This window comes from Pocillopora damicornis, chromosome 10, assembly GCF_964200805.1.
Source record: "Pocillopora damicornis chromosome 10, jaPocDami1.2, whole genome shotgun sequence".
NCBI classification, from domain to species: domain Eukaryota; kingdom Metazoa; phylum Cnidaria; class Anthozoa; order Scleractinia; family Pocilloporidae; genus Pocillopora; species Pocillopora damicornis.
In genome coordinates this window covers 21,906,451-22,048,562 of record NC_142679.1, presented here as the reverse complement: position 1 = coordinate 22,048,562, position 142,112 = coordinate 21,906,451, and the positions used below count along the sequence as shown (strand labels likewise).

The following is a 142,112-nucleotide window of genomic DNA, read 5'->3' as shown; positions in this document are numbered from 1 at the left end:
GTTTTTCTGCTAACATCTGGAATATCTTTTCAGGAGGCTCTCGTGCTCTTTCACTAAAAGTGGAGTAAAGCGCTGTAATTTTCACCTAGTTGGAAAGAACGTTTCTGCTTAATAACAGTTAGAAATAGATTGAGAACAATCTTGCTGGTGGATTGACTAAAAGCTCCCAAGAATTGTTTGTATGAGTTACAAAATAGAGCAATCACTGTCCCTATATTGTCGGTCTATAGTGTCGACTTAGTAAATTCTGGTGAAACTCAATAAATTGATATCTGGCTTTAAGTATTTTCTTGATGTTTGTTAGCTAAACCTAAATTATAAAGTCACATCAACTGAGAGCAAGGTAAATTTGTGAAAAAATATTCACGTATCTTACAAGAAAATTCGTGGATCCCCCAACTTTACCTATTCGATTGCTTTTCAATTTGACTTCAATCCGCAAGGAAACTCAAGGCGCTTCTGGTTCTCCAAAAACATTGGCGGTACTTGGACGCTCAATGTCTTACTTACAAGTAAATCCAGCCTCAATTAGACTCAAAACTTCAAAATGAAGGCAGAAGAAGCCGTTCAGCGCGCGTCATGGAATAGAGCGTAATTTTTTTTATCTCATATAGAGCGATTGAGTGTAATCAGGGTGTGTAAGCTTTGTGATCCAGTTAGGTGTTAAGTGTAGAGGGGCGGAATAGAAACAGAGCCAGCTTTATGATCATGTGTGAGGTGACTGAGTGGAAACATTAAAATTTGTATCATTAAATTGAAATTTGTATCATTAAATTGAAATTAAAATCTTTAAATTGAAACAAATTAAAATTTGTATCGTTTAAGATAAAAATTAATTTTATATCCTTAACTCAGTGCTCGCACCCACGTTACCGATAATCAGCAATGTTCGCGCTAGTTCAGCTCATCCAGAAGACAAATAAATTATTTTTAGCTATAATTTTTGCTAGGTCGGTGCCTCATGAACAACTGACATAACAAGAAGTCGTTTGATGTTCAGACATGTAACCTCTTATTTGCTTGCACAATTTGAGTACAGCCGAAACGAGTCAGTTGTTATGGAGAAAATTTCCAGCAGAAGGGAAGGGATAAGTGTTTCGCAAGTAAATATTTACATTTGCATCGAAAAGTCTGAAAGAAGACGTGAAGTAAAGCCTGGATGTGGCTTTTCATCCAACAAAATTGATATCCAGTTTCTTTTCGGAGAGTTTAAATTTGTTTGACAGGTTCTTTAGTCTGTTGATACCAAGTGTTAGCTTGTGAATCACCTTCCACCCTCTCTCCCCCCCTCCCTTCACTCTAGTTATTCAAATTATAGGCCATTGACATTGATCTTGAGTTCCACCAACCAATTAGTTCCCAGGGAAACTAGTTCAGTTGTGACGACCACTGAGAACCTCATAATCAGACATAGGAGGTCATGTATTTTAAGAAATATTAAACTGCAGCTATCTCGTTTCGCCCAATGTTTCTCTTGAGGAGGAAAAACTTACTGTAGCTGTTCGCTGCAATTATAACGGGCGTTCTTTCTGAGGACATGCTGTCTGTATTCTACTGTTTTGTTCTCACCATTTTGGCTTCCCTAATAACAGAAGGACAAGGTAAGATTTTCCTATACCCAATTTTTTCCTATACCCAATTCACACCAATGCTTAAAGGCTGTTTATATAAACATGATTAAAATTTGTATTCTTAGCATCTGCTTAAACCGATGTTTTTTAACTTCAAATTTAGCAGAATGAAAACAAAAATTAGTGATTATTTGAAACCTATGGAAAATTCTGTTATTCAGTGTTTTAATTCAACTTAGTGGATGTTGTGAATGGGGTATTATTTGTCGTCTAAGAACTATTTCAAAGTTTTCTTAATCATCATATAATTTTTTTATTACCTTTATCTACATAACTAAGCCTTTAAATATTCACATAAGCATTTCCTATTAGTAAATAATACAATAACAATTTTTTCCATATACATACTTGGAGTGGCATAAGACAACCAAATATTCCAATATTCCATATATTATATTATGTTTCATTTTTGGTAGCCTTGTATGTTAACCTAACTAAACCTTGAAATATTCATACAAACTACTCCTGCAACTGTTAGACATAATAAATTACTTCAGTCCAATAGTTCTCCCTTAGATAACATGAAATAACTTGCATATTTACGAGAAGTTCATATATCGTTTGAATTTATTTTGACGAAAATTACTTCTGTCCGAGCACGATTTTTCACTTCAAATGATAAGCAGTATGATACGCTGATCTGGTGACTGATACTGTGCAAGCGGATAATATTTACGTTTCCCCTTTCGCTTTCTCGGGGAACTAGTGTTCACTTTATCGAACTTAAACACTGCTTAATCATGTTTGGTTTTTACTACAGAAAATAGGGGGGCTAGAGGGTGCAAGTCATTCATGTACGAACATGTACGAATGACACTTGATTGCATGAAAAAGTAGCCTCACCTCACAATCAAAGAATGAGAAAAGAATATGAAAATAAGGAAAAAATTCCCCGTCAGAGCCAACCCCAAAATTTCGAAACATCGACGTGTTTTGGTGAAATGGTCGTCTTTATTTGACGCTCAAATGTGGGCGAACGAGGATCGCGTGTAAACAGTTGCTAAAGAATATTGTTGACTGCCTCCTACGTCGCACTCATACGGACATAATAAGCCACAATAAACCAACACATGAAGGACTTCTTCCTCTATTTTTATTCAAATTATAGGCCATTGACATGCATTAAGTATAATTACTGAGAACTTCATAATCAGACAAAGGAGGTGACGTATTTTAACAAAAATTAAACTGCAGCTGTCTTATTTCGCCCAATGTTTCCCTTAAGGAAGAAAAACTTACTGTAGCTGTTCGCTGGAATTATAACGAGCGTTTGCGTTCTACTGTTTCGTTCTCACCGTTTTAGTTTCCCTAATACCAGAAGGACAAGGTAAGATTTTGCTATACCCAGTTTCCACCAATACTTAAACATGTTTTAAAGCTGTTATGTTATCTGTTTTAATTCAACCCGGTTGATGTTGTGAATGGGGTATTAGTAGTTGTCTAAGAACTATTTCAAAGTTTTCTTAATCATCATATAATTTTTTTATTACCTTTATCTACATAACTAAGCCTTTAAATATTCACATAAGCATTTCCTACTAGTAAATAATACAATAACAATTTTTTCCATATACATACTTGGAGTGGCATAAGACAACCAAATATTCCAAAGGAGGTTTTTATTTGATTTTGCAATATTTTTTGAAAATGAAAAAATTGAAACATATAAAATTTAGTGAACATGGTTTTTGGGCTGAGCCAAAAGGGAAGGTTTACTTTGAATAAACAGTCATTGTCTCTACAATGATGTCCGCGAACCGCGTTTAATTTTGAACTTTTTGATCCAACACAATGGATAAAATGACTACTGACAGACCTTGAAAAAAAATGAGCACCTTAATTTTCGCGCTGTTTGGCTGTTTGGTACAGTTCGGCTTGAAAGTTGATGTTCATGGACTTTAATGAGTGGGCAGATGAAAGGAATAAGTTATTACCGATCCACCGCAGAAAGAAAGTTTAAAATTAGCCTGCGGAGCAATTTCGCTTCACCCAGCCATAACAGGGGATTCCGACAAAAAAAATGTATTAAACAAACTTTACGCAGTCTGGTGTGATTGTAAAGGAGACAGATGGCAATGATCGGGTCATTGAGCTCCTTAGGATATTTTAGGTTCAAAAATATACTCTCTGCATCGGGAAAAATGAATTGTCGGCGGTATCTCTACTTGATCAATTTCTCGTCCGCTCAGTCATTTTGCGATAAGTCTTTATAAAAAAGAGAATAACAGACGGGCGGGGGGTTTGAGGTCCTGTTCTTCTAATTATCCACTGTTCTTAGTCAGCCTCGAGAAAAAAAGTTTATTCATTGATGTCTATGAGTTTCGTTTTTCAGGAAAAATGCTGTGGATATTTCGTTATTTTCTTGTCTGTGTTTCGGTCACCAACCTTGTAATCGCTGAGGATCAGTGCAGGATAGAAATTAATATTCGAGGCATGGCTCTCAAAGGTTTCGTTTTCAAGAGAATGATAGTAGCAGCTCCTCATATCTGTGATATCTTATGTGAAAGGGAAATTACCTGCCAGAGCTATAATTTCAACAGAAAAGAACAGATCTGTGAATTGAACAACCGCACAAAGGACGCAAGACCCGAGAATTTCCAGAATTTCCGGATCCAGCGTGGTTTTATATTCGCCGTTTGAAAGGAAGAGGTAACTATTCAGCCAATAATGTTGGATAATAATTATCAATATTTTGGTCATACGCTCGACTTTGATTACAGTCCGCGTTTCCTGATCTCCCGCGATCATCGGTATTGATTTTTCTATCATTTCTCAATTCTAATGATGAACGATATTAGTTCGATCCCTTTTCTTTGTAGTTGCTTTGTAGTTTCCCACCAAAAGCGTAGCTCCAAGTTCTGCCGAGAGATACACAACCCACAATTCCTCCATTAACTCTGACGAAGGGCTAACACTCGAAACATCTGTTTTGAAACTCTGAACGGTAGCCAACTTACGTTATCAACTCAGTTGATATCACCAAATTACCTTGTTATACTCTCCCATCGAGGCAGCACCCCAGTTTCTTTAGAAACTTACCCCCTTTATTCAGTTTAACTTTTAGTTAACTTCTTCACAGAACAGCTTTGATGCATGTGTGAAATGGTGACAATAAATTATTTATGTATTTATTCTTTAAAATGATACAAAAAGCTTAAGGTCTGGGAAGAAGATAAAAAAGCTGGTGGGTCTAAAGGAAGGGTTTAAAAGTGAGGGGGGCCCACTTCCCAAGAGAAGGGTGCTTGACAGAGCGTTTAATTTATCACATTCAAAGGCGGACATTGAGTGAATGAAACTAGATTCTCGTTCTAATTCTCTTGTGTTTTTCACTCTCGGCTTTCGACTTGTGCACCTACCTATACTTAATTTTCAACATTTTTACCTACATACCAGCTCCCTTGGGTTCGATTCCGGAGTTACCAGCACGTTCATGCCGGGAAATAACAGCAAGCGAAGGAAAAAACACTACAAGCAACAAATACTGGCTGGATCCATCTGGCGCAGGGAAGGCAGTTTTGGTTTACTGCGATATGAATTTGGAAGGTAAATCATCATTACGTCACCGTTAGTTTCACTTTCTGCTTGAATTGTAGATTCTTTTAATAGCGTCTCTCTGTTTGCGACAACTAAGAAGTGTTTTGTGACAACTAAGAAGTACTTTGTGACAACTAAGAAGTGTTTTATGACAACTAAGAATTGTTTTGTGACAACTAAGAAGTGTTTTGTGACAACTAAGAAATGTTTTGCGACAGCTAAGAAGTGTTTTGTGACAACTGAGAAATGTTTTGCGACAACTAAGAAGTGTTTTGTGACAACTAAGAAGTGTTTTGCGACAACTAAGAAATGTTTTGCGAAAACTAAGAAATTTTTTGCGAAAACTAAGAAGAGTTTTGCGACAACTAAGACAAATAAGTGTTATGGGATACATTACTGCATTGACTTTTGTGTTCCTCAATTTTGTTGAATTGTGGGAGATGAATCGTACTTTATTCGAGTGTGGTTTACGAAAATCAGTAGAGTTGAAGGATGGCAGACTGTACGACATTAGGTCGACATTGGAAAAGACAGTTAAACTGAGCAGCGCCAAAGTTAAATGCAAACAGCGCGATAGATCGTTCAAAGTTCAACAATATTTGGACAGCCACGTACAATTCAAGCACCCGGCCTCTGCCGCACAGAACCTGAACAGCCAATATTTCAGCATCTATAAAAACATTGACTATTTTTGTAGACATTAACAACCACTCAGGTAAAACAAACATGCACAGAATGGCTGAGAGTCAACAGCTTGAGGATGTGCCACGTGAATTGGCCGGTGTTGCGCAAGGTCAAACTCAAAGGCGAAGCAACACTCGAAGGGAAGTAACAAGCGAAAGTCCTACACCATCGTATTCATAAAAAAAACACTGATCTTTGGATTCACTGAAATTGTCAACAAATCAGTACAACACAGTTGTAAAACAACAAGGAGTCATCAGATCGCTGGAAATAAAGTGGGAAGAAAACAGAGGCAAAATTCTTGCAGAACTGACTATGAACAGGACAAAGAAGGACACAGGTGACGCAAAGCCAATGAAACAAAGGAGGAGGATCGCTAAGAACAGGTCCTCATGCACTGATAAATATCCTCTGGCGTCCAATCTGTTACTTGCCAAGTTTAAACTACGGAGAGCAGCAGGAAGCAAAGTGTCCAAACTTTGGTTAAAAAGATATGAAATCGAAAATTAAAGCATGTTATGGCGCAGAAGAAGCTTCGAAATTTAAAGGAAGCAATAACTGGTTCCAGAGATTCAGAGAAAAACACAACATATTACTGAGGAGAAGGACCAACAAGTGGAAAAAAAGTCTGGGCAGAAGATGGCCGGGATACGATCCAGAAATTCCATAGGGATTTGAGGAAAGCCTTGAAAACACAAAGGAGAAGAAACAAGTCCTATACAGTTGACTCAAAGTATGCAAGATGGATACCTTAAAATAGATACAATATCGACCAGGTAGGTTCCTGTCCCATTTGTAAACGAACAAGATAAAACCTACGACACATTGGGTGCTAAGCAAGTGTGCGTGTCACAACCATCATCTGGTTTAGATAAACGATATGCTTCTCTACAACTTTGAATTGGGGCTGATGGGGAACAAAATGTGAAGCCAGCTCTTATCTTCAGAGGAAAGGGGCGTGTGGCCACTGAGGAGAAAGAAAAGTATGACAAGAGAGTTGATGTGTATTTCCAGCAAAATGCTTAGATTAATGAAGAAATCAGCATGCGGTGGGTTCAAGGCACACTTATTCCAGGAATTAGGAATGACTAAAAAGAATAAGTTCTATTTGTAGACCTTGTCGGCTTCCAACAAGGTCAACAATTCCATGAAACATGCAGAAATCAGATCAACACTACAGTTTACATGCTGCCTGAAAACCACACTGACAAAATCCAGCCCATTAATGCAGGATGTGGTCGGATTATGAGAGGTAAAATTGGTGCAACAATGGAAACATGGCTGGAAGAGGAGAAAAATCTCTATAAATGGCAGGATAGACTTTCAGCAAAGGATAGGAGAAGACGGATTGCACCCATGATTCGCTTTCCTCAGTCCCTTTGGATTAAACGTGGGTACTCTTATTTGTCTGCTCCGGATCTTCATTCTGACATTGACATAACGATTTTCATGGATGCGCCATCTAACCCGGATGTGTCTCTCGATAATGACTCAACCGCCTCAAAGGTTTGCAAGATTACCCTGCTATAGCAGCTAGTTTACAGAGGGGATAATGATGTTGTTTGTGTTTGTGAGACCTGGCTCTGTCATGGACTGTGACCTGCTTTATGGCTACTCTTTCTATCGAAGGGGTAGAGAAGGACGCGTCGGCGGCGGTTTATTGTTCGCTATTAAAACTGATCTACAGGCCTTTCGCCGTTTGGATCTTGAGAAAGGAAACACCTAACTGATCATTGTTGAAATTAGAATGCTGAACTGTATTTCCGTTATCTTGTACACTTTTTATCGCCCGCCTGGTTCTTGATCTGAGATTTATCATGATTTGAACTCTTCTTTCAGAGCAATGCTGAGTCACGTCGCATTGTTTTGGCAGGAGATGTTAATTTACTCTCTATCGACTGGTCCGCCGATTTACCGATCTCTTTGGGTACTGGGATTCATGCGATGGATAGATCTTTTTTTGTTTGTGTAATTGTCCAGAAATTATCACAAACGTTCTCACTTCAACTCCGGAGAGGTGTGGGTTTCCAGCGGATCATCACATTTCAGAATTTACTGTCCTTTTAAAATTTAAGCTGTCTAAGTCTGTTCGCACTACACCTACGATTTCAAACGCGGGAATTTCCAAGATCTTTGCAGTCTCATGTCGCATACCCCTTTGGAAATTGCACTTTCTGGAGGCTTTGACGAGAGCTGAGCTTTATGAAAGGATTTGTTTTTGTCAGCTGTAGACCAATGTACACCTACTAAGTCTGTAAAATATACTAACTGGTCTCCCTGGATAGACAGTGAAGTTCGCCATCACATTCCTAAGAAATATGGGGTTCTGAGGAAATATTGCCTACATAAGTCTGAGGATAACAAACTTAAACTGCGCTCCTTGAGTCAACATGTTAAGTACCTGGTTAAAAGAAAACGTCGCCTTTATTTGGAGAAAATTGAAGGCGCATTTTCTGAGAATCCAAAATTCTTTTGGAGTTATCATAAAGCCGTTCTGCACCACCGAACCAAACCAAATTCAGTCATAACCTATAACGGCATAGAGGCTACGACCCCAGCTGAGAAGTGGATCTTTCATATTCTTATTTTTCATCCGTCTTTACTCCTCCGAGTCCCGTTGTAAACAACGATATTTCCGCTCTTTCAGTGCACTATTTATGCAAATAACGAAATTGCAAATTGTTTAGCCACTTTGGTTACCTCTAAAGCGTGCGGTTCTGATAACACTCCTCCACGCCTTCTAAAAGAATGCAGCATTCAAATTGCACCTAGTCTTTGTTCGCTTTTCAATCTCTCCTTACGAACTACTCGCCAAATAAGCCAATGTCACACCGGTACGTAAAAAGGACTCTATGAAACCGGCTGAAAGTTATAGGCCTATTTCCTTGTTATGTATTCAAAGCAAAGTCCTGGGACGCTGTGTCTGTATTAAACTTTACGATCATCTTAAACAATACATCAGGCCTCTCCAGCATGGCTTTCTGCGAGATCGCTCATGCGTCACACAGCTGTTATCTGTTCTTAATACAACTGGTCATACCCTGGACAAAAATATTTAAACAGATGTTATCTACCTGGACTTTGCCAGCTTTCGATTCCGTCAATCACTCAGTTTTGCTTCAAAAGCTCAAACGATATGATGTGGAAGGCGACACGCTTGCCTGGTTTACAGATTAAATAAGTTGAAGATCTCAAAGGGTCATTTTGGATGGTGTTGCCAGTTACATCGGGAGTTCCTCAGGGCAGCCTACTTGGCTTATTTTTATTTTATGTTTCTATTAATGTTCTGCCAGGTGTTCTACCGGAAGGTACTCAATCTGCTCTGTACGATGACGACACCAAAGTATTCAGTTCCATCTCGTCTATAACAGATTGTGAACGACACCAACAAACTCTGAAAACCTGAATTCCTGGAGTAACGACAACAACATACGATTCAATGCCTCTAAATGCAAAGTTCTAACTATAACACGCAAGAAAAAGCCTTTACTTCAAGACTTTTTTTAGGCCCTGAAAAAGTACTGCACGTGCGTGAGGAGAAGGATCTGGGTGTAGCTATCTCGGACAAACTTACCTGGGACTCCCATGTACACTTGATTACAGCAAAAGAAAACAAACTTTTAGGTCTGCTAAAGAGATCATGTCCCTTGTTAACTAAAGTGGCAGTAAGGTCCTTGTATTCAAGGATTGTGAGGTCTCACCTTTGTTAAGGAACTGAATGCTGACATTTTGCTCTCTCAGTTTGCTTATAGGATTGGGGAACTTGGAAAGAGGGAGGGGGGCTGGCGCATTATGAATTTGCTTGACTTTTGCTGAGTTTTCAGTTGTTTATCACCAGGTCTGCTACCCCTCCCCCCCTCTCCCCCTCTCCCCCTCCCCCCTCCCCCCTCCCCCCCTCTCCCTCCTCCCCCCTCCCCCCTCTCACCTCTCTCCCCCAATGTAATATTATTACCTTGATTAATGTGGTTAAGGTTAGTTCCATCCATGAACTGATTAAGATGCTCTGCTTGCACATTGACTTCATCTGTTAGTAGTCTACGCAGTATTGAATTTTGTAGTAAGAGGAGACAACAAGCCTTTGATCATAGCCGGAGGTGGAGGAGGAATTGCAAACATGACAGAACAACATTCAGGATGTGATGCGTCCATAAACACAACAGGGAATGCAGGGTATAACTCGCCACCCCTCTCTGGAGGAAGTAACGGAAATGGAGGACAAACTGATAAACCGCACTCTGGTAGGTGAAGAATTTCCTCTTTATAACTTCTGAATTTTTTTTTTTTGTATCCATCAGTATTTCGAACAAAGAGGTGGTACTGGTCGCTTAAATTTGGATTTTTTTCAGAATTACTAAAAGCCATGATCTGTTAAGTTGCTAATGTCAACTCTAAATCTCTTGATTGTAGGTGGCGGTGGCGGCGGCTCTTACAGTAATGGAGAAAACTCAAAGATTTCTCTCGGAGGGGGAAAGGGAGGTAAAGGATTTCTGGCCGGGGGAGAGGGCGGAGCACATCGAGGTGGTTTTGGAGGTGGGGGTGGTTATCGTGTAGATGATGAGTTACCTGGGGGAGGTGGAGGGTACTCCGGGGGAAGTGGAGGTGCGAATAAAGATCTTTCCTGTGGGGGAGGGGGAGGTTCTTTCAACAACGGAACAAATCAGCAAAATGAATGTTGTTATAATACTTCTGGACATGGTAAAGTGATCATAACATTTCTCCACTGAAATGCAAGACAGCACTTTCCTTAGCGTGTAGTGGTAATTCTGTTCTGAAGCGCTAATTGATGTTTGTTTTGAAACTCAATTACTCTTAACTTTTTTAAATTTTTTTCTTTAATTTATTTAAATTTTGTTATTAAGCCGTGTTACTGTAAGACAAATAGCACAACATGTGGTTCTAGAGGTGTTTATATTTGAGGATAGAATTAAAATTCACAAACAACATTTGCTAGAATAGGTGAGTTTGTGAATTTTTACTGAACTTACCTTCTCCCCCGGGGGGAGGGATGGGGTAGGGGGAGGGGACGGGGGAAGGAATGGGGAGAATTAAACATGGCTCGTACGTTCTCAGTTGTTTGATGCATGAATATTTAGGTGATAAAAAACAGTGAACAACAAATTCTCCCACCTCTTTATTCAATCCGATTCTTACGCGTTAAAAGCATACAATATTAAGGTGAGACAAGATAATAGTTTGTAATCTCTAGGGTGAGGACACTGTTAGCTACAAATTACTTTGGCCTATAGAATAAAGAGGATATAAATGCCAAGACTGTTTAGACTTTAAATAGCGGGCAAGGTGGGAAGTTAGTGATAATTGGTCAAATAATAACATATGGGTAATGAAGACTAAGTAATAATTTTGTAGAGAAACAGTTGTGAAGTCAGCTCTTCATATTCTTGTGCATTTTATGTCAATGAATACACATTTAACAATGTAAATGTATGCAGTCAATCTTTTTTTCTCGATCAGCTCAAAACCAAAATTGATTTTCAATAATGATACAGTCAGTGTGACCCGGCTTCTTTAAATTTTTTTGCCCGTTCACCTTCTAAATGTTGCTGCGCATGACACTGACTGTAGGCGATGGCACATTCAAGTTAACGCAAAAGCTTACTTACTTGTTATATTTTTGTTTTTCTGCTAACATCTGAAATGTCTTTTCAGGAGGCTCTCGTGCTCTTCGTCACTTAAAGTGGAGTAAAGCGCTGTAATCTTCACGTAGTTGGAAAGAATGATTCTGCTTAATAATAGTTAGAAATATATTGAGAATATTCTTTGCTGGTGGATTGACTAACAGTTCCCAAGAATTGTCTCTATGAATTACAGAAAAGAGCAATAGTATTTTCATGTTTGTTAGTTAAACCTAAATTATAAAGTCACATCAACAGACAGCAAAGTAAATTTGTGAAAGAATGAAAAAAGTATCTATGTATCTTACAGGAAAGTTCGTGGATCCCCCAACTTTACTCATAGCTTTTATTCGTCCTTGATGTTTTTTTTCGCAGCACACGAAAACCAGCCTTGACTGAAGGTCTTTGCAGGGTAATCGAAAATTGTATGATGCATGGATATTTAGGTGATGGAAAACAATGAACAACAAATTATTTTCTATGACAGCCTTGTACAGAAGGAGATTCTGACGACGGCTATAAAAAGCGTTTCGAATTGTTTGAGGCCTTCCAACGCAGTTTCTGATTAGACTTCTGATTGAGCAATCGGAAGATATAGTAACTAAATAATTCACGCACGCTTTTCATAAGACATTCGTCACTCATTACATGTGTCTCCTTTACTGAACTTAACTTCAGCGGAATACAACGAAGGTACAATTAAGTACAAAGTCAAATTCGTTGAATAAAAACTCATCCTTGTAGATACGGCTAATCATTTACTTGCACAAAATGAAAACAATTGAATCGAGACAGTTGCTGCATGGTGAAAATTTCTATGCAGCAGAAATGATGACTACTTTGCTATGAAAATTTCACATGTAGTCAAATATGACGTGAAGTGAGGCCTGGACGGGGCCCTTAATCCAATAAAATCAAAATTCAATTCCTGATAACGCATAACTCTTCAGATAAAGAAAGGGTAAGTTTCCAAAGAAACTGGTGTTGTGTCGGTTGGAGATTATAACAGGGTAGTTTGGTATTAACACGTGAGTTGATAACGTGAATTGGCCACCGTAAAAAGTTTAAAAGTTAACGTCTTGAGTGTTAGCCCTTCGTCAGAGCGAATGGAGGAATTGTGGGTTGTGTGTATTTTTATATGCAAAAAATTGAGCTACGCTATTGGTGGGAATATGGTGACGAGAAAACAAAAATAAATAAGTTGAACGAAAGGCGCTCGTTGATACCGAGGGGATTTAGAGTTTTGCGGCTTTCTGCCTAGATGTACGGAAAGGTCGCATAATGTCATATGGAGCTCAGAATGATTAGGGAGATTGAATTAAATTACTTTTTCAAATGTATTGAAATGAATGCGATTTATTTCGACGTTTTGAAGCTTAGTTTTTAAAAAACCAACAATTGCAAAACCTATTTTAATCAGCGCTTGTATTGATCGTTTCCACGCGGTTTTCCTATTCCGGTTACAGCCCCCCTCGGACATAAACCCCTCCGTTTCTAAGCCCTTCTAAAACCCCTCACGAAGTTGTACAGCCCCAAGGTTTATAACCAGCAGTTCACGGTAGAAGGCAATTAACTTCCTGATTAATTCAAACAGAACGCCATTAATATCCGTTCAGTATAATCAAGTTTCACCAACCAACAAGGTCCCAGAGGAACTAATTCAGCCGCGACAACTACTAACAACCACATAAATAAACAAAGAAGGCACCAATTTGAAAGCAGATTAAAATTCAGCTCTCTTAGTTGCCTGATTTCGTCCTTAAAAGTGTAAAACTCACAGTAGCTATTCGCTGGGATTATAACGAATGCTCTTTTTTCATTTGTTTTCCCTAATACCAGAAGGACGAGGTGAGATTTACCTGCAGTTCTATCCTAGTTATGTCTGAGTAATATTTCAAAGTTTACCAAGGCGATATATTACTTTTTGATTATCTTTATTGATATAACTGAGCCTTGAAATATTCGCCCAAGTTTCTCGGCTTCCACTGGAATTGGATATAATATATTGTTTCATTTAAATACATGCCTGGACTGGCACAGGACAACCTACGAATTTTGCAAGAAGTTCATACGTCTTTGAAGTTATTTTGTAACACAGATTTTGGATACAACAAGTTTACAAACGAACAAATTTTATGAAACGTGGTTTTTTGGAGTTACCAAAAGCGAAAGTTTACTTCAGAAATACAAAAATACAGTCACTTTCTCTACAAAGAAGTCAGTGAACTTGTACGAGTTTTTTGACATGTTCGATTATACGCGACGGATGGGTTTGACTACTGACATATTTTCGTTTTTGTTTAAAGTTGAGAGTCAACTAAAATACCACGACTTGGAGTTAGATGAAAAGTTACAAAGCAGTGAGAGATTTCAATTCTTGTGATGAAATTGTCTTATACATCAAAACGAGACAAAATATGCTGTTTTCTCGAAAAAAAAGGAAAGAAAAACAAACAAACAAACCGCAGTGGTAATTAAATATGTCATTTGTGGCAAAGTCCGGCTGGCTTTTTGTACAATTTGGCTCTTGAGTTGATCTAAAGGTTGGTTCACAAAATCTGCATGGAGGACTTAATTCGTATATTCTAGAAAGTTGGTCAAACTAAGGCATAAGTTATCTATGATTCATCGCTGAAACGATGTTCTAACCAAAAGGTTGATTTTGATCGGAAATTTATTAAAATTTACTCAGTCTTGGTTCATCAAAACGAAGATTGTTGACTTTCGATTCTACAAGCAACATGAGACAGTTTTTTAGGTTAAAAAAACATTGCTTTTAAGCTCTTAGATTCTTTTGGATGACAGATGACAGATGATACATTTAACATTTTAATATTTGTTGTTCCTGTTATACCCAAGTTGGCAATCTGTAGCGCGCGTAATACTTGAATCAGTTGTGGGTCTCGCACGACATCCCCGTGACAAAATAAAACGTTTGGTAGAGGAAATAACTACCCTCGTGAGGCTTTGGTACAGTAAATCAATTCAAAGAAAACACCAAATTGGTGAATGGGTATAAAGGTAGGACCTACAAATGATCTTTCTTCTATTCAGGGAATCTTTTGAACAATGTTGCATCACGGAATAGAGCGCAAATTTATTATATCTCATATGGAGCGATTAAGTTCAATCAGAGTGTAAGCTTTGTGATCCAGTTAGGTGTTAAGTGTAGTGGGACGGAATCGAAATGCAGTGAGCTTTATGATCATGTGTGAGGTGACTGAGTGGAAAAATAAAGCAACTTTTGTTTTTATTTAAAGAGCAATCGAGTCTAAACAAAACAGAAGCCTGGTAGTTAAGTTTGAATTATGAAATAATCACAGAGCATAAGCTTTGTGGATCTATTATTTCAGGAAAAAGTAAACATTGAATAAATACGAACAAAAACATAAGATTAATAATAACGTGTAGACTGAGTATCAAAAAAGCATGAGCCTTGTGATCACACAAAGAGCGATACTAGATAACATGAAGAACGTGCCAATAAAGTTCTTGTCACTTTGTCGGTTCATCAATCGACAAACTTGAGAACTTTCAAGATTTAACTAGTTACATATGAACGTTAATGAGAGTCCTGACATGTATATAATCGACAGATTATAAACTAGTTAGTCCATAATCTGTTGATTCAACTTAATTGTTCAGTGATGTTTTTACTCTTTACAAGACCACGCCTCGTCATTAGATTTTCTTGAGAAGTCAAACTCCTCTCTATTGATGTATGAAATTTCCTCTTATCATTGCACGTTGTTCTTCGTCTTTTCTCTCCTTCGCTCTATGATTATGATGGGTTCACAAAGCTTAATTTTCAAGCAATATCAATCGAAATATAAAGATCTCATCTTAGAAGGCAAATGGAAATCAATCCCTCATAACAAAGGAATATCTTAAAGCGCATCCCCTTCCCTCCCCACCCCCCTTGGGCTCTTGAGCCCTCGTGTAACGATGTCTATTATCTTTGAGAACAAAACAAAAAGGAAGTAAAAAGAATTGTGACAATCAAGAACAGTTTATTTGACAAGATCATTAACAATGTTTTTCTTTCCTTAGAACATAACATAAACGTGGTACTTTGTTTTAAAAACTTGCAAGAAAATCGATAGCAAACATATTTTAGGGCATCTTGAATCTATAAAAAATAATTCAACACTCGCATGATTTTTGTCTCTTAAATGACAAAAAGGAAAAAAAGAACTTGCTAAATTTGAGAGTAATTCATCAAAATATGAGTCACTACGTAACTGAATTGCAAGAAAGAAAATAACCTCTTGTAATGCAGAAGTTTAGATGAGGCAAATGTTTCGTTGAAAATCAATCTGACTAAGGTAGTGTAATTTAACCATCAATAATATTGGTAGAGATCTTCGTAAAAGTGACAAATTTGTACTGTGGACCGTAAGGTAGGGGGACCGCTTCCCCTGGATCAGTAATCTCGTTTCCTTGTTAGTCACAACAGGTTGTCCGAGCTTTTGGGACCACAATCTACCTGGGAGGGGGGGGAGGGTGGAGGGCGTAAGTCAAACATGTACGAACTTGTACGAATGACACTTGATAACATGAAAAATTAGCTTCACCTCACAGTCAGAGAATAAGAAATAAATCTAAGAATAAAAAACAAACTATCCGTTAGCCGCCAACCCCAAAATTTCGGAACATCAACTTGTTGTGGTAAAACGGTCGTCTTTAGGGTCCGGTCATTATTTATCGCCTGGGGGGGGGGGGGTCGGAGTATTTAGGGGGGGATCACATGGTTTTTTGAAGACCTTTAGGGGGGATCAGCCGTAATTGACAAGTATAATGGGGGGGATCAGACCAAAAAAAAAGGAATTTTAGGTCGCGCCGGGACCCCGGGTGATTGCATTTGTAAATACTTTGGTAGGATTTGCCGCTGGGACTCTAAACCCCCAACCATATATTCAAGACCACGTTCAGTTGTATTTTGTATTATATAAACTCTATTCTAGCCCAGACACAAAACCCAAACCCTTTTACAGACCCTCCATTTTGTAAAAAAGAATCACTATCGTAGTCTAACATACACGTTTTTATTCAGGCACGATCTAAATTAGAAAGGTAATCAAGATTTTGAGAATGGAATACTTACAATTGCTCAAAATTGTTTCATAACGTTTCAGTTTGTTTTATAGAGAATCGTAATCTAAAATCATAAACTTTCATTATTTTAATACGCGGCCGAATGAAAACAACAAATAAAAAAGTGTTTATTTTGGTGAGGCTGTATCTTGTTCCGCTTCCGTGTCAGAATCTTCGGCAGCCCTCTCCACTGGCTCTTGCACAGTCTCCTCGTCAGATTCATCTGAATCCTCGCCCGAACTTGACCCTTTTTCAGCACCATTACTGCTATTCTCTTCGTTCATTCTGGCCACTACCACTTTCAAATTGCGTGCCAGCTCTGTTTCAAACACGCCTCTTTCCAAAAGCCATAGCAGAGGATCCAGGTGGAGACGCTTGACAAATCTCGCAGTGAATCCCGCATTAATACTTGAGACACATTTATAAGTATTCTTTTCGAGTGAATCGAAAACCTCTTTAGCTACCTCTTTTGAGGTAAGTTTTTCTAGGAGAATTGCTGCTCGCTGATGCAACCTTTTCTCCTTGATTTTTTTCACTTTTCTCTTGTTTTCTTTTTTTCTTCGGGATTGGCTGTTGTTCCCCATGGGAGATGGGAACTTTCTCTTCAAGCTCATGAGGGTGGTCGTGAGCGCATTGGAGGCTTTCGGCAGCTCTTGGTGTATGGCCTTCACTCGCTCTTGAGCTTCCTGGAAATATTTGAGCTCATCACTTGCAAACGACCTTAAGGCATGCTCTTCTGTATAAAGGTTCTTTCGTCTGTTGTCGATAAATGAGAGCAAATCGGATGCTGAATTAAAGGCCTCATTGACAGTGGTCAAGGAGGACTCACACTTCGCGACATCACCACTGCCCTTACATCCATCCACGCCTGACATGAACTTCGTGATGTTTTGGCACACTCCCCAATTCTCGTTTCTAAGCAAGTTGTTTTCTTTATCGGAAAGGGCTTTTATCTTTGTGTTTAACTGCCAACGCATTTGCTGGGGGGGGGGGGGATCATGAAACTTTCCACTACCGATAAGGGGGGATCTCTAAAAAACTAGATACTCTACGGGGGGATCAGGTAAATGCTCCGATGTGACAACAAAAATACTCCGACCCCCCCAGGCGATAAATAATGACCGGTCCCTTATTTTACGCTCAAGAGTGGGCGAACAAGGAATGCTCGTAAACAGTCGGTAAAGTGCGGTGGCCCACAACTGTCATGGCAAAAGAAATAACCTCGCGGCAAAAGAAATAACAATGTCCTCACGGCATAAAAGAGGGCGTGGGGTCCGGGACGAGCTGTCGAGGTGCACCATGGGATAAGAAAAAGGGGTCAGCGGCTGATCATCACTTCCCGCCATTTCTCTCGCCGTGAGTCTCTTTCTTTTGCCCCGAGGTTATCTCTTGTTTTGACAGTTGGGGGTCACCTTAGTAAAGAGTATTATTAAATTCCTCATATGTCGCGCTCATACAGATATAATTAAGCTAGAATAAAACTAGAATAGAATGCATTAAGTATAATTGAGTTTCACCAATCAACTGGTTCGCAGGGAAACTAATTCAGTTTTGAACCTCATAATTAGACATAGGATGTGATGTATTTGAACCAAAATAAAACTGCAGCTGTCTCATTTCGCTAAATGTTTATCTCAAGGAGGAAAAACTCACTCTAGCTGTTCGCTTGAATCATAACGGGTGTTTTTTTCTGAGAACATGCTGTCTGTATTCTACTGTTTCGTTCTCACCGTTTTGGCTTCCCTAATACCAGAAGTACGAGGTAAGATTTTGCTATACCCAATTCACACCAATGCTTAAACATGTTTTAAAGCTGTTTTGTTAAACATGGTTGGAAATTGTCTTCTTAGTAGCTGCTTAAACCGATGTTTTTCAACTTCAAATTTAGCAGAATTAAAATATAAATTAGTGATTACTTGAAACCTATGGAAAATTCAGTTATTCACATCTCTGTTTTAATTCAACCCGGTTGATGTTGTGAATGGGGTATTATTTGTTGTCAAAGAACTATTTCAAAGTTTTCTTTATCATCATATGATTTTTTTGTTATCTTTATCTACATAACTAAGCCTTGAAATATTGACATAAGCATCTCCTACTAGTACTAAAGACAATAACAATTTTATTCATCTACATACCCGGAGTGGCATGAGACAACCAAATATTTTAAAGAAAGTTTTAATTTTGTGTTGCAATACTTTTTAAAAATTACAAAATTGAAAGAAATAAAATTTTAGGGAACATGGTTTCTGGGCTGAGCCAAAAGGGAAGGTTTATTTTGAATAAACAGTCACTGTCTCTGCAATGATGTCCGTGAACCGCGTTTAATTTTCGACTTTTTGATCCTACATGATCGATAAAATGACTACTGGCAGACCTGTTTGTTGATGTAACGGCTGGTTCCATTTTTCATAAAACTTAAGTCGAGGGGTTCATGTACTTTAGTGAGCGGGCAGAAGAAAGGATTTAGCTATTATTGATCCACCGCAGAAAGAAAGTTTAAAATTAGCCTGCGGAATAATTTCTCTTCACCCAACCAAAACAGGTGATTTCGACAGAAAAATCTGCTAAATGAACTTTACGCAGTCTTGCATGATCGTAACGGAGACTGATGGCAATGATCGAGTCATTGAACTCCTTAGGAGTGTGCGTTCATGAAGATTCCCCACATGAAAATTCCCCACATTTACTTAAACGATCTGACCACTACCGTTTCTGTCTGAATTCTCTCTGAATTTATTAAGGAGCGGAAACTTGAGGAGGTATTCAAAGGAAATTTGTTTGCGACTAGTTAGATGCTGTTTGAAATGGTAAAATTGCTAAAAACAAGCGGGGCAGTATTTTCTTTTCTTTCATAACATTACCAGAATTTCGAGTAATGGATCATATTTCAAGCCGAACGACTTTTATAATTAAATATTGCAGAGCACTGTACGGTGTTAAAAAATATTCTTAAATATTTAAGCTTTCCGCGAAGATAATCATCTTCCCACGCTCCCGGAAGTTACAAAACAATCATTAAAACGGTTTTCGTTTTGAGATTTTCGAAAAAAAATTTCGGGCAACTTTACGTACCCCAAAAAAACCTCAATACAGACTCATTGACTTATTGTTTATCCAAGCAAATTAGTACGTGTGGTGTGCCCCAAGGCTCTATTGTTAGTCCTTTGTTATATACATTATATATGATCTTCCTATGCATCTAAATTAACACAGCCTCTGCTTTTTGATGATGACGCCAGTATCTTTTATTCTCACTCAGATCCCGATTATTTAGAGTCCGTTCTCAATGATGAAGTGTGAAATCTTGACATTTGGATGAAATGCAATAAGCTTTCGGTAAATTTTAAGAAAACAAGTTACATTATCTTTAAATCGAGGCAGAAGAAACTTGGTTAATCTTTTTCCCTATCCTTTGGAAATCAGACATTGAAACAAGTAAATGAAACAATATTCTTAGGTGTTTATATTGATGAGCATTTAACAAGGAAACCTCACATTAGCTTCGTAGCTAAACAAATCCTTAGTCAGCCGGTATAATATTTAGGGCTAGATACTATATTTCATCTAATACCAAGCTTACTCTGTACTATACGTTAATTTACCCATATATCACTTACTCTTATTCAACCTGGCCGTCCACATATGTGACCAACTTAAATAGAATGTTTTATTTACAAAAACGTGTCGTGCGAGCTATTATCAACTCAGACTATCGAGAACACACTACCCGCATATTTGCTTAATTGGGCATTTTAGTTATTTCCTAAGTCAAAGCATTGCAAATAGCAAAACTAATGTTTTATTATCATAATCAACTATTGCCCCCGATGTTTCTCAGCTTGTTACAAGAATATCCAATTGCTATCGACCACATAACTGTCGTACTAATCTTACAATTTACAATACTCTACCAATTGAAGGCCTAAAATTTGGAATTCTCTCGCAATATCGATCACTGGTTTGACCAGCTTTTTTACTTTTAAAAGAAAGATCATTGAATTTTTTAAATAAAATGAATCCGAATTGGCCAAGCCGCATATCCACAACTCAATTACAAACATATTGACAACAGAGGTGGCCTCTCCTATAAGCCTGGTGGTTTCTTGAAAGTCTCCTCGCCCTACCATACTGTTAAACCTGCTTAAAAATTATATTTTAAGTGGCTAATAAATGGTGATGATGATGATAGTGATGATAAAATTGTACGAAAGCCTTTCGTAGGTCCCTTAAGAAAAGTGAAATGTTTGGTGCCTAAGCAATATCCAGCTGAAAATCAAAACGTATTGTAATTTGACGAGCCGGTTGTTATGGTGAAAATTTCCTGCAAAGTAGACCCAATGTGTAATGCGTGTAATCCCCCTCCCTCCCTTGCAATCCACCTCTTCGACTTAACAACAACAAACGGAAACTGAAAGCGTGTCAAGAAAGAATTACAGTCGACGACATTATTGAAAATTGGACCCACGAAATAGCTGCAAAACTACCTCTAATGCAACAATAATTTCGTTTAAACCATCAGTAATTGTCATAGTTTTTAAGAAAATATCGAGGTTTTACAACTTTGTGAAAACGGTCGCCGGACAAGGATAGCGTAAATATATATACGTTTATGTTTCATTTTTGGTAGCCTTGTATATTAATATAACTAAACCTTGAAGTATTCATACAAACTACTCCTAGAAGTGTTAGATATACTAAATTACTTTAGTCAAATAGTTCTCCCTTGGATAACATGAAACAACCTACACATTGACGAGGAGTTCACACATCGTTTGAATTCAATTTGCACTTTATGGTCATTATTTGAAAGCAACAAGATGGTGAACAAACCAAAAGCGAAAATTTACTGTAGAACAAGTAATCACGTCTTTTTCTTAAAAATGTTGTCCGTGCACGTTTACAACTTTTGGATCCCACGCAATCATTATGGATGAAATGACCACTGGCAGGCCTTTGTATCTCCACAACGAGAAAAAAATAACTTTTCATGGAAAAATGTCTCAAAGCCTACCTTAAACTTATCTATTAAAACTTGGCGTTTGGTGAAATTTAGCTCCAGATAGAGGTGGTGCTGAGGTTGATTGAAATTTTCCAAACCTAAATCGAGGACTTTGTGTATTGCAGGTAGCCTTTACAGAAAGGAAGTTCTAAACTAGCTTGGGCGCAATTTTACTCTTCATACACGCACACACACACACACACCCATACGTTTATTGTTACTCCCATAGAGGAAAAACTATTTGTCAAACAAATTTTGCGTAATCCTGTTTGATCAGAACGAAGGTCGTTGAAAGTCGATTCGGTTCTAAGTTTTCTAAGTGGAAGAAGAAAAATAGTGAAGACAATCCGTATAAAAGATTTCAACTTTTTAACCAACTCAAATAAACATAGGCATACGTAGCGTACAAGAGTCATTTTTTCGGCTGAGCAAGAAAAACAGTGAAGACAATGGCCGTTTTTATACTCGATGACGCGTTACCCGTCCAGTCGGATAACGCGTCTCTTAAGTTATTCGTCTGATGTAAAGACGGGACGAACAACATGACGAGCAACAAGAGACGAATAATGAGAGATTTTTGGCGGTAAAATTTAAGATGGCGGCCCTGCTGGAACTTGTAAAATTGTTTACCTGTAAAAGAAAAGCTGAAGAAGAGTTTTTAAGTTGCCAATATAAAATGAACGAAGAAATGTTTTCTTCTTTGAATTCTTCGATCCACATACGTTCCTCAAGAACCTTCTTTATCTCCTCGAAAACGGTTTTGTTTGCAGTCTTCGTCAACGCAAATTTGTCCAGTTTGTAACCAAAGTCGTTTTCCTCGTCTGGTAGGACGAAGGTAAAGTACTTCAGCTCTCTTTCAGTCCATGAACGACTTTGCTGTTTCGTACCTGCATCAGCTGCAGCCGCCATGTTGTTATGTTTGGCGTTTAACCGCCAGCGTTTTTGCAACACGGTCTCATTAATTTTTAGCGTTGGCTTTGGCAATGGATTAAAATAGCTTAGATCTTCAAGAGGGAGATAAAAACTGCATCGATTAGTCGGAAGATACGTTATAAACAATCGACAGGTGACAGTAGAAGAATCGCAAAGTCAAAAGCCAAAGGAATAATTTCGAAGAAAAAGTGCTTTACAGTTCGAGTTTAAGAGAGGTGCTCAATACTGCATAGCAACTTTCCAACTTTACATAATTGTTTTCCAGGTAACTGCCGCAGTTTATTGTTTACTACTTTTCCTAAACCTGGCTTCCGGTTGGAGAATCACACGCTTCGAACTATTGAAGTTGTTAACGAGGATCTCTGCAGATTCCAATGCTACCTGGAACCTAACTGCGTCAGTTATAACTTCTGTGAGATAAAACGGTTGTCTGGAAAACATGAGTGTGATCTGAATAACGCGACTATTGAACATGATGAAGACCTGGTGAAAAACGAAAGTTACATTTACCGCGGAGCAGAGGTGAGGATCAATTCTATGAGGGAAAAGTAATACTCTTTATCCGGGGAAGCTCTGATACGAAATCAAGGGATATCCCAACCTCTCCTACTAATTTAAATAACCCTCTCGAGACGGGAATAAATGTAACGCGAACATCCACCAAACCTAGCCCAAAAAATGGGACGGCACGCATGAGACATACGCACACTATTGCAAGTGCGGACGACAAACACACAGGAAGGATTTGTTAGCCTTCCAAAACATCATTTTAAATTTCTCTATTCCTTTCCTTCCTAAGAATGCTTGTAAGAAAAATCCTTGTAAGAATAACGCAACATGCCAAGCTGGGTTTACAGACAGAGACTATCAGTGTTTGTGCGTGGATGGATCTGGATTTAAAGGCCATAACTGTGATGAGGGTAAGGAATCTTATACTTTTATCAGTATAGCTAATCACATGATTTCGAGTGAAATTTGGGATAAATCAGCACGAGTATATTTTTAAAGGCCAGCCAAATTGCACGAGCCCGTACGCTCGTAATCTTTTCGCACGAATTGTTGCGCTGGTTTAACTCCTTGATAATTTTATTCAGGGGGATCGCTGTATACTTTCAGAGCCTTTCCTGGAAGCCAGACTTTTGACCAGTTGATTGTCTTTCGTTGGATGTTTTTATTTTTAGCATTCGCCCTAAAACTCTGAATTAAAACATTGTTGCTTTCTCCTCACCCATCAGCCATTTTGTTTCGTTGTGCTTACGCGACTTACCTGTCAATCAGTTTGATTTTAACTTTGTGCACTGTTTGGGATAAATTGAAGTGCTCTCGGCCAACGAGCATGCTGAAATTCTTGCATGTGCTTTAATAAAGAAACATGATGTACTGATAAGTAACAAGTTTCGCACGCTCCTCCCCTAAACTTTATTTCTCTTAGGTGATTGGGCAGACTTATTTGAAAGGGATAAGCACCATACAATCACTAACATCTCACTAGTGTGAAAGTCTCAGAACATCACAGCAGATAGCCTTGGCTTTGAAGTTTGCAAGAAGAATGATCTAGGATAGCACAAGCTATTCAAAGTACAAAAGAAGATTTATCTGAATAACTGTATTGCTAATCATGGTTCATTTTAGAACCTGGTTCATCGCTTTTTTTTTTATTTGCATTGCTTTTACCGCATTAAGTCTCAATTTTTTCAATCGCGTCTAAAGTTTGAAACAGAAAAACAACGGTTTCCGGTCAGCGACATCATTCGACTTCGAGGGGCGCTCTTTCGCTTCTTGTTTTTCTTTCAGGATTTTTTTAAAATCCTGGCTTGCATACTTTGCCACCTTCTCTCAAGAATTATTCATCTTAAGTATGCCGCTAAAGTTTTCTCAAATTCCATTTCAACCAATAGTCAAACTGTATCAATTTTCGCTCGGTCAACATTACTGCTACGGTTCTTCACTTCTCTCATCCTCCCAACACCTTAAAAAAGTGCCCCGTGACCTGAAATTGTGCTTTGCATTTGGTGCATTTCCACCTCTGACTCTGACATTTTGGATTTCAGTGGGTCGTAAGTGACTGAGTCAATAACGTAACCTGAAGAAAATGGAAACCTTGGTATTCTTGCGGTCACAGGAGACGTTTGAGCTGTATTTTAACTCTTCTATTTTCTAATGAAACCAGCTTTTGGTAGCATATTTGGACTTAAATGTCCAAATAGTTTTTAAAGAATGGCTGTTTATCAGCGTTCTTTTCAACTGCGGCCCTGGGTAAAAGTCACAGTATTGGCAAAGCCAAAAGTAATTGTAACAATTTCTTACCAGCATCATAACTTTTATTTTTACTGTATGTGTTTTATGGAGGATTTACAGCTGTTTTTACAAATCTTGGTAAGAGTGGAAGAAAGGGTCCAGACTCAGTTGGCAGTCACTACACAGGTCAGGATCATGACGGACAAGTTGAAGTGTCCAGCGGTATTCAACTGTGGACTGTGCCGCACACTGGTGAATACAGAATAGAAACAATAGGAGCCTCAGGGGGGTACAGTGAGGATAGTGTCATCAACGGAGGAAGAGGGGCGCGGATGATTGGAAACTTTATGTTGACCAAAGATGAGATCATTCACATACTTATTGGTCAAAGAGGGGAAAGACCGAAGCCGAATTCAAACAAAAAGACTGGCTCAGGCGGAGGAGGTACATTTGTGGTGAGAAAAAACAACACGCCTTTAATCATAGCCGGAGGTGGAGGAGGAGTTGCAAAAATGACAGAACAACATTCAGGATGTGATGCGTCCGTAAACACAACAGGGAATGCAGGGTATAACTCGCCATTCCTGTCAGCAGGAATGAACGGATATGGAGGACAAACTGATAAACCGCACTCTGGTGGGTGAAGAATTTCCTATTTATAAATACTGAATTATATTTTTTTGCATTCTACCGCCATCCATCAGTATTTCGAACAAAGAGGTGGTGCTTGTTGCTCATTTTTTTTTTTTCAGAATTACTAAAAGCCATGATCTGTTAAGTTGCTAATGTCAACTGTAAATCTCTTGATTGTAGGAGGTGGTGGTGGAGGCTTTTACAGTAATGGAGAAGGCGCATCAGGGTGGTTTCGGAGGTGGGGGTGGTTATCGTTTAGTTCATGAAATACCTGGGGGAGGTGGAGGGTACTCCGGGGGAAGTGGAGGGTACTCCGGGGGAAGTGGAGGTGCGAATAAAGATCTTTCCTGTGGGGGAGGGGGAGGTTCTTTCAACAACGGAACAAATCAGCAAAATGAATGTTGTTATAATACTGCTGGACATGGTAAAGTGATCATAACATTTCTCCATTGAAATGTATGGTAGCACTTTTCTTAGCGTGTAGTGGTAATTCTGTTTTGAAGCGCTAATTGATGTCTGTTTTTAAACTCAATAGTTTAACTTTTTTGGGTCATTATTTAGATTTTGTTATTGAGCCTTGTTACTGTAATACAAACAGTGCAAAATGTGGTTCTAGAGGCGTTTATATTTGAGGTTAGAATTAAAATTCACAAACAACATTTGCAAGAATAAGTGAGTTTATAAATTTGTACTGACCTCACCTTCTCCCGTGGGGGGAGGGGTAGGGTAGGGGGAGGGGGAAAGAAGGGGAGGGACGAAGGGAAGGAATGGGGAGAATTAAACATGGCTCGTACGTTCTGAGTTGTATGATGCATGAATATTTAGGTGATAGAAAACAGTGAACAAAAATTTTCTCACCTCTTTATTCACTCAAATTCTTACGCGTTAAAAGCATACAATACTAGGGCGAGGCACGTTAATACTTTATAATCTCCTGGGTGAGGACCATGTTAGCCACAAATTACTTTCGCTTATAGAATAAAGAAGATACAAATGCTAAGACTGTTTAGACTTTAAATGGCGGGCATGGTGGGAAGATAGCGATAATTGGTCAAGTAATAACTTATGGGTAATAAGGACTAACTAATAATTTTGTAGATAAACAATTGTGAAGTCAGCTCTCCATGTTCTTGTGTATCCAATTTAAATGAATACACATTTAACAATGTAAAGGTTCATTATGCAGTCAATCTATTTTTTTCTTGATCAGCTCAAAACTAAAATTGATTCTCACTAATGATGGCTTCTTTAATTTTTTTGCCCGTTCGTCTTCTAAATTTTGCTACACGTAACACTGATTGTAGGTGATGGCACATTCAAGTTAACGCAAAACCTTATTTTCTTGTTATATTCTGTTTTTCTGCTAACATCTGGAATGTCTTTTCGGGAGGCCCTCGTGCTCTTTCACTCAATGCACTGTAATTTTCACGGAGTTGGAAAGAAGGTTTCTGCTTAATAATAGTTAGAAATATATTGAGAACATTCTTTTCTGGTGGATTGACTAAAGGTTCCCAAGAATTGTTTCTATGAGTTACAGAAAAGAGCAATCACTTTCCCCTATATTGTCGGTCCATAATGTAGATTTTGTAAATTCTAGTGAAACTCAATAAATTGATGTCTGGCTGTCAGTATTTTCGTCATGTGTGTTAGTTAAACCTAAATTATAAAGTCACATCAACTGAAAGCAAGGCAAATTTGTAAAAGAACGAAAAAATTTCCATGTATCTGACAGGAAAGTTCGTGGATCCCCCACTTTACTTATCGTTTTTACTCGTCTTTGATGTTTTTCCGCAGCACACGAAAACCAGCCTTAATTGAAGGTCTTTGCAGGGTAATCGAAAATTGTATGATGCATGGATATGATGGAAAACAGTGAACAACAAACTATTTCTGTGACTATAAAAAGCGATACGAACTATTTGAGGATTTCCAACGCAGTTTCTGATTGGACTTCTGATTTGAATAATTCACGCCCATCTAACTGTAAAACAGAAAAATACATCCAATTATAAGCCCCTTCCCCCCCACCCCCCACCCCCCCCTCCCCTCAGATGTAAGCTCTCTTCAAGCTTTTCCTGTTTTAATAGATAGGAACTCTGAGCAGTTTGAAAAGTCATGGCACGTGGAGCAATAGGTTTATTACTTCCTTTTGATTATCAAAGATGAACCTTCGTTTTGTTATATTTCAGTTCTGTTCGTGTTGTTCGAGTTGCTAGATCAGGATTAAAAAAACTCCTCATCATCGGGCTACATCAGTTGAGTTTCTGCTGACAGTGAGTTTCAGTATTCGCTGACTGGCCTTGGCCTGAAGATCATTAAAAGCAGGTGCTCGACAAGCTTGCACAAATCAAGTGTTCACATCATTCCATATGACTCTGTTGCGTTACTCTAAAAATCTACAAGTAACACAACCATCGATTCCTTTTCAATTTGGCTTCAATCCGCAAGGAGACTCAAGGCGCCTCTGGTACTCCAAAAACATTGGCGGTACTTGGACGCTCGATGTTTTACTTACAAGTAAATCAAGCCTCAATTAGACTCAAAACTTCAAGATGAAGGCAAAAAGAGCCGTTCAGCGCGCGTCACGGAATAGAGCATAGTTTTTTTTATCTCGTGTAGAGCGATTGAGTGCAATCAGAGTGTGTAAGCTTTGTGATCCAGTTAGGTGTCAAGTGTAGAGGGACGGAATAGGAACAGAGCCAGCTTTATGATCACTGAGTGGAAACATAATGCAACTTTTGTGTTTATTTAAAGAGCAATCGAGTGTCAACGAAATAGAAGCCTTTTAATTAAGTTTGAATTGATAGAATGATCACAGAGCATAAGTTTTGTGAATCAATTAGTTCAGCGAAAAGTAAACACCAGGAAGTTTTCAATTTACTTTCAAGGTCCAAACTTTTATAATTCGTTAAATTCTGACATAACTAGTTCTCCCTCCTCCGCTTCTTTTAAAAGAAAGCTTAAGGAATTTCTTCTCTCTAAGTATTAGCTTCTGTAAGGCAGTAATTCTTAACTAACTTACTTAATATGTGTGTGCGTGTGTGTGTGGGTGTACGTGTGCGCGGTCAAAGTTAATTACCATAAGTCCATATTGTAATTCTAATATAAGATTAGTTATTTTAAGTGAGAAAACCTGACTTGTTATAAGCCTCGTGGTTTCTTTCAGGTTTTCTCGCCATTTATTTTCTGTCATCAATTTTCTTCATTTTTTTTTTCCATGTGTAAATGTCGTATATGGCAAATAAATATTGTATTGTATTGTATTGTATTGTAAACGATGAATTAGTACGAACAAAAACATAAGATTAGTAATAACGTGTAGACTTACTGAGCATCAAAAGAGCATGAGCCTTGTGATCACGCAAACAGCGATACTACATTTTGTAAAGAACGTGCTACCTGTAACTTTGTCGGTTCATCAGTCGACAAACTTGAAAAGTTTCAAGATTTAACTAATACATAAGAACGTTAATGAGAGTCCTGACATGTATACAATCAATAGATTAAAACTAACTAGTTAATAATCTGTTGATTCAACTAATTGTTCAGAGATGTTTTTACACTTTACAAGACCACGCCAAGTCAGTAGATTTTTTTGAGAAGTCAAATTCCTCTCCATTGATGTATGTCATTTAGTCTTATCATTGCAAATTGTTCTTCCTCGTTTCTCTCCTTCGTTTTATGATTATACGTTCACAAAGCTTTATTTTCAAGCATTATTATTCGAAGTATAAATATCTAATCTAAGAAGGCAAAAGGAATGAATGGAACAACGCCAATGTTATGATTACAAGCTATCAGTTGTAACATTCAAGCAGCAATTTCTGATAATAAAAAAGTCCTACTTTATGTTCGTTTGGAATTGTCACCTTCTGAAGTCCTCAAGTTAAACTGCTGACTAACATTGTCAAAGATGCAAATTAAAATTTGTATCTTAATCAAAATTCAGTTGAAATATTTAAATTAAATCTCTTAAGACAAAAATTAAAATTTGTATCCTTAACTCAGTGCTATACATCACTTGCACCCACGATACCACTAATCGGCACTGATAGCCCTAATTCAGCTAATCCAGAGAATTTTTCGCAATTACAAATTAACATTTGCATTGAAAAGTCTGAAAGAAGACGTGAAGTAGCGCATGGCCGGGCTTGTCATCCGACAAAATTAAAATTCAATTTCTTGTCGGAGAGTTTAAATTTGTTTGACAGGCTCTTTGGTCTGTTGATACTAAGTGTTAGCTTGTGAATCACCTTCTACCCTCCCTCCCCTCCCCCCCCTCACTCTTCCTTTTTTTAAAAACGGAAACTAAAAGGGTGCTGAGGTGAACGGCCTGATGAAGGGAGGGGGGGAAGGGGGGGTGGAGGGCACAAGCATGTACGAACGTGTACGAATGACACTTGATTACATGAAAAAGTTGCTTCAACTCACAATCAAAGAACGAGAAATAAATATAAGAATAAGAAACAAATTCTCCGTTAGAGCCTACCCCAAAATTACGGAACACCAACATGTTTTGGTAAAACGGTCGTCTTTATTTTACGCTCAAGTGTGGGCGAACGAGGAATGCGTGTAAACAGTTGGTAAAGTACGGTGACCCACAACTGTCACGGCAAAAGAAAAAACCTTATGGCAAAAAGAATAACTTCACGGCAAAAGTAAAGTTAAACACTCGAAGAGAAATTCCATATCTACGCGCGTCCATGTATTACTCTCTATATATTAACTTCCTCATACGTCGCACTCATACGGATCTAGTTAAGCCAGAATAAACCAACACATGAAGGACTTCTTCCTCTATTTTTATTCAAATTATAGGCCATTGACATGCATTAAGTATAATTGAGTTCCACCAATCAACTGGTTCACAGGGAAAATAATTCAGTTGTGAACCTGATAATCAGACATAGGAGGTGATGTATTTGAACCAAAATAAAACTGCAGCTGTCTCATTTCGCTAAATGTTTATCTTAAGGAGGAAAAACTCACTCAAACTGTTCGTTGGAATTATAACGCTCGTTTCTTTCTAAGGACATGCTGTCTGTTTTCTACTGCTTCGTTCTCACCGTTTTGGCTTCCCTAATACCGGAAGTACGAGGTAAGATTTTCCTATACCCAATTCACACTAATGCTTAAAAATGTTTTAGAGGTGTTTAGTTAAATTTTTTTTTGAAAATTGTCTTCTTAGCAGCTGCTTAAACCGATGTTTTTCAACTTCGAATTTAGCAGAATGAAAATATAAACTAGTGTTTTCTTGAAACCTATGGAAAATTCAGTTATTCACATCTCTGTTTTAATTCAACCCGGCTGATGTTGTGAATGGGGTATTATTTGTAAATGTTGTCTAAGAACTATTTCAAAGTTTCCTTAATCATCATATAACTTTTTTATTATCATTATCTACATAACTAAGCCTTGAAATATTCAAATTAGTACTTAATACAATAATTATTTCCTTCATCTATACACCTGGAGTAGCATGAGACAACCACGTATTTCAAAGGAGGTTTTTATTTTGTTTTGCAATATTTTTTTGAAAATGACAAAATTCAAATATATAAAATTTTAGGGAACATGGTTTCTGGGCTGAGCCAAAAGGGAAGGTTTACTTTGAATAAACAGTCATTGTCTCTACAATGATGTCCGTGAACCACGTTTAATTTTTGACTTTTTGATGGTACACGATGGATAAAATGACTACTGGCAGACCTTGAAAAAAATGAGCGCCTTAATTTTCGCGCTGTTTGGCTGTTTGGTACAGTTCGGCTTCAAAGTTGATGTAAAGGCTGGTTCCGTTTTTCATTAAACGTAAATCGAGAGATTCATGTACTTGAATGAGTGGGCAGATGAAAGGAATAAGTTATAACCGATCCAGAACAATTTCACTTCACTCATCCAAAACAGGTGATTTCAAGAGAAAAATTTGTTAAACAAATTTTACTCAGTCTCATGTAATCGTAACGGAGACTGATGGCAATGATCGAGTCATTTAGTTCCTTTGGATATTTTAGGTTCAAAAGTATACTTTCAGCCTTTCAGATAGTGTACGATCCAGTACGAGTGTGTAGTCATGAAGATATTACACCGAAGCCGAAACAAATTAGACGAATGATCGCCTCTGCACCGGGAAAAATGAATTGTCGGCGGTATCTCCACTCGATCAATTTCTCGTCCGCTCATTCATTCAAAATTGTCCAGACCTTGAAAAGCTCATAATTTCCCAAAACTTTCAAGAGAGGTTGTCAATAATTTTCGAGAATCCGGCGACAGAAGCAAAAATTCAACTTTTTTTTTTATTTTCTCAAAAAGACCCTTTTGGTGAATCGTTTTCAAAAATAATATTCAAAAGTTCCAGAGAGTTTTTATTTTGGAAAAAAATATGAAAGTTCGAAATCGGCCAAAACGTACCTAATTTGCATAATTTCTATTGGGCTTTTAGTGCATTTTCACAACACTCGTACAAGACAGCGAAAAATTATCTTGGATTCATTTTTTCATAAGTTGTTTTTCATCCCTCGGAGCTTGGAGTAGCTTTGCAACTACATTTCATCTCCAACTGAACTTTCTTTCGTTTGTGACCACCTGCGTAAAGTACACTATATTTTCTATTCCGTTTGTAGGCTGAATTTTGCTATATTTCAGACGACCATAACATAGAGGGTATAAAAATGTACATAAAATAAAAGAGCCCTTTTCAACGAGAAACTCTTCATGTTTATCATGTAAAAATATTATTTTTGGCCCGCGAAAAGCGAGCGCGCCAGACCAAAATATATAGCTTGCAGTTTCACGGAGTTAGGCCATTTTCCTTGCTGTACTCCTACTGCAAATCGCACGCTATTGGGACAAAACTCGACGTGTTTGGTCTCTACTTCAGTTTTGATTCATTGAAATATATCGATTTTAACTTAAAAATTAACCTACCTTTATTGTTAAGTGAACAAACCACCGTTTTAGTTAAAGTTTTTGAGTTGACTTTTCTCCAGTGCTAAATAAACAAATCGCTGTTTACAAAGATACCAGCTCTGTCGACGTGTTTTTAGCTGAAAAATCGATGGGAAAATCGTAGCGTTTCTTTCTTCTGTCTTTTATTATTTTAAAGATTTGATAAAATCAGGAAATAAGGCACTTGTACAAAACCAAAACATTCATTAGTCTACAATTTGATTGTTCATTATCATTATCGCACAGTTCACAATAAGGAAACTGTAGCAGGAGAGGAGATTTTAAATTCACATGCCGCGTGCTTGTTGACCTACAAGTTCCCGAGTGTAACAATTTCGGCTTTTCGGGAAACTCTGCTTCTCTTATTTGATAGGAAATATCAATAGCCCCATAAAATTCATTAACTGCGCCATGTTTCCAGAAAATAAGACTGGAAAATGGTTTTTCCACTTTCCACCATCAAGAAATTCCACGTAGAAATAGTATTTGTAGCGTGACTGCGTGACCTTTCATGAGAAGTAAAAATTGTTTTTCATTTTTTTAAGAAGACACCTCCAGAAAGTTCTTTATCCTTCTGTCATCTTATTTGCCTGTTTTTTGACTGCAAATATCATCTGCATTTGCCATTATTTTCACTGATTGTCATGGCCTTTCCTGCGTGCACGTGCGAACAAGTTCATATACAGCACTCTTTTGAGTTTCTTTGCGTGGTGTCGGGCATAAGTGTGTAGGTCTGGCTCAAAAGATATCTGCGCGCTGCAACACGGGTTTCTATGTTTTCTCCTTTTTCTTTACTTGTATTTTTTTTATTTATATTTTTGTATCACACATGTATGTTTTTTTTATTCCCTCGGCGCGTTCCCTCAGATTTGGAAGTAGGCTATGAAAAGTCAATATTGACCAGAACTGAAACCTTGTCTATCACTATTTGTTTCAAAGAACCCCTGTTATTTATAACTTTATCTCTCAAGAGAATATGTTTTTATTTGCCATTTACTTCCATTAGTACATGAAACTAGGTCCCGATAAGTTTTTTTTGTTTCGTGACTCCCAAAAGCTGTTCGCGACAACATCAGTTGAGAAATCAAAAGCAATTACACCCGAGAAATTCGCTTGTAGCCTTCTACGCGCAGAAGGCAAATCCCAGTAATGAAGCTTTCTAAGACCTCTGTAAACTAGAGACATTACGTGACGTCGAGGGGTCAAATATTTACACTAAATATGTGACCCTCAAACAGATTACGTACTCGTACATGTAACGTCCGAAAAATGTCACGCATGTACAACACCGTAGGCGCACCTGGCGAATTATATCCACTGGCTTCAATAGTAAAGAGACAACTTATTTACTATTTGCATATGAGCAAGCTTATTTACCCTACTTGTAAAAATCCTTGATGAAGTCTACTAATTGTCAGATGAAATGCGTGGGAGATAAATACAAGTTTTTACTTTCTCAGTTCGTGCAGTGAGTTCAACAGAAAAATTAAGCTCACCCTGTCATAATCAATGATTTGATTCCGTAAGTACCAATTTAGGTACATCATTGGGCTTTGATCACAATAATGAAAAAAATGTGCGTTTCCCCACGCTCGCCACATTTATTCTTTGGAAAATTATTTTACTGGAGGGCGATGTCACTTAGCTTGGTGCGTCTTGACTCTGGCCGACGAAAATTATCGAGGTGAACCCCATGAAATTCTTGTCAAATGTTTTATAAACTTTGTCTACCCTTGATTTGCACGCAATAAAAGGCAAATTCCGAACGATATTTCAAAATATTTTATTCACTGGTCAATTTATGACCTGTTTTATAATATTTCATTTTTCCCAGTAAATTTAAGAGAGGGTCAATTTTTTGTGACAGCCAAAGATAGACATCTCTGAAAAGTCTCTGAAACTCTTAAAGAATTTACACTGCCGGTAATATTTTCCTCCTCGCAACAGCGCAACAGACATTGTCAATCCTTTGTAGTGTAGGTTTATCAGTTGTATTACGTCTTCATAGTGATGCCGTATAAGAAATCGAGTGTCTAAAAAGCTCTCAATTCTCGCGCTGGCCAGGGACGGCAAAGCTCACACCTCTAAACTCGTGGGTGTACAGCATAGAAAAAAAAACAAAAAAAACATTTGAGAGACGTCAATGTATCCCAAACATGCGTTTCGTCCGAGAAGAAGCTTATTCTAGTGCGCATTGGCTTATTTGGAGTTTACGAAGGCCGCGATTTCACGATATGCCTCAAATATCGTGCACAACTTGGTATGATATTCAGACCTTCGGGTTTGTAAATGCCAGTATCCTCGTCATAAAAATCGGACACGTAAAGTTGAGAGAGAGGTGAATCTGAAGATGGCAGAAGAAATCAAAGCTGGTGGCGAGTCTTCCTGGTGACAAGGTGACTGTAAACCTAATAGAACGCGTACTGTAACTGCTATCTTAGAGTCAGCAATGAATAAGGAAAAAGGGCAAGAAGAGCGCTTATCTGAACATCAGTTTTCCTAACTAATGATTTGCGACTGAAATGAACTTTATATCATATGATTGCTAGGGATACGCAGGTACTGTAGAGACGCTCACAAAAATAGAAGTGGGCGACCCTCCCTCTGACTTTAGAACCGCGACAAGTTTATAGCGCAGACCAACTGTCACAGTTTGGAGCACCTCAGGGTCTCACTAGGCTCATCGCATTAGAAACCTTCAGTAAACTAATTGTAGAAGTGGGTGGTTATCAGCAACGTACACGGATCCCTGAACGCGGGTCATCGCGAGAACTATATCCAATCCGTCACAGACAGAACAAGAAAGCGAGATATTCTTGCTAAGAGGAAGGATGTATCAAGACGTTTCAGTGATTGGCTGCCATCCAAAAGCACCCTAACAAAGGCAAATACAGTGAAGCTGACAAAAAAATCCGCCTATGAAAAGATCAAGAGAAAATGGACGAAGACCGGCTCGCCATTTTAAAGGGGGTGGTTACGTTCAAGGTTGGACCTCAGGTAAACTTCTGACGAAACATCCCTAACTAGCTAAATGGACTTTGTATGGGCTCTTTGGAAAACACAAAAATTAGCCACCTTTTCTCAGAAAGCAAATAATTATTTCCTAGACATGAGCTGGACAGGGGAGGAAACTAGTAAGGCAACCGCCTCTGATAGAAGGCAGAAGATAAGGAGTGACCTTGTAAATTTAGACGAAGACTGCAGGAGAGGGTACAGCTGCTATTAAGCTAAAAAAAAATAATAAAGATCTTTGCATCTCACTTTTCAAAGTTGTCAAATATTTAGATGAATCGAAAAGTCTAAAAACTCAGTCGTTTATTTGCCTCTGTTGATTGACAAGCCGTCAATCAAATTGACTGATACTTGAGGTGGACATTAACTAAGGATCAAGAAAAATCGGGGGTGGTTATTTGCCTCTGTTGATTGACAAGCCGTCAATCAAATTGACTGATACTTGAGGTGGACATTAACTAAGGATCAAGAAAAACCGGGGGTGGTCTATATCCCCCCGGAAAAAACCAAAACAGAAACCAGTTTGTATTTTTTAGTTTTCGGGTAGATCCTTTAACCTGGCAAAGTTTCGTTGAAATCGGTGAGATTGAATGTAGCACGACTGCCCGGTGCTACATGCCATTTTTCTCGGATTTCTTCGACAATTTTTACCAACAGAATTCTAACCTACAGTTGATTTGAAAATGTATCTAAACAGGTGGACTACATACTGTTTTACAGTGACAGTGGTAGAAATCTACAAAAGCAACCGAGCAAAACACCGAGGTTCATGCACAATTAAGCGAGTATTTTCATGCGACAACTACATGTTCCGAATATTTTAAGTGTGCGAAGATTTTATTTAGCTCACGCTCACGTATTTACAGCAACATTTATAGTTACATGTAATTTACTCCAAAGTTATGCCAGTGGGATAGATTGTAAATTAAAGAACAATATATGCGACGGGCCAATTTCAGGTTAAAAACACGTCGACAGAGCTGTAAACAGTGATTTGTTTATTTAGCACTGGAGAAAAGTCAACTCAAAAACTTTAACTAAAACGGTGGTTTGTTCACTTAACAATAAAGGTAGGTTAATTTTTAAGTTAAAATCGATATATTTCAATGAATCAAAACTGAAGTAGAGACCAAACACGTCGAGTTTTGTCCCAATAGTGTGCGATTTGCAGTAAGAGTACAGCAAGGAAAATGGCCTAACTCCGTGAAACTGCAAGCTATATATTTTGGTCTGGCGCGCTCGCTTTTCGCGGGCCAAAAATAATATTTTTACATGATAAACATGAAGAGTTTCTCGTTGAAAAGGGCTCTTTTATTTTATGTAAATTTTTATACCCTCTATGTTACGGTCGTCTGAAATATAGCAAAATTCAGCGTACAAACGGAATAGAAAATATAGTGTACTTTACGCGGGTGGTTACAAACGAAAGAAAGTTCAGTTGGAGATGAAATGTAGTTGCAAAGCTACTCCAAGGGATGAAAAACAACTTATGAAAAAATGAATTCAAGATAATTTTTCGTTGTCTTGTGCGAGCGTTGTGAAAATGCACTAAAAGCCCAATAGAAATTATGCAAAATAGGTACGTTTTGGCCGATTTCGAACTTTCGTATTTTTTTTCCAAAATAAAAACTCGCTGGAACTTTTGAACATTATTTTTGAAAACGATTCACCAAAAGGTTCTTTTTGAGCAAATAAAAAAAAAGTTGAATTTTTGCTTCTGTCGCCGGATTCTCGAAATTACCGACAACCTCTCTCAAGTCCTATTACATTACTTTCAGCTCTAATTCTCCCTGCACCCCATTTCCAGGACCACCCGTAAAATGGAAGAATTTTCTCCTCCAATCATTTTCTCAATAGTATATTTTGAAGGCTAAATGTTTATATCTTGCAATAAGTCTTTAAAAAAGAGAACAACAGAAGAGCGGGGTGGTTGAAGGTCCCGTTGTTCTAATTATCCAGTGTTCTTAGTCAGCCTTCAGAAAAAAATTTTACTCACTGATTGTCTATGAATTTCGTTTTTCAGGAAAAATGCTGTGGATATTTCGTTATTTTCTTGTCTATGTTTCGTTCACCAACCTTGTAACCGCCGAGGATCAATGCAGGATAGAAATTAACATTCGTGGCATGGCTCTCAAAGGCTTCGTTTTCAAGAGAATGGCAGTAGCAGCTCCTCATATCTGTGATTTCTTATGTGAAAGGGAAATCACCTGCCAGAGCTATAATTTCAACAGAAAAGAACAGATCTGTGAATTAAACAACCGCACAAAGGACGCAAGACCCGAGAATTTCCGCTCGGATCCAGCGAGGTTTTATATTCGTCGTTTGAACGGAAGAGGTAACTATTCAGCCAATAATGTTGGATAATAATTATCAATATTTTGGTTATACGCTCGACTTTGCTTACAGTCCTTGTTTTCTGATCTCCCACGCTCATCGGTATTGATTTTTCTATCATTTCTCAATTCTAATGATGAACGATATTAGTTCTTTCCCTTTTCTTTGTAGTTGCTTTGTAGTTTCCCACCAAAAGCGTAGCTCCAATTAGTGCCGATAGACACACAACCCACAATTCCTCCATTCCCTCTGACGAAGGGCTAGCGGTCTAAACATCTGTTTTGAAACTCTGAACAGTGGCCAACTTAATAATTATAATTGATGATAATTATCAATATTTTGGTCATACGTTCGACTTTGCTTATAGTCCGCGTTTTCTGATCTCCCACGCTCATCGGTATTGATTTTTCTATCATTTCTCAATTCTAATAAGTAACGATATTAGTTATATCCTTTTTCATTGTAGTTGCTTTGTAGTTTCCCACCAAAAGCGTAGCTCCAATTAGTGCCGATAGACACACAACCCACAATTCCTCCATTCCCTCTGACGAAGGGCTAGCGCTCGAAACATCTGTTTTGAAACTCTGAACAGTGGTCAACTTACGTTATCAAGTCACTTGATAGCACCAAATTACCTTGTTATACTCTCCCACCGACGCAGCACCACAGTTTCTTTAGAAACTTACCCCCTTTATTCAGTTTAACTTTTAGTTAACTTCTTCAAAGAACAGCTTTGATGCATGTGTGAAATAGTGATAACAAATTATTTCTTTCTTTCTTCTTTAAAATGATACAAAAAGCTTAAGGTCTGGGAAGAAGATAAAAAAGCTGGTGGGTCTAAAGGAAGGGTTTAAAAGTGAGGGGGGCCCACTTCCCAAGAGAAGGGAGCTTGACAGAGCGTTTAATTTAACTCATTCGAAGGCGGACTTTGAGTGAATGGAATTAGATCCTCATTCTAATTCTCTTGTGCTTTTCACTCTCGGCTTTCGACTTGTGCACCTACATATACTTTATTTTCAAAATTTTTACCTACATACCAGCTCCCTTGGGTTCGATTCCGGAGTTACCAGCAAGTTCATGCCGGGAAATAAAAGCAAGCGAAGGAAAAAATACTGCAAGCCACAAATACTGGCTGGATCCATCTGGCACAGGAAAGGCAGTTTTGGTTTACTGTGATATGAATTTGGAAGGTAAATCATCATTACGTCACTGTTAGTTTCACTTTCTGTTTGAATTGTAGATTCTTTTAAAAGCGTCTCTCTGTGAAAGAAGTGTTTTGTGACAGACTAGTTGTCGCAAAACATTTCTTAGTTGTCCCAAAACACTTCTTAGTTGTCACAAAACACTTCTTAGTTGTCACAAAACACTTCTAAGTTGTCACAAAACACTTCTTCGTTGTCGCAAAACACTTCTTAGTTGTAAGTTGTCACAAAACACTTCTTAGTGGTCACAAAACACTTCTTAGTGGTCACAAACACTTCATAGTCGTCACAAAACACTTCTTAGTTGTCCCAAAACACTTCTTAGTTGTCACAAAACACTTCTTAGTTGTCACAAAACACTTCTTAGTTGTCGCAAAACACTTCTTAGTTGTCGCAAAACACTTCTTAGTTGTCCCATAACACTTCTTAGTTGTCACAAAACACTTCTTAGTTGTCCCATAACACTTCTTAGTTGTCACAAAACACTTCTTAGTTGTCACAAAACACTTATTAGTTGTCACAAAACACTTCTTAGTTGTCACAAGACACTTCTTATTTGTCACAAAACACTTCTTTGTTGTCACAAAACACTTCTTAGTTGTCACAAGACACTTCTTAGTTGTCACAAAACACTTCTCAGTTGTCACAAAACACTTCTTAGTTGTCGCATAACATTTCTTAGTTGTCGCAAAACATTTCTTAGCTGTCGCAAAACACTTCTTAGTTGTCACAAAACACTTCTTTGTTGTCACAAAACACTTCTTAGTTGTCACAAAACACTTCTTAGTTGTCACAAAACACTTCTTTGTTGTCACAAAACACTTCTTAGTTGTCACAAAATACTTCTTAGTTGTCACAAAACACTTCTTAGTTGTCACAAAACACTTCTTAGTTGTCACAAAACATTTCTTAGTAGTCACAAAACATTTCTTAGTTGTCACAAAACACTTCTTAGTTGTCACAAAACACTTCTTAGTTGTCACAAAACACTTCTTAGTTGTCACAAAACACTTCTTAGTTGTCACAAAACACTTCTTAGTTGTCACAAAACACTTCTTAGTTGTCGCAAAACACTTCTTAGTTGTGACAACTGATTGTGAAGACTAAGGAGAGTTTGGCGTCAGGTAAGAAGTGTTTTGCGACAATAAAGGAATGTTTTTGAGACAACTAATTGTGACAACTATGGAAGGTTTGGCGACGAATAAGAGGAGTTTGACGACAGGTACGGAGGGTTTGGCGACAGCTAAGAAAGGTTTAACGACAACTGAGCAGAGTTTGGTGACAATTAAGGAGGGTTTGCTGGCAAATAATGAGAGTCTGACGACAACTAAGATGAGTGGTGCGACAACTTAGCAGTGTCTGGCGACAATTAAGGAGGGTTTCGTGACAACTAAAGGCAGGTTCCAAATCAATCGAAGAAATACTGTTAATAGAAACATAGCCTACCTGCTTGCAGTCCATAACTTCCTCAATATAAACCGTTGCATCTACAAAATAGGCATGGTATCCACGCACTCTTGCCTGAACATAGCATTCAGTTCCTTCAGTTCCATCTCGTCTATAGCAGATTGTGAACGACAACAACAAACTCTGACAAACCTCCATTACTGGAGTCACGACAACAACATACGATTCAATGCCTCTAAATGCAAAGTTCTAACTATAACGCGCAAGAAGAAGCCTTTACTTCAAGACTTTCTTTTAGGCCCTGAAAAAGTACACCACGTGCATGAGGAGAAGGATCTGGGTGTAGTTATCTCGGACAAACTTACCTGAGACTCACATGTACACTTGATTACAGCAAAAGAAAACAAACTTTTAGGTCTGCTAAAGAGATCATGTCCCTTGTTAACTAAAGTGGCAGTAAGGTCCTTGTATTCAGCGATTGTGAGGCCTCACCTTTGTTAAGGAACTGAATGCTGACATTTTGCTCTCTCAGTTTGCTTGTAGGATTGGGAACCTTGGAAAGAGGGAGGGGGGCTGGTACATTATGAATTTGCTTGACTTTTGCTGCGTTTTCAGTTGTTTATTACCAGGACTGCTACCCCTCCCCCCCTCTCCCCCTCTCCCCCTCCCCCTCCCCCCTCCCCCCTCTCCCCCTCTCCCCCTCTCCCCCTCCCCCTCTCCCCCTCTCCCCCTCTCCCCCTCCCCCTCTCCCCCTCCCCCCTCTCCCCCAATGTAATACTATTGCCTTGATTAATGTGGTTAAGGTTAGTTCCATCCATGAATTGATTAAAATGTTCTGCTTGCACATTGATTTCATCTGTTAGTAGTCTATGCAGTATTTAATACTTAGGAACAATTTTTCAGGCCGGTTTTGCAGAAAACACCCGATTTATAAGAACAAAATCAGCCTAAACCACTAAAACACGTGTTCTTTTAAGCAAAGCCAAAAGTAATCGTTACAATTTCTTACTAGTATCATAACCTTTATTCTTTTGTGTATGTGTTATACGAAGGATTTACAGCTGTTTTTACAAATCTTGGTAAGAATGGAACAAAGGGTCCGGACTCAGTTGGCAGTCACTACACAGGTCAGGATCATGACGGACAAGTTACAGTGTCCAGCGGTATTCAACTGTGGACTGTGCCGCACACTGGTGAATACAGAATAGAAACAATAGGTGCCTCAGGAGGGTACGGTGAGGACAGTGTCATCAACGGAGGAAGAGGGGCGCGGATGATTGGAAACTTTATGTTGACCAAAGATGAGAACATTAGTATACTTGTTGGTCAAAAAGGGGAAAGATCGAATTCTTACAAAAATGCTGCCTCAGGCGGAGGAGGCACATTTGTAGTGAGAGAAGACAACAAGCCTTTGATCATAGCCGGAGGTGGAGGAGGAGTTGCTAAAATGACAGAACAACATTCAGGATGTGATGCGTCCATAAACACAACAGGAAATGCAGGGCATAACTCGTCATTCATGTCAGGAGGAAGTAACGGAAATGGAGGAAAAACTGTTAAATCGCACCCTGGTAGGTGAAGAATTTCCTATTTATCACTGCTGAATATTTTTTTACATCCATCAGTATTTCGAACAAAGAGGTGGTACTGGTCGCTCAAATTTGGATTTTTCTCAGAATTACTAAAAGCAATGATCTTTTCAGTAGCTAATGTCAACTGTAAATCTGTTGATTGTAGGCGGTGGTGGTGGCGGCGGCTTTTACAGTAATGGAGAAGACACAAAGATTCCTGTTGGAAATGGTGGAAGGGGAGGTAAAGGATTTCTGGCCGGGGGAGAGGGCGGAGCACATCAGGGTGGTTTTGGAGGTGGGGGTGGTTCTCGTTTTACTGGTGAGATACCTGGAGGCGGTGGGGGGTACTCTGGGGGAAGTGGAGGTGCGAATAAAGAAATTTCTTGTGGGGGAGGGGGAGGTTCTTTCAACAACGGAACAAATCAGCAAAATGAATGTTGTTATAATACTGCTGGACATGGTAAAGTGATCATTACATTTCTTCATTGAAATTCATGGCAGCACTTTCCCTAGCGTGTAGTGGCAATTCTGTTTTGAAGCGCTAATTGATATTGGTTTTTAAACTCAATTGCTTTTAATTTTTTTAGGTCATTATTTAGATTTTATTATTAAGCCGTGTTACGGTAAACAAACAGCGCAACATGTGGTTCTAGAGCCGTTTATATTTGAGGTTAGAATTAAAATTCACAAACAACATTTGCAAGAATAAGTGAGTTTGTGAATTTTTACCGGCCTAACCTTCTCCCCCGGGGGGGAGGGATGGAGTAGGGGAGGTGGAAGGGACGGGGGAAAGGGATGGGGAGATGATGCATGAATATTTAGGTGATAGAAAACAGTGAACAACAGATTCTCCCAACTCTTTATTCAATCAGATTCCTACGCGTTAAAAGCATACAATATTAAGGTGAGGCAAGATAATAGTTTGTAATCTCCAGGGTGAGGACAATGTTAGCTACAAAATACTTTGGCCTATAGAATAAAGAAGATACAAATGCCAAGAGTGTTTAGACTTTAAATAGCGGGCATGGTGGGAAGTTAGTGATAATTGGTCAAATAATAACATATGGGTAATGAAGACTAAGTAATAATTTTGTAGAGAAACAGTTGTGAAGTCAGCTCTTCATATTCTTGTGCATTTAATGTCAATTAATACATATTCACCAATGTAAAGGAATGCAGTCAATCTTTTTTCTCGATCAGCTCAAAACTAAAATTGATTTTCAATAATGATACAGTCAGTGTGACCCGGCTTCCTTAATTTTTTTGCCCGTTCACCTTCTAAATGTTGCTGCGCATGACACTGACTGTAGGCGATGGCACATTCAAGTTCACGCAAAACCTTATTTACTTGTTATATTTGTTTTTCTGCTAACATCTGGAATGTCTTTTCAGGAGGCTCTCGTGCTCTTCGTCACTTAAAGTGGAGTAATGCGCTGTAATTTTCACGTAGTTGGAAAGAATGATTCTGCTTAATAATAGTTGGAAATATATTAAGAACATTCTTTGCTGGTGGATTGACTAACAGTTCCCAAGAATTGTCTCTATGAATTACAGAAAAGAGCAATCACTTTCCCTATATTGTCGATCTATAATGTAGATTTAGTAACCTCTAGTAAAATTTAATAAATTGATATCTGGCTGTCAGTATTTTCATGTTTGTTAGTTAAACCTAAATTATAAAGTCACATCAACAGACAGCAAGGTAAATTTGTGAAAGAATGAAAAAAGTATCTATGTATCTTACAGGAAAGTTCGTGGATCCCCCAACTTTACTCATAGCCTCGTCCTTGATGTTTTTTTTTCGCAGCACACGAAAACCAGCCTTGACTGAAGGTCTTTGCAGGGTAATCGAAAATTGTATGATGTATGGATATTTAGGTGATGGAAAACAGTCAACAACAAATTATTTTCTATGACAGCCTTGTATAGCAGGAGATTCCTGACGACGGCTATAAAAAGCGTTGCGAATTGTTTGAGGCCTTCCAACGCAGTTTCTGATTAGACTTCTGATTAAGCAATCGGAAGATAGTAACTAAATAATTCACGCACACTTTTCACAAGACATTCGTCACTCATTACATGTGTCTCCTTTACTGAACTTAACTTCAGCGGAATACAACGAAGGTACAATTAAGTAGAAAGTCAAATTCGCTGAATTGGTTGTGAGTTGCTATATAAAAACTCAACCTTGTAGATACGGCTAATCATTTACTTGCACAAAATGAAAACAATTGAATCGAGACAGTTGCTGCATGGTGAAAATTTCTATACAGCAGAAATGATGAATACTTTGCTATGAAAATTTCACATGTAGTCAAATATGACGTGAAGTGAGGCCTGGACGGGGCCCTTAATCCAATAAAATCAAAATTCAATTCCTGATAACGCATAACTCTTCAGATAAACAAAGGGGTAAGTTTCCAAAGAAACTGGTGTTGTGTCGGTTGGAGATTATAACAGGGTAGTTTGGTATTAACAAGTGAGTTGATAACGTGAATTGGCCACCGTAAAAAGTTTAAAAGTTAACGTCTTGAGCGTTAGCCCTTCGTCAGAGCGAATGGAGGAATTGTGGGTTGTGTGTATTTTTATATGTAAAACATTGAGTTACGCTATTGGTGGGAATATGGTGACGAGAAAACAAAAATAAATTAGTTGAACGAAAGGCGCTCGTTGATACCGAGGGGATTTAGAGTTTTGCGGCTTTCCGAACTGCCTAGATGGACGGAAAGGCCGCATACTGTCATATGGTGCTCAGAATGATTAGGGAGATTTAATTAAATTACTTTTTCAAATGTATTGAAATGAATGCGATTTATTCAGACAGAACGCCATTAATATCCGTTCAGTTTAATCAAGTTTCACCAACCAACAAGGTCCCAGAGGAACTAATTCAGCCGTGACAACTACTAACAACCACATAAATAAACAAAGAAGGCGCCCAATTTGAACGCAGATAAAAATTCAGCTCTCTTAGTTGCCTGATTTTGTCCTTAAAAGTGTAAAACTCACAGTAGCTATTCGCTGGGATTATAACGGCTGCTTTTTTTTCATTTGTTTTCCCTAATACCAGAAGGACGAGGTGAGATTTACCTACAGTTCTATCCTAGTTATGCCTGAGTAATATTTCAAAGTTTACCAAGGCGATATATTACTTTTTGATTTTCTTTATTGAGATAACTAAGCCTTGAAATATTCGTACAAGTTTCTCGGCTTCCACTGGAATTGAATATAATATATCGTTTCATTTAAATACATACCTGGACTGGCACAGTACAACCTACGAATTTTGCAAGAAGTTCATACGTCTTTGAAGTTATTTTGTAACACAGATTTTGGATACAACAAGTTTACAAACGAACAAATTTTATGAAACGTGGTTTTTTGGAGTAACCAAAAGCGAAAGTTTACTTCAGAAATACAAAAATACAGTCACTTTCTCTACAAAGAAGTCAATTGAATCGAGTTTTTTGACATGTTCGATTATACGCGACGGATGGGTTTGACTACTGACATATTTTCGTTTTTGTTTAAAGTTGAGAGTCAACTAAAATATCACGACTTGGAGTTAGATGAAAAGTTACAAAGCAGTGAGAGATTTCAATTCTTGTGATGAAATTGTCTGATACGTCAAAACGAGACAAAATATGCTGTTTTCTCAAAAAAAAGAAAAGAAAAACAAACAAACAAACCGCAGTGGCAATTAAATATGTCATCTGTGGCAAAGTCCGGCTGGCTTTTTGTACAATTTGGTTCTTGAGTTGATCTAAAGGTTGGTTCACAAAATCTGCATGGAGGACTTAATTCGTATATTCTAGAAAGTTGGTCAAACTAAGGCATGAGTTATCTATGATCCACCGCTGAAACGATGTTCTAACCAAAAGGTTGATTTTGATCGGAAATTTATTAAAATTTACTCAGTCTTGGTTCATCAAAACGAAGATTGTTGACTTTCGATTCTACAAGCAACATGAGACAGTTTTTTAGTTAAAAAAACATTGCTTTTAAGCTCTTAGATTCTTTTGGATGACAGATGACTGCATTTAACATTTTGATATTTGTTGTTCCTGTTACACCCAAGTTGGCAATCTGTAGCGCGCGTAATACTCGAATTAATTGTAGGTCTCGCACGACATCCCCGTGACAAAATAAAACGTGTGGTAGAGGAAATAACTACCCTCGTGAGGCTTTGGTACAGTAAATCAAGTCAAAGAAAACACCAAATTGGTGAATGGGTATAAAGGTAGGACCTACAAATGATCTTTCTTCTATTCAGGGAATCTTTTGAGCAATGTTGCATCACGGAATAGAGCGCAAATTTATTTTATCTCATATGGAGCGATTAAGTTCAATCAGAGTGTAAGCTTTGTGATCCAGTTAGGTGTTAAGTGTAGTGGGACGGAATCGAAATGCAGTCAGCTTTATGATCATGTGTGAGGTGACTGAGTGGAAAAATAAAGCAACTTTTGTTTTTATTTAAAGAGAAATCGAGTCTAAACAAAACAGAAGCCTGGTAGTTAAGTTTGAATTATGAAATAATCACAGAGCATAAGCTTTGTGGATCTATTAATTCAGGAAAAAGTAAACATTGAATAAATACGAACAAAAACATAAGATTAATAATAACGTGTAGACTGAGTATCAAAAAAGCATGAGCCTTGTGATCAAACAAAGAACGATACTAGATAACATGAAGAACGTGCCAATAAAGTTCTTGTCACTTTGTCGGTTCATCAATCGACAAACTTGAGAACTTTCATGATTTAACTAGTTACATATGAACGTTAATGAGAGTCCTGACATTTATATAATCGACAGATTATAAACTAGTTAGTCCATAATCTGTTGATTCAACTTAATTGTTCAGTGATGTTTTTACTCTTTACAAGACCACGCCTCGTCATTAGATTTTCTTGAGAAGTCAAACTCCTCTCTATTGATGTATGAAATTTCCTCTTATCATTGCACGTTGTTCTTCGTCATTTCTCTCCTTCGCTTTATGATTATGATGGGTTCACAAAGCTTAATTTTCAAGCAATATCAATCGAAATATAAAGATCTAATCTAAGAAGGCAAATGGAAATCAATCCCTCATAACAAAGGAATATCTTAAAGTGCATCCCCTTCCCTCCCCACCCCCCATGGGCTCTTGAGCCCTCGTGTAACGATGTCTATTATCTTTGAGAACAAAACAAAAAGGAAGTAAAAAGAATTGTGACAATCAAGAACAGTTTATTTGATCAGATCATTAACAATGTTTTTCTTTCCTTAGAACATAACATAAACGTGGTACTTTGTTTTAAAAACTTGCAAGAAAATCGATAAAACCCAAGATATAAAACTATAAAAAAATTGACATATCACCTTCGCTGTGCATAGCAAACATATTTTAGGGCATCTTGAATCTATAAAAAATAATTCAACACTCGCATGATTTTTGTCTCTTAAATGACAAAAAGGAAAAAAAGAACTTGCTAAATTTGAGAGTAATTCATCAAAATATGAGTCACTACGTAACTGAATTGCAAGAAAGAAAATAACCTCTTGTAATGCAGAATTTTAGGTGCGGCAAATGTTTCGTTGAAAATCAATCTGACTAAGGTAGTGTAATTTAACCATCAATAATATTGGTAGAGATCTTCATAAAAGTGACAAATTTGTACTGTGGACCGTAAGGTAGGGGGACCGCTTCTCCTGGATCAGTAATCTCGTTTCCTTGTTAGTCACAGCAGGTTGTCCGAGCTTTTGGGACCACAATCTACCTGGGGGGTGGGGGGGGGAGGGTGCTTTTGGGACCACAATCTACCTGGGGGTTGGGGGGGGGAGGGTGGAGGGCGTAAGTCAAACATGTACGAACTTGTACGAATGACACTTGATAACATGAAAAATTAGCTTCACCTCACAGTCAAAAAATAAGAAATAAATCTAAGAATAAAAAACAAACTATCCGTTAGCCGCCAACCCCAAAATTTCGGAACATCAACTTGTTGTGGTAAACGGTCGTCTTTATTTTACGCTCAAGAGTGGGCGAACAAGGAATGCGCGTAAACAGTCGGTAAAGTGCGGTGGCCCACAACTGTCATGGCAAAAGAAATAACCTCGTGGCAAAAGAAATATTAATGTCCTCACGGCATAAAAGAGGGCGTGGGGTCCGGGACGAGCTGTCGAGGTGCACCATGGGATAAGAAAATGCAGTAAAGGGGTCAGCGGCTGATCATCACTTCCCGCCATTTCTCTCGTCGTGAGTCTCTTCCTTTTGCCCCGAGGTTATTTCTTTTGCCGTGACAGTTGGGGGCCACCTTAATAAAGACTATTATTAACTTCCTCGTACGTCGCACTCATACGGATATAATTAAGCCAGAATAAAACAACACATGAAGGACATCTTCCTCTGTTTTTATTCAAATTACAGGCCATTGACATGCATTAAGTATAATTAAGTTTCACCAATCAACTGGTTCACAGGGAAACTAATTCAGTTCTGAACCACATAATCAGACATAGGAGGTGATGTATTTGAACCAAAATAAAACTGCAGCGTCTCATTTCGCTAAATGTTTATCTTAAGGAGGAAAACTCACTCAAGCTGTTCGCTGGAATTATAACGGGTGTTTTTTTCTGAGAACATGCTGTCTGTATTCTACTGTTTCGTTCTCACCGTTTTGGCTTCCCTAATACCAGAAGTACGAGGTAAGATTTTGCTATACCCAATGCACACCAATGCTGTTTTGTTAAACATGGTTGAAAATTGTCTTCTTAGCAGCTGCTTAAGCCGATGTTTTCAAGTTCAAATTTAGCAGAATTAAAATATAAATTAGTGTTTACTTGAAACCTATGGAAAATTCAGTTATTCACATATCTGTTTTAATTCAACCCGGTTGATGTTGTGAATGGAGTATTATTTGTTGTCAAAGAACCATTTCAAAGTTTTCTTTATCATCATATGTTTTTTTGTTATCTTTATCTACATAACTAAGCCTTGAAATATTGACATAAGCATCTCCTACTAGTACTAAAGACAATAACAATTTTATTCATCTACATACCCGGAGTGGCATGAGACAACCAAAATATTTTAAAGAAAGTTTTAATTTTGTGTTGCAATACTTTTTAAAAATTACAAAATTGAAAGAAATAAAATTTTAGGGAACATGGTTTCTGGGCTGAGCCAAAAGGGAAGGTTTATTTTGAATAAACAGTCACTGTCTCTGCAATGATGTCCGTGAACCGCGTTTAATTTTCGACTTTTTGATCCGACACGATCGATAAAATGACTACTGGCAGACCTGTTTGTTGATATAAAGGCTGGTTCCATTTTTCATAAAACTTAAGTCGAGGGGTTCATGTACTTTAATGAGCGGGCAGAAGAAGGGATTTAGCTATTATTGATCCACCGCAGAAAGAAAGTTTAAAATTAACCTGCGGAATAATTTCTCTTCACCCAACCAAAACAGGTGATTTCGACAGAAAAATCTGCTAAATAAACTTTACGCAGTCTTGTGTGATCGTAACGGAGACTGATGGCAAAGATCGAGTCATTGAACTCCTTAGGATATTTTAGGTTCAAAAATATACTTTCAGCCTTTATAGTGTATGATCCAGTACGAGTGTGTAGTCATGAAGATTCCCCACATGAAAATTCCCCACATTTACTTAAACGATCTGACCACTAACGTTTCTCTCTGAATTCTCTCTGAATTTATTAAGGAGCGGAAACTTGAAGAGGCATTCAAAGGAAATTTGTTTGCGACTAGTTAGATGCTGTTTGAAATGGTAAAATTGCTAAAAACATAACATAACATTCATAACATTACCAGAATTTCGAGTAATGGATCATATTTCAAGCCGAACGACTTTTATAATTAAATATTGCAGAGCACTGTACGGCGTTAAAAAATATTCTTAAATATTTAAGCTTTCCGCGAAGATAATCATCTTCCCACGCTCTTAGAAGTTTGAAAACAATCATTAAAACGGTTTCGTTTTGAGATTTTCGAAAATAAAATTTCGGGCAAATTTAAGTACCCCAAAAAAAACTTCAATACAGACTCATTGACTTATTGTTCATCCAATCAAATTAGTACGTGTGGTGTCCCCCAAGGCTCTATTGTTAGTCCTTTGTTATATACATTATATATGATCTTCCTTATGCATCTAAATTAACACAGCCTCTGCTTTTTGATGATGACACCAGTATCTTTTATTCTCACTCAGATCCCGATTATTTAGAGTCCGTTCTCAATGATGAAGTGTGAAATCTTGACATTTGGATGAAATGCAATAAGCTTTCGGTAAATTTTAAGAAAACAAGTTACATTATCTTTAAATCGAGGCAGAAGAAACTTGGTTAATCTTTTTCCCTATCCTTTGGAAATCAGACATTGAAACAAGTAAATGAAACAATATTCTTAGGTGTTTATATTGATGAGCATTTAAGAAGGAAACCTCACATTAGCTTCGTAGCTAAACAAATCCTCAGCCGGTATAATATTTAGGGCTAGATACTATATTTCATCTAATACCAAGCTTACTCTGTACTATACATTAATTTACCCACATATCACTTACTCTTATTCAACCTGGCCGTCCACACATGTGACCAACTTAAATGGAATGTTTTATTTACAAAAACGTGTCGTGCGAGCTATTATCAACTCAGACTATCGAGAACACACTACCCGCATATTTGCTTAATTGGACATTTTAGTTATTTTCTAAGTCAAAGCATTGCAAATAGCAAAACACATGTTTTATTATCATAATCAACTATTGCCCCCGATGTTTCTCAGCTTGTTACAAGAATATCCAATTGCTATCGACCACGTAACTGTCGTACTAATCTTAAACTATTTACAATACTCTACCAATCGAAGGCCTAAAATTCGGAATTCTCTCGTAATATCGATCACTGGTTTGACCAGCTTTTTTACTTTTAAAAGAAAGATCATTTAATTTTTTAAATAAAATGAATCCGAATTGGCCAAGCCGCATATCCACAACTTAATTACAAACATATTGACAACAGAGGTGGCCTCCCCTATAACCCTGGTGGTTTCTTGAAAGTCTCCTCGCCCTACCATACTGTTAAACCTGTTTAAATATTATATCTTAAGTTGCCAATAAATGGTGATGATGATGATGATGATGATAAAATTGTGCGAAAGCCTTTCGTAGGTCCCTTAAGAAAAGTGAAATTTTTGGTGCCTAAGCAATATCGAGCTGAAAATCAAAACGAATTGTAATTTGACGAGCCGGTTGTTATGGTGAAAAGTTCCTGCAAAGTAGACCCAATGTGTAATGTGTGTAATCCCCCTCCCTCCCTTGCAATCCACCTCTTCGACTTAACAACAAACGGAAACTGAAAGCGTGTCAAGAAAGAATTACAGTCGACGACATTATTGAAAATTGGACCCACGAAATAGCTGCAAAACTACCTCTAATGCAACAATGATTTCGTTTAAACCATCAGTAATTGTCATATTTTTTTAAGAAAATATCGAGGTGTTACATCTTTGTGAAAACGGTCGTCGGACAAGGATAGCGTATATATATATATATATATATACGTTTATATATATGTTTCATTTTTGGTAGCCTTTGTTTATTAATATAACTAAACCTTGAAATATTCATACAAACTACTCCTAGAAGTGTTAGATATAATAAATTACTTCAGTCAAATAGTTCTCCCTTGGATAACATGAAACAACCTACACATTTACGAGGAGTTCACACATCGTTTGAATTCAATTTGCACTTTATGGTCATTATTTGAAAGCAACAAGATGGCGAAATCAGAAGCGAAAGTTTACTGTAGAACCAGTAATCACGTCTTTTTCTTAACAATGTTGTCCGTGCACGTTTACAACTTTTGGATCCCACGCAATCAGGCCTTTGTATCTCCACAACGAGAAAAAAATAACTTTTCATGGAAAAATGTCTCAAAGCCTACCTTAAACTTATCTATTAAAACTTGGCGTTTGGTGAAATTTAGCTCCAGATAGAGGTGGTGCTGAGGTTGATTGAAATTTTCCAAACCTAAATCGAGGACTTTGTGTATTGCAGGTAGCCTTTACAGAAAGGAAGTTCTAAATTAGCTTGGGCGCAATTTTACTCTTCATACACGCACACACACACACCCATACGTTTATTGTTACTCCCATGAAGGAAAAACTATTTGTCAAACAAATTTTGCGTAATCCTGTTTGATCAGAACGGAGGTCGTTGAAAGTCGATTCGGTTCTAAGTTTTCTAGGTGGAAGAAGAAAAATAGCGAAGACAATCCGTATAAAAGATTTCAACTTTTTTACCAACTCAAATAAACATAGGCATACGTAGCGTACAAGAGTCATTTTTTCGGCTGAGCAGATTAAGATGGGGCACTTTGTGTCGATTCGGTTCTAAGTATTCTGAGTGTGAGAAGAAAAACAGTGAAGACAATGGCCGTTTTTATACTCGATGACGCGTTACCCGTCCAGTCGGATAACGCGTCTCTTAAGTTATTCGTCTGATGTAAAGACGGGACGAACAACATGACGAGCAACAAGAGACGAATAATGAGAGATTTTTGGCGGTAAAATTCAAGATGGCGGCCCTGCTGGAACTTGTAAAATTGTTTTCCTGTGAAAGAAAAGCTGAAGAAGAGTTTTTAAGTTGCCAATATAAAATGAACGAAGAAATGTTTTCTTCTTTGAATTCTTCGATCGACATACGTTCCTCAAGAACCTTCTTTATCTCCTCGAAAACAGTTTTGTTTGCAGTCTTCGTCAACGCAAATTTGTCCAGTTTGTAACCAAAGTCGTTTTCCTCGTCTGGCAGGACGAAGGTAAAGTACTTCAGCTCTCTTTCTGTCCATGAACGACTTTGCTGTTTCGTACCTGCATCAGCTGCAGCCGCCATGTTGTTATGTTTGGCGTTTAACCGCCAGCGTTTTTGCAACACGGTCTCATTAATTTTTAGCGTTGGCTTTGGCAATCGATCAAAATAGCTTAGATCTTCAAGAGGGAGATAAAAACTGAATCGATTAGTCGGAAGATACGTTATAAACAATCGACAGGTGACAGTAGAAGAATCGCAAAGCCAAAAGCCAAAGCAATAATTTAGAAGAAAAAGTGCTTTACAGTTCGAGTTTAAGAGAGGTGCTCAATACTGCATAGCAACTTTCCAACTTTACATAATTGTTTTCCAGGTAACTGCCGCAGTTTATTGTTTACTACTTTTCCTAAACCTGGCTTCCGGTTGGAGAATCACACGCTTCGAACTATTGAAGTTGTTAACGAGGATCTCTGCAGATTCCAATGCTACCTGGAACCTAACTGCGTCAGTTATAACTTCTGTGAGATAAAACAGTTGTCTGGAAAACATGAGTGTGATCTGAATAACGCGACTATTGAACATGATGAAGACCTGGTGAAAAACGAAAGTTACATTTACCGCGGAGCAGAGGTGAGGATCAATTCTATGAGGGAAAAGTAATACTCTTTGTACGGGAAAGCTCTGATACGAAATCAAGGACATCCCAACCTCTCCTACTAATTTAAATAACCCTCTCGCAACGGGAATAAATGTAACGCGAACATCCACCAAACCTAGCCCAAAAAATGGGACGGCACGCATGAGACATACGCACACTATTGCAAGTGCGGACGATAAACACACGGGAAGAATTTGTTAGCCTTCTTAAACATCATTTAAAATTTCTCTCTTCCTTTCTTCCCTAAGAATGCTTGTAAGCAAAATCCCTGCAAGAATAACGCAACATGCCAAGCTGGGTTTACAGACAGAGACTATCAGTGTTTGTGCGTGGATGGATCTGGATTTAAAGGCCATAACTGTGATGAGGGTAAGGAATCTTATACTTTTATTAGTATAGCTAATCACATGATTTCGAGTGAAATTTGGGATAAATCAGCACGAGTATATTTTGAAAGGCCAATCAAATTTCACGAGCCTGTACGCTCGTAATCTTCTGCGTCTTTCGCACGCAATGTTGCACTGGTTTAACTCCTTGACAGTTCTATTCAGGGGGATCGCTGTATACTTTCATAGCCGTTTCTGGAAGCCAGACTTTTGACCAGTTAATTGTCCTTCGTTAGATGCTTTCATTTTTAGCATTCGCCCTAAAACTCTGAATTAAAACATTGTTGCTTTCTCTTCACTTGTCAGCCATTTTGTTTCGTTGTGCTTACGCGACTTACCTGTCAATCAGTTTGATTTTAACTTTCTGCATTGTGTGGGATAAATTGACGTGCTCTCGGCCGATGAGCATGCTGAAATTCTTGCACGTGTTTTATTAAAGAAACATGATGTACTGATAAGTGACAAGTTTCGCACGCTCCTCCCCAAAACTTTATTTCTTTTGGGTGATTGGGCAGACTTATTTGAAAGGGATAAGCACCATACAACCGCTAGCATCTCAATAGTATGAAAGTCTCAGAACATCACAGCAGATAGCCTTTGCTTTGAAGTTTGCGAGAAGAATGATATAGAATAGCACAAGCCATTCAAAATACAAAAGACGATTTATCTGAATAGTTGTGTTGCTGCTCATGGTTCATTTTAGAACCTGGTTCATCGCTTTTTTGCTTTTACTCCATTAAGTCTCAAGTTTTTCAATCGCGTCTAAAGTTTGAAACAGAAAACAACGGTTTCCGGTTAGCGACATCAATCGACTTCGAGGGGCGCTCTTTTGCTTCTTGTTTTTCTTTCAGGATTTTTTTTAAAAGCCTGGTTTGCATACTTTGCTACCTTCTGCCGCTGAATTTTTCTCAAATTTAATTTCATTGCTTTGCATTTGGTGCATTTTCACCTCTGACTCTGACATTTAGATTTCAGTAGGTCGTAAGTGACTGAGTCAATAACGTAGCCTGAAGAAAATGGAAACCTTGGTATTCTTGCGGTCACAGGAGCCGTTTGGGCCGTACTTTAACTCTTATATCTTCTAATGAAGCCAGCTTTTGGTAGCATATTCGGACATTTTAGTCCAAATAGTTTTTTTTAAAGAATGGCTGTTTATCAGCGTTCTTTCCAACCGCGGCCCTGAGTAAAAGCAATGTTGGCAAAGCCAAAAGTAATTGTAACAATTTCTTACAAGTATCATAACTTTGATTTTTACGAAGGATTTAAAGCTGTTTTTACAACTCTTGGTAAGAGTGGAACAAAGGGTCCAGACTCAGTTGACAGTCACTACACGGGTCAGGATCATGACGGACAAGTTACAGTGTCCAGCGGTATTCAACTGTGGACTGTACCACACACTGGTGAATACAGAATCGAAACAATAGGAGCTTCAGGGGGGTACGGTAAGGACACTGTTATCAAGAACGGAGGGAGAGGGGCTCGGATGATTGGAAACTTTATGTTGACCAAAGATGAGATCATTCGTATACTTGTTGGTCAAAGAGGGGAAAAAGCTTATGCTAACAAAAAAACTGGCTCAGGCGGAGGAGGCACATTTGTAGTAAGAGGAGACAACAAGCCTTTGATCATAGCCGGAGGTGGAGGAGGAGTTGCTAAAATGACAGAACAACATTCGGGATGTGATGCGTCCATAAACACAACAGGAAATGCAGGGTATAACTCGCCATTCCTGTCAGGAGGAAGTAACGGAAATGGAGGACAAACTGATAAAACGCACTCTGGTAGGTGAAGAATTTCCTATTTACAACTGCTGAATTTTTTTTGCATCCATCAGTATTTTGGACAAAGAGGTGATACCGGTCGCTTAAATTTGGATTTTTTTCAGAATTACTAAAAAGCCATGATCTGTTAAGTTGCTAATGTCAACTGTAAATCTCTTGATTGTAGGTGGCGGTGGCGGCGGCTTTTACAGTAATGGAGAAGACTCACAGAAATCTTTTGGAGGGGGAAAGGGAGGTAAAGGATTTCTGAACGGGGGAGAGGGGGGAGCATATTGGGGTGGGTTCGGAGGTGGGGGTGGATATCGTGGAGTCCGTGAGTTACCTGGGGGAGGGGGAGGGTACTCCGGGGGAAGTGGAGGTGCGAATAAAAATATTTCCTGTGGGGGAGGGGGAGGTTCTTTCAACAACGGAACAAATCAGCAAAATGAATGTTGTTATAATACTGCTGGACATGGTAAAGTGATCATAACATTTCTCCACTGAAATGCATAGCAGCACTTTCCTTAGCTTGTAGTGGTATAATTCTGTTTTGAAGCGCTAATTGATGTCTGTTTTTAAACTCAATTACTCATAATTTTTTTGGGTCATTATTTAGATTTTGTTATTAAGCCGTGTTACTGTAAGACAAACAGCGCAACATGTGGTTCTAGAGGCCTTTATATTTGAGGTTAGAATTAAAATTCACAAACAACATTTGCTAGAATAAGTGAGTTTGTGAATTTTTAGTGAACTTACCTTCTCCCCCGGGGAGAGGGATGGGGTAGGGGAGGGGGAAGGGGGGAAGGGGGGAAGGGACGGGGGGAAGGGATGGGGAGAATAAAGCATGGCTCGTACGTTCTCAGTTGTATGATGCATGAATATTTAGGTGATAGAAAACAGTGAACAACAAATTCTCCCAACTCTTTATTCAATCAGATTCTTACGCGTTAAAAGCATACAATATTAAGGTGAAGCAAGATAATAGTTTGTAATCTCCGGGGTGAGGACAATGTTGGCTAAAAATTACTTTGGCCTATAGAATAAAGAAGATACAAATGCTAAGACTGTTTAGACTTTAAATAGCGGGCATGGTGGGAAGTTAGTGATAATTGGTCAAATAATAACATATGGGTAATGAAGACTAAGTAATAATTTTGTAGAGAAACAGTTGTGAAGTCAGTTCTTCATATTCTTGTGCATTTTATGTCAATGAATACACATTTAACAATGTAAAGGTATACAGTCAATCTTTTTTTCTCGATCAGCTCAAAACCAAAATTGATTTTCAATAATGATACAGTCAGTGTGACCCGGCTTCTTTAATTTTTTTGCTCGTTCACCTTCTAAATGTTGCTGCGAATGACACTGACTGTAGGCGATGGCACATTCAAGTTAACGCAAAAGCTTACTTACTTGTTATATTTTTGTTTTTCTGCTAACATATGGAATGTCTTTTCAGGAGGCTCTCGTGCTCTCCGTCACTTAAAGTGGAGTAAAGCGCTGTAATTTTCACGTAGTTGGAAAGAATGATTCTGCTTAATAATAGTTAGAAATATATTGAGAACATTCTTTGCTGGTGGATTGACTAAAAGCTCCCTAGAATTGTTTCTAGGAGTTACAGAAAACCTTTCAGGAATTACTGCATTCAGAAAACTAAAATGTCTAGATCCATCAATGATTCCTTTGCCAGCTTAAGTCAAAGTATGGTTACAAGAGTCAATTTGATTGACAAGCTACATACTGATTTTGCTAATTGATCTGTTTTATAAGCATCTCATCTTACATGCTGACATGGAGATTTTCTGTTTAGTTAAATCGTTCGCTGGTGGAACTTGTGGGTTTAGTTATCGAGAAGACCAAGTCGTTCCCTTGCGTGATTGTTAAAAAGACATTTCAAGTCACTTGCGGAGTTGCAAGTTTTCAGATCCAGAAAATGAAGTTGATCTTGTTTTGTCGCGTGCCGGCATCTTCGAGACGCCAAAAGATATTGATGATTTTACAAATTGCCCTTCTCACAGATCAAATCTCGGTGTTGGGTGGAATCGTGGTTCCAATAGCAGATGTAGGCTGCCAAAAGAAATGTTCGGCCATGGTAAAGGTAGGGTTAAGTCGATCCCAAAAGCTGATAGGGGAATTGGCAAGCGTGTATCACAGATAGTACTCAAGATGTCTGGAAATTTCGTACAATCTGGCTGCAGTAAGTAGGCTATTTACCACCGTGAGCAAAATTACGCGTGACATCAGACTTAAGTTTCGATTGGGAATTGGTCAATAGGCTACCAAAAATTCAGACAGAGGCGGATTTTCTGAACTAATGTCTGAACACTTTGTTGGCTTTCCGCCGTCTAGGGGGACGCGTGATTATGTACACGGTGGTAAAGGCCCTTCCGCACTAGCAACTAGACACTGACAAAACTTGTTTCTCTTCGCCAAAAATCACATCGGAATTTGTCCTTGCTAAATATCAAGTGTGCTGCACGTATCGGCATCCCCGGGGGACCCTTAACATAACAGGGCGGGGATGCGCGCCTAGAATTTCAAAAACGACCGCTCTAAAATTATAAAAGGTACTTAAGTCTTATCCGTGTGGGAGTAACAACAATTAGCCTGTAAAAACAAGTGTTTATGTCCTTTTCTGTCTTTTTCAATGCTTCCCTCGCTCCTACAGAGGATTCATACAAATATGAGAGCCGTGCCGCGTTTACATTGTACAGGTAGAAAAGGTCGTCCGGAATGAGTGTTTCGTTCTGTAATGAAAACCCCAATAAACTCACTCAGAAATGACTCGTTTCGAATGAATTTTACGCTGGATATTATGTGGCAACCGGTATGAACTCGTTCTTGAACAAAACTCATTCGGATATCATGTAAAAGGCCCCTAAAAGTCTTTATTCCCAGAGCATCACGCTTTGCTCGCCTGTCTGAATACTAAAAATTTCAGTATCGTTGAAGCAACAACCCACTTTTAACTGCTTCGCTGCCGCTGAAACAACGATTAGTGAAGAAAGTACATATTTTAATATATATTTTCAATTCAACGTAAACAAAAATCTTTAAACATGGTAAATATTCACTTGCGTCGGTATCAATTATTGCGTGACTAGCTTATGATATAAATGAGAGAGGGAAAACACAACGCAAAACCTGTGCTCCTGTCAAAAAGTAATACCCAGGCGTAATATAATAATCGAAACGGCTAATAAAATCATAAATAAACAAGGTAAGAGTGTTATGTTAGACTTTTTTACATTTTTTGATTTATGCTAATTAACGGTGGCGACAAGTAGGCGCACCATGTACATCCCATAGTCGCTATCAAGTAAATTTTGCCGGACTTTGAGTTCGTCTCAAGATAGAACAACACAAATACACAAGGAAATTTTTACAGTAACTTTATAACCATCCTTTGGTCTTTTAAAAGCTTGAAGCTCAGTAGATTCTATCAGATCGGTCATTGTTAAAACTGTCTTTGTTTTGATGCTACTTTTCGACATAGGAAAAGTATGTCGGACAAAAATATTCACCAAAAAAATAAATATTTCTTTGCCAGCTTCAATAGCAACAGGGGATTAAGTTTAGATAATAAAACAACGGATTATGTTCACAGAAATACCGTAGGTCTAGTACATTCGTTACATGAGGTCCCACAACTCGGGGAACATATTGGGCTACAAAATATGAAAATGGGAGAGAAAACGAAGTTTGGGCCACTTGCCACAATATTTCAAATTTGTTCGATGGATGCTGACATCCTCTCTTAAAATCTATTTCATTTTTTTCCGGCCCAATCATGTTTGGTTTTTACTACAGAAAACAGGTTTAAAAACTGGCTGTTCATACAGTTTATAATGATTTTTGATAATTATTTTCGGAACAGTGTTAAGAGGCTTTCATAAATTCGTGAGCGAATTGTTCGTCAAAGTTCAAATGTCACGTTTTTTACCCATGCATGCTCCATCAAGTCTTGCTCGTGCTGTGGTCTCTTTGTTTAATTTCTGTCATCCACCTGGTTGATATGAGGTCAAAAGAAAAACCGGCGCCAGCGAATTGCAGTACTCTTCTGAATATTTTAATCCCTATTGGCGGTGAAAAATCTTAGACAAAGTTAGAAAAATAAATGGAACAACGCCAATGTGACGATAAAAAGTTATCAGTTGTAATATTCAAGCATCAATTTCTGATATAAAAAAGGTCCTACTTTATGCTCTTTTGGAATTGTCACTTCCCGAAGTCCTCAAGTTAAACTGCTGACATTGCGAAAAATACAAATTAAAATGTGTATCTTTTAAGATAAAAATTAAAATTTGTATCCTTAACTCAGTGCTACATCACTCGCTCCCACATTACCGCTCATCGGCGATGTTCGCGCTAATTCCGCTCATCCAGGAAAAAATACATTATATTTAGCAATAATTTTCGCTCTAAGTCGGCACCTCATGGACTACTGATCGACATAACAAGAATTCGTTTGATATTCAGACACGTAACCTCTTATTTACGTGCACAATTTGAGTACAGCCGAAACGAGTCAGTTGTTATGGAGACTATTTCCAGCAGAGGGGAAATGATAAGTGAAAATGTCAATTAAAAAATGACATTTGCATTGAAAAGCTCTGAAAGAAGACGTGAAGTAACCTGGACGGGGCTTTTCATCCAACAAAATTGATATTTCTCTTCGAAGAGTTTAAGTTGTTTGACAGGTTCTTTGGTCTGTTGATACTAAGTGTTAACTTGTGAATCACCTTCCACCCCCCCCCCCCCCCCACCATTCACTTTTCCTTTATTAAAAAACGGAAATTGAAAGGATCCTTAGGTGAACAGTCTCGTGAAGGGGGGAGGGGGTGGAGGGCGCAAGTCATTCATGTACGAACATGTACGAAACTTGTACGAATGACACTTGATTACATGAAAAACCAGCTTCACCTCACAATCAAAGAATGTGACATAAATATGAGAATTTAAAAAAAAATTCTCCATCAGAGCTAACCCCAAAATTTCGGAACATCAACTTGTTTTGGTAAAACGGTCGTCTTTATTTGACGCTCAAGCGTGGGTGAACGAGGATCGCGTGTAAACAGTTTGTAAAGAGTATTTTTGACTGCCTCCTACGTCGCACTCATACGGACATAATAAGCCACAATAAACCAACACATGAAGGACATCTTGCTCTATTTTTATTCAAATTATAGGCCATTGACATGCATTAAGTATAACCACTGACAACCTCATAATCAGACAAAGGAGGTGACGTATTTTAACAAAAATTAAACTGCAGCTGTCTCATTTCGCCCAATGTTTCCCTTAAGGAGGAAAAACTTACTGTAGCTGTTCCCTGGAATTATAACGGGCGTTTTTTCTGAGGAAATGCTGTCTGTATTCTACTGTTTTGTTCTCACCGTTTTAGCTTCCCTAATACCAGAAGGACAAGGTAAGATTTTCTTATACCTAATACACACTAATGCTTAAACATGTTTTAAAGCTGTTACGTTAAAGATGGTCATAAATTGTCTTCTTAGCAGCTGCTTAAACCGATGTTTTTCAACTTCAAATTTTGCAGTATGAAAATAAGATTAGTGTTTACTTGTGACCTATGGAAAATTCAGTTATTCACATCTCTGTTTTAATTCAACCTGGTTGATGTTGTGAATGGGGTATTACTAGTTGTCTAAGAACTATTTCAAAGTTTCCTTAATCATCATATAAGTTTTTTTTATTATCTTTATCTACATAACTAAGGCTTGAAAATATTCACTTAAGCATTTCCAATTAGTACTTAAAACAATCATTTTTTTCATGTATATACCCGGAGTGGCATAAGACAACCAAATATTTTAAAGGAGGTTTTTATTTTATTTTGTACCATATTTTGAAAATGACAAAATTGAATAAAATTAAATTTCAGGAAACATGATTTCTGGGCTGAGCCAAAAGGGAAGGTTTATTTTGAATAAACAGTCATTGTCTCTACAATGATGTCCGTGAACCGCGTTTAATTTTGGACTTTTTGATCCTACACCATGGATAAAATGACCAGTGGCAGATCTTTTTGGCTGTTTGGTTTCAAAGTTGATGTAAAGGCTGGTTCCATTTTTCATAAAACGTCAATTGAGGGATTCATGTACTTCAGTGAGCGGGCAGAAGAAAGGATTAAGTTATTATCGATCCACCGCACAAAGAAAGTTTAAAATTAACCTGCGGGACAATTTCACTTCACCCAACCAAAACAGGCGATTTCGACAGAAAAATCTTCTAAATAAATTTTACGCAGTCTTGTGTGATCGTGACCGAGATTGATGGCAATGATCGAGTCATTGAGCTCCTTAGGATATTTTAGGTTCAAAATATACTTTCAGCCTTTATAGTGTACGATCCAGTACGAGTGTGCGATCATGAAGATTCCCTACTTGGAAATTCTCCACATTTATTTAAACGATCTATGTCACTACTACCGTTTTTCTCTTTTGACTGGTTGAATATATTACGTAGGGAAACTTGAAGAGGCACCTAAAGAAAATTTGTTTGCAATTAGTTAGAAGCTCCTTGAAATGGTAAAATAACTAGAAACAAGCGGGGCGGTATTTATTTTTCTTTACTTTCATAACATTACCAGAAATTCGAGTAATGGATCATATTTCAAGCCGAACAGCTTTTATAATTAAATGTTGCAGAGTACTGTACGGCGTTAAAAAAATTCTTAAATATTTAAGCTTTGCGCGAAGATAATCATCTTCCCATGCTCTGAGAAGTTAGAAAACAATCATTAAAACGGTTTGAGTTTTGAGATTTTCGAAATTAAAATTTCGGACAAATTTACTTAAATACAAAAAACCCTGAAAACAGACTCATTGACTTATTGTTTATCCAATCAAATTAGTACGTGTGGTGTCCCCCAAGACTCTATTTCAGGTCCTTTGTTATATAAATTATATATGATCTTCCTTATGCATCTAAATTAACACAGCCTCTGCTTTTTGATGATGACACCAGTATCTTTTATTCTCAGTCAGATCCCGATTATTTAGAGTCCGTTCTCAATGATGAAGTGTGAAATCTTGACATTTGGATGAAATGCAATAAGCTTTCAGTAAATTTTAAGAAAACGAGTTACATTTTTTTTAAATCGAGGCAGAAGAAACTTGGGAAATCTTTTTCCCTGTCCTTTGGAAATCAGACATTGAAACAAGTAAATGAAACAAAATTCTTAGATGTTTATATTGATTGATACATTTGACAAGGAAACTTCACATTAGCTTGGTGGCTAAACAAATCCCTAGTCAGCCGGTATAATATTTAGGGCTAGATACCATATTTCATCTAATACTAAACTTACTCTGTACTATACGTTAATTTACCCATATATCACTTACCTTATTCAACCTGGTTGTCCACGTATGTGATCAACTTAAATAGAATTTTTTTTATTTACAAAAACGTGTTGTGCGAGCTATTACCAACTCAGACTATCGAGAACACACTGCCTCCATGTTTGCTAAATTGGGCATCTAAGTTATTTTCTAAGTCAACGCATTGCAAATTCATGTTTTATTATCATAATCAACTATTGCCCCCGATGTTTCTCAAGTTGTTCCCTGAAAATAGGCAAGTACACAGTTATGATACAAGAATATCCAATTGCTATCGACCACATGAACTGTCGTACTAATCTTAAACAATTTACAATACTCTACCAAGGGCCTAAAATTTGGAATTCTCTCCCAATATCGATCACTGGTTTGACCAGATTTTTTACTTTTAAAAGAAAGATCATTGAATTTATTAATAAAATGAATCCGAATTGGCCAAGCCGCAAATCCACAACTTAATTACAAACATGTTGACAACCGAGGTGGCCTCCCCTATTAGCCTGGTGGTTTCTTGGAAATATCCTCGCCCTACAATACTGTTAAACCTGTTTAAATATTATATCTTAAGTTGCCAATAAATGGTGATGATGATGATGATGATAAAATTGTGCGAAAGCCTTTCGTAGGTCCCTTAAGAAAAGTGAAATTTTTGGTGCTTAAGCATTATCAAGCGGAAAATCAAAACGAATTGTAATTTGACGAGCCGGTTGTTATGGTGAAAATTTCCAGCAAGGTAGACCTAATGATAACTTGTGTGTAATCCCTCCCCCCTCCCTTGCAATCAACCTCTTCGACTTAACGACGAACAGAAACTGAAAGCGTGTCAAGAAAGAATTACACTCGAAGACGTTGAAAATTGGCCCCACGAAATAGCTGCAAAACTACCTCTAATGCAACAATAATTCAATTTCAACCATCAGTGATTATCATAGTTTTTTAAGAAAATATCGAGGTTTTACATGTTTGTGAAAACGAACGTCGGCGTATATATATATATGTATGTATGTATATATATATATATATATATATATATATATATATATACACGTTTATATATATGTTTCATTTTTGGTAGCCTTGTCTATTAATATAACTAAACCTTGAAATAATCATACAAACTACTCCTTCAAGTGTTAGATATAATAAATTACTTTAGTCAAATAGTTTTCCCTTTGGATAACATGAAATAACCTACACATTTACGAGGAGTTCACACATCGTTTGAATTCATTTTGCGCCTCCTGATCATTATTTGAAAGCAACAAGATGGCGAACAAATCAGAAGCGAAAGTTTACTTTAGAACCAGTAATCACATCTTTAGATCCCACGCAATCATTATGGATAAAATGACCACTGGCAGGCCTTTGTATCTTCACAACGAGAAAAATAACTTTTCGTGGAAAGTGTCTCAAAACCTAACTTATGTATTAAGACTTGGCGTTTGGTGAAATTTGGTTCCAGATAGAGGTGGTGCTGAGGTTGATTGAAATTTTTCAAATCTAAATTGAGGACTTTGTGTATTGCAGGTAGCCTTCACAGAAAGGAAGTTCTAAATTAGCGTGGGGCACAATTTTATTCTTCATACACGCACACACACACGCATACGTTTATTGCTACTCCTATAAAGGAGGAAATATTTGCCAAACAAATTTTGTGCAATCCTGTTTGATCAGAACGGAGATTGTTGAAAGTCGATTCGGTTCTAAGTTTCCTGAGTGTGAGAAGAAAAACAGAGAAGACAATCCGTATAAAAGATTTCAACTTTTTCACCGACTTAAATAAACATAGGCATGCGTGGCGTACAAGAGTTATTTTTTTGGCTGAGGAGGTTAAGATGGGGCTCTTTGTGTACCTAATGTTTCCATTTCTGTAACAGAAAAAGAGCATTATCTTCAAACGGACGAAAATAAAAACTTAATTTATCTGAACTCACACAGGTATTTTGTGGCCTATTCTCTCTATTGTTTAAATACTACTAAGCAAGAATTATATGAATCAGTGCCAAACTTACTGTTGTCTATTTCTCAGCAGTTGTTTGGTCTCGTCACACAAGGCCATCTATTCCCCGTTGGAGAGAGAGAGAGCACATTGCGTGATGAGACCAAATAACGGTTGCGAAAGAGACGACGCTTACTGCCGTTCCTTTAACAGAGATAAATTAAAATTATACGTCTACAGTTAGTTGCTTAAAAAAATTTAACGTAATTTTTCCACAAAAAGCAAACTGAAACTCTGTTGTATCTTCAATAGACCTTAACCAAAGATATATTGCGATCTCGAATAAGTGAAGATACATTGAACAAGAGAAAAGGATAAAATTTCAAAGAGGGCTCCTTGATTGGTTGTTGCTTACCTGGACTTTGCCCTCTGTGTGTGAAATGTGAGATAAAATGCAGGTTGTTTACAAGGAATTAACACGCGATTGGATTAAGTCCAAGGTAGCTAAAACGCAATTTAATACGTAGAAAAAGTCAAAACGCGGAAGAATTGTATATGAAAGATATCATAATCAGTAGCTTTTAGTTCCATGTGAAGCTTTTTCCAGTGGGGTTGAACAATGCGGTAAGAATACGTGATTAAATGCAGGTTGTTTACAAGGAAATGACACGCGTTAGAGCGAAGTCTAATTTGGCAAAATGGAATTTGATTGCTCGAATACAATTTAAGCACGTGAAAAATTGCAGTGCAATGATTAGATATGTTCTTATTGGACTTTGGACGTTGTTTTCGTGGTACGTGATGGATGAGCTATGAGTAAAGGAGCGGAAAAAACACGTTCTAACTTTAAAATGATACAAATGATGCGAACCTTTTTTATGTCAATAAATCTCGACCTTAATCGACGAGGCTCTCGCGAAGGCCACAACCATAACACTTATGTAATAAACACAAAATTTCTGGGTAAAGTCATTCTTTGTGCACGGCCCCTTGATTAAATGACATCGTCTACAAGAAAACAATACCCAAACGCTGTGGTTGGCGCAAGATATTCAAATACTATAATATGATTGTTGCGAGATAAATACCCCTAAACGCTGTGATTGGTGCAAGATATCCAAATGCTGTGATATGATTAGTGCGAGATACATACCCTGATGCGGCAATCTTATTGGTGCAAGGTACATACTCAAATGCGACGATCTGATTGGTGCTAGCAACATACCACTCTACACACTAACATACGGTTTTTCTTTTTTTCATAAAAAAATAACTTTAAAATGAATGTTTGATAATATTTCTTGAATATTAGTCCACTGGACTTTGGTAATCGATCAAAATAGCTGAGATCATCGAGAGGGAGATAAAAACTGCATCGATCAGTCGGAAGATACATCATAAACATTCGACTGGTGTTAATAAAATAATCGCAAAGCCAAAAGCCGAAGCAATAGTTTAGAAGAAACAGACTGCTTTAGTTCGAGTTTAAGAGAGGTTCTCAATACTGCACAGCAACTTTCCAACTTTACAAAATTATTTTGCAGGTAACTGCCGCAGTTTAAAATTTACTACTTTTCCTAAACCTGGCTACCGGTTGGAGAATCACACGGTTCGAACTATCGACGTTGTCAACGAGGATCTCTGCATGTTCCAATGCTACCTGGAACCTAATTGCATCAGTTATAACTTCTGTGAGATAAAACAGCTGTCTGGAAAACATGAGTGTGATCTGAATAACGCGACTATTGAACATGATGAAGACCTGGTGAAAAACGAAAGTTACATTTACCGCGGAGCAGAGGTGAGGATGAATTCTATGAGGGAAAAGTAATACTCTTTGTACGGGAAAGCTCTGATACGAAATCAAGGGATATCCTGGCCCCTACCACTAATTTAATAACCCTCTCGCAACGGGAATAAATGTAACGCGAACATCCGCGTATATCACCAACAACCTTGCGTGGAAAGAGCGCAACAAAAGCACTCGCGAACAACAAATTTAGAGTACACTCGAGGACCACGAGGGCGGACGGGTGGAATCAAGAAACGTCCAAAACATAGCCCAAAAAATGGAACTGCATGCATGAGACATACGCACACCATTGCAAGTGCGGACGACAAACACACGGGAAGAATTTGTTAGCCTGCCAAAACATCATTTTAAATTTCTCTTTTCCTTTCCTTCCTAAGAATGCTTGTAAGAAAAATCCTTGCAAGAATAACGCAACATGCCAAGCTGGGTTTACAGACAGGGACTATCAGTGTTTGTGTGTTGATGGATCTGGATTTAAAGGCCACGATTGTGATGAGGGTAAGGAATCTTCTACTTTCATTAGTATAGCTAATCACATGATTTCGAGTGAAATCTGGGATAAATCAGCACGAGTATATTTTTGAAAGGCCAACCAAATTAACCAACCCGTACGATCGTAATCTTCTGCGTCTGTTGCGCTGGTTTAACTCCTTGATAATTTTATTCAGGGCGATCGCTGTAAACTTTCATAGCTGTTTCTGGAAGCCAAACTTTTGATCAGTTGTTTGTCTTTTGTTAGATGTTTTCATTTTTGGCATTCTCCCTGAAACTCTGAATTAAAACATTGTTACTTTCTCCGTACCTGTCAGCCATTTTGTTTCGTTGTCCTTACGCAACTTACCTGTCAATCAGTTTGATTTAAACTTTCTGCACTGTTTGGGATAAATTGACGCGCTCTCAGCCAATGAGCATGCTGAAATTCTTGCATGTGCTTTATTAAAGAAACATGATGTACTGATAAGTAACAAGGTTCGCACGCTCCTCCCCTAAACTTTATTCCGTTAAGGTGATTGGGCAGACTTATTTGAAAGGGATAAGCACCATACAATCGCTAGCATCTCAATAGTTTGAAAGTTTCAGAACATCACAATAGATAGCCCTGGCTTTGAAGTTTGCGAGAAGAATGATCTAGGATAGCACAAGCTATTCAAAATACAAAAGACGATTTAAATGAATAACTGTGTTGCTGCTCATGGTTCATTTTAGAACCTGGTTCATCACTTTCATTCTGTATTGGTTGTACCCCAACTTTTTCTTTATCACGTGTAAAGTTTGAAACAGAAAACAACGGTTTTCAGTTAGCGACAGCAATATACTTCGTGGGACGCCCTTTCGCTTCTTCTTTATCTTTCAAGATTCTCTTAAAGCCTGGCTTGCATACTTTACTACCCTCTCTCAAGAATTCTTCATCATAAGTATGCCGCTGAGGTTTTCTCAAATTCAATTTCAGCCAATAGTCAAACTGTATCAATTTTCACTAGGTCAACATTACCGCTACTGTTCTTCACTTCTCTCATCCTCCCAACACCTTAAAAAGCGCCCCGTGGCCTGAAATTGTGCTTTACATTTGGTGCGTTTCCACCTCTGACATTTTGGATTTCAGTTGGTCGTAAGTGACTGAGTCAATAACGTAACCTGAAGAAAATGAAAACCTTGGTATTCTTGCGGTCGCAGGAGCTGTTTGAGCCGTACTTCAATTCTTCTATCTTCTAATGAAACCAGCTTTTGATGGCATATTCGGACATTTTGGTCCGAATAGTTTTTTAAAAATGGATGTTTATCGGCGTTCTTTACAACCGCGGCCCTGAGTAAAAGCAGTGTTGGCAAAACCAAAAGTAATCGTAAAAATTTCTTGCTAACATCATAGCTTTTATTTTTACTGCATATGTTTTACGAAGAATTTACAGTTGTTTTTACAAGTCTTGGTGAGGGTGGAACAGGGGGTCAAGACATTTCTCAATTATTCTTAAATTTTACATTGTAGTCTATTTATTTTATATTTTATGCAAGGAGCGTCCTCGATAGGGACAACTTCTGACGTTTCCTTTTATGTATCATTACATAGTAAATATTTAATTATTGTTATTATTGATATATAAGAACAAAATTAGCCTGAACCCCCAAACACCTCATCTTTTAAGCAGGTTTTTACTGTATTGGCAGAGCCAAAAGTAATTATAACAAGTTATTACTAGTATCATAACTTTTATCTTTACTGTATGTGTTTTACGAAGGATTTAAAGCTGTTTTTACAAATCTTGGTAAGAGTGGAACAAAGGGCCCGGACTCAGTTGGCAGTCACTACACAGGTCAGGATCATGACGGACAAGTTACAGTGTCCAGCGGTATTCAACTGTGGACTGTGCCGCACGCTGGTGAATACAGAATAGAAACAATAGGAGCCTCAGGGGGGTACAGTGAGGACAGTGTCATCAACGGAGGGAGAGGGGCGCGGATGATTGGAAACTTTATGTTGACCAAAGATGAGATCATTCGTATACTTGTTGGTCAAAGAGGGCAAAAAGCGTATTATAACAAAAAAAATGGCTCGGGCGGAGGAGGTACATTTGTAGTAAGAGGAGACAACAAGCCTTTGATCATAGCCGGAGGTGGAGGAGGAGTTGTTAAAATGACAGAACAACATTCGGGATGTGATGCGTCCATAAACACAACAGGAAATGCAGGGTATAACTCGCCATTCCTGTCAGGAGGAAGTAACGGAAATGGAGGACAAACTGATAAACCGCACTCTGGTAGGTGAAGAATTTTCTATTTATAACTGCTGAATTTTTTTTTGCATCCATCAGTATTTCGAACAAAGAGGTGGTGCTTGTCGCTCAAATTTGGATTTTTTTCAGAATTACTAAAAACCATAATCTCTTACGTTGCTAATGTCAACTGTAAATCTCTTGATTCTAGGTAGTGGCGGCGGCGGTGGCTTTTACAGTGATGGAGAAAACTCAGATATATCTTATGGAGGGGGAAAGGGAGGTAAAGGATTTCTGGCCGGGGGAGAGGGGGGAGCACATCAGGGTGGGTTCGGAGGTGGGGGTGGTTATCGTTTTACTGGTGAGATACCTGGAGGCGGTGGAGGGTACTCTGGAGGAAGTGGAGGTGCGAATAAAGATATTTCCTGTGGGGGAGGGGGAGGTTCTTTCAACAACGGAACAAATCAGCAAAATGAATGTTGTTATAATACTGCTGGACATGGTAAAGTGATCATTACATTTCTCCATTGAAATGCATGGCAGCACTTTCCTTAGCGTGTAGTGGTAATTCTGTTTTGAAGCGCTAATTGATGTTTCTTTTTAAACTCAATTGCTTTTAATTTTTTTGGGTCATTATTTAGATTTTGTTATTAAGCCGTGTTAATGCAAGACAAACAGTGCAACTTGTGGCGTTTATATTTGAGGTTAGAATTAAAATTCACAAAAAACGTTTTCTAGAATAGGTGAGTTTGTGAATTTTTACTAACCTTACTTTCTACCCGGGGGGGATGGGGGGAGGGATGGGGAAAGGGAATGGGGGGAGGAATTGGGAAGGGGGGCTGGGGGGAGGGATGGGGGTTGAATTAAGCATGGCGCGTACGATCCCAGTTGTATGACGCATGAATATTTAGCTGATGGAAAATAGTGAACAACAAATCATCCCACCTCTTTATTCACACAAATTCGTACGCGTTAAAAGCATACAAAATTAGGGTGAGGCAAGATAATAGTTTATAATCTCCCGGGTGAGGAAAATTTTTAGCCACAAATTTCTTTCACTATTTTATTTTCCCTATATTGTCGGTCTATAGCATAGATTTAATAAATTCTAGAGAAATGCTAAGACTGTTTAGACTTTAAATAGCGGGCATGGCGGGAAGTTAGTGATAATGGGTAATAGGGACTAGGAAATAATTTTGTAGAGAAACATTTCTGAAGTCAGCTCTTCATATTCTTGTGTATCTAATCTCAATGAATACATATTTAACGATGTAAAGGTCCATTTTGCAGTCAATCTTTTTTTCTTGATCAGCTCAAAACCAAAATCGATTAACACTAATTATGCAGCCAGTGTGACTCTGCCTCTTTAATTTTTTGGCTGTCCACCTTCTAAATTTTGCTGCGCATGACAATGACTGTAGGCGATGGCAAATTCAAGTTAACGCAAAACCTTATTTACTAATTACTTTTTTGTTTTTCTGCTAACATCTGGAATGTCTTTTCAGGAGGTCTTCGTGCTCTTTCACTCAAAGTGGAGTAAAGCACTGCAATTTTCACGTAGTTGGAAAGAACGTTTCTGCTTAATAATAGTTAGAAATATTTCTTTCGTTTTTACTCGTCTTTGATGTTTTGACGAGAGTGAACTGACCAAACAGGATCAGGAACACCACTGTACATCACTAAAGTCACCTTGTGTTCTCCTGTTTTTTTACCAGCAAAAAATTAGTTTTCTCTACCTAAGCATGGCTAAACATTTCCCATCGAATAATCCCGATTCGTATTAAGACACTGAGATGCGTCAAGGCTAAGAAAATTTAACGCTCTACTCTAGAAAAAACACTTAAAATCTATTTCTTTTTTTTCTGGCCCAATGCTACATAACTTTCAATTTGTGTTCAAATACATCACAAACATTCACGAATCATGTCAAATTCTTTGAACACCAGATCGTTCCATTTCTAGGAAAGACAGTTGCGAAATACATTGGAGAATGTATATCAAGTTGACATCTTTAAAATTCAATGCGAAGTGAAGAACTGAAGCAATGAATCGTACTGGAAATCTAACATACTGAAGGCTTACCTTCCATACTTGCTATACGTTTTATATCGCTGTGGATAAGAGCGGACTCCAAAACCTTTGCTGATCTAGGCGGAAGTTCCTTGAAAGAAAACTGTTGAACTGATAAAACTGCTGATCGACGCGTCCTTAAATATAATTTTCTGTGTCACCACTAAGGTTTTCCTGATTATTTAAATTGGAAGCATGCCAATTTTGAGTGGCGTGATTTCCCAGGAAGTTAAGCGCTGCCTGAATACATTTTGTTCGAATTAATAATCAGCTGTTGAACTTATGAAGTTGTTTTGTCATTCCACGAGACTCAATACGGGGGGAACACTCCACAGAATTTTCTGCTGTAGTATTCGTCCCTCTTCACCTTATTCTAACCCTATTTCACACCGAAAACTATATCTAGACTTGGCCCAGCAATTTCACCTTATTCAGTCATCTCTCGCAGACACCTTTCTCACCGCTCAAGATTTCATTTCACCACTTATCGAACTTCATTTGAGACCAGTGTTTCAATATCAAGTCGTAGATTCGCCCAAAAAGAAAATAGATTCTTTGAAAGACTGCCGGTCGCATGAGGTCACTTTAAAGACGAAAAGAACAGTCCGTGATAAAATAAGTAGTCGATCTTGCATTTCCGAGCTCCGTATTTCTTTGTAGCATAATGTTCTGATGAGCTAGTGTCTCCAACCCCCCCCCCTCCCCCCCTTTCTGAACTTCCTGTTTATAACACTCCTCTAATAAGAGCCGGAAGTTGTATTGACCAGCCTGGACAAGGCTGCCGATCGCATGAGGTCACTTTAAAGACGAAAAGAACAGTCCGTGATAAAATAAGTAGTCGATCTTGCATTTCCGAGCTCCGTATTTCTTTGTAGCATAATGTTCTGATGAGCTAGTGTCTCCAACCCCCCCCCCCCCCTTTCTGAACTTCCTGTTTACAACACTCCTCTAATAAGAGCCGGAAGTTGTATTGACCAGCCTGGACAAGGTTTGATCCTCTAGGCTCCAATTTAAAATGAAATGATGAAACTGGCAATCATTACATGATCTGTGTTTCGACGAAAATTACTTCTGTCCGAACACGATTTTTCACTTCGAATGATAAGCAGTATGATACGCTGATCTGGTGACTGATACCGTGCATGCGGATAAAATTTGCGTTTCCCCTTTCGCTTTCTCGGGGATCTAGTGTTTACTTTATCGAACTTGAGCACTGTTTAATCATGTTTGGTTTTTACTACAGAGAACAGGTTTAAAAAGTGGCTGCTAATACAGTTTGCAATAATTTTCGATAATTGTTTTCGGAGCAGTGTTAAGAGGCTTTCATAAATTCGTGAGCAAATTGTTCGTCAAAGTTCAAATGTTACGTTTCTTTTTTCCCATACATGCTCCATCAAGTCTTGCTCGTGCTGTAGTCTCTTTGTTTAATTTCTGTCAACCACCTTGTTGAGTTTAGGTCAAAAGAAAACCGCCAGTGAATTTCAGTACTCTTCTGGCGGAATATTTTAATCACTATTAGCGGTGAACAGTCTTAGACAAAGTAAGAAAAATAAATGGAACAACGCCGATGTTACGATTACAAGCTATCAGTGGTAAGATTCAAGCATCTATTTCTGATAATAAAAAAGTCCGCCTACTTTATGTTCTTTTGGAATTGTCACCTTCCGAGGTCCTCAAGTTAAACTACTGACTAACATTGTCAAAGATACAAATTAAAATTTGTATCTTAAAGTTAAAATTGAAATCTTTAAATTAAAACAAAACAAAATTTGTATATTTTAAGATCAAAATTAAAATTTGTATCCTTAGCTCAGTGCTACATCACTTGCACCCATGTTTCCGCTAATCGGCACTGATGGTGCTAGTTCAGCTCATCCAGAAAACAAATACAATATTTTTAGCTATAATTTTCGCTCTAAGTCGGTGCCTCGTGGACTATTGACATAACAAGAATTCGTTTGATATTCAGACACGTTACCTCTTATTCGCGTGCACAATTTGAGTACAGCTGAAACGAGTCAGTTGTTATGGAGACTATTTCTCGCAGAAGGGAAGTTAAATTTGTTTGACAGTTTCTTTGGTCTGTTGATACTAGGTGTTACCTTGCGAATCACCTTCCACACACACCCCCCCCCCCCCCACCATTCACTTTTCCTTTATTAAAAAACGGAAATTGAAACGCTTCACCTCACAATCAAAGAACGAGAAATAAATATGAGAATAAAAAACAAATTCTCCATCAGAGCCAACCCAAAAATTTCGGAACATCAACTTGTTTTGGTAAAACGGTCGTCTTTATTTGACGCTCAAGCGTGGGTGAACGAGGATCGCGTGTAAACAGTTTGTAAAGAGTATTGTTGACTGCCTCCTACGTCGCACTCATACGGACATAATTAAGCCACAATAAAACAACACATGAAGGACATCTTGCTCTATTTTTATTCAAATTATAGGCCATTGACATGCATTAAGTATAATCACTGACAACCTCATAATCAGACAAAGGAGGTGACGTATTTTAACAAAAATTAAACTGCAGCTGTCTCATTTCGCTAAACGTTTATCTTAAGGAGGAAAACTCACTCAAGCTGTTCGCTAGAATTATAACGCGCGTTTCTTTCTGAGGACATGCTGTCTGTTTTCTACTGCTTCGTTCTTACCGTTTAGGCTTCCCTAAGACCAGAAGAACAAGGTAAGATTTTCAGATACCCAATTCACACCAATGCTTAAACATGTTTTAAGGCTGTTTACTTAAATATGGTTGAAAATTGTCTTCTTAACAGCTCCTAAAACCAATTTTTTTCGACTTCAAATTTAGCAGAATGAAAATATAAACTAGTGTTTTCTTGAAACCTATGGAAAATTCAGTTATTCACATCTCTGTACATGTTGTCTAAGAACTATTTCAAAGTTTTCATTATATAACTTTTTTATTATCTTTATCCACATAACTAAGCCTTGAAATATTCACATAAGCATCTCCTATTAGTACTTAATACAATAATTATTTCATTCATCTACATACCTGGAGTGGCATGAGACAACCACATATTTCAAAGGAGGTTTTTATTTTATTTTGCAATATTTTTTTGAAAATGACAAAATTCAAATATGTAAAATTTTAGGGAACATGGTTTCTGGGCTGAGCCAAAAGGGAAGGTTTACTTTGAATAAACAGTCACTGTCTCTACAATGATGTCCGTGAACCACGTTTAATTTTTGACTTTTTGATGGTACACCATGGATAAAATGACTACTGGCATGGCAGACCTTGAAAAAAATGAGCGTCTTAATTTTCGCGCTGTTTGGCTGTTTGGTACAGTTTGGCTTCAAAGTTGATGTAAAGGCTGGTTCCGTTTTTCATTAAACGTAAATCGAGGGGTTCATGTACTTGAATGAGTGGGCAGATGAAAGGAATGAGTTATTACCGATCCACCGCAGAAAGAAAGTTTAGAATTAGCCTGCGGAACAATTTCACTTCACCCAGCCAAACAGGTGATTTCAACAGAAAAATTTGTTAAACAAATTTTACTCAGTCTCATGTAATCGTAACGGAGACTGATGGCAATGATCGAGTCATTGAGTTCCTTAGGATATTTTAGGTTCAAAAGTATACTTTCAGCCTTTATAGTGTACGATCCAGTACGATTGTGTAGTCATGAAGATATTACACCGAAGCCGAAACAAATTAGACGAATGACCGCCTCTGCACCAGGAAAAATGAATTGTCGGCGGTATCTCTACTCGATCAATTACTCGTCCGCTCATTCATTCAAAATTGTCCAGACCTTGAAAAGCTCATAATTTCCCAAAACTTTCAAGTCCTATTACATTACTTTCAGCTCTCATTTTCCCTGCACCCCATTTCCAGAACCACCCGTAAAATGGAAGCATTTTCTCCTCCAGTCATTTTCTCAATAATTTATTTTGAAGGCTAATGTTTGTATCTTGCGATAGGTCTTTGAAAAAGAGAATAACAGAATAGTGGGGTGGTTGGAGGTCCTGTTGTTCTAATTATCCAGTGTTCTTGGTCAGCCTTGAGAAAAAAGTTTACTCACTGATGTCTATGAATTTCGTTTTTCAGGAAAAATGTTGTGGATATTTCGATATTTTCTTGCCTGTGTTTCGGTCACCAACCTTATAACCGCTGAGGATCAATGCAGGATAGAAATTAACATTCGTGGCATGACTCTCAAAGATTTTGTTTTCAAGAGAATGTCAGTAGCAGCTCCTCATATCTGTGATATCTCATGTGAAAGGGAAATCACCTGCCAGAGCTATAATTTCAACAGAAAAGAACAGATCTGTGAATTAAACAACCGCACAAAGGACGCAAGACCCGAGAATTTCCGCTCGGATCCAGCGTGGTTTTATGTTCGCCGTTTGAACGGAAGAGGTAACTATTCAGCCAATAATGTTGGATGATAATTACCAATATTTTGGTCATACGCTCGACTTTGCTCACAGTCCACGTTTTGTGATCTCCCACGCTCATCGGTATTGATTTTTCTACCATTTCTCAATTCTATTAATGAACGATATTAGTTCTATCCCTTTTCTTTGTAGTTGTTTTGTAGTTTCCCCCCAAAAGCGTAGCTCCAAGTTCTTCCGACAGACACACAACCCACAATTCCTCCATTCCCTCTGACGAAGGGCTAACGCTCGAAACATCTGTTTTGAAACTCTGAACAGTGGTTAACTTACGTTATCAAGTCAGTTGATAGCACCAAATTACCTTGTTATACTCTCCCACCGATGCAGCACCACAGTTTCTTAAGAAACTTACCCCCTTTATTCAGTTTAACTTTTAGTTAACTTCTTACAGAACGGCTTGTGAGATGCATGTGTGAAATGGTGACAACAAATTATTTATGTATTTATTCTTTAAAATGATACAAAAAGCTTAGGGTAAGAAGATAAAAAAGCTGGTGGCTCTAAAGGAAGGGTTTAAAAGTGAGGGGGCCCACTTCCCAAGAGAAGGGTGCTTGACAGAGCGTTTAATTTAACACATTCAAAGGCGAGAATTGAGTGAATGGAATTACATCCTCCTTCTAATTCTCTTGTGTTTTTCACTCTCGGCTTTCGACTTGTGCACTTACATATAATTTATTTTCAACATCTCTACTACCCATGTCAGCTCCCTTGGGTTCGATACCGGAGTTACCAGCACGTTCATGCCGAGAAATAAAAGCAAGCGAAGGAAAAAACACTGCAAGCAACAAATACTGGCTGGATCCATCTGGCACAGGGAAGGCAGTTTTGGTTTACTGTGATATGAATTTGGAAGGTAAATCATCATTACGTCACTGTTAGTTTCACTTTCTGTTTGAACTGTAGATTCTTTCAATTGCGTCCCTGTTTCTTTAAGATATTAGTAATTACTACAGTCCTGAAACCATACCATTGCATAGTTTCGGATTTATATATCCAATTTTTTTCATAAAAAAGCCAAATAGGGCAAAAATACACACATAGGGACACGCCTAAACCAAAATACACTTTGATAAAACTTTGATCAAGATTCTTACTTCAATATTTTAGTTATAAAGCAATTGTATAATTTGTTCAGAGACAATTGAATCTTCTTCTGCATGTCATGCAAGACTATTTTTCTGCTAAATTAATCGGGGTGGGTTCCCATTACTGAACATGTAAGGAGGGATACCTTGGCGATGGACGCTCGTGTTCAGGTACATTGCCATTAATTTAGGCGATGTTCATGCGAATATCTTGATAGCTTATGTTTTCGGCTTACTGAGAGAGCAGTCGAATGACTTATCGAAATAATATCCATTTATTTTGTTGGGGGATGGGAGGGAAAAGGGGGAGTGTAATGAGTTTGGCAACAACTATGAAATGTTTCGCGACAACTAAGAAGTGTTTAGCAACAACTAAGAAATGTTTTGCAACAACTAAGAAATGTTTTGTGACTACTAAAAAATGTTTTGCGACAACTAAGAAATGTTTTGTGACTACTAAAAAATGTTTTGCGACAACTAAGAAGTGTTTTGCGACAACTAAGAAATGTTTTGTGACTACTAAAAAATGTTTTGCGACAACTAAGAAATGTTTTGTGACTACTAAAAAATGTTTTGTGACAACTAAGAAATGTTTTGTGACAACTAAGAAATGTTTTGTGACAACTAAGAAATGTTTTGTGACTACTAAGAAATGTTTTGTTACTACTAAGAAATGTTTTGTGACAACTAAGAAATGTTTTGCGACAACTAAGAAGTGTTTTGCAACAACTAAGAAGTGTTTTGGGACAACTAAGAAGTGTTTTGTGACAACTAAGAAGTGTTTTGTGACAACTAAGAAGTGTTTTGTGACTACTAAGAAGTGTTTTGTGACTACTAAGAAATGTTTTCTTACTTCTAAGAAGTGTTTTGTGACAACTAAGAAATGTTTTGTGACTACTAAGAAATGTTTTCTTACTTCTAAGAAATGTTTTGCGACAACTAAGAAGTGTTTTGTGACAACTAAGAAGTGTTTTGCGACAACTAAGAAGTGTTTTGGGACAACTAAGAAGTGTTTTGTGACTACTAAGAAGTGTTTTGTGGCAACTAAGAAGTGTTTTATGACTACTAAGAAATGTTTTGTGACAACTAAGAAGTGTTTTGTGGCAACTAAGAAGTGTTTTGTGACAACTAAGAAGTGTTTTGTGACAACTAAGAAGTGTTTTGTGACAACTAAGAAGTGTTTTGTGACAACTAAGAAGTGTTTTGTGACAACTAAGAAGTGTTTTGCGACAACTAAGAAGTGTTTTGTGACAACTAAGAAGTGTTTTGTGACAACTAAGAAGTGTTTTGTGACTACTAAAAAGTGTTTTGTGACAACTAAGAAATGTTTTCCGACAACTAAGAAGTGTTTTGTGACAACTAAGAAGTGTTTTGTGACAGCTAAGAAATGTTTTGCGACAACTAAGAAGTATTTTGTGACAGCTAAGAAGTGTTTTGTGACTACTAAGAAATGTTTTCCGACAACTAAGAAGTGTTTTGTGACAACTAAGAAGTGTTTTGTGAGAACTTAGATGTATTTTGTGACAACTAAGAAGTGTTTTGTGACAACTAAGAAGTGTTTTGTGACAACTAAGAAGTGTTTTGTGACAACTAAGAAGTGTTTTGTGACAACTAAGAAGTGTTTTGCGACAACTAAGAAGTATTTTGTGACAACTAAGAAATGTTTTGTGTCAACTAAGAAGTGTTTTGTGACTACTAAGAAGTGTTTTCCGACAACTAAGAAGTGTTTTGCAACAACTAAGAAATGTTTTGTGACAACTAAGCAATGTTTTGTGTCAACTAAGAAGTGTTTTGTGACTACTAAGAAATGTTTTCCGACAACTAAGAAGTGTTTTGCAACAACTAAGAAATGTTTTGTGACAACTAAGAAATGTTTTGCGACAACTAAGAAGTGTTTTGCAACAACTAAGAAGTGTTTTGTGACAACTAAGAAGTATTTTGTGACAGCTAAGAAGTGTTTTGTGACTACTAAGAAATGTTTTCCGACAACTAAGAAGTGTTTTGTGTCAACTAAGAAGTGTTTTGTGACAACTAAGAAGTGTTTTGTGACTACTAAGAAATGTTTTCCGACAACTAAGAAGTGTTTTGCAACAACTAAGAAATGTTTTGTGACAACTAAGAAGTGTTTTGTGACAACTAAGAAATGTTTTGTGACAACTAAGAAGTGTTTTGCGACAACTAAGAAGTGTTTTGCGACAACTAAGAAATGTTTTGTGACAACTAAGAAGTGTTTTGCGACAACTAAGAAGTGTTTTGTGACAACTAAGAAATGTTTTGCGACAACTAAGAAGTGTTTTGTGACAACTAAGAAGTGTTTTGCGACAACTAAGAAGTGTTTTGTGACAACTAAGAAGTGTTTTGTGACAGCTAAGAAGTGTTTTGTGACAACTAAGAAGTGTTTTGTGACAACTAAGAAATGTTTTGTGACAACTAAGAAGTGTTTTGCGACAACTAAGAAGTGTTTTGCGACAACTAAGAAGTGTTTTGTGACAACTAAGAAGTGTTTTGTGACAACTAAGAAGTGTTTTGGGACAACTAAGAAGTGTTTTGTGACAACTAAGAAGTGTTTTGTGACAACTAAGAAGTGTTTTGTGACAACTAAGAAGTGTTTTGTGACTACTAAGAAGTGTTTTGTGACTACTAAGAAATGTTTTCTTACTTCTAAGAAGTGTTTTGTGACAACTAAGAAATGTTTTGTGACTACTAAGAAATGTTTTCTTACTTCTAAGAAATGTTTTGCGACAACTAAGAAGTGTTTTGTGACAACTAAGAAGTGTTTTGCGACACCTAAGAAGTGTTTTGGGACAACTAAGAAGTGTTTTGTGACTACTAAGAAGTGTTTTGTGGCAACTAAGAAGTGTTTTATGACTACTAAGAAATGTTTTGTGACAACTAAGAAGTGTTTTGTGGCAACTAAGAAGTGTTTTGTGACAACTAAGAAGTGTTTTGTGACAACTAAGAAGTGTTTTGTGACAACTAAGAAGTGTTTTGTGACAACTAAGAAGTGTTTTGTGACAACTAAGAAGTGTTTTGGGACAACTAAGAAGTGTTTTGCGACAACTAAGAAGTGTTTTGTGACAACTAAGAAGTGTTTTGTGACAACTAAGAAGTGTTTTGTGACTACTAAAAAGTGTTTTGTGACAACTAAGAAATGTTTTCCGACAACTAAGAAGTGTTTTGTGACAACTAAGAAGTGTTTTGTGACAGCTAAGAAATGTTTTGCGACAACTAAGAAGTATTTTGTGACAGCTAAGAAGTGTTTTGTGACTACTAAGAAATGTTTTCCGACAACTAAGAAGTGTTTTGTGACAACTAAGAAGTGTTTTGTGAGAACTTAGATGTATTTTGTGACAACTAAGAAGTGTTTTGTGACAACTAAGAAGTGTTTTGTGACAACTAAGAAGTGTTTTGTGACAACTAAGAAATGTTTTGTGACAACTAAGAAGTGTTTTGTGACAACTAAGAAGTGTTTTGCGACAACTAAGAAGTATTTTGTGACAACTAAGAAATGTTTTGTGTCAACTAAGAAGTGTTTTGTGACTACTAAGAAGTGTTTTCCGACAACTAAGAAGTGTTTTGCAACAACTAAGAAATGTTTTGTGACAACTAAGAAATGTTTTGTGTCAACTAAGAAGTGTTTTGTGACTACTAAGAAATGTTTTCCGACAACTAAGAAGTGTTTTGCAACAACTAAGAAATGTTTTGTGACAACTAAGAAATGTTTTGCGACAACTAAGAAGTGTTTTGCAACAACTAAGAAGTGTTTTGTGACAACTAAGAAGTAGTCACAAAACACTTCTTAGCTGTTTTGTGACAGCTAAGAAGTGTTTTGTGACTACTAAGAAATGTTTTCCGACAACTAAGAAGTGTTTTGTGTCAACTAAGAAGTGTTTTGTGACAACTAAGAAGTGTTTTGCAACAACTAAGAAATGTTTTGTGACAACTAAGAAGTGTTTTGTGACAACTAAGAAATGTTTTGTGACAACTAAGAAGTGTTTTGCGACAACTAAGAAGTGTTTTGCGACAACTAAGAAATGTTTTGTGACAACTAAGAAGTGTTTTGCGACAACTAAGAAGTGTTTTGTGACAACTAAGAAATGTTTTGCGACAACTAAGAAGTGTTTTGTGACAACTAAGAAGTGTTTTGCGACAACTAAGAAGTGTTTTGTGACAACTAAGAAGTGTTTTGTGACAGCTAAGAAGTGTTTTGTGACAACTAAGAAGTGTTTTGCGACAACTAAGAAGTGTTTTGTGACAACTAAGAAATGTTTTGCGACAACTAAGAAGTGTTTTGTGACAACTAAGAAGTGTTTTGCGACAACTAAGAAGTGTTTTGTGACAACTAAGAAGTGTTTTGTGACAGCTAAGAAGTGTTTTGTGACAACTAAGAAGTGTTTTGTGACAACTAAGAAATGTTATGTGACAACTAAGAAGTGTTTTGCGACAACTAAGAAGTGTTTTGCGACAACTAAGAAGTGTTTTGTGACAACTAAGAAGTGTTTTGTGACAACTAAGAAGTGTTTTGGGACAACTAAGAAGTGTTTTGTGACAACTAAGAAGTGTTTTGTGACAACTAAGAAGTGTTTTGTGACAACTAAGAAGTGTTTTGTGACTACTAAGAAGTGTTTTGTGACAACTAAGAAATGTTTTCCGACAACTAAGAAGTGTTTTGTGACAACTAAGAAGTGTTTTGTGACAACTAAGAAATGTTTTCCGACAACTAAGAAGTGTTTTCCGACAACTAAGAAGTGTTTTGTGACAACTAAGAAGTGTTTTGTGACTACTAAGAAGTGTTTTGTGACAACTAAGAAGTGTTTTGTGACTACTAAGAAATGTTTTCCGACAACTAAGAAGTGTTTTGTGACAACTAAGAAGTGTTTTGTGACAACTAAGAAGTGTTTTGTGACAACTAAGAAGTGTTTTGCGACAACTAAGAAGTGTTTTGCGACAACTAAGAAGTGTTTAGCGACAACTAAGAAATGTTTAGCGACAACTAAGAAATGTTTTGTGACTACTAAGAAGTGTTTTGTGACAACTAAGAAGTGTTTTGTGACAGCTAAGAAGTGTTTTGCGACAACTAAGAAGTGTTTTGCGACAACTAAGAAGTGTTTTGTGACAACTAAGAAGTGTTTTGTGACACCTAAGAAGTGTTTTGTGACAACTAAGAAGTGTTTTGGGACAACTAAGAAGTGTTTTGTGACAACTAAGAAGTCTTTTGTGACTACTAAGAAGTGTTTTGTGACAACTAAGAAATGTTTTCCGAGAACTAAGAAGTGTTTTGTGACAACTAAGAAGTGTTCTGTGACTACTAAGAAATGTTTTCCGACAACTAAGAAGTGTTTTCCGACAACTAAGAAGTGTTTTGTGACAACTAAGAAGTGTTTTGTGACTACTAAGAAGTGTTTTGTGAGAACTAAGAAGTGTTTTGTGACAACTAAGAAGTGTTTTGTGACTACTAAGAAATGTTTTCCGACAACTAAGAAGTGTTTTGTGACAACTAAGAAGTGTTTTGCGACAACTAAGAAGTGTTTTGCGACAACTAAGTGTTTTGTGACAACTAAGAAGTGTTTAGCGACAACTAAGAAATGTTTAGCGACAACTAAGAAATGTTTTGTGACTACTAAGAAGTATTTTGTGACTACTAAGAAGTGTTTTGTGACAACTAAGAAGTGTTTTGTGACAACTAAGAAGTGTTTTGCGACTATTAAGAAGTGGCATTAACTAAGAGTCTTTTGTGACATCTAAGAAGTGGTTTGCCACCACTAAGGAGTGTTTTGTGACAACTGATTGCGACAACTAAGGAGGGTTTGGCAATGACTGAGGAGAGTTTGGCGAAAGGTAGGAAGGGTTTGGCGATAACTAGGAAATGAGACAACTAATTGCGACAACTAAGGAGGGTTTGGCGACGAATAAGAGTTTGGCGACAGGTAAGAAGGGTTCGGTAACAACTGAGCAGAGTTTGGCGACAATTAAGGAGGGTTTGCTGACAAATAATGAGAGTCTGGCGACGACTAAGAAGAGTGGAACGACAACTTAGGAGTGTTTGGCGACGACTAAGGAGGGTTTTGTGACAACTAAAGGCAGGTTCCAAATCAATCAAAGAAAGACTGTTTAAAGAAACAGTCTACCTGCTCGCAGTCCATAACTTCCTCAATATACACCGTTGCATCTACAAAATAAGCATGGTACCCACGTTTGCTTGCCTGAACATAGAATTCGCATCCATCTGCCATTTTATGGTTTGATCTGTGCAGAAAGTTGACTTTACTCAAGAGATATTCAAGATTGAAACTTTACTTTCCCTCACTCGAAATGTGTTTTAGGTAATTTTCAAGAAAACCGCTGCACAGCCAAACAGTTATTGTCTCTAGGACAATAGACGCACAAGGTGTTATGGGATACATTACTGCATTGACTTTTGTGTTCCTCAATTTTGATGAATTGTGGAGGATGAATCCTACTTTATTCGATTTTGGTTTACGAAAATCGGTAGAGTTGAAGGATGGCAGAGTGTACGTCATTACGTCGACATTGGAAAAGACAGTTAAACTGAGCAGCGCCAAAGTTAAATGCAAACACTGCGACAGATCGTTCAAAGTTCAACAAAATCTGGACAGCTGCGCACAATTCAAGCACCCGGCCTCTGCCACACAGAACTCGAACAGCATCAGCTCAGCATCTAGAGATACATTGACTATTTTTGTAAACATCAACAACCACTCAGGTGAAACAAACATGCAGAGAATGGCTGAGAGTCAACAGCTTGAGGATGTGCCTCGTGAATCGGCCGGTGTTGCCCAAGGTCCAACTCAAAGGCGTAGCAATAATCGAAGGGGAAGTAACAAGCGAAAGTCCTACACTGTCGATTTCATGAAGAAAACACCATATCTTTTGGATTCACTGAAATCGTCAACTAATAAATACAAAACAGTTGCAAAGCAACAAGGAGTCAAGAGATCGCTGGTGTTTGAGTGGGAAAAACAGAAGCAAAATTCTTGCAGATTTGACTCTGACCATGACGAAGAAGAGACAAAGGAGAAGGATCGCTGGGAACAGATCCCAACGCACTGATAAATATCCTCTGGCTTCCAATCTTTTACTTGCCGAGTTTAAACAACGGACAGCAGCAGGAAGCAAAGTGTCCAAACTTTGATTAAAAAAAAATGAAATCTAAAATCGAAGCATTCTATGGCGCAAGAAGAAGCTGCAAAATTTAAAGAAAGCAGCAAGCGGTTCCAAAGATTCAAGAAAAGACACACCATAGTACTGAGGAGAAGGACCAACAAGAAAAAATTCTGGACAGATGATGGCCGGGATACGATCCAGAAATTCCACAGGGATTTGAGGAAAGCCTTGAAAACACAGAGGAGAAGAAACAAGCCCTATACAGTTGACCCAAAGTATGGAAGATGGATACCTAAAAATACATACAATATCGACCAGGTAGGTTCCTGTCCCATTTGTAAATGAGCAAGATAAAACCTGCGACACATTGGGTGCTAAGGAAGTGTGCGTGTCACAACCATCTTCTGGTTTAGATAAACGACAGGCTACTCTACAACTTTGTATTGGGGCTGATGGGGAACAAAAAGTGAAGCCAGCTCTTATCTTCAGAGGAAAAGGGCCTGTGGCAACTGAGCAGAAAGAAAAGTAGGACAAGAAGGTTGATGTGTATTTCCAGCAAAATGCTTGGATGGATGAAGAAATTAACTTACAGTGGGTCCAGGGTACACTTATTCCAGGAATTGAGAATGACAAAGAAGAAAAAAATTCTATTTGCAGACAATGTCGGCTTCCAAAAAAATCAACATGAAAACATGAAATCAGATCAACACTACAGTTTACATGCTGCCTGAAAACCACACCGACAAAATCCAACCCATTGATGCAGGATGTGGTCGGTTGATGAAAGGTAAAATTGGTGCAACAATGGAAACATGGCTGGAAGAGGAGAACAATCTCGATAAATGGCAGGATAGACTTTCAGCAAAGGATCTTAATAACCCAATGGACTGGGGGAGCGTGGAGTGAGTTAAGTAATGATGAGACCTTTTCTCAAGAAAGTGTTTGAGAAAATGGCTCAAACCCCCAAGGTGTTGAAAGATATCAGATTTTAATGGATCTGATAATTGGACTGGAAATTTAAGAAACTGGATGCTGAAATTTTGCTCTCTCAGTTTGCTTGTAGGATTGGGGACCAGTCAATAGTTACATGGAAGGAGGGAAGGGGGAGGGAGGGGGGACTGGTGCATTTTGAATTTGCTTGATTTTTGCTGAGTTTCGAGTTGTTTATCACCAGAACTGCTTCCCCTCCCCTAATATAATATTATTGCCTTGATTAATGCAGTTAAGGTTACTTCCATCTATGAATTAATTAAAATGTTGTGCTTGCACATTGATTTCATCTGTTGGTAGTCTATGCGGTATTTAATTTTTAGAAACAATTTTAAGAACACCTTAAGAACATTTTCAAGCTGGTTTTGTAGAAACACCCGATATATAAGAACAAAATCAGCCTGAACCCGCAAAACACGTTTTCTTTTAAGCGGGTTTTTACAGTGTTGGCAAAGCCCAAAGTAACTAACAATTTCTTACTAGTATCATAACTTTTTATCCTTACTGCATGTGTTTTACGAAGGATTTACAGCTGTTTTTACAAATCTTGGTAAGAGTGGAACAGAGGGTCCAGACTCAGTTGGCAGTCACTACACGGGTCAGGATCATGACGGACAAGTTACAGTGTCCGGCGGTATTCAACTGTGGACTGTGCCACAAACTGGTGAATACAGAATAGAAACAAAAGGAGCCTCAGGGGGGTACAGTGAGGACAGTGTCATCAATGGAGGGAGAGGGGCGCGGATTATTGGAAACTTTATGTTGATCAAAGATGAAATCATTCGTATACTTGTTGGTCAAAGAGGGGAAAAAGCGTATTATAAAAAAAAACTGGCTCAGGCGGAGGAGGTACATTTGTAGTAAGAGGAGACAACAAGCCTTTGATCATAGCCGGAGGTGGAGGAGGAGTTGCAAAAATGACAAAACAACATTCAGGATGTGATGCGTCCATAAACACAACAGGAAATGCAGGGTATAACTCGCCACCCCTGTCTGGAGGAAGTAACGGAGAAGGAGGACAAACTGATAAACCGCCCTTTGGTAGGTGAAGAATTTCCCATCTATGGATACTGAATTACTTTTTTTGCATTCTGCTGCCATCCATCAGTATTTCGAACAAAGAGGTGGCACTGGTCGCTCAAATTTGGATTTTTTTTCAGAATTACTAAAAGCCATGATCTGTTAAGTTGCTAAGGTCAACAGTAAATCTTTTGATTTTAGGTGGTGCTGGCGGCGGCTTTTACAGTAATGGAGAGGACTCAGAGACTTTTGGTGGAGGCGGAAAGGGAGGTAAAGGATTTCTGGGCGGGGGAGAGGGGGGAGCACATCGGGGTGGGTTTGGAGGTGGGGGTGGATATCGTGCAGGTAATGATTTGCCTGGGGGGGGGGGTGGAGGGTACTCCGGAGGAAGTGGAGGTGCGAATAAAGATATTTCCTGTGGGGGAGGGGGAGGTTCTTTCAACAACGGAACAAATCAGCAAAATGAATATTGTTATAATACTGCTGGAAATGGTAAAGTGATCATTACATTTCTCCATTGAAATGCATGGCAGCACTTTCCTTAGCGTGTAGTGGTAATTCTGTTTTGAAGCGCTAATTGATGTTTTTTTAAACTCAATTACTCTTAATTTTTTTGGGTCATTATTTAGATTTTGTTATTAAGCCGTGTTACTGTAAGACAAACAGCGCAACTTATGGTTCTAGAGGCGTTTACATTTGAGGTTAGAATTAAAATTCACAAACAACATTTGCTAGAATGGGTGAGTTTATTAATTTTTACTGACCTTACTTTCTCCCCCGGGAGGAAGGGACGGGGGAGGGGATGGGGGAGGGATGGAGGAATACTAAACATGGCGCATACGTTCTCATTTGTATGATGCATGAATATTTTGGTGATAGAAAAAAGTGAACAACAAATGATCCCACTTCTTTATTAACACAAATTCTTGCACGTTAAAAGCATAAAATATTAGGGCGAGGCAAGATAATAGTTTATAATCTCCTGGGTGAGGAAAATGTTAGCTACAAATTACTTTCGCTTATAGAATAGAGAAGATACAAATGCCAGGACTGTTTAGACATCAAATAGCGGGCATGGGGGGAAGTTAGTAATGATTAGTCAAATAATAACTGAGAAATAATTTTGTAGAGAAACAGTTGTGAACTCAGCTCTTCATATTGTTGTGTATCTAATTTCAATGAATACAGATTTAACAATGTAAAGGTCCATTATGCAGTCAATCTTTTTTTCTTGATCAGCTTAAAAGCAAAATCGATTTTCACTAATGATACAGCCAGTGTCACCCTGCTTCCTTAATTTTTTCCCGTTGATCTTCGATATTTTGCTGCGCATGACACTGATTGTAGGTGATGGCACATTCAAGTTAACGCAAAACCTAATCTACATGTTATATTTTTGTTTTTCTGCTAACATCTGGAAGGTCAGTTCAGGAGGCTCTCGTGCTCTTTCACTCAAGGTGGAGTAAAGCGCTGTAGTTTTCACTTAGTTGGAAAGAAAGATTCTGCTTAATAACAGTTAGAAATATATTAAGAACATTCTTTGCTAATGGATTGGCTAAAAGTTCCCAAGAATTGTTTCTATGAGTTACAGAATGGAGCAATCACTTTCCCTATATTGTCGTTCTATAGTGCAGATTTAATTAATTCTAGTGAAACTCAATAAATTTATATCTGGCTGTCAGTATTTTCTTCATGTTTGTTAGTTAAACGTAAATTAGAAAGTCATATCAACTGAAAGTAAGGTTAATTTGTAAAAGAACGAAAAAATATCCATGTATCTGACAGTAAAGCGCGCGGATCCCTCATCTTAAAAACTATTTCTTTCCGAGCACGATTTTTCACTTCGAATGATAAACATTATGATACGCTGATCTGATGACTGATACCGTGCAAGCGAATAATATTTGCGTTTCCCCTTTCGCTTTCTGGGGGAACTAGAGTTCACCTTATCGAACTTAAGCGCTGCTTAATCATGTTTGGCTTTTACCACCGCGATTAGGTTTAAAAACTGGCTGTTAATACAGTTTAGAATGATTTTCGATAATTGTTTTTGGAACACTGTGAAGAGGCTTTCATAAATTCGTGAGGCGAATTGTTCATCAAAGTTCAAATGTTACGTTTTATTTCCCATACAAACTCGATCAAGTCTTGCTGGTGCCGTGGTCTCTTTGTTTAATTTCTGTCATCCACCCGGTTGAGTTGAGATCAGAAGAAACCACCAGGGTATTGCAGTACTCTGAATATTTTAATCACTATTAACAGTGTATTCGATTTGATAGGTGAACAGTCTTAGAGAAAATCAATGGAACAACGCCAATGTTACAATTACAAGCTATCAGTTGTAAGATTCAAGCAGCAATTTCTGATAATGAAAAAAGTCCCGCTTTATGTTCGTTTGGAATTGTCACCTTCTGAGGTCCTCAAGTTCAACTACTGACTAACATTGTCAAAGATAAAAATCAGAATTTGTATCTTTTAGTCACTGCTACATCACTCGCACCCACGTTACCGCTAATCGGCAGTGTTCGCGCTAATTCAGCTCACCCAGAAAACAGATACATTATTTTTAGCTATAATTTTTGCTATGTCGGTGCCTCACGGACTACTGACGTAACAAAAATTCGTATAAATTCAGACACGTAACCTCTTATTCGCTTGCACAATTTGAGTACAGCCGAAACTAGTTAGTTGTTATGGAGACAATTCCTAGCAGATGGGAAGTGATAAGTGTTTCGCAATAAAATATTTACATTTGCATTGAAAAGGTCTGAAAGAAGACGTGAAGTGAGGCCTGCACGGGGCTTGTCATCCGACAAAACTGAAATTCAATTTTTTTTCGGAGAGTTTAAATTTGTTTGACAGCTTCTTTGGTCTATTGATACTGAGTGTTAGCTCTTCTTTTATTAAAAAACTGAAATTAAAAGGGTGCTGAGGTTAACAGTCTGGTGAACGGGGGAAGGGGGGAGGAGGGCGCAAGTCATGTATAAACGAATGACACTTGATTACAAAGAATGAAAAATAAATATGAGAATAAGAAACAAATTCTCCGTTATATCCAACCCTAAAAGTTCGGAACATCGACCTGATTTGGTAAAACGGTCGTCTTTATTTTACGCTCAAGTGTGGGCGAACGAGGAACGCTTGTAAACAGTTGGTAAAGATTATTATTGACTGCCTCATAATTTGAACTCATACGGACATAATGAAGCCACACAAAAAAACAACAAAAAAAACCCAGGAGGGACATCCTCCTCTATTTATTCAAATTTTAGGCCATTGACATTGACCTTGAGTGTCACCAATCAACTGGTTCCCAAGGAAACTAATTCAGTTATGACAACCACTGAGAACCTCATAATCAGACAAAGGAGGTGATGTATTTGAACAAATTAAAATGCAGGTGTCTCCTTTCGCCTAATGTTTCCCTTAAGGAGGAAAAACTAACTAATAGCTGTTCGCTGGAATTATAACGAGCGTTATTTCTGAGGACATGCTGTCTGTATTCTACTGTTTCGTTCTCACCATTTTGGCTTCCCTAATACCAGAAGGACGAGGTAAGATTTTGCTATACCCAATTCACACCAATGCTTAAACATGTTTTAAGGCTGTTTAGTTAAACATGGTTGAAAATTGTCTTCTTAGCAGCTGCTTAACCGATGTTTTTCAGCTTCAAATTTAGCAGAATTAAAATAAAAATGAGTGATTTTTTGAAACCTATGGAAAATTCAGTTATTCACATCTCTGTTTTGATTCAACCCGGTTGATGTTGTGAATGGGGTATTATTTGTACATGTTGTCAAAGAACTATTTCAAAGTTATCTTAATCATCATATAATGTTTTTATTACCTTTATCTACATAACTATGCCTTGAAATATTCACATAAGCATTTCCTAATATTACTTAATACAAGAACAATTTTATTCATCTATATACCCGGAGTGGCATAAGACAACCAAATATTTCAAAGAAAGTTTTCATTTTGTGTTGCAATACTTTTTGAAAACTACAAAATTGAAACAAATAAAATTTTAGGGATAAAGAGGTAAGTTTCTAAAGAAACTGTGGTGCTGCGTCGGTGGGAGAGTATAGCAGGTAATTTAGTGTTAACAACTGGGTTGAAAACGTAAATTAGCCACCGTAAAGGGTAAAAAAGCTGACGTTTCGAGCGTTAACCCTTCGTCAGAGCGATTAGAGAAATTGTGGGTTGTGTGTGGATTTATATGCAGAAAGCGGAGCTACGCCATGGGTGGGAATATGGTGACGAGAAAACAAAAATAAATTAGTTAAATGAAAAGCGCTCGGGAACATGGTTTCTGGGCTGAGCCAAAAGGGAAGGTTTATTTTGAATAAACAGTCACTGTCTCTACAATGATGTTCGTGAACCGCATTTAATTTTCGACTTTTTGATCCTACACGATGGATAAAATGACCACTGGCAGACCTGTTTGGCTGTTTGGCTTCAAAATTGATATAAAGGCTGGTTCCATTTTTCATAAAACGTAAGTCGAGGGGTTCATGTACTTCAGTGAGCGGGCAGAAGAAAGGATTAAGTTATTATCGATCCGCCGCAGAAAGAAAGTTTAAAATTAACCTGCGAAACAATTTCACTTCACCCAACCAAAACAGGTGATTTCGACAGAAAAATCTGCTAAACAAACTTTACGCAGTTTTGTGTGATCGTAACGAAGACTGATGGCAAAGATCGAGTCAAAGATTAAGCTCCTTAGGATATTTTAGGTTCAAAAATATACTTTCAGCCTCTATAGTGTACAATCCAGCGCGAGTGTGCGATCATGGATATTCCCCACATGTACTTAAACGATCTGACCACTACCGTTTCTCTCTTTCGGCTGGTTGAATTTATTATGGAGTGGAAACTTGAAGAGGCATCCAAAGGAAAGTTGTTTGCGACTAGTTAGAAGCTTTTTGAAATGGTAAATTTACTACAAACAAGCGGGGCAGTATCAGCGTTCTCCCTTATTTTAAGCAAGACAGGTAAAATAAATTTTCAAACCGGTAAAGCAATCCTTTTACCTGTTGAATTTCAAGAATTCCAAGCAATTTTAAATGGTAATTAGAGGTACTACTGGCGGTAAATGTTACCGGTTACCACCTGAAAAGGAGAACACTGCAATATTTCCTTTTCTTTCGTAACATTATTAGAAATTCGAGTAATGGATCATATTTCGAGCCGAACGGCTTTTATAATTAAATATTGCAGAGCACTGTGCGGCGTTAAAAAAATTCTTGAATACTTAAGCTTTCCGCGAAGATAATCATCTTCCCACGCTCTTAGAAATTTGAAAACAATCATTAAAACGGTTTCAGTTTTGAGATTTTCGAAAATAATATTTCGGACAAATTTATGTAGCCAAAAAAACCCCTTCATACAGACTCATTGACTTATTGTTTATCAGAGCAAATTAGTACGTGTGGTGTCCCCCAAGGCTCTATTTCAGGTTCTTTGTTATATACGTTATGTATGATCTTCCTTATGCATCTAAATTAACACAGCCTCTGCTTTTTGATGATGACACCAGTATCTTTTATTCTCACTCAGATCCCGATTATTTAGAGTCCGTTCTCAATGATGAAGTGTGAAATCTTGACATTTGAATGAAATGCAATAAGCTTTCGGTAAATTTTAAGAAAACAAGTTACATTATTTTCAAATTGAGGCAGAAGAAACTTGGTAAATCTTTTTTCCTATCCTTTGGAAATCAGACATTGAAACAAGTAAATGAAACAAAATTCTTAGGTGTTTATATTGATGATCATTTTGCAAGGAAACCTCACATCAGCTTCGTAGATATCCACATATGTGACCAACTTAAATAGAATTTTCTTATTTACAAAAACGTGTTGTGCGAGCTATTACCAACTCAGACTATCGAGAACACACTGCCTCCATATTTTGCTAAATTGGGCATCTTAGTCATTTCCTAAGTCAACGCATTGCAAATAGCAAATTCGTGTTTTATTATCATAATCAACTATTGACCCCGATGTTTCTCAGCTTGTTCCCTGCAAATAGGCAAGTACACAGTTATGATAGAATAGCCAATTGCTATCGACCACATAACTGTCGTACTAATCTTAAACAATTTGCAATACTCTACCAAGGTCTTAAAACTTGGAATTCTCTCCCAATATCGATCACTGGTTTGACTAGCCTTTTTTATTTTTTAAGAAAGATGACTGAATTGTTTAATAAAATGAATCCAAATTGGCCAAGCCGCAAATCCACAACTTAATTACAAACATATTGACAACGGAAGTGGCCTCCCCTATAACCCTGGTGGTTTCTTGGAGGTCTCCTCTCTCTACCACACTGTTAAACTTGTTTAAATATTATATCTTAAGTGGCTAAAAAATGGTGATGATGATGATGATGATGATAAAATTGTACGAAAGCCTTTCGTAGGTCCCCTAAGAAAAGTGAAATTTTTGGTGCTTAAGCAATATCAAGCGAAAAATCAAAACGAATTGTAATTTGACGAGCCGGTTGTTATGGTGAAAATTTCCTGCAAAGTAGACCCAATGATAACTTGTGTGTAATCCCCCCCCCCCTTCCCTTACAGTCCACCTCTTCGACTTAACAACAAACGGAAACTGGAAGCATGTCAAGAAAGAATAACAGTCGACGACATTGAAAATTGGCCCCACGAAATAGCTGCAAAACTACCTCTAATGCAGCAATAATTTCGTTTAAACCATCAGTAATTGTCAAAGTTTTTAAGTGAAGACAGTAACCGTTTTTATACTCGAGGACGCGTTACCCGTCCAGTCGGATAACGCTTCTCTCAAGTTATTCGTCTGGTGTAAAGACGGGACCAACAACATGACGAGCAACAAGAGACGATTTTTTTAGCGGTAAAATTCAAGATGTCGGCCCTGCTGGAACTTATAAAATTGTTTTCCTGTAAAAGAAAAGCTGAAGAAGAGTTTTTAAGTTGCCAATATAAAATGAACGAAGAAATGTTTTCTTCTTTGAATTCTTCGATCGACATACGTTCCTCAAGAACCTTCTTTATCTCCTCGAAAACAGTTTTGTTTGCAGTCTTCGTCAACGCGTGTGTCCAGTTTGTAACCAAAGTCGTCTTCCTCGTCTGGCAGGACGAAGGCAAAGTACTTCAGCTCTGTTTCTGTCCATGAACGACTTCGCTGTTTCGTACCTGCATCAGCTGCAGCCGCCATGTTGTTATGTTTGGCGTTTAACCGCTAGCATTTTTGTAACATGGTCTCATTAATTTTCAGCGGTGGCTTTGGCAATCGATCAAAATAGCTGAGATCATCAAGAGGGAGATAAAAACTGCATCGATTAGTCAGATGATACATTATAAACATTCGACTGATGTCGATAGAATAATCGCAAAGTCAAAAGCCAAAGTAATAATTTAGAAGAAATAGTGCTTTACAGTTCGAGTTTAAGAGAGGTCTCAATAATGCATAGCAACTTTCCAACTTCCAGGTAACTGCCGCAGTTTATTGTTTACTACTTTTCCTAAACCTGGCTTCCGGTTGGAGAATCACACGCTTCGAACTATTGAAGTTGTTAACGAGGATCTCTGCATGTTCCAGTGCTACCTGGAACCTAACTGCGTCAGTTATAACTTCTGTGAGATAAAACAGTTGTCTGGAAAACATGAGTGTGATCTGAATAGCGCGACTATTGAACATGATGAAGACCTGGTGAAAAACGAAAGTTACATTTACCGCGGAGCAGAGGTGAGGATCAATTCTATGAGGGAAAAGTAATACTCTTTATCCGGGAAAGCTCTGATGTGAAATCAAGGGATATCCCCACCTCTCCTACTAATTCAAATAACCCTCTCACAACGGGAATAACTGTAACGCGAACATCCACGTATATCACCAACAACCTTGCGTGGAAAGAGTGCAACAAAAGCGCTCGCGAAAAACAAATTAAGAGTACACTCAAGGACCATGAAGGTGGACGGGTGGAATCAAGAAACCTCCAAAACCTAGCCCAAAAAATGGAACTGCATGGGTGAGACATACGCACACTTACGCAAGTGCGGACGACAAACACACGGGAAGGATTTGTTAGCCTGCCAAAACATCATTTTAAATTTCTCTCTTCCTTTCCTTCCTAAGAATGCTTGTAAGAGAAATCCTTGCAAAAATAACGCAACATGCCAAGCTGGGTTTACAGACAGAAACTATCAGTGTTTGTGCGTTGATGGATCTGGATTTAAAGGCCATGATTGTAATGAGGGTAAGGAATCTTATACTTTTATTAGTATAGCTAATCACATGATTTCCAGTGAAATTTGGGGTAAATCAGCACGAGTATATTTTGAAAGGCCAATCAAATTGCACGAGCCTCTACGCACGCATATGTTGCGCTGGTTTAACTCCTTGATAATTTTATTCAGGGGGATCGCTGTATACTTTCATAGCCGTTTCTGGAAGCCAGACTTTTGATCAGTTGATTGTCCTTCGTTGGATGCTTTTATTTTTAGCATTCGCCCTAAAACTCTGAATTAAAACATTGTTGCTTTCTCCTCACTTGTCAGCCATTTTGTTTGTTGTGCTTACGCGACTTACTGTCAATCGGTTTGATTTTAACTTTCTACATTGTGTGGGATAAATTCACGTGCTCTCGGCCGATGCACATGCTGAAATTCTTGCATGTGTTTTACTAAAGAAATATGATGTACTAATAAGTTTCTCACCTCTGTCACCTCTGACTCTGACATTTAGATTTCAGTGGGTCGTAAGTGACTGAGTCAATAACGTAACCTAAAGAAATTGGAAACCTTGGTATTCTTGCGGTCACAGGAGCTGTTTGGGCTGTATTTGAACTCTTATATCTTCTAATGAAGCCAGCTTTTGGTAGCATATTCGGACATTTTAGTCCAAATAGTTTTTTAAAGAATGGCTGTTTATGAGCGTTCTTTCCAACCGCAGCCCTGAGTAAAAGCAATATTGGCAAAGCCAAAAGTAATTGTAACAATTTCTTACAAGTATCATAACTTCGATTTTTACGAAGGATTTAAAGCTGTTTTTACAAATCTTGGTAAGAGTGGAACAGAGGGTCCAGACTCAGTTGGCAGTCACTACACGGGTCAGGATCATGACGGACAAGTTACAGTGTCCGGCGGTATTCAACTGTGGACTGTGCCACAAACTGGTGAATACAGAATAGAAACAATAGGAGCCTCAAGGGGGTACAGTGAGGACCTTAAGGACATTTCAAGCTGGTTTTGCAGAAACACCCGATATATAAGAACAAAATCAGCCTAAACCCGCAAAACACGTTTTCTTTTAAGCGGGTTTTTACAGTATTGGCAAAGCCCAAAGTAACTAACAATTTCTTATTAGTGTCATAACTTTTGTTTTTACTGCTTGTGTTTTACGAAGGATTTACGGCTGTTTTTACAAATCTTGGTAAGAGTGGAAGAAAGGGTCCATACTCAGTTGGCAATCACTACACGGGTCAGGATCATAATGGACAAGTTACAGTGTCCTGCGGTATTCAACTGTGGACTGTGCCGCACACTGGTGAATACAGAATAGAAACAATAAGAGCCTCAGGGGGGTACAGTGAGGACAGTGTCATCAACGGAGGAAGAGGGGCGCGGATGATTGGAAACTTTATGTTGACCAAAGGTGAGAACATTAGTATACTTGTTGGCCAAAGAGGGGAAAAAGGGGTTGATAACAAAAAAACTGGCTCAGGTGGAGGAGGTACATTTGTAGCAAGAGGAGACAACAAGCCTTTGATCATAGCCGGAGGTGGAGGAGGAGTTGCTAAAATGACAGAACAACATTCAGGATGTGATGCGTCCATAAACACAACAGGAAATGCAGGGTATAACTCGCCATTCCTGTCAGGAGGAAGTAACGGAAATGGAGGACAAACTGATAAACAGCACTCTGGTAGGTGAAGAATTTCCTATTTATAAATATTGAATTATATTTTTTTGTATTCTACTGCCATCCATCAGTATTTCGAACAAAGAGGTGGTACTGGTCGCTCAAATTTGGATTTTTTCCAGAATTACTAAAAGCCATGATCTGTTAAGTTGCTAAGGTCAATTGTAAATCTCTTGATTGTAGGCGGTGGTGGTGGCGGCTTTTACAGTAATGGAGAAGACTCAGAGATTTCTGGTGGAGGGGGAAAGGGAGGTAAAGGATTTCTAACCGGGGGAGAGGGGGGAGTTGTTCGGGGTGGGTTCGGAGGTGGGGGTGGATATCGTGGATTCCATGAGTTACCTGGGGGAGGGGGAGGGTATTCTGGGGGAAGTGGAGGTGCGAATAAAAGTATTTCCTGTGGGGGAGGGGGAGGTTCTTTTAACAACGGAACAAATCAGCAAAATGAATGTTGTTATAATACTGCTGGACATGGTAGAGTGATCATAACATTTCTTCACTGAAATGCATGGCAGCACTTTTCTTAGCTTGTAGTGGTAATTCTGTTTTGAAGCGCTAATTGATGTTTGTTTTTAAACTCAATAGTTTAACTTTTTTAGGTCCTTATTTAGATTTTGTTATTAAGCCGTGTTACTGTAAGACAAACAGCACAACTTGTGGTTCAAGAGCCGTTTATATTTGAGGTTAGAATTAAAATTCACAAACAACATTTGCTAGAATATGTGAGTTTTTAATTTGTACTAACCTTATAAATTTGTTGACAGCAAAAGCTGTAATTTTTGTTCTTTTTCCAGCTCTTTTCGGAGCAATTAATCAGATGTTTTTTACGGTTCATACAGTTTTGTATTCATCTCTTAAGTTCAGTGGACTCAAACAAGTCTTTATTTCAAGCGTTTTAAACAAGGATTTAGAGGGTGAGACGTATTAAAAATTTTTAGCCATGGTTAAAGTTGCTTATCTGATTGTAAAAAATCTGAGATCAACGCAAGAACTCGTTGCACTTCAAAGCATAGTGGCTTCTCAACATCTACATGTGGAGATAAGATACCAAAGAACACTAGCATTTATCACTAATAGACAAGCTATTTCAGTGAAATTTCTGCATGATGTACATAGCTTTTAGCGCCGAACACTCCCAGAGGTTCACTCCCCGAGGGTCGCTCCTAGAGGTTCACTCACAGAGTTTCACTCTTAGAGCGTAATGTTTTCTTAGGTTTAGGGCTTAGGATTTAGGGCTTAGAGTAAGGCCCGCAGACATATGCAGACGGGGGGAGGGGGAAAAGAGGGAAGGTGGAGAGAGGGAGGGGGGGAGGGATGGGTGAGAATTAACCATGGCGCGTATGTTCTCAGTTGCATGATGCATGAATATTTAGGTGATAGAAAACAGCGAACAACAAGTTATCCCACGTCTTTATTCACACAAATTATTGTGCGTTAAAAGCATATAATATTAGGGTAAAGCAAGATAATAGTTTATAATTTCCAGGGTGAGGACACTGTTAGCCACAAATTACTTTCGCTTATAGAATAAAAATACAAATGCTAGGACTGTTTAGACTTTAATTAGCGGGCATGGGGGGAAGTTAGTGATCATTGGTCAAATAATAACATATGGGTAATAGAGACTAAGTAATAATTTTGTAGAGAAACAGTTGTAAAGTCAGCTTTTCATATTCTTGTCTATCTAATTTCAATGAATATATATTTAACAATGTAAAGGTTCATTATGCAGTCAATCCTTTTTTCTTGATCAGCTCAAAACCAAGATCGATTTTCACTAATGACACAGCCAGTGTGACCCATCTTCTTCAATTTTTTTGCCCGTTGACCTTCTAAATTTTGCTGCGCGTGACACTGATTGCAGGTGATGGCATATTCAAGTTCACGCAAAACTTTATTTACTTATTGTATTTTTGTTTTTCTGCTAACATCTGGAATGTCTTTCAGGAGGCCCTCGTGCTCGTTCACTTAAAGTGGAGTAAAGCGCTGTAATTTTCCCTTAGTTGGAAAGAACGTTTCTGCTTAATAACAGTTAGAAATATATTGAGAACATCCTTTGCTGGTGGATTAACTAAAAATTCCCAAGAATTGTTTCTGTGAGTTACAGAATAGAGCAATCACTTTCCCTATATTGTCGGTCTATAATGTAGATTTAGTAAATTCTAGTGAAACTCAATAAATCGATATCTGGCTGTCAGTATTTTCTTCATGTTTGTTAGATAAACCCGAATTATAAATTCACATCAACTGAGGTAAATTTCACATCAAGGTAAATTTGAGAAAGAACGAAAAAATATATATGTATTTTACAGGAAAGTTCGTGGATCCCCCAACTTTACTTATCGTTTTTCCTCTTCTTTGACGTTTTTTTCGCAGCACACGAAAAGAAGCCTTGACTGAAGGTCTTTGCAAGGTAATCGAAAACTGTATGATGCATGGATATTTAAGTGATGGAAAACAGTGAACAACAAATTATTTCTGTGACAGCCTTGTATAGCAGGAGATTCCTAAAGACGGCTATAAAAAGCGATACGAATTATTTTAGGGTTCCCAACGCAGTTTCTGACTGCACTTATGATTGAGCAATCGGAAGATATTAACTGAATAATTCACGCGCACTTACCATAAGACATTAGTCGCTCATTACTAGTGTCTCCTTTACTGAACTTAGCGGAATAAAACGAAAATACACTGTCAAATTCGCTGAAATGTTTGTGAACTGCTATATAAAACTTATCCTTTAGATACGGCTAATAATTCACTTGCATAAAACGAAAAACAACTAAATAGAGACAGTTGCGGCATGGTGACAATTTCAAATACATCACAAACATTCACGAATCATGTCAAATTCTTCGAACACAAGATCGCTTCATTTCTAGGAAAGACAGTTGCGAAATACATTGGAGAATTTACATCTTCACATCTTCAAAATTCAATGCGAAGTGATGAACTGAAACAATGAATCGTACTGAAAATCTAACATCCTGAGGACTTACCTTCCATACTTGCTATACGATTTACTGATATCGCTGTGAATAAGAGCGGACTCCAAAACCTTTACCGATCTAGGCGGAAGTTCCTCGAAAGAAAACGTTCTCTGCTTGGCTGCTCACCTGATAAACTGATAAAAACTACTGATTGACGCGTCCTTAAATATAATTTGCTGTTTCATCACTAAGGTTTCCTGATTATTTAAATTGGAAACATGCTAATTTTGAGTTGCGTGAGTTTCCCAGAGAGTTAAGCGCTTCCTGAACACATTTTCTTCGAAATAATAATCAGCTGATGAAGTGATGAGGTTGTTTTGTCATTCCATTCGACTCGAAACGGGGGGAACACACCACAGAATTTTCTGCTGTAGTATTCGTCCCTCTTCACTTTATTTTAACCCTATTTTCACACCGAAAACTATATCTAGACCTGACACAGCAGTTTCACCTTATTCACTTTCGTTTCACCTTTTATCGAATTTCATTTAAGACCACTGTTTGAAAATCAAGTCGTAAATTCGCCCAAAGAGAATAAAAATCCTTTTAAAGACTACCGGTCGCATGAGGTCACTTGCAAGATAAAAGACCATTCAGTGAGAAATAAAATAACTGGTCGATCCTAGTCGATCTTACTTTTTCAGGCTCCGTATTTCTTTATAGCATAATATAGTAGTGTCTACCTACCCCCCCCCACCCCCCCTTCCCTTTTCAACTTCCTGTTTACAGCACTCCTCGAATAAGAGCCGGAAGTGGCATTGACCAGCCTGGCCAAGGTTTGATCCACTAGGCTCCATTTTTAAAATTAATTGATGAAACTGGTAATCATCATGTTATCTGTGTTTCGAGGAAAATTACTTCTGTCCGAAGACACGATTTTTCAGTTCGAATGATAAGCAGTATGGTACGCTTATCTGGTGACTGATATTGTGCAAGCTTCCCCTTTCGCTTTCTCGGCGAACTAGTGTCTACTTTATCGAACTTAAACACTGCTTAATCATGTTTGGTTTTTACCACAGAGAACAGGATTAAAAACTGGCTGTTCATACAGTTAAGAATAGTTTTCGATAATTGTTTTCGGAACAGTGTTAAGTGGCTTTCATAAATTCGTAAGCGAACTGTTCGTCAAATTTCAAACGTAACGTTTTTTTCCCCATACATGCTCCATCAAGTCTTGCCCGTGCTGTGGTCTTTTTGTTTAGTTTCTGTTATCCGCCTGGTTGATTTGAGGTCAAAAGAAAACCCGGCGCCAGGGAATTGCAATACTCTTCTGAATATTAACACTGTATTTGATTTGATAGGTGAACAATCTTAGACAAAGTTAGGGAAACAAATGGAACAACGCCAATGTTATGATTACAAGCTATCAGTTGTAAGATTCAAGCATCTATTTCTGATAATAGAAAAAGTCCTACTTTATGTTCGCTTGGAATTGTCACCTTCCGAGGTTCTCAAGTTAAACTACTGACAAAGATACAAATAAAAATTTGTATCTTTAACTCACTCGCTCCCACGTTACCGCTAATCAGCAATGTTCGCGCTAATTCAGCTCATCCAGAAAACAAATACAATATTTTAGCTATAATTTTCGCTCTATGTCGGTGCTTCACGAACTACTGACATAACAAGAATTCGTTTGATATTCAGACACGTAACCTCTTACTCGCGTGCACAATTTGAGTACAGCCGAAACGAGTCAGTTGTTATGGAGACTATTTCTAACAGAGGGGAAGTGATAAGTTTTTCGCAATTGAAATTTTTCATTTGCATTGAAAAGGTCTGAAAGAAGACGTGAATTAAAGCTCGGACGGGGCTTGTCATACAAAAATATTGATATTCAATTTCTTTTCGGAGAGTTTAAGTTCGTTTGACAGGTTCTTTGGACGAGGAATGCGTGTAAACAGTCGGTAAAGAGTAGCTTCCTCATACATCGCACTCATACGGACATAATTAAACCAGAATAAAACAACACATGAAGGACATCTTCCTCTGTTTTTATTCAAATTATAGGCCATTGAGATGCATTAGGTATAATCGAGTTTCACCAACCAACTAGTTCCCAAGGAAATTTATTCCGTTGTGACAACCACTGAGAACCTTATAATCAGACAAAGGAGGTGATGTATTTGAACAAAAATTAAACTGCAGCTGTCTTATTTCGCCCTATGTTTCCTTTAAGGAGGAAAAACTTACTGTAGCTGTTCGCTGGAATTCCATGCTGTCTGTATTCTACTGTTTCGTTCTCACCGTTTTGGCTTCCTTAATACCAGAAGGACGAGGTAGGATTTTCCTATACCCAATTCACACCAATGCTTAAACATGTTTTAAAGCTGTTTTGTTAAACATGGTTGAAAATCGTCTTCTCCTTAGCAGCTGCTTAAACCAATGTTTTTCAACTCCAAATTTAGCAGAATGAAAATAAAAATTAGCGATTACTTGAAACCTATGGAAAATTCAGTTATTCACATCTCTGTTTTAATTTAACCCGGCTGATGTTGTGAATAGGGTATTATTTGTTGTCTAAGAACTATTTTAAAGTTTTCTTAATCATCATATAACTTTTTTATTATCCTTATCTACATAACTAAGCCTTGAAATATTCACATAAGCATCTCCTATTAGCACTTATTACAATAATTATTTCATTCATCTACATACCTGGAGTGGCATGAGACAACCACATATTTCAAAGGAGGTTTTTATTTTATTTTGCAATATTGTTTTGAAAATGACAAAATTCAAATATGTAACATTTTAGGGAACATGGTTTCTGGGCTGAGCCAAAAGGGAAGGTTTACTTTGAATAAACAGTCACTGTCTCTACAATGATGTCCGTGAACCACGTTTAATTTTTGACTTTTTGATGGTACACCATGGATAAAATGACTACTAGCAGACCTTGAAAAAAATGAGCGCCTTAATTTCCGCGCTGTTTGGTTGTTTGGTACAGTTCGGCTTCAAAGTTGATGTAAAGGCTGGTTCCGTTTTTCATTAAACGTAAATCGAGGGGTTCATGTACTTGAACGAGTGGGCAGATGAAAGGAATGAGTTATTACCGATCCACCGCAGAAAGAAAGTTTAGAATTAGCCTGCGGAACAATTTCACTTCACCCAGCCAAAACAGGTGATTTCAACAGAAAAATTTGTCAAACAAATTTTACTCAGTCTCATGTAATCGTAACGGAGACTGATGGCAATGATCGAGTCATTGAGTTCCTTAGGATATTTTAGGTTCAAAAGTATACTTTCAGCCTTTATAGTGTACGATCCAGAACGATTGTGTAGTCATGAAGATATTACACCGAAGCCGAAACAAATTAGACGAATGACCGCCTCTGCACCGGGAAAAATGAATTGTCGGCGGTATCTCTACTCGATCAATTTCTCGTCCGCTCATTCATTCAAAATTGTCCAGACCTTGAAAAGCTCATAATTTCCCAAAACTTTCAAGTCCTTTTACATTACTTTCAGCTCTCATTTTCCCTGCACCCCATTTCCAGAACCACCCGTAAAATGGAAGAATTTTCTCCTCCAGTCATTTTCTCAATAATTTATTTTGAAGGCTAATGTTTGTATCTTGCGATAAGTCTTTGAAAAAGAGAATAACAGAAGAGTGGGGTGGTTGGAGGTCCTGTTGTTCTAATTATCCAGTGTTCTTGGTCAGCCTTGAGAAAAAAGTTTACTCACTGATGTCTATGAATTTCGTTTTTCAGGAAAAATGCTGTGGATATTTCGATATTTTGTTGCCTGTGTTTCGGTCACCAACCTTGTAACCGCTGAGGATCAATGCAGGATAGAAATTAACATTCGTGGCATGACACTCAAAGGTTTCGTTTTCAAGAGAATGACAGTAGCAGCTCCTCATATCTGTGATATCTTATGTGAAAGGGAAATCACCTGCCAGAGCTATAATTTCAACAGAAAAGAACAGATCTGTGAATTAAACAACCGCACAAAGGACGCAAGACCCGAGAATTTCCGCTCGGATCCAGCGTGGTTTTATATTCGCTGTTTGAACGGAAGAGGTAACTATTCAGCCAATAATGTTGGATGATAATTATCAATATTTTGGTCATACGCTCGACTTTGCTCACAGTCCACGTTTTCTGATCTCCCACGCTCATCGGTATTAATTTTTCTACCATTTCTCAATTCTAATAATGAACGATATTAGTTCTATCCCTTTTCTTTGTAGTTGCTTTGTAGTTTCCCACCAAAAGCATAGCTCCAAGTTCTGCCGACAGACACACAACTCACAATTCCTCCATTCCCTCTGACGAAGGCATAACGCTCGAAACATCTGTTTTGAAACTCTGAACAGTGGTCAACTTACGTTATCAAGTCAGTTGATATCACCAAATTACCTTGTTATACTCTCCCACCGATGCAGCACCACAGTTTCTTTAGAAACTTACCCCCTTTATTCAGTTTAACTTTTAGTTAACTTCTTACAGAACAGCTTGTGTGATGCATGTGTGAAATGGTGACAACAAATTATTTATGTATTTATTCTTTAAAATGATGCAAAAAGCTTAGGGTAAGGAGATAAGAAAGCTGGTGGCTCTAAAGGAAGGGTTTAAAAGTAAGGGAGCCCACTTTACGAGAGGAGGGTGCTTGACAGAGCGTTTAATTTAACACATTCAAAGGCGGGAATTGATGAATGGAATTAGATCCTCATTCTAATTCTCTTGTGTTTTTCACTCTCGGCTTTCGACTTGTGCACCTACATATAATTTATTTTCAACATCTTTACTACCCATGTCAGCTCCCTTGGGTTCGATACCGGAGTTACCAGCACGTTCATGCCGAGAAATAAAAGCAAGCGAAGGAAAAAACATTGCAAGCAACAAATACTGGCTGGATCCATCTGGCACAGGGAAGGCAGTTTTGGTTTACTGTGATATGAATTGGGAAGGTAAATCATCATTACGTCACTGTTAGTTTCACTTTCTGTTTGAACTGTAGATTCTTTCAATTGCGTCCCTGTTTCTTTAAGATATTAGTAATTACTACAGTCCTGAAACCATACCATTGCATAGTTTCGGATTTATATATTCAATTTTTTTCATAAAAAAGCCCAACAGGGCAAAAATACACACATAGGGACACGCCTAAACCAAAATTCACTTTGATAAAACTTTGATCAAGATTCTTACTTCAATATTTTAGTTATAAAGTAATTGTATAATTTGTTCAGAGACAATCGAATCTTCTTCTACATGTCAAGCAAGACTATTTTTCTGCTAAATTAATCGGGGTGGGTTCCCATTACTGTACATGTAAGGAGGGATACCTTGGCGATGGACGCTCGTGTTCAGGTACATTGCCATTAATTTAGGCGATGTTCATGCGAATATCTTGATAGCTTATGTTTTCGGCTTACTGAGAGAGCAGTCAAATGACTTATCGAAATGATATGCATTTATTTTGTTGGGGGATGGGAGGGAAAAGAGGGAGTGTAATAAGTTTGGCAACAACTAAGAAATGTTTTGCGACAACTAAGAAGTGTTTTGTGACTACTAAGAAGTGTTAAGCGACAACTAGGAAGTGTTTCGCGACAACTAAGAAGTGTTTTGCGACAGCTAAGAAGTGTTTTGCGACAACTAAGAAATGTTTTGCGACAACTAAGAAGTGTTTTGCGACAACTAAGAAATGTTTTGCGACAACTTAGATGTATTTTTCGACAACTAAAAAGAGTTTGGAAACAACTAAGAAATGTTTTGTGACAACTTAGATGTATTTTGCGACAACTAAAAAGAGTTTGGCATTAACTAAGAGTGTTTTGTGACATCTAAGAAGTGGTTTTGTGACAACTGATTGCGATAACTAAGGAGGGTTTGGCAATGACTGAGGAGAGTTTGGCGAAAGGTAGGAAGGGTTTGGCGATAACTAGGAAATGAGACAAATAATTGCGACAACTAAGGAGGGTTTGGCGACGAATAAGGGTTTGGCGACAGGTAAGAAGGGTTCGGTAACAACTGAGCAGAGTTTGGCGACAATTAAGGAGGGTTTCGTCACAACTGAAGGCAGGTTCCAAATCAATCGAGAAAGACTGTTTAAAGAAACAGTCTACCTACTCGCCGTCCATAACTTCCTCAGTATACACCGTTGCATCCACAAAATAAGCATGGTACCCACGCACGCTTGCCTGAACATAGAATTCGTATCCATCTGCCATTTTATAGTTTGATTTGTGCAGAAAGTTGACTTTCCTAAAGAGGTATTCAAGATGGAAGCTTTACTTTCCCTAATTTTCAAGAAAACGGTTGTACAGCCAAACAGTTATTGTCTCTAGGACAATAGACGCACAAGGTGGTATGGGATACATTACTGCATTGACTTTTGTGTTCCTCAATTTTGATGAATTGTGGAAGATGAATCGTACTTTATTCGAATGTGGTTTACGAAAATCAGTAGAGTTGAAGGATGGCAGAGTGTACGTCATTATGTCGACATTGGAAAAGACAGTTAAACTGAGCAGCGCCAAAGTTAAATGCAAACACTGCGACAGATGGTTCAAAGTTTAACAAAATCTGGACAGCTGCGTACAATTCAAGCACCCGGCCTCTGCCACACAGAACTCGAACAGCATCAGCTCAGCACCTAGAAATACATTGACTATGTTTGTAAACATCAACAACCACTCAGGTGAAACAAACATGCAGAGAATGGCTGAGAGTCAACAGCTTGAGGATGTGCCGCGTGAATCGGGCGGTGTTGCCCAAGGTCCAACTCAAAGGCGTAGCAATAATCGAAAGGGAAGTAACAAGCGAAAGTCCTACACTATCGATTTCATAAAGAAAACACTGGATCTTTTGGATTCATTGAAATCATCAACTAATAAATACAAAACAGTTGCAAAGCAACAAGGAGTCAACAGATCGCTGGTGCCTAAGTGGGAAAAAAACAGAAGCAAAATTCTTGCAGAACTGACTCTGACTCTTGCAGAACTGACTCTGACCATGACGAAGAAGAGACAAAGGAGAAGGATCGCTGGGAACAGATCCCGACGCACTGATAAATATCCTCTGGCTTCCAATCCTCTACCTGCCGAGTCAGCCAGCAGGAAGCAAAGTGTCCAAACTTTAGTTAAAAAGAAATGAAATCTAAAATCGAAGCATTCTATGGCGCAGAAGAAGCTGCAAAATTTAAAGAAAGCAGCAAGTGGTTCCAGAGATTCAAGAAAAGACACACCATAATACTGAGGAGAAGGACCAACAAGAAAAAAGTCTGGACAGATGATGGCCGGGATACGATCCAGAAATTCCACAGGGATTTGAGGAAAGCCTTGAAAACACAAAGGAGAAGAAACAAGCCCTATACAGTTGACCCAAAGTATGGAAGATGGATACCTAAAAATACATACAATATCGACCAGGTAGGTTCCTGTCCCATTTGTAAATGAGCAAGATAAAACCTGCGACACATTGGGTGCTAAGGAAGTGTGCGTGTCACAACCATCTTCTGGTTTAGATAAACGACAGGCTACTCTACAACTTTGTATTGGGGCTGACGGGGAACAAAACGTGAAGCCAGCTCTTATCTTCAGAGGAAAAGGGCGTGTGGCAACTGAGGAGAAAGAAAAGTATGACAAGAAGGTTGATGTGTATTTCCAGCAAGATGTTTGGAAGGATGAAGAAATTAACTTACAGTGGGTCCAGGGTACATTTATTCCAGGAACTGGGAATGACAAAGAAGAAAAAAATTCTACTTGCAGACAATGTCGGCTTCCAAAAAATCAACATGAAAACTTGAAATCAGATCAACACTACAGTTTACATGTTGCCTGAAAACCACACTGACAAAATCCAGCCCATTGATGCAGGACGTGGTCGGTTGATGAAAGGTAAAATTGGTGCAACAATGGAAACATGGCTGGAAGAGGAGAACAATCTCGATAAATGGCAGGATAGACATTTAGCAAAGGATCTTAATAACCCAATGGACTGGGGGAGCGTGGAGTGAGTTAAGTAACGATGAGACCTTTTCTCAAGAAAGTGTTTGAGAAAATGGCTCAAACCCTCAAGGTTTCGAAAGATATCAGATTTTAATGGATCTGATAATTGGACTGGAAATTTAAGAAACTGGATGCTGACATTTTGCTCTCTCAGTTTGCTTATAGGATTGGGGACCAGTCAATAGTTACATGGAAGGAGGAAAGGGGGAGGGAGGGGGGGCTGGTGCATTTTGAATTTGCTTGATTTTTGCTGAGTTTCGAGTTGTTTATCACCAGAACTGCTTCCACTCCCCTAATATAATATTATTGCCTTGATTAATCCAGTTAAGGTTAGTTCCATCTATGAATTAATTACAATGTTGTGCTTGTACATTGATTTCATCTGTTGGTAGTCCATGCGGTATTTAATTTTTAGAAACAATTTTAAGAACACCTTAAGAACATTTTCAAGCTGTTTTTGTAGAAACACCCGATATATAAGAACAAAATCAGCCTGAACCCGCAAAAGACGTTTTCTTTTAAGCGGGTTTTTACAGTATTGGCAAAGCCCAAAGTAACTAACAATTTCTTATTAGTGTCATAGCTTTTATTTTTACTGCTTGTGTTTTACGAAGGATTTACAGCTGTTTTTACAAATCTTGGTAAGAGTGGAAGAGGGGGTCCGGACTCAGTTGGCAGTCACTACACAGGTCAGGATCATGACGGACAAGTCACAGTGTCCAACGGTACTCAACTGTGGACTGTGCCACAAACTGGTGAATACAGAATAGAAACAATAGGAGCCTCAGGGGGGTACAGCGAGGACAGTGTCATCAATGGAGGGAGAGGGGCGCGGATGATTGGGAACTTTATGTTGACCAAAGGTGATAACATTAGTATACTTGTTGGTCAAAGAGGGGAAAAAGCGTATTCTAACAAAAAAACTGGCTCAGGCGGAGGAGGTACATTTGTAGTAAGAGGAGAGAACAAGCCTTTGATCATAGCCGGAGGTGGAGGAGGAGTTGCAAAAATGACAGAACAACATTCAGGATGTGATGCGTCCATAAACACAACAGGAAATGCAGGGTATAACTCGCCATTCCTGTCAGGAGGAAGTAACGGAAATGGAGGACAAACTGAGAAACACTGTGGTAGGTGAAGAATTTCCTATTTATAACTATTGAATTTCTTCTCGCATTATACCACCATCCATCAGTATTTTTGGTACTGGTCGCTTAAATTTGGATTTTTTTCAGAATTGTTAAAAGCCATGATCTTTTCAGTAGCTAATGTCAACTGTAAATCTCTTGATTGTAGGTGGTGGTGGTGGCGGCTTTTACAGTAATGGAGAAGACTCAGGGGGTTCTAATGGAGGGGGAAAGGGAGGTAAAGGATTTCTGAACGGGGGAAAGGGGGGAAAACATCGGGGTGGGTTCGGAGGTGGGGGTGGGTATCGTGCAGCTAAAGAGTTACCTGGGGGAGGTGGAGGGTACTTTGGGGGAAGTGGAGGTGCGAATAAAGATATTTCCTGTGGGGGAGGGGGAGGTTCTTTCAACAACGGAACAAATCAGCAAAATGAATGTTGTTATAATACTGCTGGACATGGTAAAGTGATCATAACATTTCTTCACTGAAATACGTGGAAGCACTTTCCTTAGCGTGAAGTGGTAATTCTGTTTTGATATTGCTAATTGATGTTTGTTTTTCAACTCCGTAGTTTGACTTTTTGGGTCATTATTTAGATTTTATTATTAAGCCGTGTTACTGTAAGACAAATAGCACAACTTGTGGTTCAAAAGCCGTTTATATTTGAGGTTAGAATTAAAATTCACAAACAACATTTGCTAGAATAGGTGAGTTTTTAATTTGTACTAACCTTATAAATTTGTTGACAGCAAAAGCTGTAATTTTTGTTCTTTTTCCAGCTCTTTTCGGAGCAATTAATCAGATGTTTTTTACGGTTCATACAGTTTTGTATTCATCTCTTTAGTTCAGTGGACTCAAACAAGTCTTTATTTCAAGCGTTTTAAACAAGGATTTAGAGGGTGAGACGTATTAAAAATTTTTAGCAATGGTTAAAGTTGCTTATCTGATTGTAAAAAAACTGAGATTAACGCAAGAACTCGTTGCACTTCAAAGCATAGTGGCTTCTCAACATCTACATGTGGAGATAAGATACCAAAGAACACTAGCATTTATTACTAATAGACAAGCTATTTCAGTGAAATTTCTGCATGATGTACATAGCTTTTTAGCGTCGAACACTCCCAGAGGTTCACTTCCCGAGGGTCGCTCCTAGAGGTTCACTCACAGAGTTTCACTCTTAGAGCGTAATGTTTTCTTAGGTTTAGGGCTTAGGATTTAGGGCTTAGAGTGAGGCTGGCAGACATATGCAGACGGGGGGGAGGGGGGAAAGAGGAAAGGGGGAGAGAGAGAGAGAGGGGGGGAGGGATGGGTGAGAATTAACCATGGCGCGTATGTTCTCAGTTGCATGATGCATGAATATTTAGGTGATAGAAAACAGCGAACAACAAGTTATCCCACGTCTTTATTCACACAAATTATTGTGCGTTAAAAGCATATAATATTAGGGTGAAGCAAGATAATAGTTTATAATCTCCAGGGTAAGGAAAATGTTAGCCACAAATTACTTTCGCTTATAGAATAAAAATACAAATGCTAGGACTGTTTAGACTTTAATTAGCGGGCACGGGGGGAAGTTAGTGATCATTGGTCAAATAATAACATATGGGTAATCGAGACTAAGTAATAATTTTGTAGAGAAATAGTTGTGAAGTCAGCTCTTCATATTCTTGTGTATCTAATTTCAATGAATACATATTTAACAATGTAAAGGTTCCTTATGCAGTCAATCCTTTTTTCTTGATCAGCTCAAAACCAAAATCGATTTTCACTAATGATACAGCCAGTGTGACCCATCTTCAATTTTTTTGCCCGTTGACCTTCTAAATTTTGCTGCCCGTGACACTGATTGTAGGTGATGGCATATTCAAGTTCACGCAAAACTTTATTTACTTATTGTATTTTTGTTTTTCTGCTAACATCTGGAATGTCTTTCAGGAGGCCCTCGTGCTCTTTCACTGAAAGTGGAGTAAAGCGCTGTAATTTTCCCTTAGTTGGAAAGAACGTTTCTGCTTAATAACAGTTGGAAATATATTGAGAACATCCTTTGCTGGTGGATTAACTAAAAGTTCCCAAGAATTGTTTCTATGAGTTACAGAATAGAGCAATCACTTTCCCTATATTGTCGGTCTATAATGTAGATTTAGTAAATTCTAGTGAAACTCAATAAATCGATATCTGGCTGTCAGTATTTTCTTCATGTTTGTTAGATAAACCCGAATTATAAATTCACATCAACTGAGGTAAATTTCACATCAAGGTAAATTTGAGAAAGAACGAAAAAATATATATGTATTTTACAGGAAAGTTCGTGGATCCCCCAACTTTACTTATCGTTTTTACTCGTCTTTGATGTTTTTTTCGCAGCACACGAAAACAAGCCTTGACTGAAGGTCTTTTCAGGGTAATCGAAAACTGTATGATGCATGGATATGATGATGGAAAACAGTGAACAACAAATTATTTCTGTGACAGCCTTGTATAGCAGGAGATTCCTAAAGACGGCTATAAAAAGCTATACGAATTATTTTAGGGTTTCCAACGCAGTTTCTGACTGCACTTATGATTGAGCAATCGGAAGATATTAACTGAATAATTCACGCGCACTTACCATAAGACATTAGTCGCTCATTGCTAGTGTCTCCTTTACTGAACTTAGCGGAATACAACGAAAATACACTGTCAAATTCGCTGAAATGTTTGTGAACTGCTATATAAAACTTATCCTTTAGATACGGCTAATAATTCACTTGCATAAAACGAAAGCAACTGAATCGAGACAGTTGCGGCATGGTGACAATTTCAAATACATCACAAACATTCACGAATCATGTCAAATTCTTCGAACACAAGATCGCTTCATTTCTAGGAAAGACAGTTGCGAAATACATTGAAGAATTTACATCTTCACATCTTCAAAATTCAATGCGAAGTGAAGAACTGAAACAATGAATCGTACTGAAAATCTAACATCCTGAGGACTTACCTTCCATACTTGCTATACGATTTACTGATATCGCTGTGAATAAGAGCGGACTCCAAAACCTTTACTGATCTAGGCGGAAGTTCCTCGAAAGAAAACGTTCTCTGCTTGGCTGCTCACCTGATAAACTGATAAAACTACTGATCGACGCGTCCTTAAATATAATTTGCTGTTTCATCACTAAGGTTTCCTGATTATTTAAATTGGAAACATGCCAATTTTGAGTTGCGTGAGTTTCCCAGGGAATTAAGCGCTTCCTGAACACATTTTCTTCGAAATAATAATCAGCTGATGAAGTGATGAGGTTGTTTTGTCATTCCATTCGACTCGAAACGGGGGGAACACACCACAGAATTTTCTGCTGTAGTATTCGTCCCTCTTCACTTTATTTTAACCCTATTTTCACACCGAAAACTATATCTAGACCTGACCCAGCAGTTTCACCTTATTCAGTCATCTTTCGAAGACATCTTTATCACAGCTCAAGATACCCTTTCATTTCACCTTTTATCGAATTTCATTTCAGACCACTGTTTGAATATCAAGTCGTAAATTCGCCCAAAGAGAATAAAAATCCTTTTAAAGACTACCGGTCGCATGAGATCACTTGCAAGACGAAAAGACCATTCAGTGAGAAATAAAATAACTGGTCGATCCTAGTCGATCTTACTTTTTCAGGCTCCGTATTTCTTTGTAGCATAATAAAGTAGTGTCTACCTACCCCCCCCCCCCCTACCCCCCCTTCCCTTTTCAACTTCCTGTTTACAGCACTCCTCGAATAAGAGCTGGAAGTGGCATTGACCAGCCTGGCCAAGGTTTGATCCTCTAGGCTCCATTTTTAAAATTAATTGATGAAACTGGTAATCATCATGTTATCTGTGTTTCGAGGAAAATTACTTCTGTCCGAAGACACGATTTTTCAGCTCGAATGATAAGCAGTATGGTACGCTTATCTGGTGACTGATATTGTGCAAGCGTCCCCTTTCGCTTTCTCGGCGAACTAGTGTCTACTTTATCGAACTTAAACACTGCTTAATCATGTTTGGTTTTTACCACAGAGAACAGGATTAAAAACTGGCTGTTCATACAGTTAAGAATAAAAATTTGTATCTTTAACTCACTCACTCCCACGTTACCGCTAATCAGCAGTGTTCGCGCTAATTCAGCTCATCCAGAAAACAAATACAATATTTTTAGCTATAATTTTCGCTCTAAGTCGGTGCTTCACGAACTACTGACATAACAAGAATTCGTTTGATATTCAGACACGTTACCTCTTATTCGCGTGCACAATTTGAGTACAGCCGAAACGAGTCAGTTGTTATCGAGACTATTTCTAACAGAGGGGAAGTATAAGTTTTTCGCAATTGAAAATTTTCATTTGCATTGAAAAGGTCTGAAAGAAGACGTGAATTAAAGCCCGGACGGGGCTTGTCATCCAAAAATATTGATATTCAATTTCTTTTCGGAGAGTTTAAGTTCGTTTGACAGGTTCTTTGGACGAGGAATGCGTGTAAACAGTTGGTAAAGAGTAGATTCCTCATACATCGCACTCATACGGACATAATTAAACCAGAATAAAACAACACATGAAGGACATCTTCCTCTGTTTTTATTCAAATTATAGGCCATTGACATGCATTAGGTATAATCGAGTTTCACCAACCAACTAGTTCCCAAGGAAATTTATTCAGTTGTGACAACCACTGAGAACCTTATAATCAGACAAAGGAGGTGATGTATTTGAACAAAAATTAAACTGCAGCTGTCTTATTTCGCCCAATGTTTCCTTTAAGGAGGAAAAACTTACTGTAGCTGTTCGCTGGAATTCTATGCTGTCTGTATTCTACTGTTTCGTTCTCACCGTTTTGGCTTCCTTAATACCAGAAGGACGAGGTAGGATTTTCCTAAACCCAATTCACACCAATGCTTAAACATGTTTTAAAGCTGTTTTGTTAAACATGGTTGAAAATCGTCTTCTCCTTAGCAGCTGCTTAAACCAATGTTTTTCAACTCCAAATTTAGCAGAATGAAAATAAAAATTAGCGATTATTTGAAACCTATGGAAAATTCAGTTATTCACATCTCTGTTTTAATTTAACCCGGCTGATGTTGTGAATGGGGTATTATTTGTTGTCTAAGAACTATTTAAAAGTTTTCTTAATCATCATATAACTTTTTTATTATCTTTATCTACATAACTAAGGCTTGAAATATTCACATAAGGATCTCCTATTAGCACTTATTACAACAATTATTTAATTCATCTACATACCTGGAGTGGCATGAGACAACCACATATTTCAAAGGAGGTTTTTATTTTATTTGGCAATATTTTTTTGAAAATGACAAAATTCAAATATGTAAAATTTTAGGGAACATGGTTTCTGGGCTGAGCCAAAAGGGAAGGTTTACTTTGAATAAACAGTCACTGTCTCTACAATGATGTCCGTGAACCACGTTTAATTTTTGACTTTTTGATGGTACACCATGGATAAAATGACTACTGGCAGACCTTGAAAAAAATGAGCGTCTTAATTTTCGCGCTGTTTGGCTGTTTGGTACAGTTCGGCTTCAAAGTTGATGTAAAGGCTGGTTCCGTTTTTCATTAAACGTAAATCGAGAGATTCATGTACTTGAAGGAGTGGGCAGATGAAAGGAACAAGTTATTACCGATCGAAAGAGAAAGGAAGTTTCGAATTAGCCTGCGGAGCAATTTCACTTCACCCAGCTAAAACAGGTTATTTCAACAGAAAAATTTGTTAAACAAATTTTACTCAGTCTCATGTAATCGTAACGGAGACTGATGGCAATGATCGAGTCATTGAGTTCCTTAGGATATTTTAGGTTCAAAAGTATACTTTCAGCCTTTATAGTGTACGATCCAGTACGATTGTGTAGTCATGAAGATATTACACCGAAGCCGAAACAAATTAGACGAATGACCGCCTCTACACCGGGAAAAATGAATTGACAGCGGTATCTCTACTCGATCAATTTCTCGTCCGCTCATTCATTCAAAATTGTCCAGACCTTGAAAAGCTCATAATTTCCCAAAACTTTCAAGTCCTATTACATTACTTTCAGCTCTCATTTTCCCTGCACCCAGGACCACCGTAAAATGGAAGAATTTTCTCCTCCAGTCATTTTCTCAATAACTTATTTTGAAGGCTAAATGTTTTTATCTTGCGATAAGTCTTTAAAAAAGGGAATAACAGAAGAGCGGGGTGGTTGAAGGTCCTGTTTTTCTAATTATCCAATGTTCTTAGTCAGCCTTGAGAAAAAAAGTTTACTCACTGATGTCTATGGATTTCGTTTTTCAGGAAAAATGCTGTGGATATTTCGTTATTTTCTTGTCTGTGTTTCGTTCACCAACCTTGTAACTGCTGAGGATCAGTGCAGGATAGAAATTAATATTCGACGCATGGCTCTCAAAGGCTTCGTTTTCAAGAGAATGACAGTAGCAGCTCCTCATATCTGTGATATCTTATGTGAAAGGGAAATTACCTGCCAGAGCTATAATTTCAACAGAAAAGAACAGATCTGTGAATTAAACAACCGCACAAAGGACGCAAGACCCGAGAATTTCCGCTCAGACCCAGCGTGGTTTTATATTCGCCGTTTGAACGGAAGAGGTAACTATTCAGCCAATAATGTTGGATGATAATTATCAATATTTTGGTCATACGCTTGACTTTGCTCACAGTCCGCGTTGTCTGATCTCCCGCACTCATCTGTATTGATTTTTCCATCATTTCTTAATTTTAATAATGAACGATATTAGATCTATCCCTTTTCTTTGTAGTTGCTTTGTAGTTTCCCACCAAAAGCGTAGCTCCAAGTTCTGCCGACAGACACACAACCCACAATTCCTCTATTCACTCTAACGAAGGGCTAACGCTCGAAACATCTGTTTTGAAACTCTGAAGAGTGGTCAATGAAGAAATGTAAAATGGTTTCCGTGTTTACATAGCCTGATGTAAACACGCGGGAGGTTGGGAGAACACGAGATAAGCGTAGGAAACCACGACGCGAAGTGGAGTGGTTTCCAGCTTATCGAGTGTTCTCCCAACCTCCCAAGTGTTTACATCAGGCTATGTAAACACGGAAACCATTTTACATTTCTTTTATAAAATAACTGATGAAAGAGGAACGAAAACCGTGTTTACATACGCTCATGTAAAATGGTTTTATGGCCAATCAGAGCGCGCGTACTATTTGAATTATTTTATAACTTACGTTATCAACTCAGTTGATAGCACCAAATTACCTTGTTATACACTCCCACCGATGCAGCACCACAGTTTCTTTAGTAACTTACCCCTTTTATTCAGTTTAACTTTCAGTTAACTTCTTCACAGAACAGCTTGTGTGATGCATGTGTGAAATGGCGACAACAAATTATTTATGTATTTATTCTTTAAAATGATACAAAAAGCTTGGGGTCTCGGAAGAAGGTAAAAAAACTGGTGGCTCTAAAGGAAGGGTTTAAAAGTGTGGGGGGCCCACTTCCCAAGAGAAGGCTGCTTGACAGAGCGTTTAATTTATCATATTCAAAGGCGGGAATTGATGAATGGAATTAGATCCTCATTCTAATTCTCTTGTGTTTTTCACTCTCGGCTTTCGACTTGTGCACCTACATATATTTTATTTTCAACATCTTTACTACCCATATCAGCTCCCTTGGGTTCGATACCGAAGTTACCAGCACGTTCATGCCGAGAAATAAAAGCAAGCGAAGGAAAAAACACTGCAAGCAACAAATACTGGCTGGATCCATCTGGCACAGGGAAGGCAGTTTTGGTTTACTGTGATATGAATTTGGAAGGTAAATCATCATTACGTCACTGTTAGTTTCACTTTCTGTTTGAATTGTAGATTCTTTTAATAGCGTCCCCGTTTCTTCAAGATATTATATATTCAATTTTTTTTTCATAAAAAAGCCAAATAGGGCAAAAATACACACATAGGGACACGCCTAAACCAAAATGCACTTTGATAAAACTTTGACTAACATTCTTACTTCGATATTATAGTTATAAAGCAATTGTATAATTTGTTCAGAGACAATTGAATCTTCTTCTGCATATCATGCAAGACTATTTTTCTGCTAAATTAATGGGTGGGTTCCCATTACTGCACCTGCAAGGAGGGATACCTAAGCGATGGACACTCGTGTTCAGGTACATTGCCATTGATTTAGGTGATATTCATGCGAATATCTTGATAGCTTATGTTTTCGGCTTACTGAGAGAGCAGTCAAATGACTTATCGAAATGATATACATTTATTTTGTTGGGGATGGGAGGGAAAAGAGGGAGTGTAATGAGTTTGGAAACAACTATGAAATGTTTTGCGACAACTAAGAAGTGTTTTGCGACAACTAAGAAATGTTTTGTGACAACTAAGAAGTGTTTTGCGACAACTAAGAAGTGTTTTGCGACAACTAAGAAGTGTTTTGTGACAACTAAGAAGTGTTTTGCGACAACTAAGAAATGTTTTGTGACAACTAAGAAGTGTTTTGCGACAACTAAGAAATGTTTTGCGACAACTAAGAAGTGTTTCGCGACAACTAAGAAGTGTTTTGCGAAAACTAAGAAGTGTTTTGCGACAACTTAAAAGTGTTTTGCGACAACTAAAAAGAGTTTGGCAATAACTAAGAATGTTTTGTGAAATGTAAGAAGTGGTTTGCCCACTACTAAGGAGTGTTTTGTGACAACTGATTGCGACAACTAAGGAGAGTTTGGCGATGACTGAGGAGAGTTTGGCGACAGGTAAGAAGGGTTTGGCGATAACTCGGAAATGAGACAACTAATTGCGACAACTAAGGAGTTTGGCGACAGGTTAGAAGGGTTCGGTAACAACTGAGCAGAGTTTGGCGACAATTAAGGAGGGTTTGCTGACAAACAATGAGAGTCTGGTGACGACTAAGAAGAGTGGAACGACAACTTAGCAGTGTTTGGCGACAACTAAGGAAGGTTTTGTGACAACTAAAGGCAGGTTCCAAATCAATCATAGAAAGACTGTTTAAAGAAACAGTCTACCTGCTCGCAGTCCATAACTTCCAAAATATAAACCGTTGCATCTACAAAATAAGCATGGTACCCACGTTTCCTTGTCTGAACATAGAATTTGCATCCATCTGCCATTTTATGGTTTGATCTGTGCAGAAAGTTGACTTTACTCAAGAGATATTCAAGATTGAAACTTTACTTTCCCTCACTCGAAATGTCTTTTAGGTCATTTTCAAGAAAACCGCTGCACAGCCAAACAGTTATTGTCTCTAGGACAATAGACGCACAAGGTGTTATGGGATACATTACTGCATTGACTTTTGTGTTCCTCAATTTTGATGAATTGTGGAAGATGAATCGTACTTTATTCGATTGTGGTTTACGAAAATCAGTAGAGTTGAAGGATGGCAGAGTGTACGTCATTACGTCGACATTGGAAAAGACAGTTAAACTAAGCAGCGCCAAAGTTAAATGCAAACATTGCGACAAATCGTTCAAAGTTCAACAATATTTGGACAGCCACGTACAATTCAAGCACCCGGCCTCTGCCGCACAGAACTCGAACAGCATCAGCTCAGCATCTAGAGATACATTGACTATTTTTGTAAACATCAACAACCACTCAGGTGAAACAAACATGCAGAGAATGGAGTCAACAGCTTGAGGATGTGCCACGTGAATCGAGTGGTGTTGCCCAAGGTCAAACTCAAAGGCGTAGCAATAATCGAAGGGGAAGTAACAAGCGAAAGTCCTACACTGTCGATTTCATAAAGAAAACACTGGATCTTTTGGATTCATTGAAATCATCAACTAATAAATACAAAACAGTTGCAAAGCAACAAGGAGTCAACAGATCGCTGGTGCCTAAGTGGGAAAAAAACAGAAGCAAAATTCTTGCAGAACTGACTCTGACTCTTGCAGAACTGACTCTGACCATGACGAAGAAGAGACAAAGGAGAAGGATCGCTGGGAACAGATCCCGACGCACTGATAAATATCCTCTGGCTTCCAATCCTCTACCTGCCGAGTCAGCCAGCAGGAAGCAAAGTGTCCAAACTTTAGTTAAAAAGAAATGAAATCTAAAATCGAAGCATTCTATGGCGCAGAAGAAGCTGCAAAATTTAAAGAAAGCAGCAAGTGGTTCCAGAGATTCAAGAAAAGACACACCATAGTACTGAGGAGAAGGACCAACAAGAAAAAAGTCTGGACAGATGATGGCCGGGATACGATCCAGAAATTCCACAGGGATTTGAGGAAAGCCTTGAAAACACAAAGGAGAAGAAACAAGCCCTATACAGTTGACCCAAAGTATGGAAGATGGATACCTAAAAATACATACAATATCGACCAGGTAGGTTCCTGTCCCATTTGTAAATGAGCAAGATAAAACCTGCGACACATTGGGTGCTAAGGAAGTGTGCGTGTCACAACCATCTTCTGGTTTAGATAAACGACAGGCTACTCTACAACTTTGTATTGGGGCTGACGGGGAACAAAACGTGAAGCCAGCTCTTATCTTCAGAGGAAAAGGGCGTGTGGCAACTGAGGAGAAAGAAAAGTATGACAAGAAGGTTGATGTGTATTTCCAGCAAGATGTTTGGAAGGATGAAGAAATTAACTTACAGTGGGTCCAGGGTACATTTATTCCAGGAACTGGGAATGACAAAGAAGAAAAAAATTCTATTTGCAGACAATGTCGGCTTCCAAAAAATCAACATGAAAACTTGAAATCAGATCAACACTACAGTTTACATGTTGCCTGAAAACCACACTGACAAAATCCAGCCTATTGATGGAGGACGTGGTCGGTTGATGAAAGGTAAAATTGGTGCAACAATGGAAACATGGCTGGAAGAGGAGAACAATCTCGCTAAATGGCAGGATAGACATTTAGCAAAGGATCTTAATAACCCAATGGACTGGGGGAGCGTGGAGTGAGTTAAGTAACGATGAGACCTTTTCTCAAGAAAGTGTTTGAGAAAATGGCTCAAACCCCCAAGGTTTCGAAAGATATCAGATTTTAATGGATCTGATAATTGGGCTGGAAATTTAAGAAACTGGATGCTGACATTTTGCTCTCTCAGTTTGCTTGTAGGATTGGGGACCAGTCAATAGTTACATGGAAGGAGGGAAGGGGGAGGGAGGGGGGGCTTGTGCATTTTGAATTTGCTTGATTTTTGCTGAGTTTCGAGTTGTTTATCACCAGAACTGCTTCCCCTCCCCTAATATAATATTATTGCCTTGATTAATGCAGTTAAGGTTACTTCCATCTATGAATTAATTAAAATGTTGTGCTTGCACATTGATTTCATCTGTTGGTAGTCTATGCGGTATTTAATTTTTAGAAACAATTTTAAGAACACCTTAAGAGCATTTTCAAGCTGTTTTGTAGAAACACCCGATATATAAGAACAAAATCAGCCTGAACCCGCAAAAGACGTTTTCTTTTAAGCGGGTTTTTACAGTATTGGCAAAGCCCAAAGTAACTAACAATTTCTTATTAGTGTCATAACTTTTATTTTTACTGCTTGTGTTTTACGAAGGATTTACAGCTGTTTTTACAAATCTTGGTAAGAGTGGAACAGAGGGTCCAAACTCAGTTGGCAGTCACTACACGGGTCAGGATCATGACGGACAAGTTACAGTGTCCGGCGGTATTCAACTGTGGACTGTGCCGCACACTGGTGAATACAGAATAGAAACAATAGGAGCCTCAGGGGGGTACAGTAAGGACAGTGTCATCAACGGAGGAAGAGGGGCGCGGATGATTGGAAACTTTATGTTGACCAAAGATGAAATCATTCGTATACTTGTTGGTCAAAGAGGAGAAAAAGCGTATTCTAACAAAAAAACTGGCTCAGGCGGAGGAGGTACATTTGTAGTAAGAGGAGAGAACAAGCCTTTGATCATAGCCGGAGGTGGAGGAGGAGTTGCTAAAATGACAGAACAATATTCAGGATGTGATGCGTCCATAAACACAACAGGAAATGCAGGGTATAACTCGCCATTCCTGTCAGGAGGAAGTAACGGAGAAGGAGGACAAACTGATAAATCGCACTCTGGTAGGTGAAGAATTTCCTATTTATAACTATTGAATTTCTTTTCGCATTATACCGCCATCCATCAGTATTTTTGGTACTGGTCGTTTAAATTTGGATTTTTTTCAGAATTACTTAAAGCCATGATCTTTTCAGTAGCTAACGTCAACTGTAAATCTCTTTATTGTAGGTGGTGGTGGTGGCGGCTTTTACAGTAATGGAGAAGACTCAGGGGGTTCTGGTGAAGGGGGAAAGGGAGGTAAAGGATTTCTAGCCGGGGGAGAGGGGGGAGCACATCGGGGTGGGTTCGGAGGTGGGGGTGGATATCGTGGAGCCCATGAGTTACCTGGGGGAGGTGGAGGGTACTCTGGGGGAAATGGAGGTGCGAATAAAGATATTTCCTGTGGGGGAGGGGGAGGTTCTTTCAACAACGGAACAAATCAGCAAAATGAATGTTGTTATAATACTGCTGGACATGGTGAAGTGATCATAACATTTCTCCACTGAAATACATGGAAGCACTTTCCTTAGCGTGAAGTGGTAATTCTGTTTTGATAATGCTAATTGATGTTTGTTTTTCAACTCTGTAGTTTGACTTTTTTGGGTCATTATTTAGATTTTATTATTAAGTTGTGTTACTGTAAGGCAAACAGCACAACTTGTGGTTCAAGAGTCGTTTACATTTGAGGTTAGAATTAACATTCACAAACGACATTTGCTAGAATAGGTGAGTTTTTAATTTGTACTAACCTTATAAATTTGTTGACAGCAAAAGCTGTAATTTTTGTTCTTTTTCCAGCTCTTTTCGGAGCAATTAATCAGATGTTTTTTACGGTTCATACAGTTTTGTATTGATCTCTTAAGTTCAGTGGACTCAAACAAGTCTTTATTTCAAGCGTTTTAAACAAGGATTTAGAGGGTGAGACGTATTAAAAATTTTTAGCAATGGTTAAAGTTGCTTATCTGATTGTAAAAAATCTGAGATCAACGCAAGAACTCGTTGCACTTCAAAGCATAGTGGCTTCTCAACATCTACATGTGGAGATAAGATACCAAAGAGCACTAGCATTTATTACTAATAGACAAGCTATTTCAGTGAAATTTCTGCATGATGTACATAGCTTTTAGCGCCGAACACTCCCAGAGGTTCACTCCCCGAGGGTCGCTCCTAGAGGTTCACTCACAGAGTTTCACTCTTAGAGCGTAATGTTTTCTTAGGTTTAGGGCTTAGGATTTAGGGCTTAGAGTAAGGCCCGCAGACATATGCAGACGGGGGGGAGGGGGGAAAGAGGGAAGGGGGAGAGAGGGAGGGGGGGAGGGATGGGTGAGAATTAACCATGGCGCGTATGTTCTCAGTTGCATGATGCATGAACAACAAGTTATCCCACGTCTTTATTCACACAAATTATTGTGCGTTAAAAGCATATAATATTAGGGTGAAGCAAGATAATAGTTTATAATCTCCAGGGTGAGGACAATGTTAGCCACAAATTACTTTCGCTTATAGAATAAAAATACAAATGCTAGGACTGTTTAGACTTTAATTAGCGGGCATGGAGGGAAGTTAGTGATCATTGGTCAAATAATAACATATGGGTAATGAAGACTAAGTAATAATTTTGTAGAGAAATAGTTGTGAAGTCAGCTCTTCATATTCTTGTGAATCTAATTTCAATGAATACATATTTAAAAATGTAAAGGTTCCTTATGCAGTCAATCCTTTTTTCTTGATCAGCTCAAAACCAAAATCGATTTTCACTAATGATACAGCCAGTGTGACCCATCTTCTTCAATTTTTTTGCCCGTTGACCTTCTAAATTTTGCTGCGCGTGACACTGATTGTAGGTGATGGCATATTCAAGTTCACGCAAAACTTTATTTACTTATTGTATTTTTGTTTTTCTGCTAACATCTGGAATGTCTTTCAGGAGGCCCTCGTGCTCTTTCACTTAAAGTGGAGTAAAGCGCTGTAATTTTCCCTTAGTTGGAAAGAACGTTTCTGCTTAATAACAGTTAGAAATATATTGAGAACATCCTTTGCTGGTGGATTAACTAAAAGTTCCCAAGAATTGTTTCTATGAGTTACAGAATAGAGCAATCACTTTCCCTATATTGTCGGTCTATAATTTAGATTTAGTAAATTCTAGTGAAACTCAATAAATCGATATCTGGCTGTCAGTATTTTCTTCATGTTTGTTAGATAAACCCGAATTATAAATTCACATCAACTGAGGTAAATTTCACATCAAGGTAAATTTGAGAAAGAACGAAAAAATATATATGTATTTTACAGGAAAGTTCGTGGATCCCCCAACTTTACTTATCGTTTTTACTCGTCTTTGACGTTTTTTTCGCGGCACACGAAAACAAGCCTTGACTGAAGGTCTTTGCAGGGTAATCGAAAACTGTATGATGCATGGATATGATGTAAAACAGTGAACAACAAATTATTTCTGTGACAGCCTTGTATAGCAGGAGATTCCTAAAGACGGCTATAAAAAGCGATACGAATTATTTTAGGGTTTCCAACCCAGTTTCTGACTGGACTTATGATTGAGCAATCGGAAGATATTAACTATTAGCTATATAAAACTTATCCTTTAGATACGGCTAATAATTCACTTGCACAAAACGAAAACAACTAAATCGAGACAGTTGCGGCATGGTGACAATTTCAAATACATCACAAACATTCACGAATCATGTCAAATTCTTCGAACACAAGATCGCTTCATTTCTAGGAAAGACAGTTGCGAAATACATTGGAGAATTTACATCTTCACATCTTCAAAATTCAATGCGAAGTGATGAACTGAAACAATGAATCGTACTGAAAATCTAACATCCTGAGGACTTACCTTCCCTGACTTGCTATACGATTTACTGATATCGCTGTGAATAAGAGCGGACTCCAAAACCTTTACTGATCTAGGCGGAAGTTCCTCGCAAGAAAACGTTCTCTCCTTGGCTGCTCACCTGATAAACTGATAAAACTACTGATCGACGCGTCCTTAAATATAATTTGCTGTTTTATCACTAAGGTTTCCTGATTATTTAAATTGGAAACATGCCAATTTTGAGTTGCGTGAGTTTCCCAGGGAGTTAAGCGCTTCCTGAACACATTTTCTTCGAAATAATAATCAGCTGATGAAGTGATGAAGTTGTTTTGTCATTCCATTCGACTCGAAACGGGGGGAACACACCACAGAATTTTCTGCTGTAGTATTCGTCCCTCTTCACTTTATTTTAACCCTATTTTCACACCGAAAACTATATCTAGACCTGACCCAGCAGTTTCACCTTATTCAGTCATCTTTCGAAGACATCTTTATCACAGCTCAAGATACCCTTTCATTTCACCTTTTATCGAATTTCATTTAAGACCACTGTTTGAATATTAAGTCGTAAATTCGCCCAAAGAGAATAAAAATCCTTTTAAAGACTACCGGTCGCATGAGGTCACTTGCAAGACGAAAAGACCATTCAGTGAGAAATAAAATAACTGGTCGATCCTAGTCGATCTTACTTTTTCAGGCTCCGTATTTCTTTGTAGCATAATATAGTAGTGTCTACCTACTACCCCCCACCCCCCCTTCCCTTTTCAACTTCCTGTTTACAGCACTCCTCGAATAAGAGCCGGAAGTGGCATTGACCAGCCTGGCCAAGGTTTGATCCACTAGGCTCCATTTTTAAAATTCATTGATGAAACTGGTAATCATCATGTTATCTGTGTTTCGAGGAAAATTACTTCTGTCCGAACACGATTTTTCAGCTCGAATGATAAGCAGTATGGTACGCTTATCTGGTGACTGATATTGTGCAAGCGTCCCCTTTCGCTTTCTCGGCGAACTAGTGTCTACTTTATCGAACTTAAACACTGCTTAATCATGTTTGGTTTTTACCACAGAGAACAGGATTAAAAACTGGCTGTTCATACAGTTAAGAATAGTTTTCGATAATTGTTTTCGGAACAGTATTAAGAGGCTTTCATAAATTCGTAAGCGAACTGTTCGTCAAATTTCAAACGTAACGTTTTTTTCCCCATACATGCTCCATCAAGTCTTGCCCGTGCTGTGGTCTCTTTGTTTAGTTTCTGTTATCCCCCTGGTTGATTTGAGGTCAAAAGAAAACCCGGCGCCAGGGAATTGTATGGTGGCCGAGAACTGCCAATAGAAAAATCCGCATTTTTGAAAGAAAATTGTTTTCTTTTTTATTTTGATTTACATTTTTTTTTTATTTTTCAATTTATTTTTTTATTTTTAAAATAGAGTGAAAGTAAAATCAATTGAAATAAAAATAAAATAAAATAAAACCAAAGTAAAATAAAATAAAACCAAAGTAAAATAAAATGAAATTATTCGACCCAGCCGAGAGCTGCCACTACCAGCATGCATTGCGTGCATCGTAAAGATCCAAAATGGCGGGAATATAGTGACTGTTCTCCCGGGCTGTTTTCGAAAATGGCGGATAGCAGGGTTTCATCGTGGAAAGAAGACGATCTCCTTAAAGGTGCACTGCAGAAGTATGTCAAACAAGGCCTCAAACGCGAAGAAGCGATCGATTTTTTACGGAGAGACTTTCCTCAATACGCCTGGAAGGACCAGGAAAGCTATTGGGATATAGAAGCATGCACAAGAAAATAAGACAAAAATATGACTTGTTAGTTACGCGAGATCAAGTGTACGATGTGATGTCTGATCTCGACCCCGATGGACTTGCTGCTCGCGGAGGCGTTGGAGCTAAGAAGGCAAGGCGAAAGAAAGGAAACTTCTCTTCGAAAGGACCAAACTGGGTCCACTCCCTGGACGGTCATGATAAATAAATGGGTTTCCAAAATTCCACATTTCCGATTGCTATTTATGGCTGCTATACAACCTTTAAGTCCGGTATTTGGGCAAGAGTCTTGCACGATGGGCCCTGTTCTCCTGCTAAGATATCACATACGAGATTCTTTCCGATTTTTTGTAGAAAATGCCTCTCACAAGCGCTCTTGATATTACCAATGGTCAATTCCTCAGTTTCGTCGAAGGGAACAAACTCTCTTGGCCCAATCCTTGTATACTTTTGGGCCTTTCCAGAAACTTCTGCTGACAAACGTTGAACTGTCAGTTCATCTTTCCTTCGATGGTCCTTGGGCTGGTTTTTTTTGGTACGCTTTGCTTTAACTTTTTCATTGAGCCTCTTCCATGCATCGGCCATGATGAACTCGAGCGTGTGACAGTAACGCACGCAATGCATGCTGGTAGTGGCAGCTCTCGGCTGGGTCGAATAATTTCATTTTATTTTACTTTGGTTTTATTTTATTTTACTTTGGTTTTATTTTATTTTACTTTGGTTTTATTTTATTTTATTTTTATTTCAATTGATTTTACTTTCACTCTATTTTAAAAATAAAAAAATAAATTGAAAAATAAAAAAAAATGTCAATCAAAATAAAAAAGAAAACAATTTTCTTTCAAAAATGCGGATTTTTCTATTGGCAGTTCTCGGCCACCATAGGAATTGCAATACTCTTCTGAATATTAACACTGTATTTGATTTGATAGGTGAACAATCTTAGACAAAGTTAGGGAAACAAATGGAACAACGCCAATGTTATGATTACAAGCTATCAGTTGTAAGATTCAAGCATCTATTTCTGATAATAGAAAAAGTCCTACTTTATGTTCGCTTGGAATTGTCACCTTCCGAGGTCCTCAAGTTAAACTACTGACAAAGATACAAATAAAAATTTGTATCTTTAACTCACTCACTCCCACGTTACCGCTAATCAGCAGTGTTCGCGCTAATTCAGCTCATCCAGAAAACAAATACAATATTTTTAGCTCTAAGTCGGTGCTTCACGAACTACTGACATAACAAGAGTTCGTTTGATATTCAGACACGTAACCTCTTATTCGCGTGCACAATTTGAGTACAGCCGAAACGAGTCAGTTGTTATCGAGACTATTTCTAACAGAGGGGAAGTGATAAGTTTTTCGCAATTGAAATTTTTTATTTGCATTGAAAAGGTCTGAAAGAAGACGTGAAGTAAAGCCCGGACGGGGCTTGTCATCCAAAAATATTGATATTCAATTTCTTTTCGGAGAGTTTAAATTCGTTTGACAGGTTCTTTGGTTTGTTGATACTAAGTGTTAGCTTGTGAATCGCCTTTCACCCTCCTCCCCCCTCCCTCCCCCCCCCCTCACTCATCCTTTATAATTATTATAAAACGGAATTGAAAGGGTCCTGAGGTAAACAGTCTGGTGAAAGGGGGGGGAGGGGGATCGAGGGCGCAAGTCATGCATGTACGAACATGTACGAATGACACTTGATTACATGAAAAAGTAGCTTCACCTCACAATCAAAGAATGAGAAATAAATATAAGAATAAGAAACAAATTCTCCATTAAAGCCAACCTCAAAATTGCGGAACATCAACGTGTTTTGGTAAAACGGTCGTCTTTATTTTATGCTCAAGTGTGGGTGAACGAGGAATGCGTGTAAACAGTTGGTAAAGAGTAGCTTCCTCATACATCGCACTCATACGGACATAATTAAACCAGAATAAAACAACACATGAAGGACATCTTCCTCTGTTTTCATTCAAATTATAGGCCATTGACATGCATTAGGTATAATCGAGTTTCACCAACCAACTAGTTCCCAAGGAAATTAATTCAGTTGTGACAACCACTGAGAACCTTATAATCAGACAAAGGAGGTGATGTATTTGAACAAAAATTAAACTGCAGCTGTCTTATTTCGCCCAATGTTTCCTTTAAGGAGGAAAAACTTATTGTAGCTGTTCGCTGGAATTCCATGCTGTCTGTATTCTACTGTTTCGTTCTCACCGTTTTGGCTTCCTTAATACCAGAAGGACGAGGTAGGATTTTCCTATACCCAATTCACACCAATGCTTAAACTTGTTTTAAAGCTGTTTTGTTAAACATGGTTGAAAATCGTCTTCTCCTTAGCAGCTGCTTAAACCAATGTTTTTCAACTCCAAATTTAGCAGAATGAAAATAAAAATTAGCGATTACTTGAAACCTATGGAAAATTCAGTTATTCACATCTCTGTTTTAATTTAACCCGGCTGATGTTGTGAATGGGGTATTATTTGTTGTCTAGGAACTATTTAAAAGTTTTCTTAATCATCATATAACTTTTTTATTATCTTTATCTACATAACTAAGTCTTGAAATATTCACATAAGCATCTCCTATTAGCACTTAATACAATAATTATTTCATTCATCTACATACCTGGAGTGGCATGAGACAACCACATATTTCAAAGGAGGTTTTTATTTTATTTTGCAATATTTTTTGAAAATGACAAAATTCAAATATGTAAAATTTTAGGGAACATGGTTTCTGGGCTGAGCCAAAAGGGAAGGTTTACTTTGAATAAACAGTCACTGTCTCTACAATGTTGTCCGTGAACCACGTTTAATTTTTTACTTTTTGAGGGTACACAATGGATAAAATATCTACTGGCAGATCTTGAAAAAAATGAGTGCCTTAATTTTCGCGCTGTACTCTGTTTGGCACAGTTCGGCTTCAAAGTTGATGTAAAGGCTGGTTCCGTTTTTCATTAAACGTAAATCGAGGGATTCATGTACTTGAATGAGTGGGCAGATGAAAGGAAAAAGTTATTACCGATCCACCGCAGAAAGAAAGTTATTACCGATCGAAAGAAAAAGGAAGTTTAGAATTAGCATGCGGAACAATTTCACTTCACCCAACCAAAACAGGTGATTTCAACAGAAAAATTTGTTCAACAAACTTCACTCAGTCTCATGTAATCGTAACGGAGACTGATGGCAATGATCGAGTCATTGAGTTCCTTAGGATATTTTAGGTTCAAAAGTATACTTTCAGCCTTTATAGTGTACGATCCAGTACGAGTGTGTAGTCATGAAGATATTACACCGAAGCCGAAACAAATTAGACGAATGACCGCCTCTACACCGGGAAAAGTGAATTGTCGGCGGTATCTCTACTCGATCAATTTCTCGTCCGCTCATTCAATCAAAATTGCCCAGACCTTGAAAAGCTCATAATTTCCCAAAACTTTCAAGTCCATTTACATTACTTTCAGCTCTCATTTTCCCTGCACCCCATTTCCAGAACCACCCGTAAAATGGAAGAATTTTCTCCTCCAGTCATTTTCTCAATAATTTATTTTGAAGGCTAAATGTTTTTATCTTGCGATAAGTCTTTAAAAAAGGGAATAACAGAAGAGCGGGGTGGTTGGAGGTCCTGTTGTTCTAATTATCCAATGTTCTTAGTCAGCCTTGAGAAAAAAAAGTTTACTCACTGATGTCTATGAATTTCGTTTTTCAGGAAAAATGCTGTGGATATTTCAATATTTTCTTGCCTGTGTTTCGGTCACCAACCTTGTAACCGCTGAGGATCAATGCAGGATAGAAATTAACATTCGTGGCATGGCTCTCAAAGGTTTCGTTTTCAAGAGGATGACAGTAGCAGCTCCTCATATCTGTGATATCTTATGTGAAAGAGAAATCACCTGCCAGAGCTATAATTTCAACAGAAAAGAACAGATCTGTGAATTAAACAACCGCACAAAGGACGCAAGACCCGAGAATTTCCGCTCGGATCCAGCGTGGTTTTATATTCGCCGTTTGAACGGAAGAGGTAACTATTCTACTAATAATGTTGGATGATAATTATCAATATTTTGGTCATACGCTCGACTTTGCTCACAGTCCACGTTTTCTGATCTCCCACGCTCATCGGTATTGATTTTTCTACCATTTCTCAATTCTAATAATGAACGTTATTAGTTCTATCCCTTTTCTTTGTAGTTGCTTTGTAGTTTCCCACCAAAAGCGTAGCTCCAAGTTCTGCCGACAGACACAGAACCCACAATTCCTCCATTCCCTCTGACGAAGGGCTAACGCTCGAAACATCTGTTTTGAAACTCTGAACAGTGGTTAACTTACGTTATCAAGTCAGTTGATATCACCAAATTACCTTGTTATACTCTCCCACCGATGCAGCACCACAGTTTCTTTAGAAACTTACCCCCTTTATTCAGTTTAACTTTTAGTTAACTTCTTACAGAACAGCTTGTGTGATGCATGTGTGAAATGGTGACAACAAATTATTTACGTATTTATTCTTTAAAATGATACAAAAGCTTAGGGTAAGGAGATAAAAAAGCTGGTGGCTCTAAAGGAAGGGTTTAAAAGTGAGGGGGCCCACTTCCCAAGAGAAGGGTGCTTGACAGAGCGTTTAATTTAACACATTCAAAGGCGAGAATTGAGTGAATGAAATTAGATCCTCCTTCTAATTCTCTTGTGTTTTTCACTCTCGGCTTTCGACTTGTGCACTTACATATACTTTATTTTCAACATCTCTACTACCCATGTCAGCTCCCTTGGGTTCGATACCGGAGTTACCAGCACGTTCATGCCGAGAAATAAAAGCAAGCGAAGGAAAAAACACTGCAAGCAACAAATACTGGCTGGATCCATCTGGCACAGGGAAGGCAGTTTTGGTTTACTGTGATATGAATTTGGAAGGTAAATCATCATTACGTCACTGTTAGTTTCACTTTCTGTTTGAACTGTAGATTATTTCAATTGCGTCCCTGTTTCTTTAAGATATTAGTAATTACTACAGTCCTGAAACCATACCATTGCATAGTTTCGGATTTATATATTCAATTTTTTTCATAAAAAAGCCAAATAGGGCAAAAATACACACATAGGGACACGCCTAAACCAAAATACACTTTGATAAAACTTTGACCAAGATTCTTACTTCAATATTTTAGTTATAAAGCAATTGTATTATTTGTTCAGAGACAATTGAATCTTCTTCTGCATGTTATGCAAGACTATTTTTCTGCTAAATTAATCGGGGTGGGTTCATTACTGTACATGTAAGGAGGGATACCTTGGCGATGGACGCTCGTGTTCAGGTACATTGCCATTAATTTAGGCGATGTTCATGCGAATATCTTGATAGCTTATCTTTTCGGCTTACTGAGAGAGTAGTCAAATGACTTATCGAAATGATATGCATTTATTCGATTGGGGGATGGGAGGGAAAAGAGGGAGTGTAATGAGTTTGGCAAAAACTATGAAATGTTTTGCGACAACTAAGAAGTGTTTTGCGACAACTAAGAAGTGTTTTGCGACAACTAAGAAATGTTTTGTGACAACTAAGAAGTGTTTTGTGACTACTAAGAAGTGTTTTACGACAACTAAGAAGTGTTTTGCGACAACTAAGAAGTGTTTTGTGACTACTAAGAAGTGTTTTGTGACAACTAAGAAGTGTTTTGTGACAACTAAGAAGTGTTTTGCGACAACTAAGAAGTGTTTTGTGACAACTAAGAAGTGTTTTGTGACAACTAAGAAGTGTTTTGCGACAACTAAGAAGTGTTTTGTGACAACTAAGAAGTGTTTTGTGACAACTAAGAAGTGTTTTGCGACAACTAAGAAGTGTTTCGCGACAACTAAGAAGTGTTTTGCGACAACTTAGATGTATTTTTCGACAACTAAAAAGAGTTTGGCAACAACTAAGAAATGTTTTGTGACAACTTAGATGTATTTTTCGACAACTTAAAAGAGTTTGGCATTAACTAAGAGTGTTTTGTGACATCTAAGAAGTGGTTTTGTGACAGCTGATTGCGACAACTAAGGAGGGTTTCGCAATGACTGAGGAGAGTTTGGCGAAAGGTAAGAAGGGTTTGGCGATAACTAGGAAATGAGACAAATAATTGCGACAACTAAGGAGGGTTTGGCGACGAATAAGGGTTTGGCGACAGGTAAGAAGGGTTCGGTAACAACTGAGCAGAGTTTGGCGACAATTAAGGAGGGTTTTCTGACAAATAATGAGAGTCTGGCGACGACTAAGAAGAGTGGAACGACAACTTAGCAGTGTTTGGCGACAACTAAGGAGGGTTTCGTCACAACTGAAGGCAGGTTCCAAATCAATCGAGAAAGACTGTTTAAAGAAACAGTCTACCTACTCGCCGTCCATAACTTCCTCAGTATACACCGTTGCATCCACAAGATAAGCATGGTACCCACGCACGCTTGCCTGAACATAGAATTCGTATCCATCTGCCATTTTATAGTTTGATTTGTGCAGAAAGCTGACTTTCCTAAAGAGGTATTCAAGATGGAAGCTTTACTTTCCCTAATTTTCAAGAAAACGGTTGTACAGCAAAACAGTTATTGTCTCTAGGACAATAGACGCACAAGGTGGTATGGGATACATTACTGCATTGACTTTTGTGTTCCTCAATTTTGATGAATTGTGGAGGATGAATCCTACTTTATTCGATTTTGGTTTACGAAAATCGGTAGAGTTGAAGGATGGCAGAGTGTACGTCATTACGTCGAAATTGGAAAAGACAGTTAAACTGAGCAGCGCCAAAGTTAAATGCAAACACTGCGACAGATGGTTCAAAGTTTAACAAAATCTGGACAGCTGCGTACAATTCAAGCACCCGGCCTCTGCCACACAGAACTCGAACAGCATCAGCTCAGCATCTAGAGATACATTGACTATTTTTGTAAACATAAACAACCACTCAGGTGAAACAAACATGCAGAGAATGGCTGAGAGTCAACAGCTTGAGGATGTGCCGCGTGAATCGGCCGGTGTTGCCCAAGGTCCAATTCAAAGGCGTAGCAATAATCGAAGGGGAAGTCGAAAGTCCTACACTGTCGATTTCATAAAGGAAACACTGGATCTTTTGGATTCACTGAAATCATCAACTAATAAATAAAAAACAGTTGCAAAGCAACAAGGAGTCAACAGATCGCTGGTGCCTAAGTGGGAAAAAAACAGAAGCAAAATTCTTGCAGAACTGACTCTGACTCTTGCAGAACTGACTCTGACCATGACGAATAAGAGACAAAGGAGGAGGATCACTGGGAACAGATCCAGACGCACTGATAAATATCCTCTGGCTTCCAATCCTTTACCTGCCGAGTCAGCCAGCAGGAAGCAAAGTGTCCAAACTTTAGTTAAAAAGAAATGAAATCTAAAATCGAAGCATTCTATGGCGCAAGAAGAAGCTGCAAAATTTAAAGAAAGCAGCAAGTGGTTCCAAAGATTCAAGAAAAGACACACCATAATACTGAGGAGAAGGACCAACAAGAAAAAAAGTCTGGACAGATGATGGCCGGGATACGATCCAGAAATTCCACAGGGATTTGAGGAAAGCCTTGAAAACACAAAGGAGAAGCAACAAGTCCTATACAGTTGACCCAAAGTATGGAAGATGGATACCTAAAAATACATACAATATCGACCAGGTAGGTTCCTGTCCCATTTGTAAATGAGCAAGATAAAACCTGCGACACATTGGGTGCTAAGGAAGTGTGCGTGTCACAACCATCTTCTGGTTTAGATAAACGACAGGCTACTCTACAACTTTGTATTGGGGCTGACGGGGAACAAAACGTGAAGCCAGCTCTTATCTTCAGAGGAAAAGGGCGTGTGGCAACTGAGGAGAAAGAAAAGTATGACAAGAAGGTTGATGTGTATTTCCAGCAAGATGTTTGGAAGGATGAAGAAATTAACTTACAGTGGGTCCAGGGTACACTTATTCCAGGAATTGGGAATGACAAAGAAGAAATAAATTCTATTTGCAGACAATGTCGGCTTCCAAAAAAATCAACATGAAAACATGAAATCAGATCAACACTACAGTTTACATGCTGCCTGAAAACCACACCGACAAAATCCAACCCATTGATGCAGGACGTGGTCGGTTGATGAAAGGTAAAATTGGTGCAACAATGGAAACATGGCTGGAAGAGGAGAAAAATCTCGATAAATGGCAGGATAGACTTTCAGCAAAGGATCTTAATAACCCAATGGACTGGGGGAGCGTGGAGTGAGTTAAGTAACGATGAGACCTTTTCTCAAGAAAGTGTTTGAGAAAATGGCTCAAACCCCCAAGGTTTCGAAAGATATCAGATTTTAATGGATCTGATAATTGGACTGGAAATTTAAGAAACTGGATGCTGACATTTTGCTCTCTCAGTTTGCTTGTAGGATTGGGGACCAGTCAATAGTTACATGGAAGGAGGGAAGGGGAAGGGAGGGGGGCTGGTGCATTTTGAATTTGCTTGATTTTTGCTGAGTTTCGAGTTTTTTATCACCAGAACTGCTTCCCCTCCCCTAATATAATATTATTGCCTTGATTATAATGCAGTTAAGGTTATTTCCATCTATGAATTAATTAAAATGTTGTGCTTGCACATTGATTTCATCTGTTGGTAGTCTATGCGGTATTTAATTTTTAGAAACAATTTTAAGAACACCTTAAGAACATTTTCAAGCTGGTTTTGCAGAAACACCCGATATATAAGAACAAAATCAGCCTGAACCCGCAAAACACGTTTTCTTTTAAGCGGGTTTTTACAGAATTGGCAAAGCCCAAAGTAACTAACAATTTCTTATTAGCGTCATAACTTTTATTTTTATTGCATGTGTTTTACGAAGGATTTACAGCTGTTTTTACAAATCTTGGTAAGAGTGGAAGAAAGGGTCCAGACTCAGTTGGCAGTCACTACACGGGTCAGGATCATGACGGACAAGTTACAGTGTCCGGCGGTATTCAACTGTGGACTGTGCCGCACACTGGTGAATACAGAATAGAAACAATAGGAGCCTCAGGGGGGTACAGTGAGGACAGTGTCATCAATGGAGGGAGAGGGGCGCGGATGATTGGAAACTTTATGTTGACCAAAGATGAGATCATTCGTATACTTGTTGGCCAAAGAGGGGAAAAAGAGTATTATAACAAAGAAACTGGCTCAGGCGGAGGAGGTACATTTGTAGTAAGAGGAGACAACAAGCCTTTGATCATAGCCGGAGGTGGAGGAGGAGTTGCTAAAATGACAGAACAACATTCAGGATGTGATGCGTCCATAAACACAACAGGAAATGCAGGGTATAACTCGCCACCCCTGTCTGGAGGAAGTAACGGAAATGGAGGACAAACTGATAAACCGCACTCTGGTAGGTGAAGAATTTCCTATTTATAAATATTGAATTATATTTTTTTGTATTCTACTGCCATCCATCAGTATTTCGAACAAAGAGGTGGTACTGGTCGCTCAAATTTGGATTTTTTTCAGAATTACTAAAAGCCATGATCTGTTGAGTTGCTAAGGTCAATTGTAAATCTCTTGATTTTAGGTGGTGGTGGTGGCGGCTTTTACAGTAATGGAGAAGACTCAGAGATTTCTGGTGGAGGGGGAAAGGGAGGTAAAGGATTTCTAACCGGGGGAGAGGGGGGAGTTGCTAAGGGTGGGTTCGGAGGTGGGGGTGGATATCGTGAATTCCATGAGTTACCTGGGGGAGGGGGAGGGTATTCTGGGGGAAGTGGAGGTGCGAATAGAAATATTTCCTGTGGGGGAGGGGGAGGTTCTTTCAACAACGGAACAAATCAGCAAAATGAATGTTGTTATAATACTGCTGGACATGGTAGAGTGATCATAACATTTCTTCACTGAAATGCATGGCAGCACTTTGCTTAGCTTGTAGTGGTAATTCTGTTTTGAAGCACTAATTGATGTTTGTTTTTAAACTCAATAGTTTAACTTTTTTAGGTCCTTATTTAGATTTTGTTATTAAGCCGTGTTTAGGTTGAGGGTAGAATTAAAATTCACGAACAGAATTTGCTAGAATAGGTGTGTTCGTGAGTTTTTACTGACTTTTTAAATTTGTCGACAGCAAAAGCTGTAATTTTTGTTCTTTTTCTAGCTCTTTTCGGAGCAATAAATCAGATGTTTTGGACTGTTCATACAGTTCTGTATTCATCACTTAAGTTCAGTGGACTCAATTTTAGGCAAAGTTTAGGGCTTGAGACGAATTATAAATTTTTTGGCTATGGACAAAGTTGCTTATCTGATTGTAAACAATTTGAGATCAACGTAAGAGCACGTTGCACTTCAAGAAATAGTGGCTTCTCAAAATCTACATGTAGAGATTAGAGGAGGTTCACTCCCAGAGGTTCACTCCCAGAGGTTCACTCCCAGAGGTTCACTCCCAGAGGTTCACTCCCAGAGGTTCACTCCCAGAGGTTCACTCCTTGAGGTTCACTCCCAGAGGTTCACTCCCAGAGGTTCACTCCCAGAGTTTCACTCCCAGAGGTTTAATTAAACATGGCTTGTACGTTCTTAGTTGTATCATGCACGAATATTTAGGTGAGAGAAAACAGTGAACAACAAATTATCCCAGCTCTTTATTCACACAAATTCTTGCACGTTAAAAGCATACAATATTGGGGTGAGGCAAGATGATAGTTTATAATTGCCAAGGTGAGGAGAATGTTAGCCACAAATTACTTCCGTTTATAGAATAAAGAAGATACAAATGCCAGAATTGTTTAGATTTTAAATAGCGGGCATGGTGGGAAGTTTGTGATAATTAGTCAATTAATAACATATGGGTAATAGAGACTAAGTAATAATTTTGTAGAGAAACAGTTGTGAAGTCAGCCCTTTATATCCTTATGTATCTAATTTCGATGAAAACATAATTAACAATGTAAAGGTCCATTATGCAGTCAATCATTTTTTTTTTCTGGATCAGCTCATAACCAAAATCGATTTTCACTGATGATACAGCCCGTGTGACTCTGCTTCTTCAACTTTTTTTTTCCCGTTGACCTTTTAAATTTTGTTGCGCATGACACTGACTTTGGGCGATGGCGCATTCAAGGTTACTCAAAACTTTATTTACCTGTAATATTTTTGTTTTATGCTAACATCTGGAATATCTTCTCAGGAGGCTCTTGTGCTCTTTCACTAAAAGTGGAGTAAAGCGCTGTAATTTTCACGTAGTTGGAAATAACGGTTCGGCTTAATAACAAAACTTAATTAATAATAAAGTTTATTGAGGACATTGTTTGCTAGTTGATTGACTTAAAGTTCCTAGTTTCTGGTGAAACTCAATAAACTGATATCTGGCTGTCAGTATTTCATTCGTGTTTGCTAGTTAAACCTAAATTATTAAGTCACATCAACTGAGAGTAAGGTAAATTTGCGAAAGAACGAAAAAGTATCCATGTATCTTACAGGAAAAAAGTTCGTGAATCCCCCAACTTTACTTATCATTTTACTTGTCTTTGTTGTCTTTTTCGCAAAACTGAAGGTCTTTGCAGGGTAATCGAAAATTGTATGATGCATGAATATTTGGGTGGAAAAACAGTGAACTACAAATTATTTTCTGCGACAGCTTTGAATAGAAGGACATTCCTAAAGACGGCTATAAAAAGCGATGCGAATTGTTTGAAGATTTCCAACGCTGTTTCTGGTTGGACTTCTGATTGAGCAATCGGAAGATATTAACTGAATAATTTACGCGCACTCCTCATAAGACATTAGTCGCTCATTATAAGTGTCTCTTTTACTGAACTCATCCTTGTAGATACGGCTAATTATTCACTGGCACAAAATGAAAACAATTGAATCGAGACAGTTGCGATATGGTGACAACTTCCATGCAGCAGAAACGATGAATGCTTTACCATGAAAATTTCACAAGTAGTGAAATATGACGTGAAGTGAAGCCTGGACGGGGCTCTTCATCCGATAAAATCAAAATTCAATTTCTAATAACGCATAATTCTTCAGATAAATAAATGGGTTAGTTTCCAAAGAAACTGGTGTTGCGTCGGTGGGAGATTATAACAGGGTAATTTGGTATTATCAACCGAGTTGATAACGTGAATTGGCCACCGTAAAAAGTTAAAAAGCTGACGTTTCGAGCGTTAATCCTTCGTCAGAGCGAGTGGATGAACTGTTGGTTGTGTGTTTTTATATGCAGAAAATTGAGCTACGCTATTGGTGGGAATATGGTGACAAGAAGACAAGAATAAATTAGTTGAATGAAAGGCGCTCGCCTAGATGTAGGGAAAGGCTCCAAACTGCCATATGCTGCTTAGAATGATTAGGGGGATTAAAGTGTGACTGGTTTGAATACGTCCTTGTCATTTCTTTAAATTTCTGTTCCAAATGTATTGAAATGAATGCGTTTTGAAGCTTTGTTTTTAAAAAACCAGCCACTGCAAAACCTATTTTAATCAGCGCTTGTATTGATCATTTCCATGCGGTTTTCCTATTCCGGTTACAGGCCCCCTCGGACATAAGCCCCTCCGTCTCTAAACCCCGGCTTCTAAAACCCCTTACGAAGTTGTACAAGCCTCAGGGCTTATAAGCAGCAGTTTACGGTAAAGGGCAATTAACTTCCTGATTTATTCAGACAGAACGCCATTAATACGCATTAAGTATAATCAAGTTTCACCAACCCACAAGACCCCAGAAGGAACTAATTAATTCAGCTATGACAACTACTGACAACCACATAAATAAACAAAGAAGGTGCCCCAATTGAACGCAGATTAAAATTCAGCTCTCTTTGTTGCCTGATTTTGCCCTTAAAAGTGTGAAACTTACAGTGGCTATTCGCTGGGATTATAACGGCTGTTTTTTTTCGAACAACATGTTAACTGTATTCAACTACTTTATTCTCGCCGTTTTGTTTTCCCTAATACCAGAAGGACGAGGTGAGATTTTCCTACAGTTATATCCTAGTTATGTCTGAGTAATATTTCAAAGTTTACCAAGGCGATACATTACTTTTTGGTCATCTTTATTGACATAACCAAGACTTAAAATATTCGCACAAGTTTCTCAGCTTCCTCTGGAATTGAATATAGCATATTATTTCATTTAAATACATAGTTGCCTGGATTAGCATACGATAACCTACGTATTTAGAAAGAAGTTTGTACATTTTTGGAGTTATTTAGTAACACAGATTTTGGATAGAACAAGTTTACAAACGAATCAAATTTTATGAAACGTTTTTTTGGAGTAAGTAAAAGCGAAAGTTTACTTCAGAAATACAAAAATACAGTCACTTTCTCTACCGAGAAGTCGGTGAACGTGTGCGAATTTTTTGACATGTTCGATTATACGCGATGGATGGGTTTGACTACTGACATATGCTCGTTTTTATTTAAAGTTGAGAGTCTACTAAATCGGCGCGACTTGTTTTAATGAAAAGTTTACACACCATTGAGACTTTTCAACTCTTGTAATGAAATCTTGTTATTCGTCATAACGAGACAAAGTATGCTGTTTTCTCAAAATTTACATGAAAATTTAAAAAAAAAAAAACCAACAGGTCTGGCTTTTTTGTACAATTTGGCTCTTGAGTTGATCTAAAGGTTGGTTCACAAAATCTGCACGGAGGACTAAAATTTGTGTATTCTTGAGAGTTGGTCGAACTAAGGCATAAGTTATTAATGATCCACCGCTGAAACGATGTTCTAACCAAACAGGTGATTCCGATAGAAAAATTTGTTCAATAAATTGTTCTCAGTCTTGGTTCATCAAAACGAAGATTGTTGACTTTCGGTCCTATAGGCAACATGATAAATCTTTTAGTTAACAAATACTGCTTTTAAGTTCTTCTAGTGAACGAAAAAAATGACAGAGACTACATTTGACCTTTTAAGATTTGTCGTACCTGTTATACTCAATTACCTCCTTATGATATGCATGCTCGAGGCTAACTTTCTGCGTGTAGCCTCCTGGTGAGTGTTGACACTGGATACAAAACTCATTTTCATTTTATATTTAGAGGTAAAAAGTAAGAACTACATAGAGCTTTCTAACTTAATAGATTTTTCTCTCCAGGTAACTGCCGCAATTTAAAGTTTACCAATTTTCATAAATCTGACTACCGGTTGGAGAATCACACGGTTCGAACTATTGAAGTTGCCGACGAGGGTCTCTGCATGTTACAATGCTACCTGGAACCTAACTGCGTTAGTTATAACTTCTGTAAGATAAAACAGGCGTCTGGAAAACACAAGTGTGATCTGAATAGTGCGACTATTGAACACGATGAAGACCTGATTAAATACGAAAGTTGTATTTACCGCGAAGCTGAGGTGAGAATGAAGTTACTAAGCCAAGAGCGTGATATTCTCCGCTCAGTTCGTTACAAGACTAAGAATCCTTTGAGATCTTACTCCACTCCTCTTTTGATTTCTTCCTCCAACCGCCCAAATTAAGGGTATAATAATTGCATGATTAAAATGTTGAAATAAAGAATTGGAAGAAGAATATATTTTATTAAAATTCAAAATGACCTCCTCTAGAGCTATTTTGATAAATTTTGAAGATTAACGCAGATTTTTCACTCGCTCTGAACATGGAACGAGAACAACATGACCTGTGTTCAACGCGAACATTTGCGTGAATAACCAACAAGCTTGCGTGGAACACAGCCATGCACGTGATGAGTAACAAAAGTACACGCAAGGAATATGATGGAAACACGTAGATTTGACAAACTTGCATAGCATTCAGAACTCGCAAACACGAATGCACGCGCAGGACATCAATATCCCTGCTAACTCGCAGAAGATAAAGACGAATATTAACAAACACCGGTTCTCTTTCTTCTCAAGAATGCTTGCGCCAAAAATTCTTGCAAGAATAATGCAACATGTCAAGCTGGGTTTACAGACAGAGATTATCAGTGTTTGTGTGCTCTTGGATCTGGATTTGAAGGTCATAACTGTGATGAGGGTAAGGAATCCGCTACAGTTTTTTTCAAGTTGAACAGAAGATAAATGCGTGACCAATTTCCTTCGCTAAAAACGTTTGCTTCAGGCTGAGAGTAACTGATGCATTTCAGGATTCTAATAAATTGCCTAAATTACTTTGGTAGTGTTGGAAGAAAATATTACTATTTTAACTCTTTATTTCCTGGCAGAGATCATTTGGTAAACTCCTTTTACAAATATAACACACACTTAAATAGGAAGGTAATGAGAATCTAGAAAATTATTAAGCAGAGAATTGGATGTAAGACCAAATTCATAGAACTAATCAACAGAGAATCGTTTTATCATCTGTTAAGACCATTAACTTTTACATTTTGGCCGTCAAAGGGTTGCCCTACTCACTGATAATCTTTTTTCAACTCCTAGTGTGAAATGGAGTGAAAACGACCTTCCACGAACGACGACTTAGCCCTTTAGGACGACCAGTTTGTTTGTCACTCTTAATTTAACTCTGATGACGGCCACCTTTCTTACGCTAGCGGCCAAAGTGGTGCGTTTTTAACACAACCACAAAATATCAAAATATTTGAGCAGCAGAGCGATATCAAATGAACTACATTTTAGTCACGCTCGCTTTGCTGTCCTAGATATAGACGAGTGTACCAATGGAACGCACAAATGTGATATGAATGCTGACTGTCACAACACCCCGGGATCTTACAAATGTACTTGTAAAGACGGATTTCAAGGAAACGGTACAGACTGTACTCAGAGTAAGTATTTGTCATTCTTTCCCATGTCTGGCTTTTAGTATTTATTTATTTATTTTTCTATTTACTTTGTAAGATCCAAATTTTTGGTTTTTGTGGTGTTGTGTCGGTGGAGGGGGGGGGGGGTGTAATAAGAAAATTTGAGTTATCAACTGACTTGATGATATAAATTGATCACTAAAAGGAGTTTCTTGAGCGTTAGCCCTTCGTCATAGCGAATGGAGGAATTGTGGGTTGTATGTGTGTGTGTGTGTGTTGATATGCAGAAAATTAGCTGCACTACCAGTAAGAACATGGTTAAGAGAGCAACAAGAAAAGCGATTCGTTGATACCGTGGGGATTAATAATGTCGCTGAATTGAAAGATAAATTTTTGTTTTAGACTTTTGTAGCTTTCTGAACCGCCTAGATGTAAGATAAGGCCACAGACTGCCATATGCTGCTTAGAATGATTTGGGAGATTGAAGTGTCAAGCAACTAGTTGGGATGCTTCGTTTTCATTCCTTTCTACGTAATGAGGGTATTCTCGAATCGCTTCCGATACACAGGGTCATCCTTAACCCCAAAGAGCGTTCTTTATGTTTTCCATTCTTTCCAAATTTCGAAAAACGCGCCGCACGGTAATCGAGCACAATCACGGCTTATTCGTCCACCTCTGACTCTTACAATTTAGCTTTCACTGGTTCGTATGTGATGTAGTCATTAGTGGAAACTGAAAAAATAAAAACCTTAGTATTCTTGCAGGAATCAAGACATTTTGAAGGTCTCTTTGACTCTGTTACTAGAATTTCATTGATACCTTTTTTTCCCTTTTCTAATCCCGCATAATTTGCAGAGAAACTTTTTCAAGCATAGTGGTTGGCAATATTCAGAATACTAAAGAACACGGTGACATTTTCATACTCGTGCGATAATTTTCAGTATTATTCGGTTCATTTCACAGGATTTAATACAGCTGTGTTTACAAATCTTGGTAAGAGCGACTCTCAGGGTCCAGACTCAGTTGGCAGTCACTACACAGGTCAGGATCATAACGGACAAGTTACAGTGTCCAGCGGTATTCAGCTGTGGAATGTGCCACACACGGGGGAATACAGAATAGAAGCAGTAGGAGCCTCAGGGGGGTACGGCCAGAACAGTGTCATCAACGGAGGGAGAGGGGCGCGGATGATTGGAAACTTTATGTTGACCAAAGATGAGATCATTAGTATACTCGTTGGTCAAAAAGGAATCAGAGGGGGTGTCAACAAAAACACTGGGGGAGGTGGTGGAGGTACATTTGTAGTGAGAGGAAACAACATTCCCTTGATCATAGCTGGAGGTGGAGGGGGAATTAAAAATATGTCGGAACAACATCCAGGATGTGATGCGTCCATAAACACAACAGGGAACGCAGGGAGCAACTCGCCATTGGGATCAGGAGGAAGCAACGGACATGGAGGAAATGCCAATGGTCAATCTCCAGGTATGCAGAGAAATTAGACAAACCCATCAATATGAACAATTCATTAGGACAGTAAAACAATTTTAAAATTAATCAGAACCCTAATTAATGGAATAATTAATTCTAACTTGGAAGTTTTTCTTTTCTTCTTAATAACATCTCTGGAGGGGCATCCAGTAATATCTTCAGTGTAAACGAATCTCGCTCGTTCAGTTTTCAAACCTCCTGCACATTATTAACTGTTCACTATCGAACTGTGATTTTGTGAAGCTAACCAGGCTTCTCATGCGCTGATTGCATAGCTGGATAAAAG

At 38.1% G+C, this 142,112-nt stretch overlaps 12 protein-coding genes and 3 pseudogenes across 14 annotated transcripts in view; all 15 read left to right on the top strand.

Moving 5' to 3' along the window:
* The first annotated feature begins 5,605 nt into the window (after nt 1-5,605).
* On the top strand, nt 5,606-7,379 carry LOC149039405 (uncharacterized; annotated as a pseudogene).
* A 2,527-nt stretch (nt 7,380-9,906) lies between these two features.
* Nucleotides 9,907-12,948, top strand: LOC149039404 (uncharacterized). The gene is made up of 2 exons (XM_089185490.1): nt 9,907-10,087; nt 10,257-12,948. Exons 1-2 carry the CDS (start codon nt 9,964-9,966, stop codon nt 10,571-10,573), a joined length of 441 nt encoding a protein of 146 aa, XP_089041616.1. The 5' UTR covers nt 9,907-9,963; the 3' UTR covers nt 10,574-12,948.
* Nucleotides 12,949-18,203: 5,255 nt separating this feature from the next.
* On the top strand, nt 18,204-25,648 carry LOC149039403 (uncharacterized). The gene is made up of 5 exons (XM_089185798.1): nt 18,204-18,338; nt 22,777-23,033; nt 23,311-23,431; nt 24,861-25,385; nt 25,563-25,648. The coding sequence occupies exons 1-5, from the start codon at nt 18,275-18,277 to the stop codon at nt 25,646-25,648; spliced, it is 1,053 nt and encodes a 350-aa protein (XP_089041924.1). The 5' UTR covers nt 18,204-18,274.
* A 4,711-nt stretch (nt 25,649-30,359) lies between these two features.
* On the top strand, nt 30,360-56,209 carry LOC149039401 (uncharacterized). The gene is made up of 6 exons (XM_089185483.1): nt 30,360-30,480; nt 37,363-37,674; nt 38,714-38,863; nt 54,413-54,418; nt 54,969-55,490; nt 55,657-56,209. Exons 1-6 carry the CDS (start codon nt 30,417-30,419, stop codon nt 55,971-55,973), a joined length of 1,371 nt encoding a protein of 456 aa, XP_089041609.1. The 5' UTR covers nt 30,360-30,416; the 3' UTR covers nt 55,974-56,209.
* On the top strand, nt 48,426-53,814 carry LOC149039402 (uncharacterized). Its single transcript, XM_089184064.1, has 3 exons — nt 48,426-48,540; nt 53,039-53,295; nt 53,572-53,814. The coding sequence occupies exons 1-3, from the start codon at nt 48,477-48,479 to the stop codon at nt 53,812-53,814; spliced, it is 564 nt and encodes a 187-aa protein (XP_089040190.1). The 5' UTR covers nt 48,426-48,476.
* Nucleotides 56,210-60,768: 4,559 nt separating the features above from the next.
* Nucleotides 60,769-70,048, top strand: LOC113671401 (uncharacterized). The gene is made up of 5 exons (XM_089185484.1): nt 60,769-60,897; nt 66,317-66,573; nt 66,963-67,083; nt 68,820-69,342; nt 69,509-70,048. Exons 1-5 carry the CDS (start codon nt 60,834-60,836, stop codon nt 69,822-69,824), a joined length of 1,281 nt encoding a protein of 426 aa, XP_089041610.1. The 5' UTR covers nt 60,769-60,833; the 3' UTR covers nt 69,825-70,048.
* Nucleotides 70,049-83,332: 13,284 nt separating this feature from the next.
* LOC149039400 (uncharacterized) lies at nt 83,333-85,858 on the top strand (annotated as a pseudogene).
* LOC149039399 (uncharacterized) lies at nt 85,521-86,717 on the top strand. The gene is made up of 3 exons (XM_089185796.1): nt 85,521-86,038; nt 86,219-86,362; nt 86,647-86,717. The coding sequence occupies exons 1-3, from the start codon at nt 85,915-85,917 to the stop codon at nt 86,715-86,717; spliced, it is 339 nt and encodes a 112-aa protein (XP_089041922.1). The 5' UTR covers nt 85,521-85,914.
* A 2,719-nt stretch (nt 86,718-89,436) lies between these two features.
* On the top strand, nt 89,437-121,287 carry LOC149039394 (uncharacterized). Its single transcript, XM_089185486.1, has 5 exons — nt 89,437-89,571; nt 93,491-93,747; nt 94,138-94,258; nt 119,529-120,047; nt 120,214-121,287. The coding sequence occupies exons 1-5, from the start codon at nt 89,508-89,510 to the stop codon at nt 120,528-120,530; spliced, it is 1,278 nt and encodes a 425-aa protein (XP_089041612.1). The 5' UTR covers nt 89,437-89,507; the 3' UTR covers nt 120,531-121,287.
* LOC149039398 (uncharacterized) lies at nt 95,521-97,180 on the top strand. The gene is made up of 2 exons (XM_089185489.1): nt 95,521-95,925; nt 96,106-97,180. The coding sequence occupies exons 1-2, from the start codon at nt 95,628-95,630 to the stop codon at nt 96,420-96,422; spliced, it is 615 nt and encodes a 204-aa protein (XP_089041615.1). The 5' UTR covers nt 95,521-95,627; the 3' UTR covers nt 96,423-97,180.
* Nucleotides 102,537-109,219, top strand: LOC149039397 (uncharacterized). Its single transcript, XM_089185492.1, has 4 exons — nt 102,537-102,934; nt 103,675-103,824; nt 107,481-107,996; nt 108,163-109,219. The coding sequence occupies exons 1-4, from the start codon at nt 102,628-102,630 to the stop codon at nt 108,477-108,479; spliced, it is 1,290 nt and encodes a 429-aa protein (XP_089041618.1). The 5' UTR covers nt 102,537-102,627; the 3' UTR covers nt 108,480-109,219.
* On the top strand, nt 112,762-117,266 carry LOC149039396 (uncharacterized). The gene is made up of 4 exons (XM_089184063.1): nt 112,762-112,867; nt 114,295-114,606; nt 115,650-115,799; nt 117,211-117,266. Exons 1-4 carry the CDS (start codon nt 112,804-112,806, stop codon nt 117,264-117,266), a joined length of 582 nt encoding a protein of 193 aa, XP_089040189.1. The 5' UTR covers nt 112,762-112,803.
* On the top strand, nt 117,331-118,963 carry LOC149039395 (uncharacterized; annotated as a pseudogene).
* Nucleotides 121,288-126,798: 5,511 nt separating the features above from the next.
* LOC149039393 (uncharacterized) lies at nt 126,799-135,103 on the top strand. Its single transcript, XM_089185482.1, has 5 exons — nt 126,799-126,888; nt 128,351-128,662; nt 129,403-129,552; nt 133,499-134,017; nt 134,198-135,103. Exons 1-5 carry the CDS (start codon nt 126,825-126,827, stop codon nt 134,512-134,514), a joined length of 1,362 nt encoding a protein of 453 aa, XP_089041608.1. The 5' UTR covers nt 126,799-126,824; the 3' UTR covers nt 134,515-135,103.
* Nucleotides 135,104-137,387: 2,284 nt separating this feature from the next.
* LOC113674735 (uncharacterized) overlaps nt 137,388-142,112 on the top strand; it is a 19,603-nt gene continuing 14,878 nt past the window's right edge. For 2 of the 3 annotated variants that reach the window (XM_089185481.1, XM_089185480.1), the window contains exons 1-5: nt 137,396-137,570; nt 138,709-138,965; nt 139,488-139,608; nt 140,234-140,359; nt 141,299-141,820. In XM_089185481.1, the coding sequence (XP_089041607.1) occupies nt 137,507-137,570; nt 138,709-138,965; nt 139,488-139,608; nt 140,234-140,359; nt 141,299-141,820 (1,090 nt within the window). In that variant the 5' untranslated portion in view covers nt 137,396-137,506. Of the gene's footprint in view, nt 137,571-138,708; nt 138,966-139,487; nt 139,609-140,233; nt 140,360-141,298; nt 141,821-142,112 lie in introns of all 3 variants that reach the window. The other variant, XM_089185479.1, reaches the window with a different exon arrangement.

Coding starts and splice junctions, on each gene's coding strand:
- LOC149039404 (XM_089185490.1), top strand. CDS start 9,964: ATGACAGAACAACATTCAGGATGTGATGCGTCCATAAACACAACAGGG. Junction 10,088..10,256: donor AACTGATAAACCGCACTCTG/GTAGGTGAAGAA, acceptor TCTTGATTGTAG/GTGGCGGTGGCGGCGGCTCT.
- LOC149039403 (XM_089185798.1), top strand. CDS start 18,275: ATGCTGTCTGTATTCTACTGTTTCGTTCTCACCGTTTTGGCTTCCCTA. Junction 23,034..23,310: donor ACATTTACCGCGGAGCAGAG/GTGAGGATCAAT, acceptor TTCCTTCCTAAG/AATGCTTGTAAGAAAAATCC. Junction 25,386..25,562: donor AACTGATAAACCGCACTCTG/GTGGGTGAAGAA, acceptor TCTTGATTGTAG/GAGGTGGTGGTGGAGGCTTT.
- LOC149039401 (XM_089185483.1), top strand. CDS start 30,417: ATGCTGTCTGTTTTCTACTGCTTCGTTCTCACCGTTTTGGCTTCCCTA. Junction 30,481..37,362: donor CCTAATACCGGAAGTACGAG/GTAAGATTTTCC, acceptor TTCGTTTTTCAG/GAAAAATGCTGTGGATATTT. Junction 55,491..55,656: donor AACTGATAAAACGCACTCTG/GTAGGTGAAGAA, acceptor TCTTGATTGTAG/GTGGCGGTGGCGGCGGCTTT.
- LOC149039402 (XM_089184064.1), top strand. CDS start 48,477: ATGCTGTCTGTATTCTACTGTTTCGTTCTCACCGTTTTGGCTTCCCTA. Junction 48,541..53,038: donor CCTAATACCAGAAGTACGAG/GTAAGATTTTGC, acceptor ATTGTTTTCCAG/GTAACTGCCGCAGTTTATTG. Junction 53,296..53,571: donor ACATTTACCGCGGAGCAGAG/GTGAGGATCAAT, acceptor TTCTTCCCTAAG/AATGCTTGTAAGCAAAATCC.
- LOC113671401 (XM_089185484.1), top strand. CDS start 60,834: ATGCTGTCTGTATTCTACTGTTTTGTTCTCACCGTTTTAGCTTCCCTA. Junction 67,084..68,819: donor AGGCCACGATTGTGATGAGG/GTAAGGAATCTT, acceptor TGTTTTACGAAG/GATTTAAAGCTGTTTTTACA. Junction 69,343..69,508: donor GATAAACCGCACTCTGGTAG/GTGAAGAATTTT, acceptor GATTCTAGGTAG/TGGCGGCGGCGGTGGCTTTT.
- LOC149039399 (XM_089185796.1), top strand. CDS start 85,915: ATGACAAAACAACATTCAGGATGTGATGCGTCCATAAACACAACAGGA. Junction 86,039..86,218: donor AACTGATAAACCGCCCTTTG/GTAGGTGAAGAA, acceptor TTTTGATTTTAG/GTGGTGCTGGCGGCGGCTTT. Junction 86,363..86,646: donor TGGGGGTGGATATCGTGCAG/GTAATGATTTGC, acceptor GTCATTATTTAG/ATTTTGTTATTAAGCCGTGT.
- LOC149039394 (XM_089185486.1), top strand. CDS start 89,508: ATGCTGTCTGTATTCTACTGTTTCGTTCTCACCATTTTGGCTTCCCTA. Junction 93,748..94,137: donor ACATTTACCGCGGAGCAGAG/GTGAGGATCAAT, acceptor TTCCTTCCTAAG/AATGCTTGTAAGAGAAATCC. Junction 120,048..120,213: donor AACTGATAAATCGCACTCTG/GTAGGTGAAGAA, acceptor TCTTTATTGTAG/GTGGTGGTGGTGGCGGCTTT.
- LOC149039398 (XM_089185489.1), top strand. CDS start 95,628: ATGATTGGAAACTTTATGTTGACCAAAGGTGAGAACATTAGTATACTT. Junction 95,926..96,105: donor AACTGATAAACAGCACTCTG/GTAGGTGAAGAA, acceptor TCTTGATTGTAG/GCGGTGGTGGTGGCGGCTTT.
- LOC149039397 (XM_089185492.1), top strand. CDS start 102,628: ATGCTGTGGATATTTCGATATTTTGTTGCCTGTGTTTCGGTCACCAAC. Junction 102,935..103,674: donor TCGCTGTTTGAACGGAAGAG/GTAACTATTCAG, acceptor TACCCATGTCAG/CTCCCTTGGGTTCGATACCG. Junction 107,997..108,162: donor ACAAACTGAGAAACACTGTG/GTAGGTGAAGAA, acceptor TCTTGATTGTAG/GTGGTGGTGGTGGCGGCTTT.
- LOC149039396 (XM_089184063.1), top strand. CDS start 112,804: ATGCTGTCTGTATTCTACTGTTTCGTTCTCACCGTTTTGGCTTCCTTA. Junction 114,607..115,649: donor TCGCCGTTTGAACGGAAGAG/GTAACTATTCAG, acceptor TACCCATATCAG/CTCCCTTGGGTTCGATACCG. Junction 115,800..117,210: donor CTGTGATATGAATTTGGAAG/GTAAATCATCAT, acceptor AATGTCTTTTAG/GTCATTTTCAAGAAAACCGC.
- LOC149039393 (XM_089185482.1), top strand. CDS start 126,825: ATGCTGTCTGTATTCTACTGTTTCGTTCTCACCGTTTTGGCTTCCTTA. Junction 126,889..128,350: donor CTTAATACCAGAAGGACGAG/GTAGGATTTTCC, acceptor TTCGTTTTTCAG/GAAAAATGCTGTGGATATTT. Junction 129,553..133,498: donor CTGTGATATGAATTTGGAAG/GTAAATCATCAT, acceptor TGTTTTACGAAG/GATTTACAGCTGTTTTTACA.